The sequence below is a fragment of the Rhyacophila brunnea genome, unplaced genomic scaffold, assembly GCF_057557595.1.
Source record: "Rhyacophila brunnea isolate RB1 unplaced genomic scaffold, BYU_Rbru_1.0 scaffold_6, whole genome shotgun sequence".
NCBI classification, from domain to species: domain Eukaryota; kingdom Metazoa; phylum Arthropoda; class Insecta; order Trichoptera; family Rhyacophilidae; genus Rhyacophila; species Rhyacophila brunnea.
Window position 1 is genome coordinate 3,121,927 of NW_028233276.1, and position 121,896 is coordinate 3,243,822.

Below are 121,896 nucleotides of genomic sequence, written 5' to 3' on the forward strand. Positions count from 1 at the left end.
ATCACAATTTTTGTTCTAATAGTACGGCTGCGCTTTTATATATACGAAACATTAACATTTTAAAATATTATGATGCTATGCGATGCAACTTGATGTGCTGTGATGATTGATGTTCACGTATAGAATAATTGCATGTTATAATTATTTTTTTCTGACTAATAAAAATGGCGATTTATCCAAAACGGCGAATGGTCACATTAATTTAGAAATACATTAAAAAAAAAATCACTAAAAATACTCTTTATTTTACCTCGTGGAACCGTAGGGTTCCGCGGAATACCATTTTGGGAACACTATTGTAGAACATCACACTTCCCTTGGCCTTAGAGATAGGTAGGGGGTCATCCTGACCTAGGGGCCCGTTTCAGGATGTGGGGGCCATGATGCCAGACCTGGGTTTTGAGCCCGAGACCCACATTATATGCTGACGCAGTAGCCGCTATGTCATAATGTTCTGTTGGGAATAGTGGATTGTTATGAGGATCGTAAATAAGCAACGTAGTTTTAATATACGATTAACTTTATTTATATTAAACTGCATGAATATTATTATACAGATAGATTACATTTTATATGCGCCCGTTACAAATAACCGAAGAGAAGTAACTAGTATCACGCCGCACACACAGGTGCGGCGTAAGAGGGGTATCTAGAAGCGTCGCGCAGCGAGCGCTAGATGTAAACACGTACTTCTTTATTCTTATATTATTTAATTATGTTGTTATATTATTCTATTAGACGGCTATCTCTCAACATGTCTCAACATCTCAAAGCTGGTTTAAATTCCTTGTCGGAATTGGAAACACCTCCGAATCGATGCATTAAAAGATAATAGCACTCACACGATAGTGAAATATGTACATTCGAAACTCATTCAGTTCAACTTTTTTTTAAATATATAGGTTTTCAAAATTATGTAGGTTATCATGTCTTATAAAATATTAATTTATTTTCAATAATTTTATTATTAAAAATATATTTGTTATACATTTGTGCTTTTTCAGTTGTGTATTTTCATAGCCCAAAAACATAATGTCAGAAAAAACATGTAACCATACTCTAGTTATCTATTGACAGTATGTAAGTAGGTGGGCACAATTTTTTTATATTCTTATATTAAAATACTATAATAAATATATACAAATGCATATTTACCGAATTTTAATCGTACATCTTCTTATTACAGATGGCCCTCACAGCAACGACATAGCCGTAGTGTCTATCGGCGCAGGACCGGAAGGCATTCCTTTCTCATCTCACGTGAGGCCGATATGCCTTCCGAGTAGAGAACCTCCTTCATCAGGAGCATGTTCAGTCACTGGATGGGGAACTCTTAACGGTTTGTTTTACCAAAATATTCTAATAAGTATTAAATCCCGCGAATTTTACGTCCGTCAATATAATTCATGCCTCCTATATATCGCGGGTCAAAAATATAATATAGTGTAGTATTTTTTTTCAGTACTTAGATACTTTTCTCCAGAGCATGGATTCAGTGAAATAATAGCTAACTTCAATCTTCAGCTAGATACTCATTGGTGGGTCTAGGACGATTTGGCACCGGACATCTGGCCGCCACGGAATTCGAAAATAAATAGACGTTAGGTACTTATAGGTACTATAAAAAAAATATTCAATATTATTATTTATACTTCAATGATTATATTATGATTTAATAGTCGATAAGAATGTAAATATGCAGACGTAAACAATGATTTAATCGTGCATATGTTTAAGTTCCAACGAAAAAAAAGTTTTTTATTTAATATAAAGCCTTAGGCATGGTAATTCTCAATCCGCGATAAAGAATACATTATGTTAAGAGTAAAATGAATTCAAACTACTAAGTAGTAGATAGAAACTGATTAAAATACCTTGTCTACACGTGTCTACGACAGTGCGGCGTCCAATTGTCCGGAGGCCAGTCGTCCCATTCCTTCATTGGTCGTATAGCTAACGCCCTATGCGTATTTGTGGTAAACACTCTGGGAATGGCCTATGTACCAAAAGGAAAGAGATATCAATGTTGATCCAACTAGCTATTGGATCAATCTTACCATATTTCATACCAATTTTACGACAAACAAGCTCTTATTTGGCATGACAACTTTTATTTCCTTTTTCTACTTTGTATCACGACTAGCTTAAAAATTAATTCATTAGACATACTTGAATGCGTGGAAATCTAAATATTGGGTAGTTGCTCCTTAGACATCTCCAGATGTATGACCAACTACAGATGCTTCTTATCACCTTGTATCCCTCGGTATATGCCCGATTATGATAATATAGTAGAGGAAAAGTTGATTGACGAACTTTTTGACGAATAAGTCCATTATCAATCAACTTCAGATTTGAGACACACTCTCATCGGTTTACCTGTGGCGAACTCTACATTTTTTGGTCATATAACCCGCGGAGGAAATAGAAGGTCGATAGGACGAGGAAGAGCACCTTTCTTATGGACAGACGCAATCAAAAATGTCACTGCTTTTCCACTGAAACAGAAGAATGCAACTAACCTATGCAGAAAGTTTCCCGATAGCCAATTCATCTGGGTACCTAGTATCTTCTTGGTCGTTCACTTTAAAATATTTCACCTTAAAATATCATCATCTTCTTAGCGAGAAATACTTTCCACTCCTCTCGATCAGCGCTCGAAATGATAAAGTTTACGAACCGGAGCGCTCGACAATTTTATGAAAATATTTACATAGGTATCAAATTTTATGTTTATTTTATAAAAATAAGTGTGTTAGATTTTTTGTTGTGTAGCCTATCTAGCTCAAACGGTCAAATTATTTTTTCCACGAGACGGAGTGATAATTTTACCCAGTTCACGAACCGGAACGGCGCTCCGGTGCACTCCAGTCCATTTCGAGCCCTGCTCTCGATCATATGCTTCTCAAAACAAACCACCAGTCTCTCCAGGTTATTCGCGTAGCGCCGAACAACATGTCCAAAATAATGCAGAATGCGTCTCAAACATAATTGTTGTCGTGAGCCGTTCATTTATTTTAAAAATACGAAGCATTCGGCGCCAATACCATATTTTGAAGACAAGTAATCAATTACCTTCCATCCCTTTGCCCTCAGGGCCCATGACTCGTACACCGTACAAAAATATGGAGAACATTAATTTTTAAACACAAGCATCATTTTAGTGACAATTGAAATTCCCCGATCCTTCCATAATATAGTGGTAAGACGTGTAATCTCATTTTTTGCAATCTATATGTGCCTTCATATCTTTGCTTCACATCCTCCTTTTCCACTAATTATCGATCTTAGAAACACAAACTCATCCACTGTTACTAGGTTTTGGACTATACTTGTTGATTGTAGAAGGTTAGCCCGATCGATAACCATTAGCTAAAGTTGTGAATATTTTTTTTAATTATTTATAAAATAACATATTGATAGAGTGAAAAATCTTTCCAGAAAATGTAGAAACTCTTGCACCTGTTCTCCGAGTGGCTGCAGTTCCATTGGTAGACCATGAGACTTGCAAGATGCTCGGAATATACGGAGGACGACAGCAAAAGATATTGGACACGATGATTTGTGCAGGTACTGATCAATTTTGAATTACATTTTGTAATATTAATAAATTTCACAAATTAGATGTATTATGTTGCTGTTGTTTAAATTCACCATCGATAAACCAATAGATTAGCTGTTATAAACAGATCCAGAAGAGAACAATTGAAGCATTCGCCTTAACTTCCTGTGTATGGGTTATATTATAGTATGCTCTACCTCCAACGGTCTAATCTTATCATCTGCTCGCCAAAACAGTTAGGTGGAAGGCGGATCTTAAACAACGAAATGCGACGTCGTCCTTTGCTACGCTTACCGTTGATTTTTCCTTGGATGATAAGTTGGGGAATTATGTATTTTGTCCTCTTATAATATGGCAGAGATACCGTAATTTTCAGGTTTTAATACTACGCAGAACTTTTCTATACTTTATCAGAACGTCAACATTTTATCACCCGATCAGTCCAAGGAATTTTGAGGATGCGTTTATTCAACCACAGCAGGTTCAAAGCCCATACATCCTTACCATAAAACTAAGGTTATATGGCTGTGGAAAAAAGAACAGGCCTGGAGTGTACACCAATGTCCATGCTTACTCACGGAGAATTACGAATATTATTAACTCGAAATGAATACATTACAATTTAATAAATGTGTATTTGGAAAATATTGCTTGCATTCATTTAAGAAATTAATAATTATGAAACACAGATTTTCGCATGATTTTAGATTTTTGTTACAATTTGTTTAAAATATTTTTTTTTCTATGAGGGATCCTAATTTGTTCTGCAAGTAGAGTAGCGAATGGTATAATCCGCCCCTGCCTATTCTATACACAAGACTGCTATTGGCAGCTATCGAGTGTAGTTTTTCATATGTTTGTATCGAAGTATTATAATTGTTACAATAAGTTAGCCGTCTAAACAGTGAAAACTGTCTCGCTCTAAAATTTACCGCAGTCAAGAGAGGTGCTGTTAAAACATAGCATTTATTGTAACAATTACAACTAATTTACTTGTTGTTACAATAAGTGCTAATACTTAGATACAAAAATATGAAAACCTACCCTCGATAGCTTTCTATAGCGGCCAGTAGCAGTCTTGTGTATAGAATAGATGCGCAATACGCCTCAATTTAAGTTAGTTTATTTTATTGTGTTTTATTCGTTATTTCAGGATTCCTCCAAGGTGGAATTGACGCGTGCGGTGGAGACTCTGGTGGTCCTCTGGCATGTACGCGAGATGGAAGATTCGAGCTGACCGGTCTCGTATCTTGGGGTGACGGCTGTGGAAAGAAGAACAGACCTGGAGTGTACACCAAGGTCCATGCCTACTCACAGTGGATTAGGAATACAATGACTCGTATGGGAGATTGAGGGTTCAAGAGAGTATTTTAGTGATTTAATTAAAAATATCGACCGAATGTGATAGATAAAAATTAGAGTTTAAGGGTGATCGTAATGGTTCTGCCTGCGAATTTGAGCAATGCTATTTCTGTAGTAAGGTATCAAAACACGATATGTCCGTTTTTCTAAACTGTTCAGGTGATTTTAAACTTCGTAATAAATGTTATTGAAACAATGGAAATATTATCACATATTGACACTTATTTCTCCCGACCTAGATATGCCATATTTTGATATCTTGATCTCAATAAGAAGTCTAAAGGAATACATAACTCAATTTGCCAAAAAAAACAGACATATCATGTTTTACCATCATACCACAGGTTTAATATACTTACTTTATTGATATCTATTTTCATTTTAAATAATCAACTCGTATTTTAAAAAGATTTCTTATTTGTTTTATTTAAAAATAAATCTACAATTAAAAAAGACTAAGTATATAAAATGTGCGTATTTTGGAAGTCAGATTTTTATTAGTAGATACATACATCGACAGACTATATTTTCAAAGTGAACTTATTCCACTACTTGAATGCAGTTATGAATGCCAGAATTTAAAGAATAAAATTTTGAACAAGTATATTTTGTATAGAAGAACTTAATAGCATTCAATCCAGTAGAAAAAATCAACTACAAAATCACTGTTAGTTACAAAAGTAACTTATTCCAATACCAAAAACATAATAATATTATATTATAACATCAACACCGTAAACAGTTTTTTGGCATTTGCCAAAAATGTGGTGAAGTGGAATAAGTTCACTTTGAAAATACACCCCTCAATTATTACTATGAATATGTTTGACAATACAATGTAGTCTAATAAGTCCTTAAGGATGTAACAAACCGATTTTTGAAAATTTCATAATTTTAACGTATGTTTTCTAATTAAAAAAAGACACCGATTAAACTAGTAAATATACTCATGTTATACTTATACCTTGAAATATTTTTTATCTATATCAATTCGAGTTTTGGTATAGGTACTTATCGCATCAAAGCTCGATTCGATATAAATAAAAAAAATAAGTTATAAGTACACATTTTCATATTTTTTTATATAAAAATTTAATTTTTTAAATTCAAAAATAAGTTAAACCGAGAATTATGCAAAAATTGTTTTGTCACCTTCTAGAGAGAACTTGAATACGTGTATTAATTAAGGCGCTAAGTACCAAAATAATAAAAACTGACATTTTTATAGAAAAATGTTCTACATACCAACGCCATTAATTTCAACTATAGTCTAAGTGCCTCAAGCAAGTCAAAAAAATACAGCAAAATAATTAAACCGGTCGACGTTGTAAGTCCGTTGGCGTGTTTTATTCATAATGGTGTAAGTAGCACTGCAGTGGTAAACGGCATTCAATATAAAATAGCTGACGATGGTGTGTTGACACTTGCGAGTTCTTAATACCTAAAATTATAGAAGCTGCCGTGATTGCTTCACATTGTAAAACTACATTTTTCAAAAGGTCTGCTTCATGAAATTTTACTGCAATGACTCGTTATTTTGTAACTACAGGCAATACTACTTTTTGGTACTTAGAGCCTTATTTAATACACGTATTCACTTATCAAACTACATTTATTTTCAACGATGAAAATATTGATTATGAAATACGGTGTACTAAATTAGAATAATAATCCAACTTTCACAGAATGCACATTTTATCGGTACATAGTGCAGTTTATTTAAAAAAAAATATATACTTATATAATATATTTTATTGTTCTTATATGCGCATTGAGAATTTAAAGTTAAATATATCGGTATTAATAATATTATCTATCAATTTGAATTTTTGCTAAAAATGGTACACTCACCCTTAATTAAATTATCTAATTGTTATTATTTTGTATATACATAGTAATGTACCGACTAACAGTTGGAGGACAGTAAATAGAGCGAGAAAGTTACATGAAGTCATGCTGTACCAATGTGGTTTGTGATAGCCCTATGCTCGACTTAGAGAGAAATATACAAGAAAAAGTTTTATATCATTTAATATCATTAATGTCTGAAAATGCTAAAAGACAAAATGATTATAAAGTTAATGGAAGTATATAAAATGTGTTATTTTTCTTCTGAATGTATTATCATCAGCTGGGTTACATATAAATATAACGTATTACATGTCGCTGTATCAAAGTTCACCGTAAGCTATCATACCGGAAAGAGATGGACGTGTAGAATTGAGATCAAAAACTGATGCATCAGTACATCTGCATTTTTGTCGCGATAATACTATTGTCGACAATAACTCTACGCGTGAGTGGCCATCATTACTGCAATATACGAATTAATTATTCTTTTTAGCTGACCTGTAATATAATATGTCATTTTTTTCTTTTATGTTAACCTGTAGGTACCTACTTACATTATAAATTGTATTAATTGTAGGTATTATATTATAGGCGTATTCAATACAACTAAAGCCATCAACGATCAAACATTAATATGATAAATTGTATTTAAAAATCCCCGCTTTGTCATATTGGGAAAACTAAAACAGTTGATGAAAAATGTGTTTTATAATTTAATATTATTTTAGATAGGACGTGACAATGTTTTATCACGTTTTATGTTTTTCCCTTAGATATATTGTTAGATAGTATTATCATAGTTACCAGTAGGTATATCTAATCAATAATCATATTTTTTTTTGTATTACATAATAATATTATATAATTATATTTATTTAAATACATTTACGACTTACATTAAGTATATTATATTGTATGAAAATAAAAAGACTGTTAACATAACAATATTATAATTTATGAGTTCCTAAAATGTCGTAATAGTAATATTTTTTGTTTTTAATTTACTATTATAAATAGGTAACTAATTCGTTAGTATTGTCAATCTGTAAATATTTTACAACACACCAATAAATAAAATATTTCCCAAAAATAAATATTACATAATAATTTTATTTTATTGTTTACGATCTTTTTTCCTGATGCCACCAAGCGTACTTTTCCATAAGCTTTTTATACTACCAAATTATAATCACCTAGGACCTAGGTACTAAATAAAATATTATTATCATTTTCAACTCTTCGTTAAATTAATGTAATTAGCAACAATTTTTTTATACAGTTTAACTTGTTTATTATGTTTCACAGACAGATAAAAAAATATAAGTACTTATTCATTTATTTGTAGGTAGTTTTTCTTTATAAAATAATAAGTAAAGACTGAAAAAAATATCTGTTTTACCGACATTTTATTTGTGTATAATTAAATCAATACTTTCTTTAACAGATGTCTCTGTAGTGTATAATGCAATGTTTCCGATTTGAAATAATTTAAGCCTAAAATAATTATATTAGGAATTTTTATTAACTCTTATTTCCACGAATTTAGCCCTTATTAAAATTCTTTGACATACAAAATTCGACGTTTTATCAATAGATATTTAGCGACTACAGTCAGCTTTGGTGGAATTTGAATAGTTTCCGAACGTCTCAGAAATTTCCGTTTGTTGACCATCGCAAACACGGAGAGGGGTGGAGGGGGTTCGGGTCCGGACCCAAACCCACAAAAGGAAAAAACAGTTTTTTTTTAGACAGATTACTTCGTCAGGACTTCATGACTGAAGATCGTGACCCGAATGATTTGGCTGTCGAACAGCCTGGCCCCACTCCTATCGGCATTCTACGACACGCAAGACCTATGGCCTCTGGACGAAACGTGGCACTAATAAATTGGTGCATATATATGGCATCCAATGTGAGGCATCTAGACATCGCAGATGACATAAATGGGCATTAACGATCCTAATAATTATGACGACCGATAAGCTACGCGCATTCGATAATCACTTGCGGATGGGACAGCTCACAATCAGGGTCCTAAATGGACTGCAGCGCACCGGAGCACCGTTCCGGTTCATAACATTCTTATTTCTATAAATTACTCATAAAATTAGATAAAAAGGTTAATATTTTCATAAAATTATCGAGCGCTCCGTTTCGTAAAATTTTCCATTTCAAGCGCTGCTCACCGGAAGTTATACTTGCAGGCCATATGTTTATCGCTAGATTTAAAGATTAAAGTACTGAGTGTCTGGGTATAGGGAATGTATCCCGAATAGTGCAGCAATGACGCTATGGTAAATGTGGAAGTAAGTGGCACCTGCTATATTTTCTTAACTCTGCCCCTGTCGCCGGCTAAAAATGAATTAAAAAATATTATGAATATTGCTAGCTAACTACTTGGTGTTAAAAAGCGGAATTTAAACGCGGACAAGACGTGAGAAATTCACACATAACCGATTGACAATTAAATAATAGGTACATAGATACAATATGAGGCCTGTCACCATGGGCCCCACAAGGGGGGGGGGGCGACAAGGCACTAGCCTGGGGGCCCGGGCTTAGGGGGCAATGGCGTGGGGGTCGACCAGTTAAGTGGGATATACAGACACTACACATTTGGTCTAACAGTAATCAAAGTCGTCTACAGCGCTGTTTTACTAGACAATATTAACATTTTAAAATATATGGCTGTGCGATGTAATAATTTGATGAGGTATGATTGATATACTTACTTACTTATCGTGTCCGGGATCACACCGCTCCTTTCCAAAACGTTGCAGCGGAGACCGCCCTGTCATTGGCCTTCAACAGGTCAGATAGGCCTTCGATATTAACTGAAACTGCCACAATGGTTGGTCCTGAAAAGGACCTTTTATTTGGTTTTGTTTTCATTTTGTTGATGATATTTTGTGATTCCGGTGTTGAAAGGATTGGCCGGCTGTTGGTCTGCCATTTCCAGGGGACGCCCAATTGCGGTGAATATGTTTTTGGTTAGGTACTGTGGCAATCTTCGTGGAGGTTCCTTTCATGTCCCCCATGATTAATATAATTAAATGCTAATACACGTGTAGAATTTTATTGTATAATGTGTGTTTCCTGGCTAATACAAATGACTATTTGTCCAATATAACGAATGGTCGCATGTTACTTGACTACCATAAAAGAGGGTTGAAATCATGATATGATTTCGAGTGCCAACAACTCAATGCTTAAAGTGGATATACTAAAAAATAGAAAAGAAATGCTAAAAGCACATGGAACACCCTTAATTATATCTAGCGGAACCATGGGGTTCCGCGAAATATCATTTGGGGAACTCTACTGTATCACATCAAATTGCCCTTAATCTTGGCGATAGGTAGAGGCCCCGCCAAACATCCTGGCCTGGGGGCCCGCTTTTAAATGTGGGGGGCATGCCTGTCACTAATTCTAAGCGATAGTGCCCATAGAACGCGTCGAGCGGGCGAAGTCCGCGTATGAAGCGTTTATTCATAACCATAATCACACGTCTCGTGCCGCGCATTACCCTTCACCTATGTAATAAGCGGCCCAAGCAGCAAAAAATAATTATTATTACAGCGCCTCTCATAACAAAGCAATAAAAATATTATATTATTTCGGGGCTTGTAATTAATATTTACGATGACATTATTCAACCAGCGATAAATTGGACACGCAATAAAATTAAACAATGATTCTCTGTTATTAAATAATTGCTTTTCGCCCGTCGATCGACGACGCCTCGAGCAGCGTGATTTTGGTAGCCGTGTTCAATGAATGGACTTCTTTGTATTTTCATTAAATCGTATCGCCGAGAAGCGAAAAACGGTGACTCATGAGGCAGGCGGGACACAAGGCATCGTCAAGTCCAGTGTGCGCTGGCGTATTTGATTACGTTGTATTTTCGATGATTTACGCGCCACTTGTAGAAATTTTGCGCGAGCGCCGCACTCGCTGCGTCAATGGGCTTTATGCCTAAGAAGTATAAAACACAACAAACAGCGCCATTTACTTTACCTACGTCAACAAAACACATGCCATAAGCGCCTAGTTACCAGCTACTATAATGAAACTACGACAATATTTATTCAATTTAATAGACGTAAATCCAAACACAATTCAAACGATAAGACGCAGTTTTATTATGTACCATGATAATGATAATAATATAATTGTTTACTTAAATAAAATTAGAATCACCTACCTATTGCACGTAGTAACTGCCTACTTTGTATGTTATCCAGGTTGCTAATTAAAAATGTCGTACGGGACATTATAAATGTGTTACTACCTATGTATGGACATAGAAAAATGTCGTATGGTACATTATAAATGTGTTACTTCCTTAGACTATAGATACATCGTTACATCTTATTTATGGACATAGAAATCTTTCACAATCCAGGATCTCGTTGTGTCTTTCTTTCAATCTTTTCTTTTCTTTAACATGATCAGCTCTTCCTTCTTCAAGGATCCAGGTCGAGAGTTTTATGGACTTTCAGGTTCGGTAAAAATAAATTACATAGGTACAGTAAATACTTTTGGTAGAATTTTCTTCCACGATCGAATGAGTGTTATTGTTTTTTTTTTGTTGAAAGATTGAGTTACTCCATGTATCGCATACAGTATTGTAATTTTTTTCAGAATTTAATCAAATCGTCATCATCGTTTAAGAAGGCCATTGCGGTAATGTCGTTTCATTAATGAGACAGCCCCTTGATCCATGGGTACATTAGGTGGTAAAAAATTTTCAACCATAAGGCCGTCATTCGTTTTCAATAATATGATTGGATCAGCACTCGGAATAGAACATTTTATGAACCGGAGCGCTCGATAATTTTCCAAAAATATTAAGATAGTTATCTAATTTTATAAAATTAAGTGACGTGTTATGTGGTCTATACAGCTCAGACGCTTAGTTTAAGTATAATAAATAGTTAAGTTTTCCACAAGACGGAGCGATAATTTTGCTGATTTAATTAACCGGAATGGCGCTCCGGTGCGCTCCGGTCCATTTTGAGCCCTAGATTTTATGAGAAGAATCATTATCTAATAACAGCACTGCTTTCTTTGGCAACGCCTCACTTTTCAAAAAATCTCTCACTTCTGAAACCCACTTAGCTCTGAAACAATCTTGAAACATCCTTCTATCCATCCATGCTACTTTCTGGTTGTAATAATCACACACGAATAATCGGTTTACTGTATTTGAAAAAGTTCAGAAAGAAACTTATTAGAAAAAATCCTAGAAAAAAGTGACACTAAGAGGGCTCGCACATCAGAACTCGCCGCATGCGTCTTACGACGAATTCGTCGATGTGACGTCATCGTAAACCAAGAAACAAACGTTATCAAATGGACCTTCGCAGATTGGCCGATGCAACTGCAACTTTGCGACCCTGCGACATTCGTCTAGTTGCAATGGCCAAAGCGTGCATGTCGATCTCGGGAATGTCGCCTCCGCGCAAGCGCACAGCTGGCGGCCATCGGTCATTTCTGTCTTTGTCTCTGTCTACAATGTCATTGCTCGCTCACGCCGCCGCGTTTGACGTTTGTTCATACAATCAACACAATAAAAATGGCAGACGAGAGACTTCTCTTTTTTCGTGTTTGACGTTTGCCGCTGGGCAGATGTGCGAGGATGTACGATGCAACATTCGTCGAAATTTTGTCAACTTTTGATTTATGGCCGTTAGGCACACAAGGCGAATTGTGATGTGCGAGCCGGCTAAGTGGTATTGAAACTCGCCCCTTTATAGATGAGTGCTCTAGTATTTAAACTATCAAACCGTCTATGATACATGGTGTGTAAAACTCCCACCTCCGCTCCCGTTATGTATATGCAGCCACGTCATACGTGGCCGGCTAACATCAGCCATTGTTACCTCCGAAAGGGGGGGGGGGTGTAAATAAATGCGCTGGACCCCCCTGATGATGTAATGTCATGTCAAGTCACGGTGGTATCGTCTGCTTCTTTCGGGGACATGTTTGTGTTGATTGACAACGCGGAAGTACAGGCGAAAACAGGGCGTTTATTGTTCGGAATATAAATACAATAAAGTACAGCGTACAAAATATTTAACAAAAATATTAAAAAAAAAAAAAAATTAAATTTAAAATGGCAGTGACGCCGGGAGCGCGGCGCCACAGCCGACGTCCGCAACGGCAGTTGCAACGGCCAATGTGCGAAGGTCCATTTAATAACGTTTGTTTCTTGGTTTACGATGACGTCACATCGACGTATTCGATGCGTTTTTAGGCGAGACGAGTTCCAATGTGCGAGCCGACTTACGTGTGCCAGATCAAAGAATTTAAGCCCTCATAGCCCGCAGAGCCGCACGGGACTGGTGATGCAACCTTGCACCGAAGTGCGAATGCATGATGTTAATTTATATGGCAACTATCAGAGTGACTTTAATTTGAAGAGTCGCAAGGGGAGTCGAGAGTGTCCCGCCCCCCGTACGCTCTGGCAAATTTAGTAAAGGCCGCAAAATTGGCCTCGGTTGCCACCATGTCCGCGTGTCCTATTGGGCCCGAATGGGGTCGGACAACTCCGCTCGTTCGGGGCCCATAAGTGGACAGTCCCACAGGACGTGCTTTGCGTCCTGCTGGTCGTGTCCACATGAGCAACTCGACCCATGTCCTGCCAAACCAAACCCCTGCAGTTTGGCCGCAAAGTTTCCATGGCCAGTCATGAATTGACTAGTCGACCAGTGGGTCGGCACCAGTCTCCTCGTCATGTGTCTCACCGAGACATCTGGAAAGTATAGAAAAGTCTGGCGGCCCTTAGAGGAGGCCACCCATCTCGCCTGCCATGCTGCATATGCGGTCTTGTAGACCAGCTCAGATACAGTTTTTCTGTAGCTTACGCCCTCCACTCTCGATGGCGGTGTCAGAGGGACACCGGCGAGAGTTGTATTGATCCTCCTCATAAGGAGAGTGATCGATCCTCTAATTTGAACGTGCAAGTCGAGGGGAAATACCCCCCCCCCCCCCGTCTATGATACAGTGTAATTATTTGCAATAACTATGTTTTATCTGTGGTATTTTATGTATATTTTTCTCTCTTCGCATTACTAGTTGCCCTGGACCGCAGATTTTATACTCCTGGTTGATAATGATATCTTCAACGATCCAAAAGTGCGTTGTTATTCCATGGTTAAATTTAAATTACGACTATTTCTTGATATTGTGGTAGTCAGTAAAGAATATGACATTGCTTCACAGTAAAGTTGCAAACTTTACTAGTGTAATCTGTTATTAACTTACTCTTGACGGATATAAATTGAAATAATAATACAGTTATTATAAATTGTCATTTACATCGTTTTGTTTTAGTAATCTTGATATTATCATTTAATTAGATGCATGGTTTCATAACAAAAATTTGAATACTCGGCAAAAAAAATATCCCCAGGTCACGGTATGTACGTTATCAAAAGATTTTTTTACTTGGATGGTCAGTTTACTGTATTGTTAATAAATGAAGATTGATGATAACGCTGACTCCCAAGTAGAGACTTTTTTGTTTGATTTTTTATAACTGGCAAAAGTAAAAAAAAATAAGTAGCTCTAATTGCCTGGCTTATGTATGAGCCAGCGTATACGAACGAGCAAAAACAAAACGTGAATGTAGGAACGTATTGGTTGCTCTTTTTGCTCATTTCCATCCGTATACGGGGTAAAATTCAGCACTTGAAATGGACCAGGATGCACAGGAGCGTAGGTCCGGTTCGTGAAATACCTGAGACTATCGCTCCGTTCCAATTCGGAAGTTACTATGAAAATCATTCCATCAATTGAACGTAGTTATGCAGAATGTAGCCAGTCTACAATAATGTCGAGCTGAGATAATGGCACTTTAGTAACAACATGATTATCAAAAATGTATGTAAAAATGTAAAATGTCAAATTGTAAATAGTATTTTATTTCAAGAATAATTTTTGTAATAATGTCCAATTTACATTTTTTAATAGTATTTATTGATAAACTTGACATGTTGTATATACATATTTCTACAAAGAATAATAAGCTTTTATGTTGATTTGTTACAAAGTTTTTATGCTATTGTATTATGACATAAATTATTTTGATTAACGAGAGTTTTGTACCATTTCATAGGAATTGTGTTTGGTATCCCAAGATTCGCCTTCAGGCATCTTTCAACGTTTATAAATAGTGTATGATATTCCTAATTAGACAATTGAAATACTTAATACATTACCTATAATTTGTATAAGTACAATATAGTGATATCCCGTGGGGACAGTCAAACCATGCACTGCTTATATGCGTCAGATAAAGTAAGGAAAATAATAATAACACTGTTGACAGAATATTCGGTACCTACATTATTCAATGGAGTTTATAATCGACTCGTAATTTGGGAGAAATTATAACATTACATCAAATGACGCGTATTTTCGCAATACATATCGTACAGTCAGTGACGTCCCTTGGGGGTAGGCAGATTGAGCGTCGCTTGGGGGCGGCAGTTACCCAAAGGGCGGCAAATCGAGGAGAATCACTAGGTATATATAGAAATATATACCTAAACTTAGTAATAACGGAAATATCTTTCCATTAAAAAATTCAGCTCACTGGTTGGAAACAAAATGTATTAATTAGGTACGAATAAGGATTTTTTGTCGGGTTCGCGATGTCTAGTTTACTTCCGTTGTCCTTGTACGTCACGTTCTTGGTGAACAGCAATGACACGTGCATACCTAAATTACATACTTAAAATTTATCCAAATATGTTTGCCAGTCACTCGCGAGTTTTGGAAGTTGTCAAGTGTATTTTTAAATGTACCTATCTGAAACCGTAGACTCGCAATATTGTCTATTGAAGCAGAGATGGCATTTAAATTAGATTTATATTGTTAGTAATGTATCCATACAACACATATTTCAAAGATATTGGAGACATGATAGGATGATATTATAAAGTAATGTATAAACAAATGTGGCGGCATTTTGTCTAGGGACGTCACTGCGTACAGTTTAAGTTTAAAGCATCAACGAATCAAATTGAAAAAATACGGCCATCATAACTATTGCCAGCGTTGCGAATTTAGCATTTTTATTGTCAGATCTAGCATCCAGCCAAAAAAGACGCATCTGGCATATAGCGTATTTCGACAACGGACACAGCTTAAAATTTCCCATAAAAAAGCTAGAATTTTATACTAATTTACTTTAAATTTAACATTCACTAGCCTGTTATACTTTATAATAATATGGCAACGATAAATTAAAAGTAATATACGAAGTGATGACCAGGTTTCTTATGTATATAAGTACTAAGTAGGTATATTATAATATATTGTGACTTTATGTCACCCCTAAACTCAGCAGACGATCGAGTTACATTTATTTTCTTTTGGTGGGTTTGATATTCAAAAACTGTGTTTACCACGTGAATACAATAAAATTTGAATGTTACCTATTTTGAGTATATCTACTCTTAAACATTGTATCATACTGTAGAATGAGCGGCGGAGCCTTGCTGGCCGGTAGGAAAATTAATTGACTGCATTATTGTTTAAATATAAATTTACGTTCTGGTCAGATTAGATAAAAGTGGCGTGTTTAGTCCCGATTCCTTAGCGATCGACTGTCTTGAATAAAGGTCAACCCTCAGGTAACAAATTTTGCGTCCAGGCGACTAGCAACACCTCTATCGATATAAATTTACGAATTCTGCCCCAAAAGAGCGGGAATTTTGGAATAAATAAAATTTAAATTGATATTTTGGGGTCAAAAAATCATTTAGTTATACCGTAAAAATGTATCAGAACTTCACAATGGTTGCAACATATATATTTATATATAGTTACGAATGTAAATTCTTACAAATCTTGTACCTATACATTCTGTCATAATATTACAATATAGAATTAAAAATGATTAACACGTTTTACTAGTGATAAAACACCTGTTACTTATTTTACCCAGAACTATTCATAGATAATTATTTTGTAGATAAAATAAAAAACAGACTATCTATTAGGTTGTAAGTACCGACCAAATTATTAGAGCGATTTTTAATTTGAGCCTTCGAACAATAAAAAAAGTGTTCGTAAAAAATTGATAATATCTATTTCAGAAACTAGAATATACCTACATCAATAAAACCGGTTTAAATTTCCATGTAAAAAATTGAATTTAGTCCAGTTGTAGTATATAGGTAGATACTATTTAGGTACTAGGTATTAAATTTTGCGAAATAGTTATTAATATAAATCAAAATGGAGATTGACCTTCGATTTTTTGTAAACTAAATTATTAAATAATTTATTGTGCAACGTTCTTAACATATTATGTTTAACTTGTATTAACAGTTGTACACTATAATGGGTAGGTACTTCGTAGAATTGAGTTTTTTCTTTACTTTTTTGCGTTTCTCGAGAATATTTGAAGATTCTCGAATTAAAGAATATTAATTGATTTAGGTCCTTACGTTCGGGTATATTTTTATCTTTTTTTTTATATATAAAGTACAAACATTATTTCAGTTTTGGATATCACTTGAAGAAGAATATCCACGTATAAGTAACAAATCCATTAAATTATTGTCCGTAATTTCGACTATCTACTTATGTGAGAAGATTTTTTATGACATGTCAGTAATAAAAATGAAGTAGAGAAATCGAATCGATGCCAATGCCTTCGACTTCCTCAAACAATACCGAAGCTATTCTTATTATAATATTCTAGCAAAAATACTGCAGCGATTTTTAAAAACTAAATATTGCTTTCTCGAAATTCCAGTTCAAAGTTCTACTATTAACAATTTATTTACTGATTGTTTTCTGATTATTTGTATTCGTAATCAGACTGTATCAGATTCAGCTTTTTGATACTTAGTGCCTATTTTATTTCATATTGTGTTCAATTATTATTCCCGACTGACTTGGGGTGTTTCAAACAAAATATTAACGTCATAATGACTATTGCCTTAAAACATTTTTTTTAATAAATGAAAAATATACTTCCTATCCTAAAACGTAAATAAGTTGTTTGGTAAAGCTAGATAATAAAAATGATAACAAAATGAAAAGTTATGCAAATAATTAAGTTTCCACTAAAACAAAATACATTAAGTAGTATACTTACATCCTTTTTTATGACATTGAACTTTGAAACTTGATAGAAGGTCGTGCTATTATAATAATTAATTTCTTTTTAGTGTAAATTATATACAAGACTTACATAATATTGACAAATTAAATAATTATTGAGGGTGTTAGTTGTGAAGTCAATTATCCCCATTTTTTTTTAATATTTGTAAGTAAACGTATTACAACAATCTAAAATTAATCTACAACTAAAATTTATCAAAACGAAGTTTTTAAATATGAATTATATGTTTAATCAGCGTTTATCAAATGGGTTATGCGTAATTCATTTGCCAATTAATAAGTAGTTGGTTCGTCTGCCTGAAGGTTTTTCATAGATAATTTTAAATATTATTTTTTTTACCAATTTAGGAGCCACTAAAGCCTTTTTCACTGCTAACATTTTAATTACCACATTTAAATAACACGTTAATTATATAATATAATGGCCAACGACTCCAAACGCGCCAGTTGCGGTGTAGCACTAAATTAGTTTTAAGCCCCTAAAATTCAATACTTAGTATATTGCCGAGGCATAACAAAATTAAATAAAGTAAGCTTATCACTATAAGGACAATTTCACATTTTGAAAATTGAGATGCAAGATCCGATTGTTTTAAAAATAATTACTTTACGGCCGCCGCCTCAATTTATAGTTCCCCGCGAGCTGTCAAATATCGAGTGGCTAGTAGCAGCTAGTAGTAACATAATATCTGTTTTACTACATGCTGCAATCTCAATGACATGACTAATATATTTGAAGGTTGTGTTGATATTATGTTTGATGTTTTTATATAAAAATGTTGGGTTCGGGTATATCCGTCAGCACGAACATACCGGAATTTTACCGACATGTCTACCAACCTAAATTTTCGCCGTACTATTACGAATTTACGAATTATTGTAGATAACCGCTGATAGCTGTCGATAACCGCCTTATACAAATACACAAATATACAAATAGATAGTGTTTAGAGTTGGATGGTTGTGATCTCGAAAACAATGAAACTATTTTTCTTTTTTCTGATAAGTCTGATGTGTTACAATGAATAAATTGCTAGACACATATCAGCGAACTGATGGATTCAAATAAATTTAATTCCACAATCATTTATAGTATATACTCATTTATCTATTATTGATGTCAGATGTACCCGACTTTGTTGTATGAATACAAAGTTTCTCAAAGCATTGCATAATTTACGGTCAAGGTTAACGTTTGAATTTGAATAAATTACTGATTAGATTGATTCGCAACTTCTATCTGGCATTATTCATTAGATAATCGGCTTAAATCAACTACAGCTACATCATCAACAATAGTAAGTAATCATAATATTGCTCACTAGCAAGGACAGTAACATAATAAAAATAGAAAATATTCAGGAAACTTCGTTAAAAGATTTTCGTTTTAATAGCGTGTTTTTGGCGCCCGTTTTAATTGTAATCAAAGTCGTGCCGTGCCTACTTATGTATAAACTAAATAAATAAATGTACAGATAAAATATTTGCTGATTAAATCAATAGGTAGAATTACGATTTCACGGAAAGTTAAAAATAATGATAACGATTGATTGAAATTGGTAAAGCGATGTGGATCTTGAAACCTACATATTATATATATTAGCTACTTGCTCAATATATAAGGTCAACCATACTTTAAATCCTAATTATTATTAATTTAATTTTAGAAAACGTATATGATGGTTTTTATTTATTTATAACATAGAAACACGTTGGTCCCACGTTGGTCGTAGTATGTTTTAGTAAAGTTATAAAATAGAAACACTTCCCGGTTTAGTATTTATTCACAGTGGTTTACAGAGATTTAATCAATAATAACAGAAAGTACTTGAAAACGGTACACGAAAACAACATAAGATGACTCGCTCGACTAAATAACCAGTGCCAAACGATTAGTTCAGTTCAGGTAGGTATTACATTTGACAACTAGATACGACACTTATCACTAGAAACGAATGTCTCGACAGTGTAAGGTGCGTATTCTCAGAATAGAGGATCTGTATGACCGAAAGGGTCAAAGCTAATCAGACTAAGCTGACTGGCTTTAAGACTGAGAGATAAAAATCACGGAGTTAACTCTGAGTCTGCATAGTGCTTGCGGCGTCCAGTCAATGGGCCGCGCCATCTATGGGTCTCTTTTTGAAGTCATTCCGCTATAAACGCATTAATCGTACTTATTTCACTTTTATTTAATATTTGTACCGGTTTCGTCTACTTCACAGGGACATTTTCATCTCAGTTGAAAGTTTTCAGTTGAAAATGTCCCTCTGAGGTGGACGAAACCTGATCAGATATTAAATAAAAGTGAAGCAAGTACTATAACACAATAAAAGAAAATAATTGAAAAATAGCATGTGAATTCGCCAGACGCGGGATTCGAACCGGAAATCTCCGACATCATAAGCAGACACGTTACCACTCGTCCAACGAGTGGGGTTTGGGGCGATTCGGCGCCGGAAACAACTTGGCGCCACGCAATCGAATGAAATTCGAAAATAAATAGACGTTCGTGAATTATAGGTACTTTAAAAATATATATTGAATATTATGTAATACATATTTTTTTTTAAATTATAATATTAATATTTTATAATTGGTGAGAATTTTAATATGCACACGTAAATAATGATTTAATTGTGTTTATGTTTATTTTCCAAGGAGAAGAAAGTTATTATAATTATAATTCTCAATCCGCAATAAAAAACATTATGTTAAAAGTAATATGAATTAAAAGTATTAAGTAGTACATAAAATTCATCGTCTTCTTTCTGTATCAAATCGTAACGAACGTCTATTTTTTTATTTCATTCGACAGTGCGGCGCCCAATTGTCCTGACGTCCAGTTTTCCCAGTCCCCATCGAGAGCGTCATATTTTGTAATACTATAAACATTAATACAGGAGTAATACAGTAACATCGTTAAGAGCGTACTTCAGTGAAACTGCAAATAATTTTCAACAGTAGGTGCAATGAAATTTGGTACTCGTCGCCAATCGTAGACTGATGGTGGAAGTGTGAGCACGTCGACTTGTTTTGTCATGGCGTCGGATGAATATATTCTTAAATCGTGTAAAGATGACTAAAAAAACTTTATGTATGTACCTACTTGAAAAGGAAAACATGTCAATGAATATACTATTATTATTAGTAATATAACAATAAACATGACATTAAATGGACGCATATTTTTATGACAAATTATATTTCGTTCGGCACGCGTCATTTGCACAACTGCATCGCCTAGTCACGATCTTTTTAGACCATGCCTCAACAGAAGTATAGTCTTAATAATAAAGGTACGCCATCTTTAGACACGCACGAGTTTCACTGCGTGCATCGCAATAGTGTCAATTTCGGATTGGTGTTATAAAGTTAAAAAAATTGGTTAAGGGTGAATTAACATTTTCTCCTCTAAGCGGTTCTCATGCGCTTCCCCTGTTTTTCAGATGTTTTATGAGGGGTAGTTTTTACCAATTTTCCCAACTGATTGGGTCACTGCACTGGAATAAATAAAAATCATTGAAAATCAACTTGCAATTTTTGGCAGACGCGTGATTCTAACCGGTACTCACAGATTTACAGTCCAACGCTATATTACTACTCCACAGTTAGTAGATAGTTTAATAATAATGCTATCTAAAAATATTAATTTTAGGATATATTAATATATATTATATATTTATATATTAATAAAATATAGAATAATATAGGTACACAAAATTATTATTCAACATACGGTTATCTAGAAATGTTGTCAAAGTATTTGCACCGAGGTGTTAAAATGACGTAACCTCATTATCTAATGTTTGCATAAACTTTTAAAAGTATTCATAAAAAAACTTCATATTGTTAATATGTCTTTGATTGTGAAATACTTACTATTGAAAAACTTCAGAAATACACATTACAAAGAAAGTTTGGACCAAACGGGATTCAAATTCACACCTTTCACTGCCTTTGTTAGTATTCTTGTTCTGTGAGTTGCCAATCCATCTATGAGACGTCATGCAAATTAATTCTAACAACCAAGGCGATCAGAAATTTTGTTAGCATCAATAGCCAGCTTTATATAATTTAATTATAAGTGGTTTTCTTTTATATAATGTTTGAGTTTGCATTCATACACTTACACTACACTTCATTATAACACATATCTCTTGATAATGGTCTCTGCATCGAGCCCGAAACGTCGAGGAAAAAAAGAAGAAGTACACGCAGCGGAAACCCAAGAATCTATTACAATATGGTCGTTTTTAACGAGAATTTAAGGAAGAGAAATAGCAGAATTTAGAATACATCAGATAACGTAGTTATATAAATAAATTCGCATGACACATTAACAGATCGGTAGCTCAAGGGATAAGAGTTAAATGAATGAGATCGAATCCAACTCGGTTAAACGTTTTACTAGGATTTTTTTATGGATTTGTTTCTGAGGTTTTACAAAAATTATTTTAGATTATTTTCAACAAATAAAATCTTTCAAATCTTGTGTTTGTTCAGTGTTAAATAATAATAAACATAATATCGTCACTGTTCTGGCAGAAGACACTAATTCGAAAAATAAAAAATTACATATTGAGTTAGTTATACCAAAATGTTCCTTATTTCAAACTTTACCGTCTGGAATCCTTCTTAATAAATAAACAGTCTTTATTTTAAGGTCATCCTTATTACGATTACTTAATACACTTACATGATAGACCATTTTAACAAATATTCAAAGTCAAATTACTCAAAACTAGTTTTCTCCAGTTAGTGTGTTCTGCCAGAACAGAGACGATATATACTGTTTATTTTTTTTTATTTTTACTTTTACTTTAACTCTAACCCCTTGTCCACGTGGCGCGTGTCTATTCATCACGAGTGCTTGTGGAAGGCTCAATGAGGTCACACATATACCTGAAATGCGCGCGAGTCACAATGCGCAAGTCAAAACGCGCCATGTGGACATGGCCTAAATAAACTGTCAAAACTGTCTATATCGCTCTAAAAGTTAACACTGCCAAGAAAGGTACTGTTAAAACATAGCACTTTTTGACAGTTTAGACGGTTAATTTATTGTAACAATTAACGGCCTCAATACAATGATAAATATGCTAAACCATCGATAGCCGCCTTGTGTATAGAATAACTTCGCACCTATATTAGTTATCTTTTATGATATTCTTGTTTTCGTAAATATGTACTTATGCATACTAGTTCTCTCCGATGTAAGCATTATTAAAATTTTCTTACCGAGCATTAAAAAATGACAGCTTTACCTTAAAATCTCCTGAAGGACAGGTTTTTTTTTAATTTAATTTATAATATTATATACCTAGATGTCATGATCCACGTTCCCGCTTTATACAGACACTAATACAATACATATACGTAAGTATAATATATCTCTATATATATAAAAATCTCGTGTCACGATGTTTGTGGTCGCACTCCTCCGAAATGGCTAAAACGATTTTTATGATTTTTTTTATGTATATTTGTAAGGTATGAGAATAGGTCAACAAGTATATTTCATACCGCTAGGTGATTAGGGTATCTCTATCCAGAAAAAAAAAATCTTTTATTTTTTTGAAAATTTCTTTTTGTATTTTTTTATTATTTTGCATCAAAAAATACCTATAACCCCAAATTTTCACCCTCCTACCCCCACCCTAAATTTTTTAATCGCGGTTTTATTATTTTTGTATGAACAAATTTAACCGTCGTTCGTATTTCAAACAGAACGAAATTATTTACGTTGTTGAATGACAGATGGCGCTACGTCCGAGAAGAATTCAAGAGAAGCGTCACGTCATTTTGACATTTCATTCGGCATGTCACAACGCAGTGCGTGCAAAATTTTGTATGATTTATTTTAATTTATCTATTTTTGTGTGCGTGTATTACAGTACACAATGCCAGCAAGACGCAAGGGGGGCCATTTGGGCCGTCGAACGAATAAAGCAACAAACATGCGAAATAGTAGAGTAGAAAGAACAGACGAACAAATCCAACACGATAAAAAAAACGTGCGTGTGAGCATGTCGCAATTGCGTGCATCTCAATCACAAGAGGCACGAGCTGAACGAAATCAATAACGACAATTGTAACGGAGCCAAGCGCGCCGGTTCGTAGTTACCACACGCACAGCAAATGACCGACAACGCCAACAAGTACATCGAGCATTTACATCCGCTTCGTTCCTTCGTCTCGCATTTGAGTACGAGCCAGATATTGAATATTCCGCTCATCCCAGTGCTGATTATGTTAATAATTATTAAAGAAAATAGCGCCGCATATGGACGAAGAATGTCCCCATTGTCATGCTCTCAAATTCAAACATGAGTCAGCCGGGATGTGTTGCGCATCAGGAAAAGTGCAACTACCAGAAATTGAGATACCACCAGAACCATTGAACGGCTTGCTCATCGGCACGGTTCCAGATTCAAACCTGTTCCTGAAGTCCATTCGCACATTCAATTCATACTTCTAAATGACTTCGTTCGGAGCAACAGAAATAGATCACAATACTGCGGCAAATGGTCAACAATTCCATTCTACGTTCAAAATCAAAGGCCAAGTATACCACAAAGTAGGCTCATTGCTGCCAATGCCAAACGAACCACATAAATTTTTACAAATCTACTTCATGGACGGTGAGGACATGAATCGTGTGGATGCATGTAGCGGCTACAATAACCACAATTCGCCTAATGCCAGGCGCATCGTCGGCAAACTGGACGCCCTATTGAATGAGCACAATGAATTATTGAAATTCTCCAAAGCACACATGCACGAATTGCAAAGTGACAATCACGCTATTGTCATCAATCCTGATAAAACACCAGCTGGAGAGCACGTACGTCGATTCAATGCGCCTGTTGTTGACGACATTGCTAGAATCATGGTTGGCGACCGCACATCGACGCGAGAAATCGTGATTCGAAGAAGAAACAATAATCTGGAGTTCATCACTGACACACCGTTTATACGACGCTCTCCAATATTCGCTAATTTTCTGGAAGGGACAAGACGGTTATTGCATAAACATTAACCAACGAGATCCTATCACATGTAATTCATTCATTATGAACATCATTACTCATTTTGAATTGAGAAAATGAATGGTTGGTGTTTTTTTGTTTTTATCAGCGGTCATCGTCTATAGCGCTCCATTCCTCTTTCTTTCATAGATCCCATCCCCACACACTTACGATACATTCGTTATTATTTTATTTAACAACCAAAATATTCACTAAAGAATGTCCCCATTGTCATGCGCTCAAATTCAAACATGAGTCAGCCGGGATGTGTTGCGCATCAGGAAAAGTGCAATTACCAGAAATTAAGACACCACCAGAACCATTGAACGGCTTGCTCATCGTCACGGTTCCATATTCAAACCTGTTCCTGAAGTCCATTCGCACATTCAATGCATGCTTCCAAATGACTTCATTCGGGGCAACAGAAATAGTTCATAATACTGCGGCAATGGTCAATAATTCCATTCAACGTTCAAAATCAAAGGTGAAGTGTACCACAAAGTAGGCTCATTGCTGCCAATGACAAACGAACCACATAAATTTTTACAAATCTACTATGGCGGTTAGGACATCAATCGTGTGGATGCACGTTGCGGCTACAATAACCTCAATTCGCCTAATGCCAGGCGCATCGTTGGCGAACTGGGGGTCTATTCTATACTTATCGACCGCTAAAGTGATAAAGTGATAAATACGACGGCTAACTAGATTAGGTTTGTATCAAAGTATTAGCACTTATTGTAACAATTACAATAAATTTGTTGTAATTGTTGCAATAAGTGCTATATTTTAACAGCACCCCTCTTGCTGTTGTTAAAATATATCAATTATTACTCTTAGTTTGATAATATTTATCACTTTATCACTTTAGCGGTCGATAAGTAAAGAATAGACCCGCTGGACGCCCTATTGAATGAGCACAATGAATTATTGAAATTCTTCAAATCACACATGCACGAATTGTAAAGTGACAATCACGCTATTGTCATCAATCCTGATAAAACACCAGCTGGAGAACACGTGCGTCGATTCGATGCGCCTGCTGTTGACGACGTTGCTGTCATCATGGTTGGCAACCGCACATCGACGCGAGAAATCGTGATTCGAAGAAGAAACAATAATCTGCAGTTCATCGCTGACGCACACCGTTCATACGACGCTCTCCAATATCCGCTAATTTTTTGGAAGGAACAAGGCGGATATTGCATAAACATTAAACAACGAGATCCTGTCACAGATAATTCATTCATTATGAACATCATTACTCATTTTGAATTGAGATAATGAATGGTTGGTGTTTTTTTGTTTTTATCGGCGGTCATCGTCTACAGCGCTCCATTCCTCTTTCTGTCATAGATCCCATCCCCACACACTTACAATACATTCGTTATTTTTTATTTAACAACCAAAATATTCACTAGAAATAATTTATATGGCGGAACAACGTTTGCCGGGTCAGCTAGTAGACGACGAGTAGAAAATGACGTAGAGTAGTTACTAGACTAGTAGAGGTTGTAATCGAGACTCTCGTCTCGAGAATTCTCAAGAAAATATGAAAATATGACATGATACTGATTTAGATATTAATATCAAAATAATTATTTTTAAGCATAAAAGATGCATTAGACCAGGTATGGGCAAATTTTATGGATGAAGGGCCACATTAGGAATATAGAATGAACGTCGGGCCGCAAGTAAAATACTATTTTTAGACATACATTATTAAATTATCATGAAAAAGGAATTTCTACATAAAAAATAAATGATTCTCTATTAGCCAACAATTTAATGAGAAGTATAAAACTGCTTTTTTTTAAATTGCAGATGTTAATTATTTGTAATTGAGATTCTTACAAATGTTTGTAAATGATCGTAAAGAGTTTTTATTGATATTCATATTTGAAAATATTTGTTCACATATTATGTAGGTTGATCTAAAGACAGCCAACATTTTTTTAGCAGAATCTTTAAGAGCGTACATAAGTGAAACGGCAAAAAACTTTCAACAGTATGTGGAACGAAATTTCGCAGTCGTCGCCAATCGGAGACTGGCAGTGGAGGTGTGAGCACGTCAATTGGTTTTGTGATTGCGTCGGAGGAATATATTCTTAAATCGTGTAAAGATGACTAAAAAACGTTCCGCATGTACTTGAAAAAGAAAACATGTCAATGAATAAACTAGTATTATTACGAATATAATAATAAACATAACATTAAAATGACGCATGTTGAATTTTTATGACAAATTATATTTCGTTCGGTTCGCGTCATTTGCACAATACGCGCATCGCCTAGTTACGATCTTTTTAGACCATGCCTCAGTTGAAGTATTGCCTTAAGTTATTCGAATTTGTCCGAATTAAGAGTGTTGTAAAATTTGTAGATTTCTTCTCGACGGTACAATCCAAGTATATTCAAATTGTATTTGTAAAAAAGTGTTAAAATGTAGAAAGAAGTAAAAAAAAATCATAAATTCGATAAAAACTCGCGGGTCTCACAGAAATACTTGGCGGGACGCATGCAGCCTGCGGACCATAGTTTACCCAGGCCTGCATTAGACAATTTGCATTAATAAAATAATAATATAAATGATAAATCATTTGATAGAACATAAAAAATTAATACAACAGAATTTATTGTGTTGTGAGGATTTCCAGCAAGGCTATAATAATATATTGTTATTATAATATTATTGTCAACAGAAAGCGTTTCCATTAGAGCAGCGATTTCCAAACTGGGAGTCGCTGAGGGAGGCGCGAAAAGTTTAAGACAAATGTAGCCACAGGTTTACAGTTTGTAAACGTAAACAAAACGGCCGCTAGTTATAAACTACATAAAAAACAGTCCTATAAAAGTAAGATTGCTTGTAAACTTGTCTGAAGATAAATAATGGAGACTTATTTTAGTATACCTCACTTCTATACTATTGTAAAGTGTGCTAGCTATCTCATGAAAAAATGATATAAAATGGTCAAATCATATTGAAGAGACAAATTTATTTAGGAACGATAACTTTATCGCTAAACTTGTCTATTTGGTTAAAATTGAGTGAATGCAGACCCATTTAGTAGAAAAAGAGCACTATGTGCTAATAAAATAAGCACATCAATCGCATGAAAAACAAATAGATTTCCAAATAAATATATAGTAAGACCTTGTTTATTGTCTTAATTAGGAAAGTTTTTTTTTTTTTTTCATTTTTTGTATCAGTACATTTATAGACATATAAATCTGTCTGTATTATTTAATGGAATAAAGGGAAGGGGGAGGCGCTAAGATTAGATTTTTTAAAGGAAGGCGTAGTAACATACAGTTTGGAAACCACTGCATTAGAGTGTGGTTTTATTTATAGTTTATATTCAAATAAAAAATAATCTTCTACTGAATTTAATTTACTTTGAGATATGTAGTTGATAAGATAACAGAAATTTTATAATGTATAACTGCACAATAAAATAGGTTTTGTTTTATATGTTTTATACACACATGCTTTATAAAATATTTATAAAGCCTACTCCAGATCAACAATATCAATTTATGAACATTTTTTCCATCCCCGTCAGAAAACAAAAATACATGGACAATGTATTGGAACATATCGTCGGTGTTTTGTAAAAAGGGTGAATCAACCATTTTGGCGAAATCGAGATTTTAATGAAAATACAATATGTACCCCACTAGCTAAAAACGGCGAATTTGTATCTCCACTGAAAAGTACTTAAAAACGACAATCGACTAAAATTAAATCAATTAAAATTACGAATAAAAAGCGAATGTGACATATTAGGCCTTTTAAAATATTATATAATAATGCCTATTATAATGACAGTATTCCTTCTAAGCTTTATTATAAACTTCTTAGATATTTATAATCATCCACAGGTCATAAACAAATAAATGTCAATAGTTAAAAATCCTCCTCCTGTAAAATAGCATTTTGGTTAATTCGCCCTTTTTACAAAACAACGACGATATTCGCACCGTGAGAAATTTTTCAATTTCGAAATTCAATGCAAAACAACTGCAAAAATCGTGAACTTGATAATGTAAAAGTGAAGTAACTGAAAGAACATGCAATATAATGTAGATATAAACCAAATATTATGGTTTTTTTTTAGAAACTCTATTTCTCCTAACAAAACGAAGACTTCAAACCATAATATATCCAAAATATGTCTTTTGCAGATGCCTTGGTTTTACACTCACGGTGTGATTATTAATTGTTAAACGTTCGGAAATAATTTTGATTTACATTTTAAACAATTTTTATACAATGTTAATGTTCACTGAAATAATGTGTCTTGGTCTGGAATAGGCATTTGTCCGTTTCTGTAACACACTGACTTATGACTCGATTGATTCGCCATAAGATTTAAAAGGGGCCTCGAACATACAATAAGTTATTAAAGTACTTTTATGTTTTATCATCGTTCACTCGTAGTAGAGATATATATTTTCACGATAATGGTCCAGTAGGAAAACTGAGTGCGCTGAAACTTTCGAGCGGTGGGAGTAGTCGGCTGGAAAAGAACAACGGAGAACCGGGCAGAGTGGAGTGTGCTTGAAGCGACCAAGGTCCTCCCCGAGGTAGTGCCAATGAAGAAGGAAACATAACGCAATTTTTCTTGTTTCACAAGTTTCTTGTAAGAGTGGATGTGTCCGGTGAAATTCTAGGTATTTCAACGAGTCCCAAATGCAATACGTAGTCTCCGGGTTTTCAATATGTGTCCGATCTAGTGAAAAATAGGTTGAGCGGATGCCTGACAACCATTCCTCGTATATATATATATATACTATAACCTTCACGTTGTGAAGAACTATAATATGTTCTGATTGCAGGGCTCGAAATGGACCGGAACGCACCGGAGCGCCGTTCCTGTTCGTGAAATCGGTAAAATTATCGCTCCGTCTCGTGGAAAAAAATAATTGACCCTCTGAGCTAGAAAGGCAATTTAATAGAAAATCTAACACACTTATTTTTATGAAATACACATAAAATTCGATAACTATGTAAATATTTTCAGAAAAACTGTCAAGCGCTCTGGTTCGTAAACTTTTCCATTTCGAACGCTGTCTGATTGGGAATGAATATAGCGATTTACTTGTTTAGTTTTTTTTAATATAGAATTGGGCCGAATAACCAGAGATTTCCCTAACCGGTTTCAGTCTACCAATCCGTACCTGGTTTCTAGGGTACCTAATGTACTCGTATCTACTGATTAACAGTTACTATAAATGGAATCGCAAGAGAAAACATTGTGGTTTACAGGAAATTGCAGTCACTTTTCTTCAAACAAATCATCAACGCTATCGAGACCAGGTAATTCTAGTAATCATGAAGAAAGGCGAGTAGTTACCAATCATCGTACCTACATGTCATTCTGGTCAGTGAAGTATTATTAGAGGTTTCCGATCAGTTTTATTTTTTAACTTTTACATAGTAGTATTATAACTAAAACACAGTGGCGAATGGTGACTTTTGAAAAAGGGTGGGATATGGAGATCAGAGAAAAAGAGTACACTTGTCAGTTATATTTACGGGAAATAAGAAGATGATACGATACGACTAGGTATTGATGAATAGGTAGGTAAATTTCAATAGTTCACTGACGATACAAAATTAAGCGATGAGTTAAACTTATGTATTTTCCTAAAATTTATAGGGTACACGTCAAAAATCCTTACATAAAATTATTTTTTATATTCAAAAACAATCTAAGTACCTACCTATATTCATAGTATGTAATTCGATGCCATAGAAATATTTTTTTTAAATTACCTTATTTTATTTTGAACAAAGCTGCAGTCATATATAATAATACTATGCTCAAAGGTTTTAGGTTTCGCCTACCGTATTGCATACATCTCGGTAGAGGGGACTGAGGTCACGTGACCTGTCGGTAAAACAAAATAAATCAGAATTCCTAACAAAATAATCGTTGAAGACAGATGGCGCTGTTACATAATTTTTAACCTTTGATACGAATTCTAAATTCAATAATTGAAGATTCTGATGACAGATTGGTCAGTTGTTTTTTTTTTTAACTTTATAATGTCTTTAGTATATTTTTCTATGAAGGTAGGCTTTAACTATAGAGCCTTCGCTACTGCTACAACAGGCCATCAGGCCCAATGACGAATCGCGTCCATCCAAACTATTTCCCGTCAGTCAGGTTTCATCAGAATTTCATCGTTGGCATATTATTGTGAATGAAGAACTAGATTACAACAGAAATTAACTAAATTGGGTTAATAATACAAAAATGTTCAGTATTTAAATATAAACAAAACTGATAAGCATTTTATTTTTGATAAGCTGAACCCGTGCGAGAAAACGTAGTAAATACCTACCTATCTGCTATCTAAAAGTGATAAACGGATTAGATAATGCATTTATTATTATATTTGGATAATATGTATACATTGTATTGGCCTCGGGGCATGTGATTAATAAGTAATAAAACTAATAAGCAATGAAACGTCCTTCCAAACATCATGATTAGATTATATTGTCGATTTTACCACATTCCATTATTCTTTCTAAATACAATAGAAAGTATTTATATTGCATATAATAATACATTCTTAATTATAAGATGAAACTAACATACCGAAGTTATTGATTGAGTTAGTGTAAGCCAGCGGCAAACAAATTTTGAAAATAGCCGATAAACTGGATTATTGTTAGGTTAGGTTAGTTTACCATTCTTGAATTCATGAATTTTGCCGAAATCGGCTATGAAAATTGCTGATGTTCCTGCATGGCTTCCGGTAAATAAACTTGTACCGTTATTTATATTTGGGTATAGGTACTGTACTTTTTATACAAATGTAAACGAAAGCTATTAACCAAGCACATAAAACTTTTATAATAATGGGCGACCTAAATGCAAAAATAGGCCAACCCAGACAAGACGAATACTTAGCTACGAAATCAAACGGGTATGAAACACTTTGGAGGAGGCCTTCACCCGAAGAGGGGTTCTTACAAACCAAACAAACTAATTACATACCATTGTTCAATTTATAAACATTGAACTAAATTGATAAATAGTATTATATACAAAAATAAAAAATATATATGTATTATACAAAAAATATATAAGTATAAAAAAAAATATTATTATTATATAAACTAGAAAATAAGTAGATAATACAACCATATATAGATATATATACATACTAAATATATTCATAGGTTATATATATAGTCATTTAACTGTCATTTACTTTTGTTTGTAATAAATAAAAAAGCTTTTTATTATTTTTATATTATATAGGTACTGTAATGACAATGAGTGTAATGTAATTAGTATTATCATTATTTTTTTCGTAAATAAGTTTTTAAAACGGTCACCTTAATGAAGGATAGTTATGATACTACCTACCTAATTATCTATTACTACCTAATCATCGCTATTTTTCTTGGGTGGGACCACAGCCTAAATCGAGCCCTGGCTTCCTCAATTCTGTCTTCCGCTGCTCTCATTACCCACCAGTAACAGCAACTTCATATTGAATATAATGAAGATGATTACAGAATAAATTGAATAAAGATGAATACGTGTTTTAAGTGTTATGGGTTGGTTTTATTAAAAGATATTATTAATTATATTTAACGTTTTCTTTTATTCCGATTTATAACACAAAATCACATACAATTATTATTACTGAAGTTTTAATACAAAGTTGAATATTACAAGGTACACAAATGCGTCCTTCTTGTGAGACGTCCAGCTGTCGAGTGTTTGTTATTCTGGAATACTTCTAGGAAGGAAACAATAAATATGATGCAAACAACTTAAGAAACTAACAAGATGCAACATGTTTCAGCCTGTCGAACCCACAGGCTGACTAACTAACGGTACAAATTTGAATGGCACATAACATAAATGTAAACCAATGTTTTGTCCATCGTAAACTTATCATCGTCGTAGATAAGGGGCGATGAATTTTACGAATCGCGTCAATGACGACGTAATATAATTTGAGGGTGTGGCATTTTTATTAGATTTCGAGATTATAAAAATTAGATTGATTGAGACATGGACTGGAGATTATAGTCGCACGGAAAGACCTGGGAATCATGGGAGACTTGCGAGGGACATGAATCACAGGATAAATGTGGAGGAAGAGGCCAAATCCTGGAGTGTAGTACTACCATAGAAAATGGGGCTATGCAACATGAGTATGAAAAATAATTGTATATATACATAATTGTATATATACATAAAATAATTGTATATATACATAATTGTATATATACATAAAATAATTGTATATATACATAATTTTGAAAACACTTCTGAGAAAATATATTATTACTAATAAAAAAATCGAACCTGCATCTCTCGGGTATCGCACTCATGCACATAAAACCACTATGCTAAAGGAGTCATACTTAATTATGACAAATCTTAACTAATTGCATTTAACTCACTGAAGCGCTTTCCAAATTGAGCCTCTATTGGCGATCGGCATTTGTATTTTAAATCAAAGTAGGTATTTCTTTAATTACTAACCGGCGTCACGGATCACTCCAAGATTTTTTATTGTAACATACTTGAACTTGCTAATAATAAAATTTGTTATAATTAAGTATGCATCCTTTAGCATAGTGGTTATATGTGCATGGACGCGATACCCGATAGATGCAGGTTCTCGATTCCTTGTTTACTTACTTTTTTCATAAAAAAAAATTTCTATTGGTTATAGGTAGGTAATATACTTTTTCAGAAGTGTTTTCAAAATTATGTATGTTCAATAATTAGAACGTTACATTCTTAAATCTTCCTGTGAATTATTCGTTGAATAAAAATAATAGTTAATTAAAAAATTGTATATAATATTTTTTATTTTAAAAATAAGCTAATTCGTTAGTGATATTCATAAATATATCTCTCTTCTATTGCTTCTTCTAATACTAAAATAAAAACATAAGTTTCATATTTAGTCTCGTATAAAATTGTCATATTATTATGTTATTTGTGTGTTATACTTATTTGCTGTCAATCGAATCGAATTTGATTGGATATGAAATGATACGAGTGGCTTCAATCCATGATTAAACCTCCTTATTCACCTTGAATAGTACTGTCAGACTCCAACCTTACCCTCAACCTCATAAAACCTCTTGGTGAAAAATAAAATGAATCAAAACATGTTCTCGCAGTGGCAGGGATCATTATTTTCAAGACTTTGTTAAATTGTTCTATAATACCGCTGTAAACCAGATTTGAAACATCGTTCGGGAAAATTCATTCAACTCAGAGAAGATTAAATTGAAAAATTTGAAAAAATCCAACCATACTCTAATAGTCTAATACCTGCTACTTATTGAGCAAGAAAAAATAAATAACTTAAGATCCATTCTAGAACACATTTTGGTGGATTTTAGACCTCCCTTACCTTTCTATGATAAAATAATAAAAGCGTCTACTCCTCCCAACTCCCTAAAGTGGCCTAAGGCATAAAGCCCAGCACCGCGGCGCTCGGTGCGCTCTCTACGAAGTAGGCCCCCTCCCAACCGCGCATTACCCTTCACCTATGTAATAAGGGGCTCAAGGAGCACAAAATAATTATTATTATCAGCGTCTCTCATAACAAAGCAATAAAAATATTATTAAATTTCTCGGGGCTTGTAATTAATATTCACGATGACATCATTATACCAGCGAAATATCGGATACGATATAACTAAACAAAGAGTTCACTGTTATTAAATAATGGCTTCTCGCCCGTCTATCGACGACGCTGCCAGGAGCGTGATTTTGCTTGCCGTGTTCAATGAATGGACTACGTTGTAATTTCGTTAATTTGTATTGCTGAGAAGCCAAAAAACGATGACTCATGGGGCAGGTGGGCACAATGCGTCGTCAAATCCAGTGTGCGCTGGCGTATTTGATTACGTTGTATTTTCGATGATTAATTTACGCGCCACTTGTGAAATTTTGCGCGAGAGCCCCACTTACTGCGTTAAGTGGGTTTTACGCCTAAAGCATAAGATTAATAATTACTATTAGTATTAGAATTTCGCAAAAAAAATAACAATAAATTGAAGGTATTTCACAATTTTAGATAGGTATACTTTTCAGGAAAATCCAGGAACTCTATTACATATAGACGTTTTCTTTTGAATTACATAATATAAATACATACAATCATGGCCCCACATACTAAAGCGGGCCCCCAGGCCAGGATCTTTGGCGGGGTCCCTTACCCATCGCTAAGATTAATAGTATGTGTGATGCACAATATAAGCGTTTTCAAAATTGTGTGAGGGCCTTTAGCTGTTTTTTTGTAGTTTTAATACATCTACTTGAATTATGGAGTTGTCGAGTATCAACACAAAAATTGCATCTTACAAATTCATTTTTTAAATGTTAAACCTCTTCGTGAAATAGCGTGAAATTTTTTATTATTAGAACAAAATTGTGATGTGTGTTTATCTTACATATCTGATTGACCCGCCACGCTAAGCCCCCCTTGAGCCCGGGGCCCTAGGCTAGAGCCCTGTTAGACACCCCCTTGTGGGGGCCATGCATACAATTCATATAATATAAAATATATTATACTAACGTGAGAATCAGTTAAACAATAAAATAAAAATAACAGCTATTAACCCATGTGGGTCTATTCTATACTTATCGAACACTAAATTGATAAATAGTATCAAACTTAGGGTAGGTTTGTATCAAAATATTAGCACTTATTGTAACAATTACACGAAGCCGGTTTTTATTGTTGCAATAAGTGCGATATTTTAACAGCAGCAAGATAGGTGCTGTTAAAATATAGCACTTATTGCAACAATAAAACCGGCTTCGTGTAATTGTTACAATAAGTGCTAATATTTTGATACAAACCTACCCTAAGTTTGATAATATTTTTCACTTTATCACTTTAGCGGTCGATAAGCATAGAATAGACCCAATGGTGTGTTTAATAAATCGAATGTCATATATATTTTTATTAATCCCTTCATCCTTAACTCCATTGGAACCATCATAAAAACTCATAATAATTACGAGATAAAAAGAAATTTTTATATACTTACAATGTTTTTAAATTTTCTGTTGAATTATTATGCTCAATATGCTTAAACTTGTACTTGATATGAAGTAAATAAAAAACAAACAAACAAACAAATATAGAATACTGAAATGTCATTTTGACATTTCATTTTGATTTCCATAGTAACGCACGTATATATTAATAATTTAGTTCCTAGGACCACTCTCTTAGTGACCAATAATAGTTCTATTGCGATTTGCTGTCGAATTTGCGGTTGCGTGGAACGTCGGGGTCACCACTGTTGGGTCACTAGTGTGGTGTTCGATGTGTAGGTAGAGGATGATGATAATGACGTCTACGATGTAGCAGGGTGAGATTTATTACCAGCGTATCGGTACAATAGTATATTATACATGATGGTTACTAGCTAAGTACTCTGATTCGAGTGACATCTAGATAAATTATTCTTCGTTATTTATACACTAAAAAGTAATACATTAACATTAAATTCTGTTACATAATCATATTGAACTAAATATAGAGTCAGCGTTTTAAATTGAGTAGCGAAATGAAATATTATATGTTATTACAGTTGTACGAAAATATGATACTATAAAAATGATTATTCAGCTAATACACCGTAATGATTTACAATGTGCTGTGATATGTAATAATATACCGTATTTAATGTCGCCAAACAACTTGCTGATTTAGCTAAGATTGTTTGCTGGAAATTGATTAGCTGGGAATATATTACTGCAGAGCAATTTGATATAATAGATATTTGATCGCTTATTATTCTGCAGCTACACTGAAAATGAATTCAATTCTGCTTAAAGATGGCTAAAAGTATTAAAAGAATGCATTGGCATCGTGTTCTGATATATTCTATAAGTTTCAAATGTCTAGCAAGTCGGGAAGTTAGTTAAAAATCGATTGCAAGATTTATACTGGACAAACAACCACCGGAGAAACAAGAATACGAGCTAATAAAAACTATGTAAAAAATAGATTTATTTAAATATTACGATCAAAGAGGCAAACCGCGCGATCTACAGCAGATCTAAAGTTCTAAAAACAAATTCACAATCTGATTTACAGTTTTCCAATACCTAGTAATGTAAATTTTGGCATTCATTAGGTACTGGCCTCTTAGGGAGCTCCGGAATGTAAATACCTATAATATTATATTAAATTTAATCAAACAAAAAATTCGATTATCCGTAAAGCATAGTAAACAAAACAATATGGCAAACGGGCGCCTTTTATATAAAAAGTATACCTAATATAAATTTCAAAAGCAGTATTAATGTTGGTCAGTGTTTTGACCTAGTAATTAATAATCAAGACACAATACAAGTAAGTATAAAATATATCTTTTTAAAAATAGATTCCGCAAAAACACTGCGAAGTATCTAGTGATAATAAAATAATACATCTTGACATTTTAATTATTATAGCTTCCAAAATAATATCTTTTTTATCGACGCAAAAAAAGTTGACAACCGCACTAACCAGAATGAAAAAGATTAAAGAAAAATAAAAGAATCAATTACAGTGTTGCCATAGCTACTAAGATCAGGGAACTCAGACATAATCATCATCATCATCAGGGGCGCAACAACCCGGTGTGGGTCTTGGCCTCCTCCATCGGCTCCCTCCACTTGTCCTATCCAGTGTGGCTGCTTTCCAATTTGGTACACCTAGAACACGGCAGTCATTGGCAGCTCCATCCAACCAGCGAATCTTTGGCCTGCCTCTTCTTCTACGCGCAATTGGATTGCCGGAAATCACTCTCTTTGCCGGTTCATTGTCATTCATACGGTGCACATGACCTAGCTATCGCAGTCTCCCAATATTAATCGATTGAACTGCGCTGCAATCTTCGTATAGCCCGTAGAGCTCAGCATTATATCTTCTCCAATTGGTGCCGTCCCTGATCATAAAATAAACTAATGGATAAGATAGCAGACAGGAGTAGGCGATGTGATAGAGGTCGCTAAGCAGGTGAAATGGTAATGGACTGGACATATCGGCGAGTGAACAACCGCTGGACGAATGCCGTCATAGGTTGGAACCATTGCCCCAACATCCTAAAGCGGGCCCCCCAGGCCAGGATACTTGCCCACCTACCTATTGCTAAGGTTAAGGACAGTGTAATGTTCTACAATAGTGTTCCCTAAATGGTATTAAATGGAATCTCAGCAGGGTTCCATAAGGTAAAATAAAGGACGTTCCGTGAATCTTAAGCGTTTTGTTGTATCTTTAAATAAATCCGGATTAACGAACTCATAAAGTTCGGTGGATGTACGTGGCAGCAAAAAACTATGGACCGAGAAGAGTGGAGGGAGGTAGGTGAGGCCTTTATTCAGGAGTGGAGTGGATTGAACCCGGCTGATTGTGATGATTATTTAAGATACCGTAAATCTTTTCCTACTATATTTTAAAAGTAACTATAATATATTTTATTTTAATTATAATCATATTTAATCACTATAATGATCAAGTTTCTTTCATGTTATAATCATGATAATAACGTCTTATTTGTGAGATTATAACGTCATACTAGATGGTCACCTATCTACTTGCATATTATTTTAATCATATAAATTTGTAAATGTAATAAATTTGATAATTTTATCTGGCAACACCGGTCAGTCGTCAGTCGGTTGTTGTTCGCCGGTTGAACGAGTCGTGCGATTGCAGATAATCGCTGTCGCTAACAATCGTAAAATTTGGTGACGAGCTCCTTTTTTGCAAGTTTTAATTAAAAGATAATTTTGTAACAGTATTGTGTTTGACTATCGGTGATTATTGTGTTGTTGTTATTAAAAACGTATTAATAGGTACATAATTTGTGCAGTGCAAAACAATTCAAAATATTATAGTGTGTGTTGTTGGTGGAATGTTTTAAGTTTTTGGTATGTACCTACCTCTCTATATAAATACAAAGAAAACGGGGAGAAATCTAAAATCACTTACGTTTCTGAAGATACAAAAAAGATTGAGTTTTACACATCTTTGTTTGTAAACTTTTAAATATTTCTGTATCTATATTTCTGCAATTTACAAACGCAGTTAATAAAATTGACACCATCCCTTTTTATCATGTATAATGCATTGTCAGGGTGGATTCCTTCCTTTCTTTTCTTTTGACCATGTCCAATCCTAATAGGATCATATGGGCCTCGAAAGAGTGGAAGTTTATATTAACAGTTTTTGTCTTGTTTTTTAGGAGAAATGGATGTTATTACTTGTTCAACCTATTAGGTCCATAGTCCAAACACAAATTAAAAAAATAATATGTGTATTTGCCAGTCCCAGGACTCGAAACTGCGACCCACGACACTATAAGCCGATGCGAAAGTCTCTCGGCCATCGTGGGTGACCATAGGGTTAAATGTTGATATAGTCCAGAACCCTCGAATTAATAGATACACCGGCGCCCTAAAAATAAATAAAAAACAGTCCCTAAAGAAACTTTGATCTCCTTTTTTAAAAATGCGTTGTGATCAGCTGCGTTTTTTGGCCCTACAATATGTTTTGACCCAGGGCTTATTTGGCATATTATGCAAAATTTGTTAAAACGTTTGAGACTTATCTCCTTTTTCTTTGGTGCATTTAAGTTTAAGTAGTAGAACCCCAAATCTTACCTAAAATATATTCCTCGTCGTAACCCTCATAACGAGGATCATGATCGTTCTGGAATAAGTAAAGCAGACTTCTGGATCAGCTTTCTCTAAGTTTTTTTGTCCTTCCTAATGGTGAATGCTATCGATTTATCAGTGAATTCCGTAATATTATTTATTAATTAGTTACCTATAACAGATGGATAAGACAGCAATGCGCCATAGACCAAAACTTTGACGTTAGTTTTGATTTGTGACGTAATGAGAGTTACACCATTAAACGCAAGAAATACATAGCCCCCCGGAACGCGTGTACATGGAAACTTATACCTACGCATATTATAATATAGATGGAAATATTGAAAATAACACCATTTTATGTGTATTCTATATTATTTTCTCCTAACTCGAGAATCATATCCTTATAACCACACCCAAAACGTAACGCACAGTGTGTTATGTTATATTATAATACGTAGGTAAAAGTACTGTTTCCATATTTCCTTGGCCAAAATAATGTTCATTTCCCTGTTGTTTTCCTGAACTGTTGAAAATTATCCTCATATCGCCATTAACACCTAATGTGCGGTGTTGTGGCAAAAAAACAGTGGCAGACATGAGAAACGCATGTGGCATCTCTCAAAACAGTAAAACATATCGCACATAAAATTCATCCAAATATGTATATAATTGCATTTCGATTATTTCTAGGCACGACAAAATTAACTTGATTTTCGCTTTGTACGCTAACCGGACAAAACAGAACATGGCAGAACAGAACAGTGACAAAACAGAAAATGACAAAACAGAACAGCGAGGGGAAAAATGAAACATTAATTTGTGTGGAATCTATTTAGGTTAGGTTAGGTTACGTCATTATTTCGTTGTACCTTCACCCAATCATTTCGAACATATTATATTGATTAAGATGAGATATCCTAAGCTTGCCGGCAACGGCGGCAACACAATATTATATACCTTACGTCAACACTGTAGGTATATAATTTGATTTATTATGGCGTAATTGAAAATCTGTGCTATTAAAAATCTTTCAACATAATAGAGATGGGACAATTTCAATAAGTATTAAATTTATTTTTTTCCTGAAAGGTCATAGTTATATTTATCGTTGTTCTGTTTTGTCACTGTTCTGTGTTGTCATCAGGGCTCGAAATGGAACGGAACGCACCGGAGCGCCGTTCCGGCTCGTGAAATTTGTAAAATTATCGCTCCGTCTCGTGGAAAAAATATGTTGAGCGTCTGAGTTAGATAGGCCATATAATAGAAAATCTGACACACTTATTTTCATAAAATACACATACGATTTGATGACTATGAAAAAATCTTCAGAAAATTTGTCGAGCGCTCCGGTTCGTAAACTTTTCCATTTCGAGCGCTGGTTGTCATGGAACCCAATATTGTACTTACTAACTTATTTATTTTACCCTGTTACGCTCCAGTATCAGAGCATAGGGAAAGCAAAAAGTTTCCACTTTCGTTGGTCCATCGCCAAGGATCGCGTCGCCCACCATGTTAGACCTGTAGCGTATAAATCGGTTTTGCAAAGGCCTAATTACACCACCAGACTCTCAGATCCATCCAGATTCAACGATCGTCGTGAGCAATCGTCGACTTTAAATAGCAGTTACATGGAACGATTCAGCTACCAACTCAATAGTGTGCGCTTGAATTGATTGGTTCCATAATATACGCTCAGTTGCCAGGTGAACAATTAGACAAGTAATGAGTTGCTGATTGTATTTAGTATTATATTATTTTTGTGTTGTATTATTATTGTCTGTTAAGATATTGAATAAGTCTGGGAGCCTTCATTATGTAAACGTCAAATTTTTGTTGTTATGTCAAACGCAAGACAGGTCACGCTCGCGTGGCCACTCTTGGAAGCTCAATAATGAGGGAGACAATAAAATTCGAATGTTTGCATTACGGTCATTCCAGATTCTCATTATTTTATCATAAGATTCATTGATTTCCAAAGCTCATTCTTCATCAGTCAGTATAATCTAGTCGTCATCATAATATGAAGAAAACCTGAACGCGGTTAAATTAAAAGTCATATACTTACTTACATAATATATTAAAATCACACGGTTAATACTTACACTATAGCAAAGCAGCATTCTAAATCTCTATGCAAAAAAGTTGATGGATAATTTAAACGGCCACTTGGCATAAAATTGATTGACAGGTTCAATGACTGGACAGTTGATTATCTTGAACAGCAATCGTGTGTGCTGATGATAATAGTATATGGCATGCTACATATATTATTATTATCCATAAGAACCGTTATATGACATATATCCAGTTAGTTATAATATAATTTATAATTATCCAACACGTATATAGGCATGCACATTTTATGGTAGGTATGCCAACCAATTGGCAGCAGGTATTATATTATATAAATTACAAATAATTGGAGTGGATTGCGTTATGCATATATTTATATATTTATTTATACTATGTATAGAAACCTTTTTACTATGAAAGGTCGCATTAAGTTAATTTTAACCCTATAAAACTGCATTCGTGAAAATTCAACTAGAGACATACTTCGAAAAGTACATTATTTTATAAAAATCTAATTAAATAGGTACCCACCTACTATTTAACTTAAAAAGTGGAAAATTATTGGATTCATTCAAAAGCCCGGTCTGCAACTTCACAGGTTCTTCACCCCTAATTCAAACCCTTCAATGGATGCACGTTTTATAACGTTTCTTGAAATTATAAGTTTTTCTTTGAATTAAAAGAAATGATGATTCTTTTTCGAATTTTTAGATACCAGTTCAATTAAAACAATTTAAAACGTAAATTATCGGTATGCAACTCCCGTTTCTTGTCCAGCGAATTTTATGACCGCGATAAAAATCCGCGAGATTTTTTCCCGCCAAAAGTTGTTGCAATGGAGCGTGGAACTGTATAATTGCAGCTTTCATAAAATGTAACCGCTGCTTTTTCACGTATGATCTTATAGTACAATTGAATACCGTTGAGAAGAATGGTGCAAAGTACCAAAAATACAAAAAAACATATTTTACGTGGAATGGGTGCCAAGTACCTACTATCATGCGTTAAATTGCAAAAGGGCTATGTCTCCAGGAGTATAGAAAACATTTTATGATCGATCAACAAATGGCAGTTCCCCGTGTTCTACACCATTTTAAATTTCATTTTTCATTATTTTTTTTCATATCTATTATTATAATATTGTTTATTTAAGTATTGTAACATATGAAGCGTAATATTGGAGCAGTATTGTAAGTTTACTGAAAAAAATGAATAAATGTTTTTAACAAATATTTTTTTTTCTATATTTCCCACACTTTTGATTTTTGGCACATAGCACCTTTCTACTCAACCGTATTCAATTGCCTGTTCTCACGAGGAATAGTTTCCAATCCAGACCAAAATTTAGAATTTACCTGCATCAACCGTTAACCTGCGTGGTCGCAGCCAGGACTTCTTAAGTATCAATCAAAACTGTTTACTCGTCTCAGACGAGGGCTGCGAGACTAGTCAATGCATATCCCAAAAATAGACAAACTCAATAGTGTGCTTTGTATTTAGCTTTTAAAAATAAATTTTATCCAATGGATTTAAGTTTTGTGCTAGGTACTTATTCCATTTGAGTCGTTTTTTGCGATCCAGGTTTCGCTGTCGGCATCTTCGAGTCCAGGTAAATACACAATGACAACGAATATAATTAATTCTAACTTGTATAATAAATTATTACAATAAAGTACCTAGATAAAAACTTTATCTCCGACCATGTCCGATCTTAATAAGATCATATGGGCCTCCACAGAGTGGAGGTTTATATTAACAGATTTTGTTTTTACGAGAAATGATGTCAGCCACTTGCCTATTAAGTCAAGGGTCACAATAGAAATATAACATACAAATTATGAATAGTTGAATGATAGTACAAAACTTAAATCCATTAGAATTGTAATTCAAATTCCATCAATTACCTTCGATCGATAGTATTTATAATATATTTTATCATAGTACGTTATTATTTTTAATTTTCTTGTTCTCACTTCTGGGATTAATCTTTGCTGTCTGTTTTTATTACACTTAATTTACTTTACATGTTAACAGATTTAAAAAAAAAATATGTTACATTGTGAATGTATTCCATGGATATTTTGTTTATTACGTACACATGCAGCATGCAGGAGTGTGGCACGGGAATGGTGGTTTCTCCGCTCCCCATTATGGAGAAGGCAGAGGTCAGCACAGTAGCATGGTGTCAGAGGCTCTAATCTCGCTGGTTGTAGAAAAAATGAATCTAGGGCATTAGCCTAATGGTAGAGAAATGGTACCAAACTAACCAATCAGCATAAAAAGTCTGTAAGATAACTCCACACACTTGCCATAGAAGCGATTTTCAATTACAATTATTACATTACAATTATTTTCAATTTCACAACCGCAAGTCAAATAATTCTTATAGACCACATAAAGACGTCCACAAAAAAATATCCACAATATTTAAAATCATTAATATAACTTGTATTATACTTATTGTAATGTTTATAATATGTCAAGGAGAAACGATAGTATCATTCACAGGACAGATTAATGAATATAATTCCGATAGGCTAAATCCTAATACACTGTATCGAACATAGAAAAATATTCAAACTAATATTTAAATTGAGCGATTATCATTTTTTTATTAATCCAATTTACTTTCAATTGATTCTGCGCTACAGAACAGGATAATAAATAGAATTCCGATAGGCTATATTCCAATAAACTAAATTTTGTCGAAGGGTTTTGTTGTGTGAATGTCCTATGAAAATAAACCACATATTATACACATGCAATAGTGTATGTTATACACCAGTATTGAATGAGCGTCAGTGCATAAAACGAGAGCAGTTGTCAGAACGAATGCCAACGCGTTTTAAGTTTATCCTATATTCTTCCGCACTCGAGACCGGTTGCCTGTTTCTCCACACCCGTTAGGTATTTCAGTTTCAGGGCTCGAAATGGACCGGAACACAACGGAGCGCCGTTCCGGTGCGTAACATCCCCAAAATTATCACTCCGTCTTGTGTAAATATTATTTTGACCGTCTGAGCGACATACGCCATACAATAAAAAATCTAACACACTTATTTTTTAAATACATATACAATTAGATAATAATGTTAGGTAATATTTTCGTAAAATTATCGAGCTCTCCGGTTCGTAAAATTTTACATTTCGAGCGCTGTTCAGTTTCCATTATTTCTGAGTTCCCTGGATATACTACGAATGTTAATAGGTACTATAAGTATATTATCTTGTTATCATTAAATTTCATAATCTGTTGGTCTCTTTGTGTTTTTAAAGGAACGAAATTTATTTAAAAAAATCAGTCAATTAATAACAAGCATACATTTTTTCTAGTAGTTAATATTTCACAATCACTTTTAATGTTATGAAATTGTTACACAAGTAGCCGAAATTTAATATGCATGGTATAAAGCTTGTATATTTTAATTAAATATTGAAGTGACAACTCTTTAAGTAGTGTTTTATTTATTTTATCAGTGTTGTCAAATGACTTTGTGAATTCAACCCAGCAACTAAGGGCTTGCGCAGACAGAGAGCGGTCAGGCGGTCTGCGTTCCGCGTTCGGAGTTCTGCGTTCTTTGTACTGTATGGACTTCATACTGTATGGGTACACAGCCGGCGGTCAGACCGCGCCGGTCAATTGGAACGCTAGCGTTCTAGAGTTCTATTCCCGGAATTACAAAGAACGCCGTGCATCCCGTCCAGTCCCGTCATAGGAATTTGAGCAGTCACACAACATAGAGCGAAACCACACGGGGGAGTGAGTACGCAACAGCGGTGCTTTCTCACTTCCACTCGCAGTCAGAATATAGCGGTCTCGCATTATGCAGCGCTTGTGTCAGTACAACGTTTGTAAACAAATGGAACGCTTATTGTTGACCGCCACCTGTCTGCTGTCCCTGAACGCTAGCGGTCAACGGTCGGTTGAACGCAGAACTCCGACCGCTCTCTGTCTGCGCAAGCCCTAAACACTTTGCTAAAAAACACGTTTTAAATTGTTATTTTCCGTTTCTCATCCACTTAAGTATAATACCAGCCAAGTCACAGCGTAAAATTATTTTATTGTTTTGACAGATTATCAGAATATTCTACGTACCGAAGTAGTCAATCCATCATGTTGTCACCGTTACATAATGTCCTACAAAATATACATTGTTAGTCAGCTACCAGTGACGTCCCGTAGGGGTAGGCAGATTGAGCGTCGCTTGGGGGCGGCAGTTACTCGAAGGGCAGCAAATCGAGGATAATCATTAGGTATATGTAGAAATAAGTAGGTACTTAAACTTAGTAATAACAGAAATATCTTTCCATTAAAAAATTCAGCTCACTGGTTAGAAGCAAAATGTATTAATTAACATAAAAGGTTTAACAGGACTGTATTTTTTTGTCGGGTGCGCGATGTCTAGTTTACTTAAGTTGTCCTTGGACGTCACCTCCTCGATGACCAGCAATGACACGTGCATATTTGCGAATTATATTTGAATTATTACTTACCTAATTATTTCATCCAAATATTTTTGCCAGTCACTCACGAGTTTTGAAAGTTATCAGGTGTTATTTTTAAATGTATCTGAAACCGTGGACTCGCAATATTGTCTATTGAACCAGAGATGGCATTTAAATTAAATTTAGTGGTGTATATTTTGTTAGTAATGTATCCATACAACACATTTCTTAGAATATTGGAGTCGTGAAAGGATGATAAAAAATATTGTATGAAAAATAGTGCTGCATTTTGGCGCTACCTAGGGGCGGCATTTTGTCTAGGGACGCACTGTCAGCTAATAAAATTATGTTTCAACTAAATTAATATTCTTTTGACCCATGCGCTTATATATTTTGGGGCGACTACAATAAATTGTATTGTCAATACTTCTTCGACCGTGTCTGCCTCTTAGTTGGAGCATATGAAGACCACACGATGCCTCCAAGAATCAATATCGCTCGTCAATCTTCTTGCATCTTTCCAGGCATGCCAGCATGCTGTAACTGTGTAACTCCTCCGTATACCTACATACCTACACAGTAGCGCATCCAGGGGGGGGGGGGGGCAGGAGGCCTTGGCCCCCCCCAAAATATGAAAATCATCAGAATGATTTTACACATTGAAATCAAAAGCCAAAAAACTATACCTTGGGCTTAGAGAAACAACACGGCAAAAAGTGATTTGTAATTCTCCAGCACCCTTTTTAGTAAAATTTCTTAGATTTTAATTTCTAACACAAAAATTTCGAAACACTGATTTCAGATTTTTTTAGAAACCCGTTCCCTAATGAAATTCTCGGTGTCCACCCGAATTCTGGAGTGGTATAGGTGATGGCTGGGGAGGGTTGACAAAGCTCTAGCCTGGGGGCCCGGGCTGTGAGGGGCCGGCGTGTCGGGTTGACCAGATAAGTGAGATAAACACACATCATAAATTATCTTTAATAGTAAAAAAAGTCCCTTCTGATGTCATGGACACTGTTTTGAGGGCGGATAACTGGCCACTTCACTCATTCATAAAAGAATGGGTGTCGAGAGTGGAAACTCCACGGTTGCCGGTTAGCTAAAAATTATGTATTAACACTTATTTTATGTCATGTCGTGAACGTTTTGAATTTGTAATTTGTTATGTTCATTATATGTAAAATAAATAAATTTGATTTGAATTTGAATGACTATGAACATTTTAAATTATATAATTGTCCAATATATTTTCAGATTATTATGTGTCGATACTCGGCAGCTCCGTTATTAAAGTAGATGTATTGAAAATCGCCAATAATTCACTGTATAAGTACCCTCAATTTGAACTAAAACACAATTTGAAAAACGTTAATGTAGTGTTTCACACTGTCTTTAATCTAAGCCGCGGATAGGGGGCCCGTCAAATACCCTAGCCCAGTGGTCGGCAAACTCATTCATCAATAGAGCCAAATATCAACAGTACAACGATTGAGATTTCTTTTGAGAGCCAAATTTCTTAAACTGAAATTATATGCGTAGGTAGTAAGTAGGTACACTGCTAATTTACCTAATAAACTTTAGTTAATGTTTTAAGTCCTAATTAAATTATAGGTAGGTACACTGAATAAAACTGAATATCATAAGTAATAATGATCTTATTTATTAATAAAAATTAAATTGTAAGTCAGGTATCCATAAAATTGAATCATGACAATGACTGACAAACTCAATGTGAATAATGGCCTTGCATCTCCTTGTAAAGTTTGGGTAAGTCATGTTCATATGTTGTTGATTTAATTTTAAGCACGATTCCAGGTTCTCATCAATAAATCGATTTCTCAATTTACTCTTGATTTCCTCTCTTGGAAATCTTTTTACTAACCACAAAACTTGCAATATTGACATTGTTGAAAGATTTTATTCAGTACCTAATTAAATACAGAACTTTATTTTTCTTGACTCTTCTCCTCAGCTGCTTTCTTCCTTGCATCATCGACAGAATATTTAGCGCAAAATTACGAGTTTTTAGTTGTAGTATCTCTCTAAATTTGAATGCGCTAATTTTTCCCGACACATAAATAAAGGTCGGTAAGCCATTTAAGTTTTGAATAAACGCGAAGTCTCGGTCTATTCAACATTACATTTACGGTTATCCTCTTCCATTTTCTTTGCTTCTTCTTTGTAGTCATGTCAAATATGGCAGAGAGCATCTGTGGCAGAGCCGCACTCAAGGGACCAAAGAGCCGCAGTTTGCCGACCACTGCCCTAGCCTGAAGGCCCGTTTCAGGATGTGGGGCCATGGTGTAGGTACACCGAGTGCAATAGACAAAACGCCGATAAACGATATATTAGGCTGTGTTCTATTGAGTAGGTTGTGCATAATTTAAAAGCAATAATACTTTTTTTGTCTATTTTCAATTAATATTTTGAAACCTCAATATTAAAAAACCAAAAATCTGCGCAAAACATTCGGCGAAAAGAACGACTACACCCACTACGGTGGTGGTGTAAATCAAAAGAACATTTTTTTCGGTGGAATTGGGCATAAATATTGTAGCTCTCTAGACCAGTGTTCCCCAAACTTTCGACATCTGTGTACCCCATTTATAATTTTCGTACAGATTTCGTACAGAACGACAGATCATCATAATTTGGTTCCCTGATTATTAATTTTAATCTGAGATGCGGTTCCACACCCAAAGGCTGTTCCTTTTTTTGACTTAATGTCTACAAATGCTGAAAAACCAACTTCACAAAGATATGAAGTTGAAAAAGGCAATGTATTTCAGGAATTTCTCTGTTAAAACTGGATACACATATTGCATTTGCAACCTAAATGATGTTTAAGTACACTCCTTATATTTATTTTGCAAGAATCCGTCTGAAGCTAATAATTCCAACAATAATTGGTCTTCTTCCGCATGCAATAAACCTTCTAGCATGGATGTTGTATTAATGTTTGTTGCACCAGGCGTAGCCATAACACCAAACTCTTCCCGTACCCCAGGGGGTATGCGTACCACACTTTGGGAAACACTGCTCTAGACCAAGCGGGTAGCACAGCCGATATTATTTAAGTAATATTTAAGCATACTAGGTACATATGTCCAGCATGGTCGCTGTTCACTTCCAATCCGCCAGTCGCTGATGACACGCTCAACGGTTACCGCTACTATGCCTCCAATTTAATAAAAACTAGGAGAAACTGTACAAATATATCGCCGTGTATTGTGAAATTATGTAAAAATATTTATATGAAGAAGAAAAAGAGCCTATGGGACTAATTTCCATTCTCCTCCTTCGCCCCCCCCCCCCCCCCCAATAACAAATCCTGGGTGCGCCACTGTACCTACACTCTATGACAGTAGCGTAGGGTGTTAAGATCCACCATTGAAAATGCATATTAAACTTTGTTAGTCATACGTATTTGTTTTGATTGAACTAAGACTATAATTTACAAATAATGGTATTGGTTAGTTTTTAAAAATCAATTAAACCCTGTCTAAACCAAACCATAATAGTTTTGGTATATTTTGGGCGATACAGCAAAATTATGCACACTTTTTCATTCATACTAATTTGTTTTCGTTGGATTATGAATACATATTGCACATATATTGTTGGTTCATTTTCTTAAATTCATTAAGCCCTGCCTAAAACAAACTATAATTGATAAAAAATATTATTATATCTATAAAATATTCAAAGTTATGTATGATTTAATTGTATAATTTTAGATATTTTATAGATAGACGAGTATTTTTTGATTATTATCTACTATGGCTTGGTCCTCGCAGGGTTTAATTGAATTTTAAAAACTAGCCAACATGATCTATCTGTAAATTCTAGTCTTATTTCAATGAAAACAAATACGTATGACTGACAAAGTTTAGTGTGCACCATTTATGGCGGATCCAGTATACCTCCACCTTTCACCACTGCTCTATGGTTATTATTTAGCGACCTTCCAGGACGCCGTATTCCGGTTGGCTTGAAGAACAGGCAAGCCAGGTTGAAGTGCTCTTGACGCATTCGCAATCCGGTCACGAACCCAGGTCTAACGTCGACTCCTTGTATATAGTCATGAAAGGCAGCTTGGTCCACTCTATTATCCTCGTTTAACCACTGCGAACTCAGTATCTGGCCCAGTGTTCGAAATGGGCAATTTTACGAACCGGAGCGCTCGATAATTTTCCGAAAATATTAAAATATTTATGTAAGATTATATAAAAAGAGTGTATGTACTTTGTAGATTTTTTGTTATATACCTACCAAGATTAGACGGTTTGATGGGACAGTTTTGTGGCATGCAAGATTTGGGCATAATGTTGTCGGCAAGGTAGATGAAAATTGAGTTAAGTTTTCAGTTTCGTATAAACTTTAAAAATTATATTTAAATATGTAAATGATGCAATTTTTCCTTTTTCCACGAGACGGAGCGATAATCTCGAGGAATTCACGAACAAGAGCTGCGCTCCGGTGCGTTCCGGTCCATTTCGAGTTGACCATCTGTTATCGAAGCTTAGAATACGATTGTAATGAAGTTTTGTAGCTTTTTAATACTTTCGTGGTTAAAAAAGAGACTCCTTATAATTAATTATTAAGACGGTACTTCAGTGAAATGGCAAATAATTTTCAACTATAGGTGCGACAAAATTTTGGACTGGCTGGCAATCGGAGAGCGAAAATCGAGCTGTGAACACGTCAATTAGTTTTGTGATGGCGACGGGGGAATTAATTCTTAAATCGTGTAAAGATGACTAAAAAACGTTACCCATTTACTTGAAAAAGAAAACATGTCATTGAATATATTATTATTATTAGTAATAGAACAATAAAAATAACATTAAATGGACGCATGTTGACTTTTTATGACAAATTATGTTTTGTTCTGCACGCGTCATTTGCACAATCTTCGCGTCGCGTAGTCACGATCGTTTTAGTTTAGACCGTGCCCCAGCTGAAGTATAGCCTTAATTCCTCCCTGGCGTCTTATTTATTAGTCGGATAATATTGTACGACTTGACAATATCTCTTGAAGATCATATATATCAGGTTGAAACTATATTATTATTGAAACATCCGTAACACGCCAAGGCAGACTGCAAGGTTCGTCTAATTATTATCCTTTCGGTACTCTTAACTTATAACAAACTACATTATTATATACTACTACTATGTACTATGTACTAATTATAACATAGTACATAACTACATTAAAACATACATAAATGCATACAGGTACCGACTAGAAATAATTACAAGATAAAAATAACTCTTTATATACAAGGTTTTTAATTTTTCTGTTGAATTATTATGCTCAATATGCTCAAACTTGTACTTGATATGAAGTAAATAAAAAACAAACAAACAAACATAGAATTTTGATACAAACATTTTGATTTCCATAGTAACGCATGTATATATTAATAATTTATTTGCTAGGACCACCCACTTAGCAACCAATAATAGTGGATTAGATTACGGTTTTCTTCCGAAATAACTTTTCATACAAAACAGAATTAACTGAAAATGAATTCAATTCTACTTAAAGACGGCTAAAAGTATTAAAAGAATGCATTGGCATCGTGTTCTGATATATTCTAAAAGTTTCAAATGTCTAGCCAGTCGGGAAGTTAGTTAAAAATCGATTGCAAGATTTGTACTGGATAAACAACCACCGGACAAACAAGAATACAAGCTAAGGAAAACGTGGTAAAATACGACACCCGACGGGACTTGAACATGAGTAATCGCTGGATTCGCGCCAGTGTTCTTTTCCAACTAAGCATCCTACTTAATTAAGACGATTTTAACTAGTAGTTCTTGCACGAAATGCTTATGTACATACCAAATTGCGTTAATAATGTAAGTATGTTAAATAATATATTATAATGTTACCTTCTCAAATCTTTACATACAACTTTAGCTTTTTTCATTTTTCATTTATCAATTTTCAATAATTATGAAATTAATGATTATTATTATTAGGTACGAGTATAAAACTAGTGGCAGCTTAGTAAAAAATAAATTCCGATTTATTCAGTAGGTACTAAAATATAATATAGATTTAATTCAAGTTTACTTAAAAAGATATCTGAACTTACTAGTTGTAATGTTATTTTTTTATATTGTCCCACGTCACCTGTGATCTTATCACGTGTTTATTGAAAGGTGGCCTAAATACGCACAAAAAAAACGTTTTTTTTTAAATCAATACTTATAGTGCAACAAATTGGAATAACCGAGAGTAAATTTAATGTTATATCGGTGTGAGTAATCTGGCGTATGATACTCATTCGCGGAATTTTGTATGGTAAGATAACAGAACTGATAATAACATTACGCATAATTAATTTATGAACATTTTTCTATATTAACTTAGAATTACTATTGATTTTAATGGAAATTAGATACCCATATTATTAACATTAAACATTTTTAGACGATGTTAGGTAATGACTTAACCGCTCATCTAAGCTGTCAATATATGTTCCAAAATATAGATACTTATCGAAATACTATTTACTTTTCTTAAGGCTATACTTCAGTTGAGGCATGGTCTAAAAAGATCGTGGCTAGGCGATGCGCGGATTGTGCAAATGACGCGTGCCGAACGAAATATAATTTGTCATAAAAATCCAACATGCGTCCATTTAATGTTATGTTTATTGTTATATTACTAATAATAATAGTATATTCATTGACATGTTTCCTTTTTTATGTACATACGTAAAGTTTTTTAGTCATCTTTACACGATTTAAGAATATTTTCATCCGACGCCATAACAAAACAAATCGACGTGCGGACACCTCGACTGTCGGTCTCCGATTGGCGACTAGTGAGAAATTTCGTCGCACCTACTGTTGAAAATTATTTGCCGTTTCACTGAAGTACGCTCGATATCTTCAACTATGATACATTGAAACATATTAGGTATTGTATCATTTAGATTATATTTATGGGAATGCTCCTCCACCCCTCTTCTTGCCCTGAAAAGCGAGATAAAAACGTTAATCTTATTATTCCAAATTGTGCATGGTTATTTTTATTATTAGTATTATTTAGTCTGATAAGTTCTCTCGAAGATTGGGAAACGATTTTCAAGGGTTTAGTGTATCTTTTATTTAATTTAAAATTTTCTACAAAATAAATAGGATTTCAAGTTGAATACATTTTATTAGGTACCTTCTACGTTCTAGTTGAAAATATCCCTCTGAGGCGGACGAAACCGGTCCAGATTTATTTATTGAAAGTGGAAAAAGTACTATAAAATTATGCGTTTTGTTAAATTAAATTAATAATATTCTATGTATACTATAAACTGTGGTATAACTAAAAATACTGAAGAAAACTTTGGCAATATTTAATATGTTTTACAGTTTTACCATGTCTGCGCATCTATTTTGTACGCAAGGCGGCTATTGGCGGCTACTGAGGGTAGTTTATCATATCTATCGTATTACAATAGTCATACACGTCTAAACTGTCAAAACTGTCTATTTCGCTCTAAAGTTAAAACAGCCAATAAAAGTGCTTGTTAAACAGTACTTTTTGATAGTAACATTGTAACCATTATAATACCTCAATACATAAATATTATAAACTACCGTCGATAGCCGCCAATAGCCATCGGAAGCACCTTGTATATATAATGATGCGCTGATTTCTTAAATAATACTAACCCCGAAGTGCTGGTATCAGGGAACTCAGATGGTATGGTAGGTAACAATTTTGTCCATGATTAATCCCCAGTACCTACTACCTTTCTGAGTTGGAAATTTTCGGGTAGATGATCTAATATTTAAACACATATACCCAGTGACGTCCCGTGGGGGTAGGCAGATTGAGCGTCGCTTGGGGGATGCAGTTACTCGAAGGGCGGCAAATCGAGAAGAATCATTATGTATATTTATAAATAGCTACCAAAACTTAGTAATAACGGAAATATCGTTCCATTAAAAAATCAGCTCACTGGTTGGAAACAAGATGTATTAATTAACATACAAGGTTTACAGGACGGTATTTTTTTGTCTGGTTCACGATATCTTCTTATAACTTCCGTTGTACTTGGACGTCACGTCCTTGATCCTTGATTGACCGGCAATTATACGTGCAGATTTACGAATTATAGGTAGGTAGGTAAATACATACTTACCTAATTTAAAATTTATCAAAATATTTTTGCCAGTCACTCGTGAGTTTTGGAATTTGTCAGGTGTATTTTTAAATGCATTGGAAACCGTGGACTCGCAATATTGTCTATTAAAGCAGAGATGGCATTTAAATTAGATTTAGTGGTATATATTTTGTTAGTAATGTAGGTATCCAACACATTTCTTAGATATTTACTCATGAAAGGATGATAAAAATACTGTATAAAAAATGAGGCGGCATTTTGGCGCTGCCTAGGGGCGGCATTTTGTCTAGGGACGTCACTGCATATACCTACTTACCACAGGGTAGTACAAAGTTTTACCAAACCAAGAATAATGTGAAGAAAATCAGTTACTAGTACACTAACAATACTTCAGTTTAGTTACACTAACAATACTTCAGTATTGTTAGTGTTGTTGAATATGATTAAGCATTGATAATCAATTATTCTCGCGATGTGGGATAGACTAGAGGATTTTTCTCGGCCTTAATACCTATCCTACTTCAGGTGAATTAGACTAATGTAGGTAGGTATTAATAATTGTTGTGTATAATGTACATTATGATATCGCCTTTTCTCGGTCGAATTACCGAACCTTGTCTGTCTATTGTAATATAGTACATTATCTGAATCTACTAAACTACATAATGCAAGCAAATAATATTTAAAAAAAAAAAAAAAACTTAATAAGTGACCCCCGGAAGTGTAAATAACGGAGTGAATTCGGAAAATAAACGAAAACTCATTTCAGTTTTTCACAACGCATGCACATCGGTAAAACAGAAATCTGCTCTTCCTTCCTTCCTTGTGTCAAACTGACAGCTAAATTTTTTTTTATTTACTAGGAACAAGGGAACAATGATAGTTGTGCTTATGTGTGTTGTCAAAATTATTACCAATTTAGTTTGTTATTATTATTAATATACCTACGTAATTATAATGAGAAAGTGATCGATACCATGTGATTTAATAATATGCACAAGGAAATAATATAATTGCTTTTGTAGAAAATATTGTGAAATAGTGTTAGGTTATGTTTACATCCGTCCATTGACGTTCGGTAAGTTTTTCAATGAATAATTCAATACAATCTTATCATATTATGACCCCAATACATTAATTATTGTTAGAATCCGCTTGTTTTTATAACTATTTTTTCTGAATCTATTGCCAATGAGGTACTTAGGTAGGTACCTATGTGATAATTGATAATATTTATATTATCATCTTCGGTACCTACCTATGTACCTAATTATACAGAGCAATTAATTAATGTGTGATACGACAGATCCTTCTACAATAGGTATACACTTAATTTGAGTATTTCCTTACGTAACATTATGTTCATCTAATTTTTAAATCGGCAAATGACAAAACAGTATTACAATGCCAAATGGTGATCAAATTAGTCAATGGTGGTGATTTTTTGCAGTCTCATTTGTACCTTTATCAGCTTAATAAATAAAATACCACAATATATCAGTGACATAACAAAGTAAATTGTCGCCCTCGTTGAAAACCAAAATGTCACCCTTACAATAATTATTCATCGTCGAATACCTACTGTCATTGTAAAATAAACAATCTTATTCCAGATATTTGTAGATATTTGTTGGGGTTGGAAAGATTTTTGTTTATACTTAGTGTTACAATACTGTTTTCAAAAATTGTTAATACTTACGTAAGTAATAATAAGTTTTTTACGGTTTCTTTAAAACCATGTTTATATATTCATAATATTCTATGGCAGACATGTCCAGCTTTACTTATAGTAGGCTTTGATTTACTCTCACGTACCTATCAAAACTGCCAGTGATTTTTTTTTTTTTTTTGTGATTTTACCGAGGCTTTGACTGCGACTCGCTGTCATATCGCCTCTTCTCTTCTAGAAGGGGATCCTTCGATCAGGTCCTCACTCCTATTCTGTTAAATGGCTTTATAATTATTTTGTCTAGCTCTTCCATCTTTCTTTCTTTCTTCTTTAGACGCCAGTGTTTTATGCACCAGAATCGCTCTCCTCCGTATCCATCCCTTCTGTATTTTCGATACATCGTGTAATCATTGAATTTCAGATAGTCTTATTCAGACCTCAGCCAAGTCTCTGAGATTAATGCTATTGAAATTTTTTGTCTTATTAAGTAGAGTTCTATATCATCCTTTTTTTGCTTCATACTTCTGGCATTCCATTGTAAAATCCTAATTTGTTTTTTACTATCCATTTTGCTCCAGAACCTCCCCTAGAATTTCCTTTAAGTGTCCTTCTTTGAATTGTTTGCATACCCAGTCCACTGCTTTAATCATTAGTTGTTTAATGATCTGCTGCCAGTCTCCCCCTTTCAGCAAGACTTTCATAATTTCTCCCATCGCGTTAACCTCTGTCTTCCCCTTTGAATTTTTCTTATTTTTTGTAGGCTTTACGCTACTACCTGTAGATATTATTGTTGAGCCTGAAGCTTCTACCACCGCTTCTTCTTTCTTTTTGTTTTCCTTAGTTTTTTGAATTGTTTCGCTTTCATCTCTTTCTACGATTTTTTTTTGTTTTAATATGTCAGCATAGCTATTATTTAACATATTTTTTTTTGCTTCCTTGAAAGGTATGTTCATTTTTTTCATTGCTTCTTTGCAATTCTTTTCCTCTTGCCACTTTGGGCATTTTTGGCTGTTTGCCGCGTGGTTACCTTTGCAATTGATGCACGTAATTTCCTCATTTTTTTCGCAGGTTTTGTGGTTTTCACCACACTTAGGGCACGTTTCTACTGTACGTCCGCAGTTGTTCGCGATATGCCCATATCGCCAGCATTTGTAGCATTGCATAACCCTGAATACATACGGTTCTACAGCAAAAGAGACTCCATATATGTAAATTGTTCTCGGCAATATTTTCTCCCCAAATTTAATACTGACTGACGAGGTCTTTGTCAGCTCTCCTGTCTCACCTTTTCTTGTCAACCTCTTAAGGTTGATTACTTTTGCATCACTTTTGATTTCCATTTGCAGTTCTTGGAGGTCCATATCAATATCGACTTTTCTTATTACTCCATAAGAGCAGGAGTCATTCTCTTTGGTCACAAAACCGAGATCTTTGAGTTCTCCAGCTTGTTTCATTTTATCTGCTTCTTTTTCGTCTTCTACTTGGATGTACGTCTTTAAATTTTTATTGTATATTTTCTGTACTTTTACTCCTGCCTTATGCAGCATCTGCGCTATTTTCAATTTTAATGGAATTTTACTTCCCGTCGCTATCATGACGATGTTTTGGTTTCCCTTTGGAGTGACCCCAGAGTCTCTTCTGGGTTTTTTTCCAGAGGTCACCGTCTGCCATTCTTCTTCTTTTTCTCCAACCACTTCCTCTTCATCATCGTTTCTTTTCTTCTTCGTTTTTTTGGTTTCATTCACTTCCATCGTGGTGTTTTCCATTTTATTGCTTTTGCCGTTCACGCGGTCTTGGAATTCGCGCAACAGTGTGAACAAAACACCGTGTGGACAACCCCTCGCTTCACAGCGTTTGACGCACTCCCCGCACAAAGTGCACTATCCGTGCAACAATAAATATTTTTCACTTTTTCTCAAGCACTGGCACTGATTGTCAAAATCACATGGGACCACACATGTTGAGTTTATTGTCAAATTCATTTACAAACAATATTATTTTTGTTGTATCCCGTATTTATAACCGTTCGCGAGTAACCATGCGAATAGCGTCCCGAATACGCAAGCGAAGTTGTACAACCTCACTCCACCGCTGTTGGCTTCCGACTGAACTGCCAGTGATCTACTACACTTTCCCATTGTCATTTTGCAACTCGAACAATAATTCATATATTAAGTATTTATTATATTTGGCTGTCTTTCACCGCCACAAAGAAAATCTCAATTTTCCATTCGTCGTCTTCTTTTGGACATTCAATATTATATTCATCGTTAAACTACTGATCTACTATACAAATAGCCTACCGCGCGACGGTAAAAGAAAACTACTCCTCTATTTAAAGTGCGGAGATTAACATCTTCTCCTTCTCAATATTCTCGATGCAATACGAATCAAGTGATATGACGATATCGCGTGGATTTTCTCGTGGAAAATTTGAAAATAACCTTACGTAAGCTGGTTAAGGGCGGACGTGCTCAGCATGGGTCAAAATTGAGCTTTTTTTCTATTTTCAAAGCATGATCCTGGCCATACCTTAAACGTTGTAGATAATCTATTTATATAATTTTGAAGCCTTATTGTCCTTTATATTTATTTTAAACATTTGATGACTGCATAAAGTATTTTTGTTACATAAAATAGTATTCTTTTAAGCCTCTCGCTCTAATGTTTTAGAATATAGTCATATTTCAGTACATAAATGTGTAGTGGTGTTAAGATTTTTTACATTTATTATTTTTTAAACGCATTTATAAAACCATCAGTATAATTTATATGGACATTATTATGAGTAGATACTTATAATGAGTATCTTTAGAATTATCTTCAAATGTGTCAATCTTGCCCATTATTTGAATAATAAAATGCCCAATCCTTGTCAAATTTGGGATCACAGAGATTATCAATATAATTTTTTTATCGTAAATATTTCTAAAACATTAGAGCGAGAGGTTTAAAAGAATACTATTGTATGTAATAAAAATACTTTATGCAGTCATCAAATGTTTAAAATAAATATAAAGGATAATAAGGCCGCAAAATTATATAAATAGATTATCTACAACGTTTAAAGTATGTCCAGGATCATGCTTTGAAAATAGAACAAAAGCTCCATTTTGACCTACGCTGACTATGTCTCCCCTTAAAACGAACCCGACTTTTACCAACACGGTACTTCACTGTAAATAAAGTTCCTTTTGTGTGGTATGTAAATTATCAAAACACACCATAACACAATGTTGATGTATTATGAATGAGGAAAATTCGACGCCTGTCTTACAGAATATTCTGCATTAATTGTTTCTGAGAAGCTAATTTCGCAACATTCGACTGTAACAACATTTTTAAAAAAATTCATCGGATGGTGTTTGTTTTGTACTCCTGTTGCTATCTTATCTTCACTTCATTAGTAATTATTAATGGTTCGTGGAAATTATAATGCTAATTTGGCTGTATTTATTCTTGCGAAATCGTTCCACAGCTGGTTTTCGTGGACCCAATGATTTTCTGTGACGCTCGTTAATAACATAGGGCTGCCTCTCTTTCTTTAAAATGCATAACAATTTTAATTACTTAACTATTTCTTTTATTCAACGAATAAATCATTCTAATTATTGAACATACATAATTTTGGAAACCCATGAGAAAATATAGCCAATAGAAATAATCTTTTTTGAAAAAAGTAGGACACCCGGCAAGAATCGAACCTGCGTCTCTTGGGTATCATGGGCATAGTGATGCCACGACTGTTGTGCTTAATTGCGACACGTTTTAACTAGGTATTGGCCTTTTTAATACCTGCTCATAAGCGCTCTCCATATTGAGTTACGGTTTATCCACTCCCGAAATCTTTTCAATTCGAATCGAGAATATTCATATAGAAATTGACATTTTCGAAATCATGTTTTCTATCCGACAGCATAAAATAAATGTAAGTACCTACCTCTTTATTTATACCTTTACGCCAATCTGTCGCAAATTCATTCTAATGTCATTGAATACTTTTTATATACTACTTATAGTCGATATACTACCTGTTATTGCATTGTAAGCATCTGTCAAACTACTTTGAGAGTATTCTATCATTTATTTTCTTTCACGACCCGATTAAAATAAACGGTACAAGTCGGTTATCCTGGATACAGCGGCAAACACATTTTGAAAATAGCCGATATTCTGGATTATTTGTTAGGATAACCTAACTTAACCTAACCTAAACTAATCCAAACAAACAAATAATCCAGTATCTCGGCTATTTTCAAAATGTGTTTGCCGCTGTATCCAGTATAAACGTATATAACCAAATAAACGATTCCTTCATTTGCGTAGGTATCTGTTTATTTTTCAAATTTAGAATTCGCATTTTTTTATGTTTTCTCTCATCTTGACCCTTATAATACGACTTATCTCTGTCTCGCAATCTCGTACATATAAACAGATAAATAAACCAATACAAATATATAATAATTAACTATTTCTTGTATTCAACGAATAATTCACAAGATTTAAGAATATATCATTCTAATTATTGAACATACATAATTTTGAAAAAACGCGTTCTGAGAGAATATATTATAACCAATAGAAAAAATCTCTTTTTTTTAAAGTAAGCCGCCCCGGCAGTATGTCACTGCGTAGCATAGTGGTAATGCACGGATGGGGCGTAAACCCTGGAGATGCATGGTTCGATTCCCCGCCGGGGTGGCTTACTTTTTTCAAAAAAAGATTTTTTCTATTGGTTATAATATATTATCTCAGAAAGCGTTTTTCAAAATTATGTATGTTCACAAATATATAATATAATATTCATCGTAGATCGTGATTCTCCAAGGATGGCGACAGATGAATATTTTTACATTGTTGATTTATTTTAACTTCACCGCAATATTGCACGTCTTTCCTGTGGTCATGAATCATGATGTTTTTTTTATGGAACCAGATTTAAAATTTAAATTTGTTGTGACAACCTTATCCTCAGTGATTTACCGCTGTGTTAAATGCACGATTCAGTTGATTTTACAAGTCGAGTCATTTCAAGTGAATCAATTGAATTGTTATGTCAACACTTATTCGAATTAAATAGTATTGCATTTTGTATTATCTTAATGGCTGTTTTAAACTTGGTTCCTGGCATCGTGTCTGTTTCAAGAAGTATTCAAACATTTGTTGTGTTTATCTGTTAATGATAAAAAACGTCAGCTATTTACTATTTATTATACAGTTTATCAACATATTACTATGCTGTTGACAATATTTGTATGTATGATTGTTTATTACCACGTTTTTATTAGCTCGTATTCTTGTTTGTCCAATACAAATCTTGTTTAACTTCCTGACTAGCTGGACATTTGAAACTTTTAGAATATATCAGAACACGATGACAGTGCATTCTTTTAATACTTTTAGCCACCTTTAAGCAGAATTGAATTCATTTTCAGTTAATTCTGTTTTGTATGGAAAGTTATTTCGGAAAAAATCGTAAAAAGTAAAACACTATTATAGGTCGCTAAGGGTGTCCTAGCAACTAAATTATTAATATATACGTGCGTTACTATGGAAATTAATATGAAATGTCAAAATGACATTTCAGTATTTCTATCAAGTACAAAAAAAAGTATTTATAATACCTACATAGTATTGTCAAGTTTATATGATTCAACAGAAATTTTAAAAACGTGGTAAAAAGTTCTTTTTATCTTGTAATTGTTTTTATTCCTTAGCAATAAATTATTGAAACATGAGTGGAATATCGGTGATTTTTTTAGATTCGTCATTATTTTTACCCGGAAAGGAGTGTATAGTGTTCGGTGCCTACTGGCGAATACGGTCATTATTTGACACTCCATAAAAATTTAAGTTCATTTTGTGTTTGGGCCCAAGTGTGGACCTAATGCTTAGGTTGAGCAAATGACTAACATCCATTTCTCATAAAAACAAAAATCTGATATGCTCATAAAATGCAAGATAGCAATGTTAGCATAATAATTAACTACACTGCGAAAAAAAGGAAACTTGGCTGGTTGCAATAACTTTTCATTATTATATTTTAAATTTTTGTAATCAATATGCAACTGTTTGTTTCCATAATAAATAAAATAAAATAAAATATAATAAAATAAAAAAAAAATTAAATTCTAAAAAAAAAAGGTTACTATTTCACGAGAGAAATATTAATATTTAAAAATTAAGTTGTAAGATCCAAGTTTTGATTGTTTCGCGTTTATACTCAACAACTCCGTAATTCAAGTAAGTGCATGTACTTAAATTTAATAAAACTACAAAAAATCGCTAAAAATAAACTGAAGGCCCTTACCTTTACCTCAAACACAATTTTGAAAAAGCTTCTGTTGTGCGTCACACATGCCATTTAGCAATAGGTAGGGGGGGGGGGCAAAAATCCTGACCGGGGGGCCCGCTTTAGGATGTGGGGGCCATGGGATGGTGAATATGCTAATTATAGCATATCATATTTTTCGTGTTCTACAATCAATAATTTTGTTAGTTAATTTATTGCCGTCTTCCACTCTGTCACTGCACTTGGTCAGTATATTGCCATGCTAATATTGTCTTAGATCTAGGTGATAATATTTATTATTGGATTAATAATTACTTGTGAGAATATAACAATATCGAGCTTTGAAGGCCACTAATCTATTTTTCATCAGGTCAAATTGTTTAGTTTCACACATTTTTGTCAATACACTGATTTCATCGGAAGCATCAGTTGTTTGTTCTGCCGAGGAGCAGAACTAACCTGCCATTGGTGATGCCGATTGGGAGGGCAATAACTCTTTTCAACCAAATCTCGCATCAACAAACCGCTTCGGATGTTGATATATTCCACCTACGTGAGAATGAGTATAGGTTGTCATTGTTTTATAAATTCTTAAAATAGAGTCCACTTAGCTCATGGCAACATAACAGAAAACATTAATTAAAATAGCGTGATTTTACTTTTTATAGAAGAAATTTAATAAAAATACACTAAAAGATTTTATAAAATCTTCATAAAATATATTATTTTGTCGAAAGATCTTTATAGTATGTACCTATAAAAGCGGCGTTAAAAATGTGGCCATAAAAATAAAAATATATTATATTTACTCAATTAATCAGTAGATACTAACATACTTGGCTTACACACTTTTTCCCGCGATTTCGTAATATTGGGTATGTACCTGTCAGTTTGTGAATGTGACCTTCAAAATACAGGTGTTTCGATAATACGTTCTATAAATTAGGTCTAAATAGTAATAATTTATGATTGTTTAATTTATTTCCGAAATAAGATTACATAAATATCTTCGTAAAGCCGTGTTGACACGGTCCAAGTACGATCCAAGTAGACTTGGATAGGAATAATTAGTATGAAGATGTCTCATCCAAGTGACAGCTTCATACTATTTATTCCTATCCAAGTGCACTCGTATGTGACATCTTCATACTAAGTATTCTTATCCAAGCTACTTGGACCGCGTCCTACTCATCCAAGTTAACTTGGATAGGAATAAATAGTACGGAGCTGTCACTTGGATAGGAATAAATAGTATGAAACTGTCACTTGGATGAGACATCTTCATACTGATTATTCCTATCCAAGTCTACTTGGATCGTACTTGGACCGTGTCAACCCGGCTTAAACTCTGATAGATTTGTCCTATCTCTATTATGTGATAGATTTTTAATAGCACAGATTTTCAATTACGCCATAATAAATCAAATTATATACCTACAGTGTTGCCGTACAGTATATTATATTGTGTTGCCGGCAAGCTTAGGATAACTCATCTTAATCAATATAATATGTTAAAAATGATTGGGTGATTAGGTACAACGAAATAATGACCTAACCTAACCTAAATAGATTCCACAAAAATTAATGTTTCATTTTTCCCCTGGCTGTTCTGTTTTGTCACTGTTCTGTTTTGTCATGTTCTGTTTTGTCCGGTTACCACACATTTAAAGCTAAAGGTAGGTACTCATTTGCGTTTGTATATCATTACAACAGTATTAGATTTAATGAAATATTTTTTGCAACTACCATATATTATATCAATTTATCATAGAGGAAGTAGAGGTCAGATCTTGACCTCTACGGATAATGGTATTAATTAATAATATTATTTAAGACTGAATTAAATTAAAAATATATATTCTGTAAGTAAGTACCTACATAATATGCTTCGAATTTGTAATGTCCATGTTCATGAGCGCTCTTTAATACATTTATATTTACCGTAGTATCGACTAGGTTTTAAGCTAAATTCGCATTGATTTGACGCGTACCTACATAGTTTTTGATATTATTATTTATCAATCTAAGACCTAAGTGGTATGCAGTCGATAATAAGAGTTGCCAACTTTGCCAGATCTACCATTTTTGAATATGCATCTAGCATACAAAATTCGCATAATATGCGTATTACATATTATTATGTCGTATAGCGTTAAAACTAGCTTTTTTCGACACTGTATCATCATAAAGCTAGAATAATATTATACTAGATTTACTCGAAAATCATCTTGCTGATTGTTTGTACCTTATATCTCATAAATAAAATAAATGATGTATACAAAATGAAGACCAAACTTGTCTGCATTAATTATACTTACCTATGCATTATGTATTTTATTAGTATTGTAAAAACACGAATTAGTCTTCGATCTTTGTTCATGTCAAAACAATGTTAATAATTATGACATATTTGTTTGAAATACCTACTAGTTTCTAGACACTTTGAATTTTGCAAAAATCTAACATTTTCTTTCTATCATTCGCAATGACATTAATATGGACGAAGTATCTGGGGAAAAAAATGACACTCACTTTTTTGTCGGGTCTGCCGAATGGCATAATCTGTTCTAACGCCATTACAATAAAGGTGATATTGCTATAAATTCCCGAGGCTTTTTGTTGGGTCTGCCGAATGGTTTGGTTCGAACGGGTTTGCTCAAACGAACATTGATACTAGAAACACTGTTCTAACGCCATTACAAAAAAGGTGATATTGCTATAAATTCCCGATGCGTGATATCGCATAATGGATATTGCGTTACGTCTACATATGCACGTGCGAATGTCACTATGAGTGAATTTACTTGCTAGCTACTGTACTGAGTGCGTCGTCCATTAATAATGTCATTGATCATTTGGCATATTTTTGTTAATGCCAGTAACTATCGGCAATGTTGCGGCAACACTGGCGATAATGTTCAGGCTGTTTTTTTTGTGTTCCCCTGTTTCGGCTTATTGGTATAAATCGGTTTGCATACAATACTGTTTTATATCGCTCAAGTGCAGGTAAAGTAAAATGGGCCAAAAAGAGCTAATTGTGATAAATATATCACATTTATCACTTTACGTATTCTGGCAGTTAATTATGTAAAAAAGTTAACCGTCTGAACTGTCAAAAGGTGATATCTGATATTGTGTCAAGTTATCAGGGCTCGCATTATAATTGAATCAACCGGCATGAAGTATCTGTTTTTAAAATTCACTTTTTAATCATTCCGGCTCTAGTGTTCCATTCGTATTAAATGACCATGCCAAGGCATGTGCGGGTAGTAACAATACAAGCTTATATAACACCATTGTATAACACCACTTAACTTGATTATAACCGCGAATCGATCACTATAATTACTCGGCCAATAAGTGAGACTGCGGGCCGTCAAGAAATATTACTTTTCGAATATTTCCGAGTAATTATTATTTGTAGAGAATTTCAGTACTTATTTGAAAAAAAAAATATAATTCTGTGTTCTTTATCACAATTTTGTGATAAGTGTATTCACATTTTTGGCTAGGGCAAATATAAATACTTAAAACCAAATGAACATGGTCGAAAAATGAACCGATATTACAATAAAGATCATTAATAGATTAATTAAGATAAATATAAAATCTACGTTCATGTCTTCACAGCATCGTTGTCATATAATGCGCTTACTATTATGAACATACTAACCGCCAAATGTTATTAAGTTTTTAAACAAATACTTTATATGGGGTATTTTTAAAAATTAACGCTAGTTACCTACATATATTGTAATAAGAGTAATGATTGCAGATTTTCGTCAAATGTCTGACGTATTCTGCAAAAGTGTCACTTAATAATTTAGATTTTGTATGTGAAAGTGTCTGGTATAAGTTAATAGCTACAACTTAATAACGTAGGGCTGTCCTAGTATTATAAACATGATTAGGTGTGGTGTTTACTTACATTACATTAGGTATTATAAAAGCATAAGCTAACCAGGTACGTAGTAGGTTTATTACCACTTTTGCTCCAATACCGGACACGCGGACCACTAGACGTTGCGATCATGTTAACGCGCGTATTTGAACATGTACCGAACCGAAAAACGCGATATTTTTTCTCGGTTGGGTTCCGGTTTTCGTTCCAACAAAAATAACGGTTTTCCGGGTTTAATTGTTGTCAACTAGACGATGTGTCAAGTTTGGATATATGGATTTCATGCGGGGGCGTGTGGGACTACACGCTGCGTAGAATGGTGCCAGATTCTTGTGGTAGTACAGGCGACTCATTTAGATGTTGGTATTGTTACTTTCAAATGACACTAATGACGTTTCAATGTGATTTCGTCGAATGTGTGGTCCGCTACATCTACCATTCGACGCGCGTCCCTTCTCTGTCGGACTGTCGCGCGTCCTCACACCTATCTTAATATAATATCATACACGGTTTCCAGGTCTCGTAACTTACCGTTTTTAAGAAAAACGTCTGTTAGCTATTCACTCAATCCGTTTGGCAAAAGGATCTGGATTAGAGGTGAGTTGGAAAAACTGTCACAAGTTTGTGTACTCAAGTATCGGATGAAACTACCCATACTCAGTACGTGTGGCCCAATAAACTTGTTCCAAAAAACCTGTGATGATATCGCGAGTCGCTGGCTAATTGGTAGACTTTCAATACTATTGACATTAAATGCGCGCGAGCGAGGTAGCACTTGAATACAATTACATTTTAATTTATTAGTCTATGCATGCAAATGACATCATCTTATGTATGAAAAAATAGGTCATAAATTTTCTGTAGCAGCATATTATTCCCTCGGAAATGTGGTGAGGTGACTGAGGTGACGCAGTTGACAATTAAAAAAATCATTGTTATTCATTTTATGTTAACAAGAATATTATAACATAACATAAAAGCAACTCATAATTTTAAATGTGTTTAAAATTTTATAATAAATGAGCCCAGCTCAGTGTATTTTTAGCGATTCTATTGAAGCCGATATATCAAATACTAATATGGAGTTACGTTTTAGTTCCAGTTTAGTATGAGACTTATGTCGCATACGCACGCCAACCGCTCTATATAGTATTCCAAATACTAGTAAGTATTTTGGAACAAGTTTTGATACTAAGTATTTTTTATAGTGGTAGTAAGTATACTTAGTCTTCAAAATCGATCAGTTTTCCCACCTCTAATCTGGATCCAACCACATATTAAGTTAAATAAACAGATAAGGGAAACAGTTTCGTTATCATCTAAGAAAGCCGATAGTGCATTTTTGAGTTCATCTTGTAATTCGGTATTGTTCTGCAAGTATATGCGAGCATTTGACTTCTTCTGCAGTTTGGATCTTTCTGATTTGACGTTCAATCTCATCTTACATCTCACCATCCGGTGATCGCTGCCGGTGTAAAACCGGTTGATCACCTTACTGTTTAAAAATGTATATTTTCTGTCAGTGAGGGTGTAATCGATTTCGCTGGTCCTTCCTGACGGGCTTCTCTACGTCCATTTACATGCAGGTTTATGTTGCAAGGTAGACCTAGAGGCCGCTGGATCGATGAAATGATAAAGTTCTGCGGAAGTACGTGGCAACGCAATGCACAGGACCGAGAGAAGTGGAAGCAGCTTGAAGATACCTTCGTCCAGCAGTGGATAGATTTAGGCTGATGATCATGAAACAGATAAAGTTTTTCTGCACAAAAAACACTACAAAATAGTTTACCAGAGAAACTCAGCCTATACCGAAAAATAACACAGCGTTCTACATACTTTTGTATTTTTTATAACGGACAATAACTGAATACTTACTAAAAGTTACCTCACTTTCAGTCTACCTATATATTATGATCCGTACACACATAATTCAAATAAATATTAATGGAAAAAAATACTTAATTTACTCGAACCCGCAACCCATGGAACAAGAAGCGAGCGTCATAGCATTTTTGGTCTACTTCAAAAAACAAAACTTAATATAATTTTACCTATTTGTGAGAATAATAATTACCCAAATGCAGTTTGTTTGATCCGACTGAATCGCGATGTTACAGGAAACGAGGTAATTTTTATTATATTATTTAGTTTTGTTTGGATTTGGATTTGTATGGTGCTTATTATTTTTGAACAATCTGAGTAATATTGACCCCACTCGGTGGATATTTATCGTATCCACCAGAGCGTGGTAATATTATTATCATTTTGCTTTCCGCAATACTATATCATCATTATAAGAGTAGGTACCTAACGACAGTATTTTTGCATGCAAATTATCCAGTATTTTTACAGCATGTAAAAATATAGTATATTAATAGTTAAGATTTTTTAATTGAACTTCATTGTTTCCAGTACAGTTTTTGCATACCCAATCACTGCGTCCAACGTAACTGGTGCGTTGCCCATTAGGTGGCCATTAGATATAATTAGCATGTTATTTAAGTTCAGGTTAGTGAATTATTAATAAAATAAACTAATTTTTTTATTCAACGAAACTAAAGTTAAAGCTAAAGTTAGTCAATCTTTTTATACCTACCGCCCACTTTTGTATCTCTGTTGGTAGTTAAATTGTCTAACCGCCCACCGGTTCCACAGTAATGGTGATTTATAAAGTAGGGAAGTAACTTAATTTTATAAAATTTATACAGCAGAGTTACAGCAAGTATATAATAATAATTACTTACCAAATACTTTATGTCAGACTTTTGCTAAGTTTGGCAGAATAAATCTATATAAAACAACATACTGTAGTTAAATCTATCTTTTTATTTAGATACCTATACTTTGCATACATAGAAGCATGAAGTGTAGTGAAATTACATTTAATTAATAAAATTATTGATGAGATCCCTAAATACCGGATATCTGCCTTTTTGTGAGGAGTTTTTAAAACCCTTACCGCTCACCATGAAAGCTGGAACGCCTACTAGTGGGTGGTAGGGACCAGGTTGACTACCCCTGAAACCGATTAATACGTTAATATTAAAGCAAGAAAGGGTACAGGTACAGGAACATAACTATGGAGCACTTATACAGAGCACCAATAGAATCCAAATTAGGTACCTACCTACCCAGTACATCAACACGTACTAACCACAGAGCAGATTAACGAAAGCGTTACCTACCCTAGTAAATCTAATAATTATTTATGCTTTATATAATAAATTCGTAAACAGTCGTAAACAGTAAGTACAAAGCATTGATTAAACCTTAATAGTATGCAGACCATACACTGCTTACGGACGACAGACAAAGGAGTAAAAGATAGTAATACATCTTTTCACAGAATATTTCGTAGAAATTAGACAACAATAAAATTGTTCAACTTCCGGCATTCCGGTTCATCAAATTTTTTATTTCGAGCACTTGATGGTCGAATGACATTATTATGATGTAGGTGCATTTGGCATAGAATAGTTTATACTTTTTACTAAATTACCAATAATACAAAATTAATTATAATATGTTCCACTGCGAATATTGTATAAGGTGTGATTATTTGAAATTTAAAATAGCTTAGCCTAGGTACTAAGTATGCACGTAGCTATTTACACGGGTTTGTTGTAGGTTGTAAATTGTGGTTTTTTTTATTATTTCAAATGGCCACATCCACATGCAACTCTTCTGTGGGTTTCTTGTGTCGATGTTAATGGGTCGTAAATTGTTTATCGTCTTCTTAGTGAAATAAATAATTAATATTCCTTTGTGACATCCGTCCATTACATCCAGAGAACACAATGATGTGCCTACATTAAATACTTTGTTGAATGTGCGTATTGATTTTTATTATTAGTAATTTTATTCAATTGGTTGTGAAATCACTTAATCTTAGAGCAATCTATGTTTGCAATCATTTCAATTAAATATTTTTATTGAGTTTGACTACTTAATTTAAAGTGCGTATTTTTACAATATTGCACAATGATGAACCCATCCTGACCTCATTAATTTACAATACTTAGATATTTATAATATCCATACAAGTGGTTGATTTTTAAAACAACCGATGTTCAATTTATTATGACATATATTATATTATAATATGTGGAACCACTGACATTTGCATATTACGATTAATTTATTATTATTAATTTACTAGCTGACCCGGCAAACGTTGTTCTGCCATATAAATTATTTCTAGTGAATATTTTGGTTGTTAAATAAAAAATTACGAATGTATCGTAAGTGTGTGGGGATGGGATCTATGACAGAAAAAGGAATAGAGCGCTGTAGACGATGACCGCCGATAAAAACAAAAAAACATCAACCATTCACTTTCTCAATTCAAAATGCGTAATGATGTTCATAATGAATGAATTACCTGTGACAGCTTCTGGTTGTTTAATATTTATGCAATATCCGTCTTGTCCCTTCCAGAAAATTAGCGGATATTGGAGAGCGTCGTATGAACGGTGTGTGTCTGCGATGAACTCCAGATTATTGTTTCTTCTTCGAATCACGATTTCTCGCGTCGATGTGCGGTCTTAAAATTGCGGCGAAAATAAATCGTACAAAATTTTGCACGCACTGCGTTGTGATATGCCGAATAAAATGTCAAAATGACGCGACGCTTCTCTTGAATTTTTCTCGAACGTAGCGCCATCTGTCATTCAACAACATAAACAGTTTCGTTCTGTTTGAAATACGAACGACGGTTAAAGTTGTTCATACAAAAATAATAAAATCGCGATTAAAAAATGGGAAGGTAGGGGTAGGAGGGTGAAAATTTGGGGTTATAGGTATTTTTTATGCCAAATAATAAAAAAATACAAAAAAAAAATTGTCAAAAAAATAAAAGAATTTTTTTCTGGATAGAGATACCCTAATCACCTAACGGTATGAAATATACTTGTTGACCTATTCTCATACCTAACAAATATACGCAAAAAAATTCATAAAAATCGGTTGAGCCATTTCGGAGGAGTTCGACCACAAACATCGTGACACGAGATTTTTATATATATAGAGATTATATTAGATACCTGTATGACGACAAGTGATTCTCAACTAGTTATGCGAGGATTCGCAAAAGCTTACACACATGGTACAAATTTAAATATGTTTGGTGATAAGATAAGATAAGATAAGATAAGATAAGATAAGATAAGATAAGAAAAGGTTAATAACAGTGTATTTTTTAAGTTTTTGTTAGATATTGCACTATAACTAGGCATTATAAGTAGTGAGTGTTTTATTTGTGGAGGGGGGGGGGATTTTTGTAGCAGTAAGAAATTAAGGAATTAAAATTGTAGAATTTAGTAGTCTGTAGCACGTATCCACGTTCTACAAATTACTCATAATAATATATCTGTCAAAGCGTTTAACAAGTCTGAATTTTGAATTGAACATGACATCAAAAACAAAATACGCAGCACATCACTGAAAATGTCTATGTAAGTATCTGGGGGAGCGCATTGATTAGTCTCGCATCCCTCGCCAGTGGTGCCCGATTAGCTTGACACACACGAGGAAACAGTTCTGGTCCAGAAGAGTAATATGTAGGTAATTGACGTGCGTATACAAATTTAAATTTTTCAAGACGTCAGGATTGGAAACCATCTCTCGTAAGAGTAGGCAACATGTATTAATAGCAGAGCTGTGGTGACCCACGAACTTCAAAAGAGTGAAAAGCGAGCATGCCTTGAAGAAAGGTAGTCGGAAAATAATCGTTTGAAGAATTATCGAAAGGAAATAAGTTATTCTAATGGAATAAAGTTTTTTTACTATTCCATTTGAGTCGTTTTTTGCGACCCAGGTTTCGCCTTTCGGCATCTTCAGGCACTATGTGCACTCACCAAAAGGTAAATACACACTGACAATGAATACAGTTCTCTAACTTATATTTTACAAATTAATACAATAAAGCAGGTAAAAACTTTATCACCCACCTATTAAGTCAAGGATCACAAGAAAAAAATATAACAAACAGATTATGATTAGTTGAAGTGTTTGTAAAAAACCCCTACCTTATCACTTATAAATTCGATAAGCGTATAAATCGCCAAAACCTAATAATATATCGTTAGTAATTATAAACAATAAAAATACTACACTCAAGAGGTGTAAAATCGTCCATTCTGGGAGCAATGGTAACGTATTGGGAATTTAATTGCGTTAACTAATGAGATATATCTATGATATTAGTCTTTAAAACATTGACATAAAGTAGTAGAAGTGCCATTCATTGCCCCACACCCTGAAGCCACGCCTAGGTTAAGGGCAGCTTTATGTTCTATAGAAGAGATCCCCAAATGGTATTCCGCAAAATCCCGTAATTAAGGATCTCCAAGGAATCTACTTTCAATAGTAATATTATGTTTCTCTTAGTCTAGAACAAGAATTGTGTGTCAATTTACTCCTCTGAATTTTAATTTGTGGGGCCAGCTAGGGGTTCCCCGAAAATTTCCGATATTATGTTCCAAGTATGTCGCCAAGCGAAAAAGATTTGAAATCACTGAGTTAACTGTATCTCAACACAAAAATGCGTGGTACCTATTGTATGGTGTCATTAATCATTATGGCAGTTAGCCTGTCATTACGTAATTTGCATACAATGAGTTAGAATAGTTTTACTCCTTTGACAGCAATACCTACAGTTATTATTTTAGTGGGAAGATAATTTTCGCATGCCAATATAATATCAATACCTAATATTAAACATAATAATAATAAGGACCGACGTTATATAAGACTAACGAATTAAGAACGCTATGGATATAGTGTAGATAGAAAAAGATTCTTTTATTTCGCAACCTCACAAGGCGTTGGGGATCTGGTACCTACGTCAGATACGACTGGCCTAGGATAAGGAGGTGTACCTACTCCAAGTTGGTCGCCACACTTTGATAGAAAACGGCACCAAAAGAAGAAGAATGCATATTATATATTGGAATGACAGATAGCAAAACAGTGACAAACATTGAAACGTCGCTTCCCGCGATCAAAAGTGTTGCCATTTAAAAAAAATATTTTTAAAACAAAAACACGCAATTTTGAAAAACCTCAGAAACACGTAAGTGTAGTAGAAAAAATTGGAACTCGAACTCACGTCTTACATTTTCCGGGCTAGTGCTTTGGCCTCTTAAGCTATCGATCCATCTATGATGCATGCGAATTATTTATTATCATCGTCGGTGCGAATCTATCCACTGCTGGATGAATCTATCTATCTAATCTATCTGAATCTACTTCTCTCGGTCCTGTGCGTTGCGTTGCCACGTACTTCCGTAAAACTTAATCATTTCATCGATCCAGCGGCCTCTAGGTCTACCTTGCGGACTATTTACCTGTAGTTCTCATTCTTAATGTCATGTTGTGAACGTCTTGAATTAATAATTTGTTATATGCTCAATGTGTCGTTTTTAAATACATATACACCCAACCCATAACAAAATCCTAGCGACTTATATCAAATGGACTTATAACATAACCATAACTACTCAAACAGATACGTATTTTTACCTACGCAAAAAATAAACCACTAATACTATGATTATGTACCACCACTGTCATTTCCCATAATAATTGACAGGATATGATTCTAGGAAAAAAATGAATTGATATTTTTACAAATATGATACCTAGTATGGTTCTTTATTTATTTTTATCGCGGTCTCAAAATCAATCAGTGCATCATGCATTGTAAGCTTTGAACAGGTGGCATTTGATTTTTACACCTGTACAGCCGTGAGTCCCAGACTCACATCGAGTTGAATGTTGCTCCAGCCATTCCAATTTGGATAGCGAACTCTCCTTATGAAGTGCCATCCATAGACTAATTAATATACTTCGTGCCATCTATGTGATGTGCGCCCTTAGGTATTTAAAGTTGTCGATAGTCCTAGTTAACATTGGTACTAGGTACTTACATAAATTATTCCACTGTTCAAAATTACACACATATTTATATTATGCTAAAATGTCTTAGACATTTTGCTGAATAAGTAGGATATATTATCAAAATTATCTGTCTGGTGCAAGGACATAATTATTATAATGACATTAACGACTAGTATTAGTAATTTACTGACATTTAAATGTGTATCTTAATATTTATAATTATAACATATAAAATGATAAATGGGAGATTAAAATGATTTATATTATGTTATGAATTACGATTGATGCATGGAAGCATTGGTTTACAGCTGATACCAAATGATATATTTGTTGTCGTTTATAAAAATGAATAATAAACACAAATATGTATTATCAAATTCATGCGTTTTTAACTTATACCTAGGTACTCGATTCGAATAGGTTGGTACAATATGTAAAATAGCTGGAATATTGTACATGGCTGTCTCGATTTGATATTTCTTTCGTGCAGTGGCTAATAGAATAATAATTGAGCTTAGTACTACTTGGTATATAATATCAACATTTGTCAATACGATGTAACATTTTACAAGCATCGGTGATAATGATAAATTTAAATTTGAACTGTTAATATTTTTGTATTATTGTGGTCTTAAAACTGTGTTCTGATAACATATTATATACAAGTTATTAAATAACAATGTCATGGATGCATATTAAATATAAACTACGCGATTGACTGATTTAAATACATGTGACATGCGTGAAAGATGCTCAGATATAATGTTAAATATGCCAAAAGACAAGGACAGCACGTCTGATTTAACTGTCTGACTTCTTACTGTGTGTAGTGAATATGCTTCCCAAATTTTTTGATAGCACGCCCTCTAAAATCAGAAAAAAATAATCCCCAGCCCTCCTCAGAAAAGTAAAACGTCATATACTTGTGAGTCATACTGATATCTAACAAAAACTATTATATTGAACTGAATTGCAAAAAAAATGCTCTGTATAATCCGAAATATTAATTGACTTTTAATATTGGCTCCCATGCATTCATTTATACTTTTGATAGTACGATCTTGATTATTTTCGATCAATATAAATATTTTATTACTATCGACCGAAGGTACCTACTTGATGGAATTTGAATATTATTCAAATACTATTCCATTTGAGAAACAAAACTTAAATCCATTAGAATATAAATATTTTAATAAAAAGTTTTGCAAAATAATAATATGTTCTTATCTGAAAAATTTAAATATGTATATACGCAGGTACCTATATAATATTTATAAGGTAAAAAATATTTACAAATAAATTCTTGCAGTTCTACTGAAATATTTCGCGGCCCTCCCCCCCCCCCCGCAGAAGCCTTGCGGCCCCCCAGGGGTCCGCAACCCACGAGTTTGAGAAGTTTATATATAGTTTTATCTTCGCGCGTTATATTTCCAGTTATATATTTTCGTGTGTCTTATGCTTAACGTATATATTTTTAACGGAACGTGTAATCACCGATACCTCGCATTTTTATTGGTTTCATTGGTTACTATAATTTTAGCCGTGGTGCATAACCTATTTGAAAGAGGGGCCAATTTATCCATTTTCACGGGCCGCAGTGGGTAAAAGTGTTGACATATTATATTATACTAATCGAGATATACCTACATTTTATTATTTTAAATTTAATATTTAGGTACATTATAATATCAGCTATTGTAATCACTCTCCACTTTGCATTACGTATATAATATGTATTTGTACGATAGAACTTAGTATATAAGAAATTATAATTTTGTCGTATTTGATGTAGTACTTGTTACTATGTGCCGAATACGGGCCACGGACCCCGGTTTGTGCACCATTGCTCGTATATAGCAATGCATGATTTCACTTACCGGTATGCTTTTACATGTCCCCAAATGTTGCGTTCATTTTGTATTACAAAACCATGTTACGAACCGGTATTCTTCACCAGTGGACCCTCCTAAAATTCGAGCCCTGAGTGATAAGACATTGATAATAACATTAATAACAATAACTATCCTAAGTAATATATGTAGGTCAAGGTGTTAGTAATAACGATGAGAATAATAAAATTAATAACTAGGCGAAAATTAATCAATTGCACCTATTAAAGTATCTTGTCTTTTATAATTATTATATTCACGTACACAAATGCAAGAACAAATAATTTTGTTCTTAGATAATTGTTTATACTACTTACCTATTGCACTTTTTCAGTTCATTACAAACAGTGACGTCCCGTAGGGGTAGGCAGGTCATTGCGTTGGGTAGGGGTGGGACATTATAAAGGGAGGCGAATAAAGGAAGGAATGCTAATTTTACAACAGTGGTGGTTTTCTACGAAGCAGACATGCAACATCTTAATTTGAACTTTAAAAAATAATCGAAGCCTCAACAATCCCTACAACATAGCTATTGTTGTATTGTAACCATGCCCCCCCCCACATCCTGTAGCGCAGTGGTTTCCAAACTTTATGTTACTACGCCTCCCTACGCCTACAGACTCCTTTTTAAATAGCCAAAAATGTACTAAGTACTTAATACAACAAAGAAAAAAACTTAATTAAGTATAAAAATAAACAAGATTTTACCAAGTACTTTTATTATATTCATTTTTAAAATAATGTTTTTCATGCGATGGATATGCTTGTTTCTTAGCACAAAGTGCTCTTTTTCTACTAAACGGGGTCGATATTTGGATTTCATTGCAGCTAATGCAGAAAATCCCGTTTCGCATAAAAATACGATTTTACGAATGGTATAGCAGTAGGTACCTACTATATTTACAACTTGCGTTGCTTTTATTGACAAAGTATTATATTATTTCTTCACTTCGATTCAATCAAAATTGAACTAGGATATTGGTTTCAATGAATTATCGCATGATAATTCTATCATTTTTTTCCTTTTCAATAGTAGTCAATTCAAATTCATCATCGTTCATTGACAAATGGATTGTATCATGGGCCCCACATCCTGAAGCGGGCCCACCTGCCTATCGCTGAGGTTAAGGGCAGTGTGGTGCTCTAAAGTAGTGTTTCCTAAATTATACATGAGAGTTATCATTTAAGTACCTATAGCAATCATCATATAGGTATCACATCAAATTGCAATGCATAACTACTTATTTAAAATATTTAACAGGCTTGAAACAAAGTAGCACCACAGGCGACTTTTTTTAAACTATTAGATTACATTTGTGATGTCACTGATGTCTGTTATGCCCGGGCCCCAGGCTTTTTATAAACTATGCATTTGCAAACTGCAAACCTGTGGCTACATTTGTGTTAAACTTTTCGCGCCTCCCTTTGCAACACCCCGCGCCTCCCCAGGGAGGCGCACCTCCCAGTTTGGAAATCGTTGCTGTAGCGGGTATCCTATCGCTAAGCCCCAAAGCAACCCCAGGGTTCTGCAAGCTAAAATTAACCTTGCCTGTTATACTGCCCCCATAAGCAAAAACACAGCTAATGGGAAAAAGTCAATTTTGAGAAAAGAGAGGTTATCATGTTTTTCATTGCTGCTTCATTAAAAATTAATCAATTTTAATAAATGTTTCGGTTTATAATAGATTATTTAAAAATTGATATTTTCATTACATAAAAATTGCAAAATTACAAAAATATTGATTATAAAACTCCACTATTGTCTTTTTATTTATGATTTTGAATGGAATAATGTCAGTTTCGTAAGGAAAAAAACAGTAAATATGTTTTTTTGCTTATAATAATTGTAATGGATATTTTTGAAAAATTAAATACTTGTAATGGTATTTTGTTCATTAAATAATATTGGAATGACAATTTATATTTTTAAATATACAAAAATCCGTCAGTTTTGGTGGGAAGACTCCCAAAACGTCATCCTATTTGTAGGCATTACTCTTCCTTATTTTTGAATTATGCATTTCTTCTTTTCCATATATGATCCATAAACTGCTGACCTGTTAATTAATATTTAATTACCACATTTAAATATCATGTTAACTATATCTAATGGCCAGTCGCGCCAAACGCGCCAGTCGCAGTGTCAGCACTAAATGAGTTAATATTGTCAATTTTTTCTACTACTGTATACTGTGAAAGATTATTCAGTGTAATGCACTTCATAAAAAACAAATATCGAAGCTAGTTGACAGATGTAAACGTAGAAGCAGTTATGCGGCTCGCATTGGAAAAAGGAAATATTGAGGAATTTCCGTTTGCATTATTTTTAAATATCAAATGTTCAGAGACGTGAGTACAAATATCATTAATTTAATAAAACTAGATAGTTAGAAATGTGTTTTATGATAGATTAAGATTAAAATTAATAACTCATTTAGTGCTAACAATGGGCTGGCGCGTTTTCAGTAGTTGTCCATTAGATATAATTAACATGATATTTAAATGTGGTAATTAAAATGTAATTAACTGGTCATTAGCATTTTACTTTCCATTATAATTTCATTGGATTTTGCAGCATTTTGATCAAGTTTATCCAATTGCATACTCTCCAAAATAAAGTTGAGAATCTTTTTTTCACAATTCCTAATACAATTTAGAACTTAATCACATTTGAGTATTAAAATATCATTAAAAATGTAGGGCGATATGAAGTTAGTGAATGATTAATTTGAGGTTATCTCATTATTACCAGTTACATGCGGTATTACGTTTGTGGAAAAATTCTAGAATCATAAACAAAAAAAACAGTAAGCCAGCGTTTTTAAGCAAAAAACACAGCAAATCGATAGATGTGCTGTGTTTTTGCTTATGAATCATTATTTACTGTTTTGTTGCATCGAAAAGCCTAACATTTTTGCAAAAGTAGTGAACACATTATGATGATTTCTATATTAAAATAAATGATTTCCAGTTTATTTTGTTATGCAATTATGTTCAGAATTTTATCTAGTATGTTACCTAATACTTACTTTAATTTCTCATTATTTCCCATTAGCTGTGTTTTTGCTTATGGGGGCAGTATACCACACCCAGTTGGGCAAGCCATCTCCCATTAATTTTCTGTTCCCTGATATTAATCCTATCCTATCTTACTACCTCACAATGTGTACACGTACGATGCTTTCGGTTCATAATCAGTTCGCGTTTGTTTCAGTGCTGAAAATGGAAAATTTCGTAAACCGGTCAGCTCATAATATGATATTGTACATTTCATAGGGAATGCCATACCAATACGCAAGACTCCTGACATCAAAGAAGATTCTGACAATAATTCGTTTTGTACATTTTCTTTTCCAGATAATCCCAATAAAGGTGCCGTTTTGAGCACCGCTTTATTGATCCAGAGCTTTCGAAAGCATGGATCCTGGCTTCTACAAGCATCAAAGAAACCCTAGTCCTCGAGCGACAGCTAGCTGTTTCTCAGTATTCTCGTTTTGGTAAATATTTAAATGTAGCCTCAAGTCGAAGAAAACCTTCTATAGAAACAGAGTTTAAATAAATAATATAATATCTAAGTGAAGCTAATATAGGGTTACATTGGTAATGATTCAATTGACTGAAAGTTATTTTGCTATTCAGATTCATAATTCGGCCCCTTAGAGTCAAAGAAACCTATCTTAATTTTTAAACATTTTGAGTTACGTATGGTACTGGACATTAAATGACATGCTATGTTAAGTGACAAAGAAACTTATCGAAAAATTCAATGGATAAAAGACAAGTCAATATCTCCTGGAAAAACTTTCTTGTTAATGTCTGTGGAATGTAAATTTACTTGTGTTTGGGGTCTCCTGTAAAGTAGAGAAAAATGAGATACGTTTCTTTGACTATAAGGGGCCGAATTTATACCAATATGAAAATACATTATTTTGAAAATACTTCTGAGAAAATATATAACCAATAGAAAAGATATTCCTCTTGATTCTAGTCTCTCTGGTCTAGATTTTTTTCAACATATCGTTACCTTACTTTGAAAAGGTTCTAATTGCAGTTGACCATGTTTTGAGCTATGAGCGTTTGAAATTTGGAATGGTCATATTTTGCATATAAAAAGACATGTAGATAGAACTCTGGAATACTGCTAATTCCCATATTTGACAATAGATGACTCTGAAATGAACGTATATTATAGAATATGGCTAATGGAACCTTTTTACACCAAAATGTCAGTTAGAACCTTTTCAAAGTAAGGTAACTTCTATTTAAGGTAAGGTCTATTTGATTATCATTCTTTTTCAGGTGGCTGAAAAATCTCTTCACTGCAGGCTACAAGCGGCATTTAGATGTCGAAGATCTGTACGCCACCCTGGATGACCACAAATCCTCCGTCGAGGGCAATAAGATCGAATCACTATGGGACGAGGAAGAAGCAATGGGGCGAAAGCCTTCCCTCATGAAGATCATACTGAAAATCTATGGCCCTAGATTACTCGTTTTCAATCTCATGTTCATGGTTTTTGAGATTACACTCAGGTACAGATTTGTTGGATCTCCCTTACATTAAGATTTCATGTTTTACGTACATAAATAATTAGCAGTGGCAGCATGCATTGGTCGAACATTCTACGCCAGTGGTAGCAAACCTATAGCACGCGTGATGATTTTGCATGCCATGCGTTTGAAAAGAAAAAAATACCTATAATAATAATAAATGACAGTGAATTCTAATGGATTCAAGCTCTGTACTATTCCAATTAAGTCGTTTTTTGCGACCCGGGTTTCGCCTTTCGGCATCTTCAGGTGTACACCGTGTACACTCACCAAAGGTAAACACACACTGACAACGAACTCTCTTTACTCTAGCTTATATAATAAATCAATACAATAAAGTAGGTAAAATCTCCATTACCTACCTATCAAGTCAAAGGTTACAAAAAATACAATAAACAATTTATGAATATTGTATTTTTTTACCCGGGTGTAAACCCGGGTCGAGAAAAACGACTTAAATGGAATAGTTCAGAGCTTGGATCCATTAGAATTTAAATTCAAGTTCCATCAAGTACCTTCAGTCGATAGTATTGATATTAATAATATAATAAATGACAGATCGCATTGTAATAGCAGGCAAATACTCTTCAAGAATAACCCTTACGCTTTATGTATATTTATATGAATATATAATTGCATAGATCAGTCTGTAGACTTGATGCATCATAATATATAATATTATCGCACTAACCTCATTAGGCGGCGAGGGATGCCGCGCCGCGAACCTCTAATTTTGATCAATTTACAATGCTTGAGGCCACTGTAGCAAGAGAAAGCCTAATCTGATCGGAGAAATTCTGGTTTGAATTTGTGTGTAAAAAACCAAACTAACTAATACGTTAACAAACAATTTCATTTCCACCCACAAAAAATTGCTGCACCAAATAAGAAACATTGTTGAAGCTAGTAGCAGTAATTCTGGCAGACGGTTTCAAAATTGGTGGACCGAAATGTATGGCGTAATTGAAAAAAGTGGTAAAGCTATATTTGTGCTATGAGAGGTGGGTCAATAATTCCTTAGAAAAAAGCATTAAAACAGTTTTTATTTTTGTATTTTTTTTTATTTCTCAACATAATCTCCTTGGAGCTCAATACACTTGGTTAGACGTTTCTCAATTTTTTTTAAACCGTCAGAAAAATAAGTTTTCGGAAGGTCCTCAAAATAAGCATTTGTCCGATCGATGACTTCTTCATTTGAAAAAAAACATTGTCCACTTAGCCATTTTTTTAAGTTTGGGAAAAGGAAAAAGTCACTGGGGGCTAAATCTGGCGAATACGGTGGGTGGTCGACCAATTCGAACTTCAATTCTTCAATTTTAGCCATTGATCGTAAACATGTGTGAACACGAGCATTGTCCTGATGAAAGAGGATTTTTTTCCTGTTTAAATGAGGCCGTTTTTCTTCAATTTTGTTTTTTAGCTGGTCCAATAAAGATGCATAATAATCCCCTGTTATTGTTTTTCCTTTTTCCAAATAGTCAACGAAAATAATTCCACGTGCATCCCAAAATACAGTAGCCATAACCTTACCAGCTGATTTTACGGTTTTCGCCTTCTTTGGACATGGTTCGCCTTTCGCAATCCACTGCTTTGACTGTTCTTTCGTCTCGGGAGTATAGTGGTGTATCCATGTTTCATCTACAGTCACAAAGCGACGAAAAAATTCATCCGGATTGCGTTGCATGAGCGACAACAGGGCTTTAGAGGCCACCACCCTATTGCGTTTATTGTCGACTGTGAGCAAACGCGGCACCCATCTTGCAGAAATTTTTTTCATGCCCAATTTGTCATGTAAAATAGAAATGACGCTACCTTTTGAGATCCCTGTAACCTCAATTATCTCACTCAACTTTGATCTTCGGTCACTTAACACCATATCGTGGATTTTATTGATCATTTCTGGTGTAGTCACCTCTACAGGACGTCCTGAGCGTGGTTCATCCTTTGTTGATGTACGACCACGTTTAAATTCATTTAACCAGTTATAAATAGTTGCAAGTGAAGGAGCAGATGTGCCGTGAACTAAATCCAACTCATTTTTTATTTCCTTTGCTGTTAACCCTTTTATATTAAAATGTTTAATAACAGCTCTAAACTCAATTTTCTCCATTTTTGTAAACAAGCAATTTTTTTTTTTTTAAATGTACGAGAAACACACAACAACCCGACCAATCTGGTTGAAACTTCGCAGCATACTGAATCGGTAGTGCCGCTGCATGAAAACAAACCGCTTACAGTACTAGTCGCGCCACCTGTCGGCTTTTCTAAGGACTTATTGACCCACCCTCGTATCTTCTATGAGTCGTTTCTAGAACATCATATTTTTTAAATAGAATACTTAAAAAATATTTTTTCCTCATGAAAAACTGCTCGGCACGTCAGACAGTCGAAAAATAATATTTGGGATATTTTGACACGCGTACGTAAAAAGGTTTGCCAACCCTGTTCTACGCTATAGGCACCAATAGAAAGGTGCATGTTAGATAGGCATAATGCGGAGATGCTACAAACACAACCTTTTTAAAATTCATTAAAACCCTGCGTAAACCAAGCCTAATAATATAATAGTCAAAAAATATTCTATAAAATATCTAAAATTATGCCATTAAAACATACATAATTTTGGATATTTTATAGATAGAAAAATATTTTTTATCTATTATGGTTTGGTTTAGGCAGGGCTTAATGAATTTAAAAAACCTAACCAACACCATCTGTAATAATATGATGTATTCTTAATTCAATTAAAACAAATAAGAATGACTGAAAAAACGTGCACTATTTTTGTCGGATCGCCCGTAACATACCTAAACTATTATGGTTTGGTCTAGGCAGGGTTTAATTGAATTTTAAAAACTAATCAACACTACCTCCAAATTGCAGTGTTAGTTCAATGAAAACAAATACGTATTACTGACAAAGTTTAGTATGCATTATTTATGTCGGCTCTTCAGCTTACCTCCGCCCTTCAACACTGTTATATACTTTATATATATATATATATATTGCATGCAATGACATTAATATGGACGAAGCATCTGGAAAAAAAATGACACTCACTTTTTTGTCGGGTCTGCCGAATGGCATAATCTGTTCTAACGCCATTACAATAAAGGTGATATTGCTATAAATGCCCGATGCTCTTTGTCGGATCTGCCGAATGATTCGGTTTGAACGTGTTCGCCCAAATAAACATTGACACTAGAAACACTGTTCTAACGCCATTACAATAAAGGTCATATTGCTATAAATTCCCGATACGTGATATTGTATAATGGAAATTGCGTGACATCTATCTATACATGTGCGAATGTCGCTATGCGCGAATTTACTTGCTAGCTACTGTATTGAGTGCGTTGTCCATTAATAATGTCATTGATTGCATGCGATAGGTTACCGATCACTGGGTTACACCTTTTTGTCCTTTCAATAATTTATCTGGGTCAATACAATATCTACCCATATTTTTTATTGGTTAAGTTTACATTGTTAGTCAATACAGATGTTTCTTATTTGCCTTATTTCAGACTAGCCCAACCATTATGTCTGGGCGTTCTGATATCCTACTTCTCTCCTGGCCAGACGGATGTGACAAAAGAGAGTGCATACATGGCTGCGTCAGGAGTGGTCCTCAGTTTGGGCATCAATGTCACTGTGCTGGCACCTTTCCTCACTTTCCTGTTCCATTCAGCCATGAAAGTGAGGCTCGCATGCTGTTCTATGATATACCGGAAGGTTTGTTGGATCTTCTTCCTTCATAATAAGTATTGGTTTTATTAAAAGCTCGCCATTTGAATGGGAATGGCTTTAAATACATTTAACTCAATGCAGAATGTCTGGGATATCTGATTGTCCTCAAAACCAAATGCTGTCTATTCAAAATTTACATTCTAATGTGGTAGTGAGGACTCTGGGCAATTGTATGTTGAGCTTCAAGAACAGATGTATGCAACATATACAGGATATGTGGCAGTAGGATTGTCAGAAACGAGACAATAAAAAAGTGGACCATACAGCTTCTTATCACACCTAAGGTGAAAATGCAACATCAGACCTGGTTTAGCCACATGCTATTGATGGCTAAAGAAATCAATCTGGCCTGCCTCTTCTTCAAGCTGACCGAATTCAGTTACCTAAACATATTCGGTGACACATTTTATTGGAATTAAATTTTTTTTTAAGAAATTGCAACATTTTGTCTTAATAGGTTTTATTTAGTAATATTATATCGCATGTTCTATTCTTGATTGATTCAGTACTAATAGTAAAACTAAAACATGCATCTCAATTGCTACAGGTCCTCAAGTTGGATCTCCGTGCCCCGACATCGGACGGGTCAGGCCTCACCGGTAGAGTCATCAATCTTCTGACCAACGATTCCAACCGGTTCGACATGTGCATCCTCTTCTGCATGGAGATGTTTAGGGCACCACTGGAGGGAAGCATCGTCATCTACATCATGTACAGAAACATCGGACCTGCTTCACTAATCGGGGTCGCCTTTCTTCTATGTTTCATTCCACTGCAAGGTAAAACTAACTGGTAAACCTAAACTAACAAGGTAACTGTTTCAAACGCAAAAGTATTGAATAGGTAGGTAAGGTAGTGAATATATTGATGGGTTTAGTGAACAGATATTGCATCTCAAGTTTTTCCTGAAATTGAGAAAGTTTCGCTAAGTATACCATTATTTTTGAGAAGATATTGTCCGATTCAAATGCATATTAATAATGTCTATTTCACCTTCGATCAATGTCTATTTCACCATTCAATGTGTTAAAACTGGCCGCTATCTTGTTTGTTTGTGCTGCCATCTTTCAATTCTGCCAAGGCATAGAATATAAATTTTTTTATGACTACCAATATTTAATTACATTAAAAGCTTTCTGGAATTGCCAAAGTGCTGTCTAATTAATTCAAACTTCTTAATTTCACAGCGTTTCTTGGCCGATTCGAAGCTGGTCTCCGAAGACAGGCCGCGTCCAAGACGGATCACCGGATAATGCTGATGAATGAGATCATTCAGGGTATTCAGGTCATCAAGATGTACACTTGGGAGTACTGCTTCGCCAAGATCATTGGTCATGCTAGACTGTAAGTACGCCACCTAATGTATTTGGTCTAATAATAGTATTTTATATTATTAATTCTTAATCGAGCGATATGTTATTAGAAATAACAAACACTTCTCAGTGTTTAGTTTTAATTTTACATTGTCAATATAATTTATAATACACACAAAACCAGTTTCATTTATGTGATGTTTATTAGAATTTGTATAATAATTATGTCCAACAACAATATTGTGTTGTAAAATCGTCTCTCACCAATAATTTAAAATATCCATTAGGAATTAGTACTAACTTCCTATCCATAAGGAATTAATATAACCAAAGTTTTTTATGCGTCTGTTAATTTTAATATATATTATGTACATATTATGATATATATATATTATGAACGCCCACGGTGGTCGCGCGGCTTAAGCGTTGGACTATAACGCCGTGGGTCCCAGGTTCGAATCCTGGGTCTGGCAAGTACACATATTGTTTTTCAATTTGTGTGTGAGTCAGGGTATGGACCTAATAGGTGGCTGAGATCCATTTCTCGTAAAAAACAAAATCTGTTAATACAAACCTCTACTCTGTGGAGGCCTATATGATCCTATTAGGATCGGACATGGTCGGGAAAAAAAATAAAAAAAATATGGTTTAATTGATCAGAGTGAATATCATCATTTGCTGACTTGATCAGGGAATATCAGTCAGCATGAGTCACTTAAGTGCAATAACACATTCTGCATGTACACATTTTACAAAAATAATTGTTTGTACAACACTGTTCATTGTTCATTTCTTGCTGAGATTACATACAATTCGTACGATATTGAACAGTGTCCGAGCATCAATTAAATGAAATAGTGGATTCAAAAAGACCGGTTTGACATTGATTGCGCAAGCACAAGGAACCCGTGGACTCTCGAATGAATATTTGCTCGAGTGAAATGCTTATTTGTGAATGTCAAATTTCTAGCATTCATTTCCATAGGTTTAAAGCTCCTCTCTTCACCCCAATAAAATCATACTTATTTGAGATTTAAATGATGCAGTCTTTGTTACAAGGATGCATTTAAATATTGGAACAGTTCTCCGGTCTGAACTACATTTTCTTCTCAGACTTTGACAAACGCAATTTTAAAAATTACCAGACTGCGTTGGATGCCAAATGTCTCTTTGGATTCGAGGTTGAAAATGATTGTTCGTTCCCCTTCAATTAATTAATACAATATCTATCTTTATGTTTTTCAGAAAAGAGATGAACAAACTACGAAAAATTGCATGGATTCATGTAGTAACCTTATTCTGCGTCAAACTAAACACGAGAATATCAATATTCATCAGCATCATTGCGTACATTATGTTTGGTAATCAGGTGACCGCGGCCAAGATATTTGTTCTCTTCTCACTATACGACCTGATCAAATTGACAGTCGTAGAATTCTTCCCGATGGCTGTCATGTTTATTCTCGATGCCTACGTGTCGGTTCAAAGAATCCAAGAGTTTCTGGTACTACCCGAAGTTGGAGGCGTCAGGCATATAATGAACAGTCCAAACGGCAAACAAAAGAGTTTCCAAATGTCAAACTTTGATCTGAACATTAGGCTATCAGCCTCGAAAGGTGTTGGTATCAGAGAAGCAGTCGTAGAGAAAGGAGAAGACTTTGACGATATTGATAAGGAACTGGGGCTCGAAATGGTGAAGATCTCAGCTGATGATAATGAAGGACTGCTTCTGAAGAATGTCACTTCTTACTGGAGGAATATGAATGAAAGCGGGGAAGAGAAAAAGATTATCGCTTTGGATAACATATCATTCAAGGTAAATTTGATTTCAAGAAGGTTCTTATATGAAATTATTGGTTATCCTCAAAAATAGTTGTAATCTAAATTATCATTTTACAGTTAGTTCCTGGTGAACTCCTAGTAGTAGCTGGAGCAGTTGGTTCGGGAAAGACTTCTTTACTCCACTCAATACTCGGAGAAATTCCAAACGAGCCCGGTTCTACCATAGATATTGGCGGAGAAGTATCCTACTGCTCACAGATGCCGTGGCTTTTTGAAGCATCAATCAGGCAGAATATTATTATGGGGCAAGAGATGGATGGGAGACGGTACAGGAGGATCATTAAGGCATGTCAGCTGGAGAAAGATTTGAAGGATTTGCCTCATGGAGATATGACTATTGTAGGAGAAAGAGGTTTGTAATTCTTGTTAATTTTTTTCAATTATGCTAATGCATCACTGATGAACACAGAGATACAACCTTATCTAATACTGTTTTTCCCTTATTGTAGACATTATGCATAATATCGCTTCATGGTGCCATATTGTTCACGGGAAATATTTGGCAGAGTGGATAATAATAATTATTATACTCTCGATCTCTAGCTCGAAAGGCTTGAGATTCAAATCTCTCCAAAGACTTTAACATTTTTTCCTTTGAGAGATTGCATTGTTTCATATTTATGTTTTATTAGAAAGTGTTTTAGTAAAAGAAAAATAATATATCTATGTACCATGAAATGTATTACATGATTATTTATATTGGGAAAAGAATTTAGTTTTTTTCAGTACCGTTAGTGGATATGTTACTTCATATTGCTATTATAAAGTGTTATATAATGCGTAATTGACACAAGGAATAAAAATTGATTATGATACCTCTCCCAAACATGAGGGTTGCTCATAAGGGTTTCTGCTTTATCCAAAGATTTGAGAAACTGTGTGGGGTAAATTCTTTTAACCTTTTCTATGCCTCACGATATTACTATGGCAGTACCTGACAGGTCGCAGATTTTTTACGACACACATAGAATGTAGAGCGAAGCTCTTAACAATCACTGTATTAACGATAATTTATGGCTTAGTATTTCATAATTATTCAAACAGATGTCACTTGTGTTTAATTTTTTAGATTATGCAAATTAAACGACAGTGGCTAGTTATTTGAGTTTAGTGTCAGACGAGATAACTCGCGAAATTTGCATATCCGGTCTGTCGATCACAGTCTCATAGAGCGAGATAACTCGCTGAAAACATAGAACCGGTTAAAAGCACCATAAAACATTTTTTTTACACAAAGAGAGCTGTGAATCATAAAACATTCAAAGCCACTGCATTAGATAGTTTTTGTAAAATGAGGAAATGATGTACCTACTTATTTCCTTCTATTTCACCGAAATGATGTCTTAAGTTCATTTATCTTCCAGGCGTGTCGCTATCCGGTGGTCAGCGCGCCCGAGTATCTCTAGCCCGCTGCGCTTACCGACGTGCCTCAATCTACCTACTAGACGAGCCCCTGGCTGCTGTGGATGCTCGCGTCGCACGAGCCCTACACGCCGCTTGTACCAGAGGAGTCTTACGCAATGCATGCGTGCTTTTGGTGACACATCATTTGCAGTTGCTCGATGCATCGGATCGCGTTATTATCATGCTGAAAGGAGGAGTGAGTTTATTTTTTCATAAATATTTTACAAGTAACGTGTAGTTCACAGTACATAAATAAGGAGAAATGGTGTAAATCTATTATACTTTCCCCATGTCCAGTTCCCTGGATTTGTCATGTCGCCTCTGAGTAGAAATATTATGTTATAGCTAATTAATATTGAGACTAAGGTCAGATCACATTATGGGTAAAAGATTTCATGTTTTCATTGGGAGAAACGGTTTGCAGTTCTGCAGAAAATGTGATGTTCATGAAGCAGTGGCAAATGGTGGAGGAAGGTTGTTTAGAACCACCATAAATAGTACAGACTAAACTTTGTCAGTCATACATTTTTGTTTTAATTAAAATAAGACTACAATATAAGATGGTGTTGGTTAGTTTTCATAATTCAATTAAACCCTGCGAAAACTAAGCCATAATAGATAATAGTCAAAAAATACTCGTCTATCTATAAAATATCTAAAATTATGCAATTAAGTTTTGTAGATATAATAATATTTTTTTATCTATTATAGTTTGGTTTATATGTGTATGTTAATATGTGTAATATGTAATCTTAATCCAATGAAAACAAATAAGTACCTATTAATGAAAAAGTGTACACAATTTTGTCGTAACGCCAAAAATATACCAAAACTATTATGGTTTGGTTTAGGCAGGGTTTAATTGATTTTTAAGAACTAACAACCAACACCATCTGTAAATTATAGTCTCAGTTCATTAAAATCAAATAAAAAGTTTAATGTGCACTATTTATGGCGGAACACCCACAATGGTCGCGCGGCTTAAGCGTTGGCCTATTGCGTCGTAGGTCCCAGGTTCGAATCCTGGCAAGTACACATATAGCTTTTCAATTTGTGTATGAGCCGGAGTATGGACCTAATAGATTGAGCAAGTGGCTGACATCCATTTCTCGTAAAAACAAAATCTGTTAATACAAACCTCCACTCTGTGAAGGCCCATATGATCCTATTAGGACCGGACATGGTAGGAACGGAAATTTATGGCGGATCTTAACAGCCTACCTCAACCTTTCGCTACTGTCATGAAGGCATTGTAATTGCCACAACACAATTGACACCATCGAGCTGTGACGTGCAGATCCCTGTGAAAACACTAAGGAACTGAAATGTGTCCTGGTATCAGGAAGGGCCTGAATAACAAATCCTCTCTTAGAGGAGGATATGATAGCATATCACAATCATAGCCTCCGTATAAATATAAAAGAAACATCAAAGTTTTTTTTTTAAATTTCAGAACCAGTGTTAAAGTGATTCAATAAACTAGGCATACATGTATTCCATAATGTTTTTTATTCAATATCGCCAATTTTTACTGCTTTTTGCCAGATTGATAATTTTTAATAGTTAGTATTTAATTTTAAAATTTGAGTATGGTAAATCACTTTAAAACTTATGTTTTTTTGACACCGCAAACACCTTAAAACTTATCATAAAAATACTGGTATATTAACCCAGATTTCTTTGAAAATAATTAATATGCTGACTTCAATGTACCTTATATTTTTTCAATAAATGTAATATTATGTATTATACAATATTGATTGCTAGGAACAGGTTTTGTCCTACACCATTATCATTTGGCCAATATCGGGCTATCAAACTATTCATAGCATATTGTATGCATTGCAAAATAATAAAATTGTCTGTATTATCGATTCAGATTGCCTGGCAAGGAACTTACAATGAACTGAAGTCGTCTCCATCCAAATTTGCACAACTGCTTCCCATGGAGACAGAGGCTGATAAGGAACGACACGCCAAGAATGCAGAAGTCGATGTTGTTGTAAGTTAATCCTAAATAACAATGTATGTAATGTGTTAGTATAAAACTATAAGGACAAGGCATTCTATATAAATATGATAGCGGAACATATTATAGTTTATATATTAGTAGATTGTATTATATAGATAGTTTTACAAGCAATTTTCAGATACATATGAAAATATCCCTAAGAGAGAGTTTGGTGTACTTTTGACAATGAATATATATACCTATTTAAGTTATATATTTTTCATTACATACTATGAGCACTCCTGAATATATGTTTTCATTAACTTATGACTGAAGTACATTTCTACGCTTGGTCATAATAGTGCCTGTACACATGCATGGATTTATTTGCACCAATAGTATGTTTTAAACTATCGCGAAAATAACTGTTTAGACGTAATAGTGCTGACTGTCTCGCCAATCTCATTCTTCAAGAGTAATCGAGACGCAATGTTGTCATTGTATGATACTATTTGACAGGTCGTGAAAATCGGTTAACCTCAAAATGAGTCTGCTCTGTAGTTGGTTTTTATACCGGCAGGTTCGCCACTATCATTCTTTGAGATCTAAATAATTATGCTCTATGTTAAAAAACATTCGCGGACATGACGTCTATAAACGTCGTATTTTGTGAGATGTGATATGTCAGGATGTTCATTAACATCCTGTACTGTGGAACGGAATACGATACGACGTTTATAGAAGTCGTATTTTGGATTAAAACAATATGTTCCTTGCTACTTCCGTCACGGTGCGAACATATTTCCATTAGATAGTGACATATCTTAAGACTTAACTAATTTCTATAAATTTAAATCAAAAATTTTAATGTGTCATATCACTAACATAAATATTAGCTAACATGACGTTCGCGAATGTGTTAAATCTTAACAATGTTTAATCTGATTTTCATCTCTTCAGGACCACGAGTGGATCAGGAACCGTCCTTCCGTGAGCTCCTTAACATCGATGGGATCTCGCTGCTCGCTGGCCTCGGGAATAGTAAACGTGAACAGCACCGCTCAGCCACCTCCGGAAGCCCAGCAGGCTGGCTCCGTGGGCTTCAAGGTGTACAAAGCGTACGCCCTGGGAGCCGGCGGACCCGTCAAACTGGCCTTCCTCGCCCTCTTCTTCTGCATGGGACAGATGGCCTTCTCAATGAGTGACCTGTGGATTAGTCAGTGGTGAGTGTAAGCTAACGTCTCACTGCTATGCTGAAATTACATTTTATCACGTCACGTACTGTCACATGCTGGTACGGTAACAAATTTAGTCTATGGTTTCGTCATTCCGCAGAATATTTTAAATGATCACTATCTCTATAAATTCAATGATGGAGAGTGCCAACTTTAATGTAATAGGATTTTGAATTATTATTAATAATTCATCCTAATTTCAATTAATTTTAACAGTCTCTACGTGTACGTACGTTAAATTAAAATTACTTGCGATATTGCATTCATAAATAATATTTTGAACAGAACCCAACCTGCAGACCATAGCTGATAATAGATAATAATTTACCACACATTTGTTTCCTGTAGTGGTAGCTTACTGTGACAGCACATAACGTGATGATAATCTATTTGAACCATTACTGTCCACAGCAGGTACCTAGCAATAATCACAAACATTTTAACACAATATTAGATTCACTCAATACCAATGGACCAAACATTGCTATTTTACAGGAGGATTTTTAACTTTTTACATTTATTAATTAATTACCTGTGGATAGGAAAGCATAAAAAGAATACTGTCCTTAAAATAGGCATTATAATATAATATTTTAAAAGGCCTAATAAGTTATATTCGCTTTTTATTCGTAATACTAAGTGGATATTCGCCCTTACGATTATCATTTTTAAGTACTTTCCTGTGGAGATAGAAATTCGCCGTTTTAACACAACAAAGCTAGTGAGGTACATATTGTTTTTTCATTAAAATCTCGATTCCGCCAAAATGGTTGATTCGCTCTTTTTACAAAACACTGATGATATATGGGCCTCCACAGGGTGGAGGTTTGTTATAACAGATTTTCGTTTTTACAAGAAATGGATGTTAGCCACTTGCCCAATCTATTTGATCCATACTCTGACTTAAAGACAAATTGAAAACGAATATGTGTATTTGCCAGACCCAGGATTCCAACCTGGGACGCACAACGTTATAGGCCAACGCTTAAGCGCCTCGGCCATCGTAGGCATAGATAGTAAATAGATAGATATCCAAATATACTAAACCATCATTATTTAAATATTTAGATGAATAATCACAAAAAAATGCATATTTCATACCCACATAATAATGAAACGTCAAAACAGGCCTCCAAAGATTTATAGGTGCCATCATTAAATGCGCCAATTTACAGAATATTGATTTTTCCATGACTGTCCAATGAGATAAAGTGTTGCGTTACGAGGTCTCCCATATTTTTATAGTCTAAACTCTTTAATAATTTATACCTATGGTCTTTGGTTAATTTATCATAAGTAGTTTTTGATAATGTTGGTGTCACCACTGTGGTGTTCGATGTGTGGGTTATGGTGTTGAGGATGATGATGAAGAAGTCGAAGATGTATGCTGGAGCGAGTTTTATTTGCAGCGTAACGCTCGGTACTGTAGTATAAATGCAATGACAGTACATATAATCTACTGAGATAGTGACGAGTCAGGTACTTAGATTCGAGTGACATTTTGATAAATCATTATTCGTTATTTATACAGTCAAAAGTAATACATAAACATTATATTCCCGTACATAATTATATTGAACGAGTCAGCGGTTTAAATACAAGTAGCTTGTGAATTTTATTTATTATTACAGTCATAATATAATATGATACTATGGGAAAGGATTATTCGACTAATTTTCCATTGCGATACCGTATTTCATATCGCCAATCAATCTGCTGATCCAGCTTAACAGTAAACTTGTTTACCGTTATATGAGTCGCTGAGAAATTATTATTGCGGTCGAATAATTTGAACATTGAAAATAGATATTTGATCGCTAATATACTGACAGCTACATACTTATGATTTTTAAGGACTTTATAAGTTTTCATTAGAAGAATTTAATTATCAGGGTGTAATCTCTCCCTGTAAATTTAGAAAGCAAACAGCAGTGCTTGCAAATTTTATAAAACTAAGATTCAAAAAATGCTTTCATTGATTCAAAAAAGTATAGAACAAACATAAAATTTTGAGATAGCCAACTTGCACTTATCATAATATGACCAAAGACCACAGACACCTTTACAAAGTAGATCTTAACATCACCCACTTTTATTTTGCCCTCCAGGGTCACAATGGAAGAAATTGCCGCATCCCAATTCAACTCGACAAATATATCAAACATGTCAACCTCGGCAGCCCTGACCAACGACATGTTCCCAAATTCGACAACACTGAATCCTACCAATCTGGCAGCATTAAATTCTATAAATCTGACAACACCCGACGTGGTAAAAGACTCAGGATGGATTCCAGTCGACTGGTCGACCCCATTCAACCAAACCGACTTCCCGTGGGAGCTGAGCCGGGAGCAGTGTGTCTATATTTATACGATACTTATCGGAATCAGTATCGTTGTGATCTTCAGTCAGCTGTTGATGTATTTCTCCATGTGTATCACAGCATCAATAAAACTTCACGATTCACTCTTCAGGTATGTACAATCATATTAAATGTATTCCCTTATCTATCAAAAATTTTAATTATAACAAGATGTTTCATGGGTTCACGTAAAATAGACCACAGCCGACAATTGACACCCTCTCCTGGAAAGTAGCGTTATCTTGAAATCCCCGTTTTGAGGTAATAGCAGCGGGAGGGGTAGATGTAGGCTGTTCAGATTCAACATAAATATTGCACACTAAACTTTGTAAGTCAAATGTATTTGTTTTCATTGAACTAAGTCTACAATTTGCAGATGGTGCTAGTTAGATTTTAACATTCAATTATACCCTGCCTATTCCAAGCCATAGTAGATAATAGTCAAAAAATATTTATGAATATTTTTTATCAATTATGATTTGGTCTGGCAGGACTTGAATTTAAAAAAATTAATCGACACCATCTTTAATATGTATTCTTAATTCAACTAAAATAAATAAGTATGACTGAAAATGTGTGCACTATTTTTGTCAGGTCGCCCATAGCATACCTAAACTAATACCTATGGTTTGGTTAGGCAGGGTTTAACTGAATTTTAAAAACTTACTATTACCATCTGCAAATTCCATTCTTCATTCAATGAAAACAAATACGTTTGACTGACAAAGTTTAGTGCGCACTATTTATGTCGAATCTTAACAGCATACCTCCCATCCCTCGCCACTGGGTAATAGAGACCAACAAATGTGCAGTATGGCGCGGTAAGTGATATACCACATGCTGCCGAATCCACATTGCCACAGTTATATCGCTGTAAAACCAAGGCATCTGCAAAAGACATATTTTGGATATTATATTAGGGTTTGAAGTCTTCGTTTTGTTAGGACAAATAGAGTTTCTAAAAAAAAACCATAATAATTGGTTTATATCTACATTATATTGCATGTACTTTCAGTTACTTCACTTTTACATTATCAAGTTCATGACTTTTGCAGTTGTTTTGCATTTAATCTCGAAATTGAAAAATTTGCATATGCCTTGGTTTTACACTCATGGTGCGATATGTTAAAGGACCACCCGTACCCTGTCTACTACTTACCATGCCTTATCACTCACATGTTTACATTCTTCAGTTATAGTGCCGCAGTTCACCGCATGACCATTTATCATTTTTTTGGCGGAAACAGTTTATCCCATGTAGACAATTATATTAAATACCCTTTTCTGTCGGTGGAGATGCTTTTCGGTCCAATAATTGTTAATTTAAAGTTTGATATTTTCATACATTTCGATACATCATTATCACACCTTAAGGTTAGGTTTGGTTGGGTTTGGTCTAAAACGAAAGTTATAAAAGGTCATGTGGTCATCTGTGGCACCATAACACATTCTTCATTGACACATTTATTTATTTATTTACATCACCTTACTGCGCTTCGTTGCTCTCATCACAGACCCTTACGTGCATTACCCTTGTTCAGATAGTCCGTGCAATGAAGGCCATAGTTAAAACCACTAAAACTTTAGATCCTGCGAAGTATTGCCAAAGTCATTCGGCATATATTATATTTTGGCTTATTTTAATTATTTTCTCTAGGGGTATCACCAGAGCTACGATGTGGTTTTTCAACAACAATGCATCAGGCAGAATCCTGAACAGGTTCTCAAAGGATATTGGAACAGTCGACACCATGCTGCCATCATCTCTCGTGCACTGCTTAGGGGTGAGTGATTTTATAAATCAAAGAATTATAAAATGTATGTTTTATTAACTTCAGTTCTATCTTGTCATAAGGCAGTCGTGGCTCATGTGTTTTGAAAGTGGGGGTTCACATTATTTACTGAACGGTTAGATCTTTTTTAAACAATTAATAATAAAATCATAGGCTTCGTCCTGCCTCGATTTCAAGCAAAATATCTGGGAAGCAATGATTGTGCATGATTGACCTACATATGGAATGTATTTTTTTTAAATTACGCTAGGTACTTAATGTAGATCATGGGTGGCCTACCTTTTCAGCAGCCGAGCCAGATTCTAAAAATGAGACTTCCTACCGGGCCGCACAACCAATTTTTTTATTATACAAAACAAAAAAGAAATATATAATATATTAATAAAATAAAACAAAAATGAGAATCAAAAATATTTATTAGATTATACTTTTTTTAAATAATAAAAAATAAACAAAATAATATAAAAGTAATAAATTTTAGTGAGAAGTTTGATTTTGTGTGGCAGAACTGTCAATATTGATATCGAGTGAGGTTGTTCCTACACACAAACAGTTTTCCAAATGCACATCAGTGATTCGTGTTCTCACTCGGGATTTGATATGCTTCATTCGACTAAAAAGCTATTCACACGTGTAAGTGTTTCCAAATAGCGAAGTCATCATTAGAACATGTTTGTAAAATGAAGGAAATTTCTCCTTATCCAAATATGTTTTGTAAAACTCTTCCAAACCAACCTGATGGAATTTCTCCTTTAACTGTTCATCGCAACATATTTCACAATGTTCCATTTGTAAATTTCCCGGTAATAAATTCACATCTACGGAGAATAGCGTTTCAAATGTAGCAAAAAGCACACAGTGCTTTTTAAAATCTTGAGCTAATATCGAATCTCAATTTGCGAAATTAGCACATCTAGCGGCAGCATTTGATATTATTTTTATTTTCTCACTGCTCCACGGGCCACAAGTTGACACCCAGTGGGCCGCATGCGGCCGCGGTTTGGCCACCCATGAAGTAGATTCTGAAACAATAATTTTAAAATACAATGTCAAAAAATAAAATGACAATGGTCACCATTTCCACTTTTGTAAGAATGCGCAATATATAATATAGACATTTTCTGAACTTTTTTGATCCATGCATGCAATTTTGCAACTTGCACAATAATCTGTGCTTACATGTCTATTTTCTTGTTATACGCAATATGTACTGTCAGCAGTAAATTCATGCACGTGTAAACAGGATATTATACCCCATTCGGTAGCTTCTGAATTTTCACGTAACAATTGGATTTGTTCGATATCTAGTAGAACGATAGTGGCGTAGTTGCCGGAAAAAAAACAAAGTTCACCCCGCAGAGACTCATTCTGAGGTTAACCGATGTTCACAACCTGTCAAATGGTATCATTATATCATATATCAATGGAAATTGAATTGAATTGAATATCGCGTCTCATTTCTCATAAAGACAGCATTTCTCATAAAAAAGCTAGAATATTATCCCAATTTCCTTCAAAATCAATATGCTGGCCTCTTGTTCTTATTTTTATATGTCGAAAAACGCAACATTTATATACGGCCCGTGAATTGAGACAACTATGTGAGGTTACGGATTGAAAATTCCTTTCGTAGACTGAGTTATTGACTTTTCAAATTAAAATTTATATAAAATTAATATAAAATTTGGTTGTCCCTATATATATGTCGAAAAACGCTACATATATATACAGCCCGTGAATGAGGTATATATGTGAGGTTCCGGATTAAAAATTCCTTTCGTGAACCTAGTTATTGACTTTTCAAATTAAAATTAAAATTTTGTTGCGCATAATATATAGGTATATAATGTCGAAAAACGGTACATATATATACGGCCCGTAAATTGAGGCATTTATGTGAGGTTCTGGATTGAAAATTCCTTTCCTGGACCAAGTTATTGACTTTTTAAATTAAAAGAAAAAATTTGGTTGCGCCTATATATATGTCGAAAAACGCTACATATATATACGGCCCGTTAATTGAAGCATTTCTGTGAAGTTCCAGATTGAAAATTCCTTTCGTGGACCGCGTTATTATTGACTTTCCAAATTATAACGATCTATAGCGATCATGAGTTACTTATTGGAAACATTCGAGTAAAACTCAGTCGCCAGGCGAGGCCTCCAAAGCGCAAACGAATTGACGTTGAGAAGCTCCGACGCCGATGAATTCGGATCGGCTTCGAAACTGCTGTACGAGATAGTGTAGATCGCATCTACGAGCGGCACAAATCTGAATCCGACCTCATTGAGGCGGACTGGAGCCTCATAAAGAGTGCGATTGTGTCATCGGCTCGTACCGTCCTTGGTACCAGAAGGAGTGAGCAGCCAAAGTGGATGTCTGACGAAACGTGGGTTGAAATTGGTGAACGAGCCAGGCTGAAAGCCCTGAGAGACGAGGAGACTGACCCCGACCGAACCGAGGACCGCCGGACAGACTACCAGACCCAAGACAGGGTAGTCAAAAAATCTGTGTGGTTGGACAAGCGCAATTTTATGAACCGGCGAATTGAAGCGGCAGAGGAGGCAGCAAGCAGAAATGACACCAGGAAACTCTTCCGAATCACCCGTGAAGTCTGCGGCAGGCGACCACCGACTCCCGGAGCCATTCGTGGTCCCAGTGGAGCAATAGAGTCTGACGCAGAATGCGTCAAGAAGATTTGGAAGAATCATTTCTGCGGAGTGCTGAACCGCCCTCCCCCTTTGGATCCCTTTGACATATCTGCGGAAGCTTTACTTTTGGACATTCCCCAAGCGACCGACATTTTCGATTGCCCGCTCACGCACACCGAGATAAAATCGGCTGTGAAAAGGCTCAAGAACGGAAAGGCACCGGGGGGAGACGGGATTCATCCTGAATTCCTCAAGTACAGTTTGAGCGCAATCCTGCACCCTATGTTTCATCTGATGACAAAGGTGTGGGAGGAAGAGCGCTGCCCAAGGGAAGGGACTCTGGGTGAACGGTGAAATCATCACACTTCTTAAAAAAGGTGACCCTCTAAGCTGCGACAATTACCGAGGCATTACGCTACTCAGTATTCCGGGAAAGATTTTGGCAAACATCCTCTTGATGAGAATAAGGGACCCAATAATGCACGTCCTCAGAAAAAACCAAGCCGGGTTTCTACCTGGTCGAGCGTGTGCAGACCAAATCCACAACCTTCGATGTCTTCTCCAGCAGAGCCATGAGCTGAACAGTCCGATGGCTTGCTGCTTTGTGGATTATGAGAAGGCTTTCGACAGTCCGCACCGCCCCTCCCTCTGGATGATACTGGGAGCATACGGGATCCCTCCCAAGATCATTGCCATAATCAAAAGCCTGCACGAGAATAGCGAATGCTGTATCAGAATTGGAGACACTGTCACGGAATGGTTCGGGGTCACGACCGGAGTCAGACAGGGTTGTGTCCTTGCACCGTTTCTCTTTATCATTCTATTTGACTTCATACTACGGAAATATACCACCCGACCGAGGCATACCTGTTACCCCCACAGTGAAGCTATGCGACCTGGAATACGCCGATGATGCTGTCCTATTCGACAACTCAATCGAGGGTATTCAAGAGACAATCGACAGGTTGCATAACAACTCCTCTCGCATTGATTTGAAAATCAACGCGAAGAAAACCAACGTTTTGTGCAATAGCACCTGTCCTGATCCAGATTTCCCTCTGATTAGCGATGGACAAAACATTGAGAGCATCGACAGCTTCAAGTACCTGGGGGTACACATCACGGGAGATGGCATTTTGCAGAAAGAGCTCGCTATCCGAATGGGAATGGCTGGAGCAACATTCAACTCGATGCGAAATGTCTGGGACTCACGATTGTACTCGGTCAAAACCAAATGCCGCCTATTCGACGCTTGCATTCTGACAGTGCTGCTTTACGGTAGCGAATCATGCAGGGACGGCTCTTATATAGGAGCAAATGTGCACTGATCTCCCAAATTATTATGTAATAATATGTACGTATTCAAATAACTACATTTATTGTAATAATTAATTATTGTAAAATATCTTTAATTTGTCGCCCGTCCGCTAAGTGCATCCACGTAAGTATTTCTGGCGTATTTTTAACCAGCCGCTGAGCTGGAGATGTGTATAAATGTACGTCTTTCATAGTATTTGTTGAATGTTCGAAAGACGACCTGTACCGCCCGAGTGCCCGACCGTAGACGATTTTTTTGCATGCTGCCGAAATGTAACCTCACTGAACGTACAATTTTTACCTTGCTTTGAGCAATGTCCTCCCTCTTAGTGCTTCAAGTATAACCGATAGATGTCGCCATTGACTGGCGCGTTTATAATAATATTATTGTACGTACGTATGAAGTAGGTAAAAGGTTCCCACGCAGGATTTAAAAATACTAGGTATATTATTATTTCATACGTTATGACGTTATGAGGTAAATGCTCTGTTGTTTGATGTGCCATATTAATATTGAATCAATCAACATATCGATTAGAGTAATATTGTGATAATTAAGTTAGGTACAGCCATCTCACCATACAAATACGATTTTATAATTTTACATCTCAAAATTAAACACTAAATAATTTTAATATAAATAAATCTACAGAAAAGTAAGTCAGTAACATAATACATACAATATACCTACTTATACTTACTATTATTTTTGATGTTGAATGTCTTTCAAATCAGTCCCATTTGGAGTGCAATTTTGGAGTGGAGGTGTACAAAAGTGGCAAATTTTTAATACACGTGATATCCCGTTGGAAAATTAATGATCCATGCCCAGTATTTATAAAAATGATACAACGCGCATATGAGAATGATGTGGGATGACAAATGAGGATTTTACGGCTTTTTCTCAATGACACAAGTCTAAAATACTTACATCAGTTACGATTTATGGAAGTTACGAGTGACAAACATGGTAACTATGTCAGCACATATGAAGTGTAATTAGGTACAATAAAAATCGAAAAATGTGTGCACCTATTGCCTTTTGCATCATACTTGAGGCTTGAACTTTGTAACTTTGACAACAAATAAATGCTGTTCGTGAATGTAAGCGTCGTTTAGCATTCGCCTACCTCCACCACGAAGGCTATTGCAGATTTTTTTTCAATACCAAGAAAAGAAAAATGCATGTCTTTATTTGTACTCCCTAATTTTATTATCACCGGCCGCCACTGGAATCATGGCACCTTACGAAGGCTCAGAGCAACCGTATAGAGTGTATACGGCGGAGCTACGGGATGCTGGTTTGACCTGGAACGAAGCAAGAAGACTGGCGAGCGACAGGGATTCTTGGAGGCGCCGCGTGGTGTCCATATGCTCCAGCTAAGGGGCGGATATGGCCAAAAAAGAAAGAAGAAGATATATATGTCGGAAAATGTTACATATATATATATATATTGAAGCATTTGTGTGAAGTTCCAGATTGAAAATCCTCTCGTGGACCGAGTTATTGACTTTCCAAATTATAAGTAAAATTTGGTTGCGCCCACGGTGGCCGCGCGGCTTAAGCGTTGGACTATCACGCCGTGGGTCTCAGGTTCGAATCCTGGGTCTGGCAAGTGCACATATTGTTTTTGTGTGTGAGTCAGGGTATGGACCTAATAGGTTGAGCAAGTGGCTGATACCCATTTCTCGTAAAAAAACAAAATCTGTTAATACAAACCTCTACTCTGCGGAGGCCCATATGATCCTATTAGGATCGGACATGGTCGGAATGAAATATATAATATGTCGAAAAATGCTACATAATACGTTAATTGAAGCATTTATGTGCAGTTCCAGATTGAAAATTCCTTTTGTTGACCGAGTTATTTTTTTATTTACAAATAAAAAGTAAAATTTGGTTACACATAATATAATTTTATCGATAAATTAAATGCACATAGGTACGATAGCTTAATAATGACGAAATTTCGTACCTATCTGATTAATTTTTGATTGTATGGCGAAACAATTAATTTCATTCTTCTCGAGTAGGTATATTTCGTTGTCACAAATTTGACAGTTTTTAAACATTTTTTATTTGTAAGAAAATCTAGCTTTTTTCTGGAACTGGCTCATTTTCTCATCCTATCTGGCATATTTTCGTCAATGGCAGTTGGCAACACTGGTCGTGTTTTGTATACGGGCAAGTGTCGCCAGTTTTTTGTCACCATATATATTATTATACGCGGTCCCAAAAATTAAAAATTATAGTATGCATTGGTTGAAAATGTAAGTACCCATATAGGTATAGGTTTTTTTTATTTATTACAAAAAAGTAATGGGAATTTGTGAAATCCGGAGCCGTATATTAATTCTTTATCTCTTCCGGTCTTTTTTTATCGGCGAATCTAAGAAAATCTGTTTCAACTTGCCTAATTTTACGAAATGAAGTCTTTCCGATATTCAAAATTATACATAGTCGCGGACCAAAATTATAAGTATTAAGGTGACTCACGAGTTACACGTTACAAGCCCGTAGATTAGTATTCAATTCAATGTCTACTAAAAACCAGTGTTGCCATATTTTCAAAGTGGAATTATAGTACCTAGTCTCCAAAATTATAGTATTTCGGCCAAAAATATAGTACGCGTTGAATGACGAATACTTTTCAGCATTTTCCAAAAATTTCGCGTAAAGTAATTAACGTCACCTTTTTTTAGACAAAAATTCAAATGTAAAGTAATAACGTCTCGTTTTTTAGACAAAAATTCAACTGTAAGGTGATTAATTTTTTAATCTATTTTTCCGAATTTTCAAAATTATAGTATTTTGGGCGTACTATACCTGTTTTATATCGTACATAGTACGCGGGCCAAAATTATAGTACAAATACTATAATTATAGTATGGTTGGCATCACTGACTAGAAAGTAAATCGGAAAATGGGTTTAGTAAGTACAGGGTTGCCATTACTCCATTACTGTGTGTTTTCAGACCCATGATCGCGAAGTAATTTTCATTGTTAAAAAGCCGCTCAGAAAGCGAAAGTTCCCCAACCGTCCGAGATCCAATCGGACGGTGAACGGTCATCGAGGGCCGAGAGTCAAATCCGAAGATCCAACTCAAGGCCTGCCTCACGCTCAAGGAACCCCACCACGTCTCCTCATCGCGGAGTGTCACTCTGGTAGAGTGTGCACGTTACGAGGGAGGAAGTACTACAGAAATGATCCTGTGAAGTACAGTCCTAACGGTGAACTGTCCGAAAAATGTTTTTATTACTTATCAGCTACATTTCGCATAGGATTTGTAAGCGATGTCCCATACTGACATCTCTCGGCGAAAAATAAAATTAGCCAGCGAATGTCAATCTTTTAAATTTACCCGAGTCAGTGACGTCCCGTGGGGGTAGGCAGATTGAGCGTCGCTTGGGGGCGGCAGTAACTAGAAGGGCGGCAAATCGAGGACAATCGTTAGGTATATATATATATATATAAATAGCTACCTAAACTTAGTAATAACGGAAATATCCTTTAATTAAAAAATCAGCTCACTGGTTGGAAACAAAATGTATTAATTAACATCCTACATGATTTAACAGGACTGTATTTTTTGTTGGGTTCGCGATGTCTAGTTTACTTCCGTTGTACTTAGAGGTCACGTCCTTGATGACCAGCAATGACACGTGGAGATTTTTGAATTATGAGTAGGTACACATAATTTTATCCAAATATTTTTGCCAGTCACTCGCGACTTTTGGAAGTTGTCAGGTGTATTTTTAAATGTATCTGAAACCGTAGATTCACAATATTTCTATTGGAGCAGAGATGGCATTTAAAATTTTGTCGCTAATGTATCTATACAACACATTTCTTAGATATTTTAGTCATGAAAGGATAATGAAAAATGCTGTAAAAAAAAATGGGTCGGCATTTTGGCGCTGCCTAGGGGCGGCATTTTGTCTAGGGACGTCACTGACCCGAGTACCTGTAAAAGTTTTTTTTAAAAATTCAATTAATGTACGTTAATTATGTACTCAGATTGTAGGTGGTTCGACCGGTTCCGGTTCACAATATACTTCGTTTTTAGATTCAAAATAAATATGTTACCTACTCAATATTTTACATTATCAAAATATATCCTCGTCCTTACTGCCTTACTTGTATTATTGGTTAGGCAACATCTTTTGGATGTATTTTTCTGGTAGTTTTATAGCGGACTGGTTTTTTAACAAATTTCGAGCACTGATACTGATACTACGAGATTTATTATGTTACATCTTTTCAAAACCGTGAGCATGTATCTTCGACAGTTATAATATAGTATATACTGATTCATGCTTGATATTTGATAGTAGAAAAAAATACCAGCTGGCAGTGCCACCTGTCAACATGCGATAAATGCATTCAATGTGCATACAGGAAGGGGAGTATGTGATGTGCTGCGTTGCGTTGCGATACAGATGGATAAATGAAGACATATTATAGGTAGATATATAATTTAATTTCGAGCATTGACATAAATTAAGGCCAAATAAGTAATGAGCACACAGCGAGAATGTTAATTATGTCATGTAAATTCCTGTTCCGGTTTGTGGAAATTTCCATTCCGAGCACTGGCAGTCATAATAATGTGTAGGAAGCTAGTTTCGTCGTCATATTTTGCAGAGCCGAATAATTTTCCGAAAATATGTGACATTGTTAGGTACCTATCTAATTTTATGTATATTTTATAAAAATAGGATATTTTTGATTTTTTGTTAAATGGCTTAAATCATTTTTTTTCACGAGATGGAGCGATAATTTTGAAGAATTTATAAACCGGAATTTATATTCAGGTGCGCTCCGGTTCATTTCAAGTCTTGGTTTTACTACCTAGGTTCTTCCTAGTCAATAATATTATGATGATCGCGTACATAATCGTAATGGTTAATAATTATAACGTATGTACCTACTATTAATTATTAATACACTATTCATTAAGTATATTATTCGTATTGTGTGTCATCTCGGTGTTTCATAGAAGCACACGAGTTGAAACCGACTTTCTTTGGTCTAAAACCGGTTTAGTTTTTGTGTCAAATAATTTTCGGTGGAATAATAATTCTATTTTAGTTTAATTCGCGCGGCTCTCGCGTGTACAAACGCTGCGCGAGATTTATCTGTTTATTATATTTTTAGATGCCGATAGGTATCTCTGTAACAGAGAGCGCAGCGCGTATATAAAAATAAATTTGAATTTGAAGACAGCAGATACTGCGTGTTCATTTTGACATTATATTATGCTATTTTTAGCATTTTTCGCAAAATCGTAAATGAAATAAATAATTAGGTATGCATGCCACATTTTTTATTATTATACAAGACAAATTTAGGTCAATAATAATTAAAAAATAATAATAATATGTCTTGTACCACAGTTTCTTATATTGTTGTATTTTTTTGACGTTTTAAAGATTACAATGCACCTATTTATACATACATATTATTGATGATACCTCTAACGAAATTAGTCTGTACTTTTCCTGTCTTTTTATCGAATATCATCATCTAAAAATGATATATTTGATGAATATAAGGTTAGCATCCGCCATGTCCGGGTCCATGGTCATGTTATACCTACTTACTAGGTCAGTGGCGCACTCAGGATTTAATATTGGGGGGGGGGGGGGCAAGGAGGAGAATATAAATTAGTCCCATAGGCTCTTTTTCTTCTTCATATAATTATTTTTACATATTTTCACAATACACGGCGGTATATTTTTACAGTTTCTCCTATTTTTTTTTTTTTTTTTTTAATTGGAGGCATAGTGGCGGTAACCGTTGAGCTACAGTAGAGAGCTACAACATGTATGCCGAATTCCACTGACAATTTTTGATTTACACCACCACCGACTGTAGTGGGTGTAGTCGTTCTTTTCGCCGAATGTTTATCGTCGATTTTTGGATTTTTTATTGAGGTTCCAAAATATTAATTGAAAATGGACAAAAAAAGTATTGTTGCATTTAACTTATACCTACACAAACCTACTCAACACAACACAGCCTAATTTCTCGTTTATCGGTCCTTGTCTATTGCACTCGGTGTACCTACACCATGACCCCCACATCCTGAACCGGGCCCTCAGGCTAGGATATTTGGCGGGCCCCCTACCTACTAGGGATTGGGTTTCTAAAAAAACTCGACATTAGTGTTTCGAAATTTTTGTGTTAGAAATTAAAATCTAAGAAATTTTTCTTAAAAGGGTGCTGGAGAATAATTACAAATCATTTTTTTGCCGTGTTTTATTTGTCTAAACCCAAGGTATAGTTTATTGCCTTTCAATTTCAATGTTTAAAATCATTCTGATAATTTTCATGTTCGGGGGGTGCCAGGGCCCCTTGCCTCCCCCCCCTGGGTGCGCCACTGCTGATCTGTTTAGACTTTAGATCAGTGATTCCCAACGTGGGGCAATTGGAATGTTTTGGGGGGCAAAAAGGTCATCTTGAAAATCATTTGAAGACGAAGCATAGCACAAGGATCGCACTAATTTTCTTCCGAGTTGTTCGTGTAACGTAATTGTACATATTATTTACTTACGAAAGTTAAATTAAAAATAGTATTGCCTATGTGCATTTTTTTTATTTGAAGCAATTAATTTTTTTTTCAAATTAGTTAGGTAACTATATTGAAGTGGGGCTTGGCAGAAATACGGTTAGGAAACACTGCTTTAGACCCAGAGCATGGACCTAAAATAGGTTGAGCAAGTGATTAACAAAATCTATTACGAAACCTCTTCGTGAGGCGGCCTAGATCTACACCGGACTTTAGAACCATTGAAAATTAAGGTTCAGTCAACGACAAAACCAGCATTATCCGGGTTTTATGGGTAGTTCTGTACGATGCACACTATTCAAATTGACCAAGTATTTTTTTCAGTTTTTCTTGTCGCTTCTTATTTTGTTCGTTCCACGCGCGCGCGCCTCCGAAAGACCGGCTCGATAGTTCGGTGGGTTACGCGTCAACAAGAAAGAGGGAGGTGGGGGGACACTGCTGGCGATAGCGGCCGAAGATAATATACAAAATAACTATTTCCTCCTACTTAATTGCGAAGGGAAGAATACTGCCCTGCTAAGTAAAATTACAGTGTTTTTGGTTTTGGTGAAATGAGAACCGAAGTTTTAAACTACCCTTTCTCTTATGTTATGTCAAATGATTGGATTGTTTTGACATAATCTCTAAATGGACAGTGTATAGTTCTCATTTCACCAAAACCAAACACACTGTCTTTTTACCAGAATAGTGGTACTTAAAATAATATTTATTTTGGTACCTATACTACATTGTAAAAAATGTTATATCACGTCTAACCAATATTTTTTTCCACTTGTCATCAGTTCATTGCGGAAATTCTGGGCATCCTGATAGTGGTGTGTGTCGTCAACGTCTGGCTGCTAATCCCGACGATGGTCGTGGTTTTCCTACTAGGCATCATCAGACTTATCTATCTACCAACAGGAAGAAGTCTCAAGAGGCTTGAAGGAATATGTGAGTAAATCTTTAACTAGTATTACAGTTTATTTTTGTGACATTAGATCAGCGTCTGTCAACCTTTTTATGATGAAGGTGTCCGATTATTTTTTTTAATAATAACTTTGAAAAGTGTATTGGGTATTTAATTCGAATATCAAAATGAGTTCCCAAAAAAAATTTGTTAGTTATTTGAATTATTTTGCTATTACGTATTGCAAACATTTATTTGCTTTTTTGATTTTTAAAAATACCTACTTACTGACATAATTCTGAATAACCTCAGAAAAAAATCCTAGGAAAAATTTGGAAATAGTTGGACTCAAACTCACATCTTTCACTTTTCGGATGAGTGCTCTGTCTGTTAAGCCAGTGTTTTTCAACATTCTATAAGACTAACTAGTATTTCGTCACACATAACACATTTGTACTTATTATAATTTGTGGATAAATTTCGGGACACCCTTGTTGGGATTCATGCGAATTAGCCACATTATGGAGGACAAAAGTACAGCATTCTCCAGCTCATTATCCAAGGAAAGATCAACGGTATACGTAGCAGACTAGCATGCCAAATTTTGTCACTTAAGAACCTCCATGATTGTTAGGAGTAGCAGGCTACAAAATTAATATCTCCCTTGATTTTGGCCAGCCTTTGATAGGGAATGGTGCAAGAAGAAGAATTATAATAATAGTAGCTGAAAATAGAATAATAGGATATACCCGCAGAAGAAAAAGATAAAATCACACAATCAAATAATCAAATCTGCGACAGGCAACAGCATTACTAAAATTCGATAACATCTGACAAACTCAGTGTAATGCATAAGATACTGGTTTCTTATCCGGAAGCTCCAGGTTCGATTATTGATGAGGTCACAATACATCCGCATATGTGATTTTCTGAAACGGTTTCAATGCTTACTATTAAACTACTGTTTCGATACTATTATACACTAATTTCATTGAGCCACAGGGCTGAAAAAATGAAAATAAGACGAATGTTACATATTCACGTTATCTTTATAGGCAGATCCCCAGCGTTCACACATGTAAATGCGACTCTGTCCGGTTTGGACACGGTGCGAGCATCTGGCCTGCAGAGAATTCTGGCCATGGAGTTTGACCGTCACCAGGATCTACACACGTCTGCATGGACGCTCATCATCAACACCAACCGGGCCTTCGCCTTCTGGATGGACGCAGTGTGCTGCCTTTACCTGGCCGCTGTCACCTTCAGCTTTTTGGTCTTCTCCGGTGAAGGTATCAATCCATTAATGAAATAAAGAATTTAGGTATCTTTCATTGAAAATAAATACCTAATTTAGAACAGCCTCGGAACCATGATTATATACTTCATGGCCCCCACATGGGGGAACTGAGAGGGCTCTAGCCTAGGGGCTTGGCGAGTCGACCAGATAAATGAGATAAATACACATCTTAAATTTGCGGCGCTTTTTTACTTCGGCGTTATTACCATTTTTAAATATATGGTTGTGCGATGCAATTTTTGGCTGTCTTGTGTTGATACTCAATACCCATAAATCGATTGTGCTAAAAAATCTAAAAATACACTGAATTTTATTTGACCTCGAATACCATTTAGAAAACGCCACTGTAAAGCGTCAAACTGCCTTTAATCCTAGCGATGGGTAGGGGGACCGCTTCAGGATGTGGAGGCCATGATATACTACTAAAAAAAATCCTCGAATTGAATCGAGTGGGATTTGTATCCACATCTATTGTGTACCGGGTGAGCTCTTTACCAATTAAGCTACTGACTCAGGTACTATTCATGCACATAATATTAAATATGGAAATATCTTCTACATTTTTAACAAGAACTAAAAAACACTACTGGAACTGGTGTGTAAAACTCCCACCTCCGCACCCGTTATGTATATGCAGCCACGTCATATGCGGCCGGCTAACATAACCCTTACGTGTGCCAGATCAAAGAATTTAAGCCCTCATTTTGTCCCGAGCAGAGCCGCACGGGACTGGTGATGCAACCTTGCACCGAAGTGTGAATGCATGATGACGCTACTGGAACTGTAGCTTCCGCACATTAAATAATATAATATCCTCTGTAAATTTTTGTTGGATTGAAGATTTAATGTAATCTTTTCTATTCTTTACTAGGCCGTCTAAAATGAGGTAGCGGGTCGGATCTGGCCCACAGGCTATAGTTTGCCAACCGCTGTGTTGTACTATCCCAGTAAAATAGGACCAAGAATAAGCCTATAATATGTGCTGCATTCAATAACTTTCACAAGATATATTTTTGTTTCAGATACTTTTGGAGGAAAAGTAGGCTTGGCCATTACACAGGTGATGAGTTTAGTCGGCATGTGCCAGTGGGGAATGAGGGAGACAGCCGAAGTAGAAAATCAAATGACATCGGTGAGAATTCATTTCATTTCATACATTAATTAAAATAAGTATTGTTTATTGTGTGAGAGGTGTTTTTATCTTATTAGAAAAAATTAACAAACAGCATTTAAATAATAATTAATAACACGTCATGATACCTCGTTTACACGTGCATGGATTTACTGCTGACAGTACGTATTATCACGGCCATAACAAAGAAAATGCACGTGAAAACACGTATTATCGTGCAAGTTACAAGATTGCATGCATGGATCAAAAATGTTCAGAAGCCTTTGAATTTTCACGTAATAATTGGTAATTGCATGGTGGATGAACTACACCGCACAGAATATTTTGACGTTTCCCGATTATCTATGAACCTGTCCGAACCTGTCAAATAGAACCATACAATGACAACGTCGCGTCTCACTTACGCTTGTAGAATCAGATTGGAGAGACAGTCAGAACTTTTACGTGGAAACAGTTATTATTACGATAGTTTAAAATACAAACTATTGGTGCAAGTAAATCCACACACGTGGTTCGTGATCCATGGCGATATTCTGTATGATACGATTTTTATCAATCTTCATTTTTAAACTATATAGGGGAGAGCAGGTAGGATTCGTACACTTTTTACTCTAAGCCGTATAAAAACAAAACTGTAAAATATTTTTAAATAACTTCAATGCTGTTATATATCCAATATATTTGGCTTTATAGTATAGTTTAGATACAAATCAGCATGGCGAAGCTACGGTAACTTTTCTGAAAAATGGAAAACGTACGAAACTACCCCACACGTAGCTTCGTACATAGTGTGGGGCATATTCGTACATAATGGGGAACCTTCGTACAGTCAAAGAAAATGCTATTTATTCAATGTAATATAATCATGTATTGAGATCAAAGCTAACACAGAATCAGCCTTCATGTAATAATAATTAACAGTTATTGTTTTTAAAGTGCTTATAACTACTTAGCAGTGGCGAAGGGTGGAGGTAGGCTGTTAAGATCCGCCATAAAAAGAGCACATTAAACTTTGTCAGACATACATATTTGTTTTCATTGAAATAAGACTACAATTTACAGATAGTGTTGGTTAGTTTTTAAAATTCAATTAAACCCTGAGAAACCAAGCCATAATAGATAATAGTCAAAAAATACACGTGTATCTATAAAATATCTAAAATTATGCAATTAAATCATACATAACTTTGAATATTTTATAAATAGAATAATATTTTTTATTTATTATAATTTGGTTTAGGCAGGGCTTAATGAATTAAAAAAAATAACCAACAATATGTGTAATATGTATTTTTAATCCAACGAAAACAAATAACTATGATTGAAAAAGTGTGCACAATTTTGTCGTATTGCCCAAATTAGACCAAAACTATTATGGTTTCGTTTAGGCAGGGTTTAATTGATTTTTAAAAACTAACTAACACCATCTGTAAATTGTAGTCTTAGTTCAATAAAAACAAATATATATGACTAAAAAAGTTTAGTGTGCACTATTTATAGCGAATCTTAACAGCCTACCTCCACCCTTCGCCACTGCTACTTAGTCATAAAAACATAACACTTTTATTTATTTTTTTGTTAATAAAGGAACGAATAAACCAACATTATAAAATTAACCATTAGAGTAATAGGTCTTAATCGTATTTAATAGTTGTACTATCCAACATTATATATAGATAGGTCTTTTTCGAAGCTAAATATTATCCGGGCTGTTCTTGCTGTAAAAGCAGATTTTGATAGCGGGAAAACACATACCACATCTGATATGTAAACTGTTCCTTCATCTTTGGTAGTGGGAAAGACAAATTTCCAGGTATGAGGCTTCTTCCTCAAAAATGAAACTTTGTATTCAACGGGACTATATTTTTTAAGCACCTGCCCAAGATAATTTAAACGGTCTTTGTTTTCTTGAACTCTACTATCACAAAGCGTTCTTCTTTGATGTTCTCTGACGTAACTGGAGTTTCATTGTCAGTATCCGATCCTTCAGACGTCTCTTCGATGAGAGAACAAGAACTTTCTCTTAAACTCATATTAGCCTCATCCTCACAATCAGTTTCATCCTGACTATCAGTCTTTACAGTTTTATTTTGCCTCTTTGGTTTAGTTGTCCCTGAAGTTTTCTTCTGTCTCTTTGTTTTGGTTCTTGTATCTGACAGTAAATGTAATGCTCGCTTCATCTCCTTAGCCCTTTGATTCCTCTCTTGCTCTTGCTTCTTCAACTGTTTTGCTTTTTCTATTTCTTCTAGTCTATTTTTTTCAGGGGTATCTGTATATATTCTCGATTTTCCTGGTAGTTTTCCTTTCTTCGACTTTTTTAACGCATTTCTGTCCACTCTGGGATAGGGCCGGATAATTTCTGAAGTTATTAATCCTACAGTTGATGAAGATTCAGGTGCAGTTGTAGGTGATAGCAAGGAGGGTGATACTGGCGCTGAGCTCCATGGAAGATCTTGTTGAGTAATCTCTGTTTCTGCAGGTAGAGTTTCTGGCACATTGGCATCTTGGCCCACTGTAGAAGTTGATTGTCCACCTTACGTGGATTCTAACGGCTGCATCTTGCATCATTGCATCTTCATCAACGTCTCCTGTTCCTGTCCTCTTTTTCACATATATTCGCGGCATGGTTCTGTAACAATAATATTTTTGGTGAACAATCTTTCTACTGCCACGCAGTTAGGAATGGGGAGCATTCGTACAGTACGAATCTAACCCACTCATAACTGCACGAAGGTACCCCAAACCGAGAAATCAACAAATTAATTGAAAATAAAAATAACCGCTATAAGCCTAAAATGACTATTTACATATTAAACAAAGTTATCACTTCATAAACTATACTAAGTCACTTATAACATTCGTGCAAAACTTATAACAGTTAAACGTGTTCAAAAGTGAATACAAAAAATACTTACGTAGAGCGAAAACACGTATCGGCGTGCTCCGTCGAAGCTGTTGGCCGCACTGATGCCCTGCCCCGCGGTTACACTATGCGTATGAGCGGAAGTCTTACACACAAACGTGAGCACGCCAATGAATTGGATAGTGAAGATATCGCCACTGTACGAATGCTCCCTGTGTACGAATCCTACCTGCTCTCCCCTACTAACGATTTAGAAGACTTAGTTCACTGTAAATGTTCCAGTAATAACGTAAAGTCTGATAGAATCTATTAATTATTTATATACAGTACACTCTCAGTAATCCGCCGCTCGATTAACCGACAACTACTATAATCCGCCGTTAATTTTACTAGTTGAAAGCACAAAATCAAGCTCTATAATTCGCTGGTATTCAATTGTCAAATTCAGTAGTCCGCCGCGTACAAGTATACAACGTAGATGAGACGGGTTTATTTTGGAGACTTCTCCTTCGTAAAACATACGTTCATCGTGATGGAAGTAATGTACCAGGGAGGAAATAGCCCAAGGACAGCATCACAATTATGCCGTGCTCCAATGCAACCAGGACAGGCAAAATGAAGCTTTTGGTCATAGGGAAAGCCAGGAATCCTAAGCCATTCAAGAATATTTGCCTCACTGAACAACTGGTTGTGTCAAGTGATTTACTGTTTGATATTTAGTTAATAAACTTAGTTTATAAAATAAATAATATGCATAATTTAGTAAATACTTGATTTTGATTATAAATAAAACCGTAATCTGCTAGTACAAATTTCTCAAAAAAAAACTATTTTTTACGAAATACCTGTTTTAATTTTTACCATGTTTTGTATGTATGCAGTATAATCTGCCGCTTTCACTAATTGGACACTTGTCTGGTTTTTGGGGTGGCAGATTACTGAGAGAGAACTGTATATGTGAAATGTTTATTTTAAAAGGTGGAGAGGATAAACGAGTACGCCAATCTTCCGTCAGAGCCAGCTTTGGAAACAAATGAGGCAGAAGTGCGAAAATTGTATCCTAAGATCAATTTGAAAGAATGGCCTGTAAAGGGTAGGTTTATTTTTTCATTGTTTTCTTTAGTAATTAAACAGGATAATTGTTATTAATAGGTAAATAAATTAATCATCTTATAATTTAGGTACCTATATTAAGAGATATTTTTTAATATAACTTTACCCTTTAATATTAATTAAATCATCGAATATAGTATTTCTCACTTAAACTCATTAGCTGCTACCTGTCTGCCATTTTTTTAATATTGGAACATTCAAAATGACAGCCTATGTATATGGCAGTAAAGTGAAGTTGGCAACGCTACAATTTCAGCAAATAATCTTAAAAAAGCAACCTTACTGTTTCCTAATTAATGGGTATAAAATAAAATCTAACCTAACAAGTCTACCCATGTGTTTGTTATTTATATTTATATCTATTCAGCTACTCCCAAAATGTCTCTCCGTTGTGATGTAATTTTCTTGATAGATCATTGCTGACTTCTCTCATGTGCCTGCTACTTACCTACACTTGTTTAAAAATAACATGACCATCATGTTACAGTTAAACTACATACTGTTAAATTATTGGTAAATTACCGTTACATTACAGTTACAGTACCGTTACATCACAATTACATTACCATTACATTACCATTACATTACCGTTACATTACAGTGACATACCATCAGATTGTTCTAATTGTGATAATCCCCCATTTACACATGCATGGATTTACTGCTGACAGTACGTATTATCACAGCCATAACAAAAAAATTAAAGGTGTAAACACGTATTATCGTGCAAATTGCAAAATTGCAGGCATGAATCAAAAAAGTTCAGATGTTTCTGAATTTTCACACATCAATTGGACTGTACGATGTCGCGAACAATAGTGGCGAATCTGCTGGTAAAAAAATGAACTACACTGCGCTCATTTTGGGGTTAACCAATTTTTACGACCTGTCATATAGCACCATACAATGATAACATCGCGTCTCGCTTACTCTTGAAGAATGAGATTGGCAAGACAGGCAGCACTTTTATGTGTAAACAGTTATCATGATAGTTTAAAATACACACTATTGGTGCAGGTAAATCCATGTACGTGTTCAGCCGCTATAAATGTAAGTATTATTATCATCTACTTCCGTTTCAGGTTGTCTGGAGATGAAAAACATATACTTGAAGTATGACAAGGGAGATGACGCCAAGTGTGTGCTGCATGATGTCAATCTGAAGGTGGAGGCTGGGGAGAAGGTTGGAATCGTCGGAAGAACCGGTGCAGGGAAGACTTCCATCATTGCAGCTCTTTATAGGTTGGAAAGCTAAAAAGCAAAGTTTTAAAAAGTGTTTACTCCCTAACCTACCTAATTATTCACAAAATCGAAATTGAAATCAAGTAAGGACATTGCCATTGCAGTAGGACGGATTTAAAAAATATGTTTTCAATGCATCTCAATTTTCAATATGTAATTATCATATTCTATGTTGCTTTAAAATAGTTAACATGGTCATAAGTGACCGTGTTAAAAACATCACACGTTCACGTCCTGAGACATAATTTATTTTTAAGAGATTATAATTTCTGTGGACGAAAGGAAGAGATAAGTCTTAAAAATCAAAAATGAGTTAAAGACGGCAAATGAACCATAATACACAATATATGCACAAATGAGAAAAAGGATGAGTCAAATTAACCCCTCTAAATAATTACTAAATTCGATACAGAAACATTGGAATTCCCATACAAAATAGTCTAAAAATTAATCTTCTTTTAGCTGTCCTGAAAAGTAGCGATTTAAGACTTAACGTCTTTTTCCTTTCGCACACAGATTTAACCTTATGAATACGATAAAGTATATTTATCACTTTTTTACTGATTTTGAAGCAGCTCAATATCTCAAAAATGAGCATGCCAAATTTCATGCTTTTAATTTATTCGTTTATATAGATGTGATATTCTATGAAAATTTTCCACGACTATGAACTTATCAACAGAAGTGGTTTTAAGGTGTGAAATACATGCTACAAAATTGGATATTAATAATATAAGCGATTCGTACTTGAATGAGTTTTAACCTGCAGATGATTTTTCTAATTAAAGGTTAACAGAAACAGACGGTTCGGTGATAATCGATGGTGTGGAGACCAAATGCCTTGGTCTGCATGGCCTCAGAGGTGCGATGAGCATCATTCCCCAAGAGCCTGTCCTCTTCAGTGCCACTTTGCGGTACAACATGGACCCTTGGGACATGCACAGCGATCAGGAGCTCTGGGAAGCACTTGAGGAGGTAAGATATTGAGTCAAACTATAGATTGATTGTACTGTTATGTTAAGTAAATGACCAATCATCTCAGATCGACTCCGCGAGGAAGCACAGACATCAATTATTGAGTTTGAATTGTAAATAAAATTTATGAATCGACTGAGGGTGGTAATTTCAATTTAAATTCTAATGGATGTAAGTTTTGTACTATTCCATTAGAGTCGTATTTTGTGACCCGGGTTTCGCCCTTCGGCATCTTCAGGCACTATGGTAAATACACACTGATGACGTATTCTAACTTATATATAAAATTAAACAATAAAGTAGGTATGTACGCGCGTTAGAAGTTATACTTCTTTGGCGTAACAAAACAAAATAAACCGTTACCTGAGTCTTTTAATATTACAGTTGATTAGGTTGATGAAAACGTATGCGATTCATCTGTGTCTCATATAGCACATGATAATTGTAATTTAATTATTGTATTCGACCATAACTCATCTTTGCCATACAGCGGTTATAATCGATTTAGAAGTGCCCATGATGAATTAAAATTATTTACCAACTCAACATTCACAAAATTTATTTATTTATTGATATATAACTTTACTCATAAATAATACTTACATAAATATAGCCTCAAATCTTGATACACAATCTTTACAATGAAAAATAAATATACACTCTAATATAAAAAAAAGTTTTATGAATATAAATTAACATTGTAGAATGTTAGTCTCCAAAAATTTGTTTATAAACATATATATTTATTATGACACAATATTGGTTATGTTTACAACACGTGCTCTTCACTTGGTTGTATTGAACGACTAACTAAATGACGGTTGAGTATGAATTTATTAGTAGGTAAATATGAATAACCACTTTTAAGACGTGTATATTCGTGTATCAATAATTCAATTCTGTTTTCCTCGTATAAATGTCTATACTAAAACAAAAAATCTTTTTACAGTACACATCGAGATAACTATATTATACTTTTTGATGACGTCATCCTTCTAACTTTATAGGTTGATCTGAAATTAGCCGTTAGCAGTCTACCCAGTGGTCTGAACTCTAAGGTATCTGACGGAGGAAGTAATCTATCGGCTGGGCAGCGACAGCTTCTGTGTCTCGCGAGAGCCTCGTTGAGGAAGGCGCATATTTTGCTTCTCGATGAAGCTACTGCCAATGTTGATCCAGAGTGAGTACTTTACTTTTAATCACTAATTTAATTTTACATTACTGATTTTATTTTACATCGCTAAGTTTTTGCCACATTCACATTTATGTATTAAATCGAGGGTTAAAAAACGACACCCCGTAAGTGACATTTTGTTCAAAATACATTATTTGCATTATTGAGTATATTGATGGTATCGGCATCTATCAATGAAAGCTAGAAATTCTTGAAAATATATTTAGCTTCTAAAAACGTTTGAAACAATATCTTCTATCTACTATGTGAACTATTCAACTAATAAATGATAACTCGTAAATGCATCATTTTGTTTGCCGTCACCCACCTGTCAGATGCATGTATGTAATCCTCATACTACGTACATACACATATAAATGAGAAATACATTGATTTGTAATAAGAAATATCAAACACATAGTGTGCAGGCGAGTTTTATCCCCTCTTCTGTAAAGTTGTTATTTTGTCACTTACTAGGTGTCGTTTCTTAACCCTTGAAATACATGTTATTGGTAGTAGTAAGACGTATGTTGTTACTCTTCTGCAATATCTTCTTCGCTACGCTTCTAGGCGCTGTTGTCTACTAAATGGGAGGAGCTTATTAGTTTATAATAGAAGTACGGTTAAAAATGGGCGGAGCATGTTAGTTCACAGTTTTAACACATAGCCAAGAACATGTTGCTGATGAGTAGTGTTAAAATAAAGACATCAAAGAAATTTCTTCTTCGATTATCTTATGAAGAAATTTGATAATGAGAATATCGTGTTCATGGTTTTAATGTTTTTTTTTCAGAACTGATCAGTTGATCCAGAAGACTATTAGGAAGAAGTTTGCAGATAAAACTGTCATCACGATAGCCCATAGGCTGCATACTGTCATGGACTCCGACAAAGTTGTTGTTATGGATAGGTGAGAATAATTATTATTACTATTTAAAAATATTATAAGGCACCCTTTTAATTGTCATTCTTCTTCTTCTCTGACGCTACAGCCCAGAATGGTCCTTGGCCCCCTCAAGCAGATTCCTGTGATCTCATTCTCCAGTCAATTTGTTGTAGCGCTTACAAGTTTCTCTGTGGGCCACCAAACCACTGATGTTGTGGTCTTCCCATACTGTTTTTTTTCTAGTCCTACAAATCGAGGGCTTAGTGTCAAACAACACTATCTACAAAAGTGCAACTTTACAGGAGAGCCAAAAATCGTTTTTTTAGATTCTTGTAACTCAACAAGGGAAATGTTTATTTAAAACCTAATGTTAATATTTTATAATTTATTGTGTTTTGTACATTTATCTTGCTTATGATGATGTTAAAATTTACAGGGATAGTTTTTAAAATATATGAAAACAAGGGTAACTTATGTAGTTAGCGTTAAACTTTACTGACGATTTAATAAGAAATTAGAAAAGATTGACATAATGTTGTTTGACTATCATGTAGCCATAAATGTAAAATAACGTTATCTCAAAAAAAAAAAAAACACTTTTTTGTCGATAACGTTGTCTGACTTTAAGCACTCGAAATGTGAGGCATTTTCTCGGAACTTTATCATTCACGTTTGTGTCAAATTCAAATTTACTTATTTCACATATAATGAACATGACAAATTATAAATTCAAAGCGTTCAAAAATTGACATAGAGTAAGTGTTAACAATTTTCAAATGTTAGTGTGTGTAAATACTACAATAATGAAATAAGAAAAATAAAACTACATGAAAGCACACAGGGTGAACTAGGTTGATAGACCCTATCTTAAAAACTTGTAAACAATGTCCACCTAAATTCACCCTCACATAAGTGGAATATATCAATATCCAAAGTGATTTGATTAAACATAGTTTTTGCCCTCCAAATTGGCATTACTAATGGCAGGTTAGTTCTGCACCTTGGGAGAACAAACAATGGATGCCCCCGATTCGTAAGATAATTATCAGACACACGAGCCAATACCACCAAGAATGGCAGAGTTTCCATTTACGCAGACATGATAGGACGTTGGATTTTGATAAATCTGATGATATCAGACTCATCAAAATGTTTATGGCACTAATGATTGTAGCAATGTTGCCAGATACTATCCTCTACGGTGGAATCAAAAATCTTTCATACGATTCTATACTCAAATACTTGTAACCTCTGAGCATCACAGATTTTCGTTTTTATTTTTAGTCATTATACCACAAAATTGGTATTTTAAAATGTGTTGAAGGTGATGAAGCAAACCTTCTATAGAGAGCCTAATCACAAGCAAAAACCCATGGTCTACCAATTTTCACATAAACTCTAAGAAGTAGTGAAGGTATTCATTATTTGATGCATATAAAAATGGTACTTATGGATAACCAGAGCTTAATCTAACGATTTTTAGTATGAAGATTTAAGATTTCGATACAGTACTCTTTCAGTAATCCACCACCCCCAAAACTATACAAAAAGTGTCCAATTAGTGAAAGCGGCGGATTATAGTGCATAGATACAAAATATAGTAAAAATTAAAACAGGTATTTTGTAAAAATAGTTTTTTTTTTGAGAAATTTGTACTAGCAAATTACGGTTTTATTTATAATCAAAATCAAGTATTTACTAAATTATACATATTTATAAACTAAGTTTATTAACTAAATATTAAACAGGAATTCAATTGACACAACCAGCTGTTGTTCAGTGAAGCAGATATTCTTGAATGGCTTAGGATTCCTGGCTTTCCCTATGACCAAAAGCTTCAGTTTGTGTGTCCCGGTTGCATTGGATCACGGTATAATTGTGATGCGGTCCTTGGGCACTTTCCCCCCTGGTACATTACATTCTTCGCGATGAATGTACGTTATATGAAGGAGAAGTTTCCTATATAAACCCGTCTCATCTGCATTGTATACTTACGGCGGACTACTGAATTTGAGAATCGAATACCGGCGAATTTTGGAGCTTGATTTTGTGCTTTCAACTAGTAAAAATAACAGCGGATTATTTATAGTTCTTGTCAGATAATCGAGCGGCGGATTACTGAGGGTGTACTGTATTTATATAAGTAGGTATTTAATTTTATACTTTGCTCATTTTCTTATTCACAATAATTTTTATTGTGATGAACAAATTCTATTACAGAGGAAGAGTGATAGAATTCGGGCATCCGTACGAGATGCTCAACCAGGAGGACTACAACACTACCAGAACTACTCCAGAACACGACCGAGGGACATCGCCAGATACTGGCGATTTCCGGGGCACACCCGACAGAGACATCGAAGATCTACTTTCACTGCATTTACCGCCAGGGAAAGGAGCCTTTAGATCGCTTGTGAAGCAAACTGGGCAAGCCACGTTTGATATGCTGTTTGCCATAGCAAAGAATGTAAGTTATATTTTCTCTTCTTATTACTTTCTTCTTTAACGTTCCCTCTATTTGAATCCTTAACAACATTCATGATGTCGGCTCTCGTAGTACAGTACATAAGCCGCTGGCTTTTCATCCGAGGGCTACGGATTCGATTCTTGGTGAAGTCACAATATATTTTTATGATTTTCGCAAAGTCTGGGTGTTTGTTATTATAATGGCTATAGGGATAAATAACTCAAGCCGTGTTAGTATATTGATAGGCGATATTAAATAGCTGACCACAATTATTACGAATTTCTTAATATTCATTTCCCGTAGTGACGAATTATTGCAAGCTCAATAAATAGCTGACTGCAATTATAATTTCCGTAATATCCGTTTATCCGTATAGTCAGCCATATCCAATATAAAATAGCTCACATAATTATAATAGTAAATTCATGCACCTGTAAACGGGGTATTATTAATGATTGAAACAGGATTCAAACATGTAAATACTTGTATATTATGAAATTTATCAATATTTTAATTGTGACATTTGACTAATACACAATAATAATGGACCATTTGAAAACAAGACCTCATTATTACAGAAGTCAATTTTTTATTCATCTCGATCACCGGTTCCCTTGTATTCCTTTAATCCTCAGCACCTCAATTACGGGCTTTAAAGTTTGTTTATTTATAATTTATTATTCTTAATATATTTTATTTCATTTGTTACAGAATTACGAAACACGACAGGAAACAAAGACAGAAAAATAAGCCTTCTCTAAAAGTGACTTAATAATAATTATTATTATATTTATGGTTAATTAAGCGCAATTATTAGTTAATTTTTATCCATTAGTTAAGTTAAATTATTATAGTAAAACGTGCATTCGAATTATTAGGCAATATTTTATACTTAATTAATTTTATCAAGTGACTTAATTTTATTATTTAAATAAAATTTGATGCCATGTTGTACTTAGAACTTACTAATTTGTAAATTACATGAACGGTGTGTCAATGACTCGCAGATTTACGTCGACTGTTCTGTTAAACATAAATAGGTAACTATCAGTGGTGAAGGGTGAACGTAAGCTGTTAAGATCTGACATAAATAGTGCACGGTAAACTATGTTAGTCTATAGTCAAACTATTCATTTTCATTCAACCAAGAGTACAAATTGCAGATTGTTTGTTAGTTTTTAAAATTCAATT

General features: G+C 34.7%; 2 protein-coding genes and 1 non-coding gene across 4 annotated transcripts in view; 2 read left to right on the forward strand and 1 right to left on the reverse strand.

Annotated features, from left to right (window-relative positions):
• The window catches only part of LOC147065099 (serine protease 33-like), an 11,062-nt gene extending 5,273 nt beyond the window's left edge, over positions 1-5,789 (forward strand). The window contains exons 4-6 of the mRNA XM_085956930.1: positions 1,187-1,339; positions 3,442-3,570; positions 4,716-5,789. Coding sequence (XP_085813056.1) covers positions 1,187-1,339; positions 3,442-3,570; positions 4,716-4,915 — 482 coding nt within the window. The 3' untranslated portion in view covers positions 4,916-5,789. The remainder of the gene's footprint in view (positions 1-1,186; positions 1,340-3,441; positions 3,571-4,715) is intronic.
• A 32,835-nt stretch (positions 5,790-38,624) lies between these two features.
• LOC147065100 (putative multidrug resistance-associated protein lethal(2)03659) lies at positions 38,625-121,658 on the forward strand. Of its 2 annotated transcripts, none has more exons than XM_085956480.1 (23): positions 38,625-38,882; positions 79,282-79,421; positions 80,224-80,457; positions 84,003-84,210; positions 84,773-85,004; positions 85,413-85,569; positions 86,784-87,354; positions 87,438-87,732; positions 88,745-88,980; positions 90,664-90,786; positions 91,696-91,958; positions 94,079-94,444; positions 95,990-96,116; positions 107,450-107,600; positions 108,612-108,845; positions 109,876-109,985; positions 113,827-113,941; positions 115,044-115,203; positions 115,992-116,178; positions 117,186-117,358; positions 118,146-118,262; positions 120,459-120,705; positions 121,417-121,658. In XM_085956480.1, the coding sequence occupies exons 2-23, from the start codon at positions 79,342-79,344 to the stop codon at positions 121,453-121,455; spliced, it is 4,425 nt and encodes a 1,474-aa protein (XP_085812606.1). In that variant the 5' UTR covers positions 38,625-38,882; positions 79,282-79,341; the 3' UTR covers positions 121,456-121,658. The 2 variants fall into 2 exon arrangements, with proteins under 2 accessions (XP_085812606.1, XP_085812607.1); XM_085956481.1 differs by lacking the exon at positions 38,625-38,882 and adding an exon at positions 55,231-55,349.
• On the reverse strand, positions 103,106-103,322 carry LOC147065101 (small nucleolar RNA U3). Its single transcript, XR_015071854.1, has one exon. It is a non-coding gene; the product is annotated as a small nucleolar RNA U3 (small nucleolar RNA).
• Positions 121,659-121,896: the final 238 nt, after the last annotated feature.

Coding starts and splice junctions, on each gene's coding strand:
- LOC147065100 (XM_085956480.1), top strand. CDS start 79,342: ATGGATCCTGGCTTCTACAAGCATCAAAGAAACCCTAGTCCTCGAGCG. Junction 84,211..84,772: donor GTTCTATGATATACCGGAAG/GTTTGTTGGATC, acceptor CAATTGCTACAG/GTCCTCAAGTTGGATCTCCG. Junction 116,179..117,185: donor TCTGGGAAGCACTTGAGGAG/GTAAGATATTGA, acceptor CTAACTTTATAG/GTTGATCTGAAATTAGCCGT.